Source organism: Halichoerus grypus, chromosome 9 (assembly GCF_964656455.1).
Source record: "Halichoerus grypus chromosome 9, mHalGry1.hap1.1, whole genome shotgun sequence".
Lineage (NCBI taxonomy): Eukaryota > Metazoa > Chordata > Mammalia > Carnivora > Phocidae > Halichoerus > Halichoerus grypus.
The window spans coordinates 44992417-45133926 of record NC_135720.1 but is presented as its reverse complement, the minus strand read 5'-3'; the positions used below and the strand labels follow the sequence as shown (position 1 = coordinate 45133926).

The 141510-nt window shown below is 40.5% G+C and overlaps 5 protein-coding genes, 1 long non-coding RNA gene and 1 pseudogene across 16 annotated transcripts; 5 read left to right on the top strand and 2 right to left on the bottom strand.

The window, feature by feature from the left end:
• Positions 1-10575: 10575 nt before the first annotated feature.
• LOC118529415 (DNA repair nuclease/redox regulator APEX1 pseudogene) lies at positions 10576-11512 on the bottom strand (annotated as a pseudogene).
• Positions 11513-11536: 24 nt separating this feature from the next.
• LOC144378963 (uncharacterized) lies at positions 11537-13799 on the top strand. Its single transcript, XR_013440906.1, has 3 exons — positions 11537-12016; positions 12373-12561; positions 13073-13799. It is a non-coding gene; the product is annotated as an uncharacterized LOC144378963 (long non-coding RNA).
• A 9845-nt stretch (positions 13800-23644) lies between these two features.
• CALHM6 (calcium homeostasis modulator family member 6) lies at positions 23645-25834 on the top strand. Its single transcript, XM_036082242.2, has 2 exons — positions 23645-24474; positions 25346-25834. Exons 1-2 carry the CDS (start codon positions 23935-23937, stop codon positions 25766-25768), a joined length of 963 nt encoding a protein of 320 aa, XP_035938135.1. The 5' UTR covers positions 23645-23934; the 3' UTR covers positions 25769-25834.
• A 22637-nt stretch (positions 25835-48471) lies between these two features.
• On the bottom strand, positions 48472-109904 carry TRAPPC3L (trafficking protein particle complex subunit 3L). 5 transcript variants are annotated; one of them, XM_078054834.1, is made up of 9 exons: positions 108723-109904; positions 108493-108554; positions 105831-107968; positions 89208-89281; positions 87155-87349; positions 84000-84097; positions 81557-81656; positions 55449-55634; positions 48472-51117 (listed from the first exon to the last, which is right to left on the bottom strand). In XM_078054834.1, exons 5-9 carry the CDS (start codon positions 87194-87196, stop codon positions 50998-51000), a joined length of 546 nt encoding a protein of 181 aa, XP_077910960.1. In that variant the 5' UTR covers positions 87197-87349; positions 89208-89281; positions 105831-107968; positions 108493-108554; positions 108723-109904; the 3' UTR covers positions 48472-50997. The 5 variants fall into 5 exon arrangements, with proteins under 5 accessions (XP_077910960.1, XP_077910959.1, XP_077910961.1 ...); XM_078054833.1 differs by having other exon boundaries at positions 108244-109904; XM_078054835.1 differs by having other exon boundaries at positions 105831-105944; positions 108493-109904.
• Positions 56582-62112, top strand: CALHM5 (calcium homeostasis modulator family member 5). The gene is made up of 2 exons (XM_036082245.2): positions 56582-57215; positions 60752-62112. Exons 1-2 carry the CDS (start codon positions 56676-56678, stop codon positions 61139-61141), a joined length of 930 nt encoding a protein of 309 aa, XP_035938138.2. The 5' UTR covers positions 56582-56675; the 3' UTR covers positions 61142-62112.
• On the top strand, positions 95101-99653 carry CALHM4 (calcium homeostasis modulator family member 4). The gene is made up of 2 exons (XM_036082244.2): positions 95101-95658; positions 99267-99653. Exons 1-2 carry the CDS (start codon positions 95101-95103, stop codon positions 99651-99653), a joined length of 945 nt encoding a protein of 314 aa, XP_035938137.2.
• Positions 109905-110284: 380 nt separating the features above from the next.
• On the top strand, positions 110285-134041 carry RWDD1 (RWD domain containing 1). Of its 7 annotated transcripts, XM_078054826.1 has the most exons (9): positions 110285-110441; positions 111630-111757; positions 117069-117168; positions 118100-118165; positions 124023-124153; positions 128637-128780; positions 129105-129237; positions 129766-129828; positions 132207-134041. In XM_078054826.1, exons 2-9 carry the CDS (start codon positions 111722-111724, stop codon positions 132326-132328), a joined length of 795 nt encoding a protein of 264 aa, XP_077910952.1. In that variant the 5' UTR covers positions 110285-110441; positions 111630-111721; the 3' UTR covers positions 132329-134041. The 7 variants fall into 7 exon arrangements, with proteins under 7 accessions (XP_077910952.1, XP_077910957.1, XP_077910955.1 ...); XM_078054831.1 differs by lacking the exons at positions 111630-111757; positions 117069-117168 and adding an exon at positions 112820-112933; XM_078054829.1 differs by lacking the exon at positions 129766-129828.
• Positions 134042-141510: the final 7469 nt, after the last annotated feature.

Below are 141510 nucleotides of genomic sequence, written 5' to 3'. Positions count from 1 at the left end.
ACTGTTGTAGACCCAGTGGCTCAACTTCAAAATAAAATATTTTATATCCCAAATATATTGATTTCAATACCAAAGAAGATGGGGAAACTAAAATTTGGATATGATTCTTAATGTTTTTTAATAGAAAACTTTAAGTTTATTTTGCTAAATAAACATTATAATAATGATTTATCTATAGTATCTTCCTTCTTTGTTCCATTACATTAAACACGTCTGCAACAACTTTGTAATCTCTGAAGAGAAGTCTTTATTTGGACATGCGTTAATTAAATTTATAAAGTAGTGTTTGAATCGGAAGAAGTAACTTCTCTGCTTATTTATCTTTTTGTGACCTAGACATATTTTATTTTATTTTATTTTTTATTTTTTAAAGATTTTATTTATTTATTTGACAGAGAGAGAGACAGCGAGAGAGGGAACACAAGCAGGGGGAATGGGAGAGGGAGAAGCAGGCTTCCCGCGGAGCAGGGAGCCCGATGCGGGGCTCGATCCCAGGACCCTGGGATCATGACCTGAGCCGAAGGCAGACGCTTAACGACGGAGCCACCCAGGCGCCCCTGACCTAGACATATTTTAAACATTAAAAACAAAACCCAACTTCTAATATTTAAGTAATTAAAAACATAAAATCACCTTAGTTACTGTTCATCAAGTTCTCCAGTGGCAACAGGAGCAGAGAGGGCTGGGAACACGTCGCACAGGTTAGATTTCAGCCTAAGAAAGTGATCTACTTACAGGGAACTTAAAGAGTAATTATCTTACATTCTACATAGATGAGCCTTGCAGATTTCTTCCTTTTAAACAGAAAATATACTTGGCTCAGAGTTTACAGCAAGGACACATTCACTGATCTGTAGGTCTGAAGTCATAATGGCAATCTTTTCTTTTTCCTTGTCCTTTCTGTTCATGGAAATACCAGTGTGGAACAGAAAACAGGGATATGGAGAAACCCTTAGGAGCACCTTTTTGCAGTTCTAATTCTGAACCTTCTTACATAAAGAAAACACAAGTTTTGACTCCACTCATTACACTTGGCACCTAGAAGATGACTTCTGAGGAAGTAGTTTTTCTTCTTTCGTGGAGGACGTCTCTAGGGAGGATGTCATTACATACTGTTTAAAAGAATAATGTTTTCAAAAGAATAATGCTTCCGTTTGTCCTGCATGGATGCTATTACTGGGATTTAAACTTGCTTTATGTGACAGATTCTCCGTTTACTTAACCTCATTCAACATTCCTCTCTTCTCTTTCTCATTCCAAAGGATGAATTGTCTGAAATGATCAAAAGCAAATTTTGAAAAAAAGGGAAAATTGCTCTTTGAGGCTACCAAGCGAACCTGATCTCATATCCAAAAACTCAAGGCCTACTTTCTAATACGGATAAAAAGCGCAAGCGAGCGCCAAATCCAACTTTCCTTTTGTTTTCATTAGGTCAGGGCAGATGGTAAATTAGTCATCATAGTGCGCTCCAGTCAAACACATTAGTTCGTTCTTTAAGTAATTTTTTAAAATATGGTAATCATGCATCTTTGAAACAAAATTGATTAAATAGGTTTTTTTCCTTCTAATTGGACCTCATATTTCACTTAAAAAGAAATTTCCACGGGCAGTGACTTAAGTGGCTAAGTAAAAAAAAATATGCTGAAAGGAATCACAGCTCTTTATGATGAGACATGTTTTATATCAGGGCTAGTGCATATTTGAATAAAACTAAGGAACTCTTTGTATCTCCCAGAAAACTAAGCAATGTTAAGTCTCCCTTGTAAACTGAGTAATCAATTATGGAATCTGTTTCAGCACTGCTGCCTATGAAAGGAGTGTTTCAAGTTCACTGAATAATACGTAAGCTGTTGTTCAGGGGATTGGCAGGACTGTTAGTCCTAGCCTTAAAGAAAATTTGGGAATTATTAGCATACAGAGCTTGTCTGTGCAGTGGAAGGGGCGTACTCCCTGGCTGGTAACTGATTAGCTTATAACCAGCCATGATGCTGGATGAGACATATCATCTGCTGTGAACATTATTTTGAGATCATTGTTAGAACTGTGGATAAAGTCAGGTGGAAGACCTTATTCTGGGACTGTTTTAATAATTAAAATTTGTTGTATCACCTAGGATATTAATTCTTCCACAAATATTTTAGTCATGATTTTGAAGAAGTAGCAAATATTCTAAGTTTAATAGTTTTAATTGAATGTTATGCCCACTGAATGTTTTTTAAGAGAAAAATTTATATTATGATTTATTCTGTTTTTAAAAAATTGTTGATGGTTCATAAACCACCCACAAAGGAGTTCGAGATTTCTCCACAAATTTTTCAGAGAAAGCAAGTTGTGAAATGTTGTATTTGTAAGCTAAAAAGTAAATTTGTGTTTTTCCTTAGAAATATAAAACAAGATTAAAATGGATATGATCATGGGTAGAAGGGCCATATAATTTATCATCTAAACTAGGCACTTTTAAGAGTTGAAGGGGAAGTACACAACAGATATAAACCAAGACTGTTCTGGAAACACTAGGACATATGGTCATCTATGCCATAGATTATTTTTTCTTAAGATTTTATTTATTTGAGAGAGAGAGAAAGAGAGAATAAGCAGGGGGAGGGGCAGAGGGAGAGGGAGAAGCAGACTCCCTGCTCAGCTGGGAGGCTGATGTGGGGCTCAATCTCAGGACCCCAAGATCATGACCTGAGCCGAAGGCAGATGCTCAACCGGCTGAGCCACCCAGGCGCCCTATGCCATAGATTATTAATTCAGGAAATAAAAGGGGTTAGGGTGGTGTGTGTGAAGGTCTAACTTGACCTTTAGTGCTAAAAAAGGAACTTGAGGGGCGCCTGGGTGGCTCAGTTGGTTAAGCGACTGCCTTCGGCTCAGGTCATGATCCTGGAGTCCCTGGATCGAGTCCCACATCGGGCTCCCTGCTCGGCGGGGAGTCTGCTTCTCCCTCTGACCCTCCCTCCTCTCATGTGCTCTCTCTCATTCTCTCTCTCCCAAATAAATAAATAAAATCTTTAAAAAAAAAAAAAAAAAGGAACTTGAGATGATCTGATCGAGTTTCCAAAATCTGCAAGGGGGGAAACAGGCTCCAGCAAGGGGGACTTTCCTCTCTCCCATTTCCTGTCCGTGCTTATTCCTGTGCTCATTTCATTTCTTTTTTTTTTTTTTTTTTTTTTAAGATTTTTTAATTTATTTTTTGACAGAGAGAGAGACAGCGAGAGAGGGAACACAAGCAGGGGGAGTGGGAGAGGGAGAAGCAGGCTTCCCGCGGAGGAGGGAGCCCAATGTGGTGCTCCATCCCAGGACCCTGGGATCATGACCTGAGCCGAAGGCAGATGCTTAACCGAACGAGCCACCCAGGCGCCCCTCATTTCATTTCTGTTGGCAAGGCCCCTTGGCGAGATTCTCCGGTCTTTAGGTCCATGTTGAGAAGAGGTCAGTTTCTGCAGCTTATTTAGCTCACTGTCAAAGATAACATACTTTCCCAGCAGTGTTTCGGCTAGATATCTGCTTTATGCTATAACGCCAATCAGCTACTGACAATCCTCAGGAAATGACTGAGAAATCATGCAATCCACTACATAATCTAAATATTTAATTTTTGGTCATTCTATTTTAATAGGTTCAAGCTCTGTTAAACAAGACACATCACCATGTGAAGAATAAAGGTCCAAGTTGCATGAGGACTTTCTTGCTCTTCTTGGCTGTATAGTTTCCCTCTCTTTGTTTAGGGAGTCCTTTTTGGTTTTGGGTTTTTTCCCTAAATTATAAACATACATGATTGGAAAAGTAAAATAGTACTAAAAGGCTTATATTTTTGGGGCACCTGGGTGGCTCAGTCGTTAAGCGTCTGCCTTCAGCTCAGGTCATGATCTCAGGGTCCTGGGATCGAGCCCTGCATTGGGCTCCCTGCTCAGTGGGGAGCCTGCTTCTCCCTCTCCCACTCCCCCTGCTTGTGTTCCCTCTCTCGCTGTCTCTCTCTGTCAAATAAATAAATAAAATCTTAAAAAAAAAAAAAGGCATGTATTTTTAAACATTTCCTGCCCACTCCTTTCTCACTCTAGATTCGTGCTTTCCAGAAGTAACCAATTTTTGATTGCCTTAGCTGTTGTGTCCATGATATCCTTGTTTATGGTAAGGTCTAAAACTTCCTACCAGGGAAGAAGAGGATTTAGCCCTCTTGTCCATCTCCCCTCTCTTCACACCTATTTCATTCACCCCTAACCTTCCCACACAGCTACCGTAGTTTTGGTTACGTCAGTATTTGGTATTTACATGCCATAACTGTGGTAAAGAGGACTCGTGGGTTAGCCGAGTAGAGTACTGTCTTACCTCCTTTCGTGTAGAACTTTGGTTTCCCCAAAGTTAATGACTATTTCTTTGGTTCATTTGCTTAGTTGTCAAGCAATTTCATTGTATCCCCAAACTTTTCCAATATGCGTGGGAATCTGCTCACTCTGTTCAATCACCACTATGTAATCAGGTGGTTCTTTTTGTTCTTGGGGCCAGCCCTCCTCCTATGTTGGTTGTCTTCAGATCTCCTTTCTCCATCATTCTGAGGATTCTCTATGCCTTTTGCTGGCTATATCTTGTTTCCTGAACCCCATGCTTCCTTTTTCTTCATTGATATCTCATTTTGGTGGAGCATATCCTCCCTAAGATTTCTTTCATTTCTTTCTTTATTTATTTAACAGAGAGAGAGAACAAGCAGGGGGAGTGGCAGGCAGAGGGAGAGGGAGTAGCAGGCTCCCCACTGAGCAGAGAGCTGGATGCGGGACTCGATCCCAGGACCCTGAGATCATGACCTGAGCCGAAGGCAGACGCCCAACCGACTGAGCCACCCAGGCACCCCCTTCCTGAGATTTCTGAGAAAGAACGAATGAGCAGTAAATATCTTACCCCTTTGCATGTCTGGGAGAAATGTTCTTTCACTTGATCCATCACTTAACCAACAAATATAGGTTGGAAATAACTTTTCCTCAGAATTGTGAAGGCATGGCTCCATGACTTCCCAAATGTTACTGCGTTTTCTCCTGGACAGAGCAATTGTAACCAGCGAAAGTCTTCATTCTCTTCCCTGGTGACGTCAGTGGAGGGAGGCTGCAGAGGGAGGTACTTAAAAGGCCTAACTGCACGTGTTCTCAGTCACGGAGGAAGGGAGCTAGAGGTCTCCCTCATCCTCTGATTAAGTACAGCATCCACTCTCAGCGGTGCTGTCTTTAATCCAGGGTCCCTCTTCTCAGTCTCTCCAGGGAGTCAAAGCCTCATCTCCTGCTGGAGTCCAAGTACGCTTTGCCTGCCGTGGGCCCACTTTGCACTTCCAGCTGCGCGCCACTCCGCTGCCAATTCCTGAGCCTTGTTGCAGCTCCGCCGAGCAAACCGGCTTGTTTCTGTTGATGCCAACCCTATTCTCTTGCTGGCTTGGATTTCAGCCTCCTCTTTAGGCACCATTCATCCATCTTTTTTCAGTATGTGTTTGGTGTGTTTCAGGAATCCGGAGGCCAGTGTGGGTGGAGCAGAGCGGGAGAGGGGAGGATGGTGGGAAGCGAGATTTGATCGTACATGCCCTCATAGGCTGTAGCAAAGACTTGGATTTTGAGGTGAGAAGTCAGCCGCAAGAATGGGGTTACAGATAACTGAGATGTGGCCCGCAATTAGGAGGAATAACTAGGGGGAGGTGAGTCCAGGAGCTTATATATTTTCTAAACACCCGACTGGTCCTAGAATCCAGGAATGGGCTCTGGCTGAAGATATAGTTGTTGGTGCCTTCTTAAAGGTTAAATGGAAAATCCCTAGCTGTGTAAGGGGAGACATGCATTCCGGGTAAATGGAACGGCAGGAAGAAACAGAAGTATGAAAAACCACGTCTCGTTCAAGAATGCACCCAGATTGGTGTGGTTGGCTCAGAGGGCATGAAGTGGGGAGTGGTTGAAGACGAGACTGGAATGGAAAGCCAGGAGAATATTAAAGGGGACTTTGTACGGCATGTTAAGGACTTTGGACTTTATTCTGCAGTAAGGGCTCCTCAGCCTTTTTCATGCTTCAGCATAACTGAGGGAGACAAGCAAAGCACATCGCTGAGCCAACATGGCAGTGATTTTCACCAGGTGGGGTATGTCGATGGGGTGGCTAAAAGGACTTGAAAGAGGGGAGGTGATGATTTTGCACACCTGTGTGTGTGTGTGTGTGTGTGTGAGGTTTTGAAAAATCCTTGAGGTGGCGTTGATATGCCCCCATTTCCCATACATTCACTCTAGAGGGAGGTTTCCCTCTAGTTGGAAATCACTGCAGGCAGTGCAGAGCCACTAAAGGATTTTCTTTTTAAATAATCAGATTTACATTTTATTTATTTTATTCCTTAAAATTTATTTATTTGACAGAGAGAGAGTGAGAGAGCACAAGCTAGAGGAGCAGCAGAGGGAGAGGGAGAAGCAGGCTCCCCACTGAGCAGGGAGCCCGATGCGGGGCTCGATCCCAGGACCCCGGGATCATGACCTGAGCCGAAGGCAGACGCTTAACCGACTGAGCCACCCAGGCGCCCCCAGATTTGCATTTTAGAAAGACAACTTTAGCTTCAACATAGAGGATGGACCCGATGGGGAAGAGATAGGAAGCTATTTCCATAGTCTGTCTGTCTCCTTCCATAGGTAGGAGGTAATCAGCTCCAAAACTAAATCTAGAGAGGGAATGTTTAAGGCCCAGCTTACAAGCCAAACATGTGACCAAAGGGATGTATATTTTGTGGAAGTATATAGGTCAAAAGATGATGAATCCAGGGGCCCTCAGGATGTATGTGACTCCGAATCTCATTTACTGTATAAGAGCACAGGTGCCTGCCACGCCTCAGCCCCAATCCCCCTGACTGTCCCTTAATAAACGGGAAATTGTCCAAGTCTTCCTGCCATTTCTATTTTCAGCCTGCCTGTTTCAGGGACTCCACATAGATTGTTGTGGCTGGAGTAGAGGGTGTATAATGGGGGGTGGTGGAAAACAAGATTAAAAGGTAGACAGTGCGGTAGAGGGGACGTCCCCTTTTTCCCCTTAATTTTTAAATTTAATTTAAAAAAATTAGTGCCAATGGTATGGGTATCTTGATTAACTCAGGCAGTTGAAGTACCTTCTAAATGGGAAAAGTAAAGGTGCTCCTTGCTCCTCCTGCTGCCTCTAGAAGTTAGTTATAGGGCAGTCTTTGTTGTGGAAGGATCATATGATTTTAGTAGGGGGTCCCAAAGGAAATGTTAATGATTTGGGATGGGCCTTTGAGGCTTTGATTTAAGGGGGATTTTCTTAAGGTAAGAGCTTCTAAAAACATTTCAGTTAGCTTACATTTTCCAAATTAAACAATGAGAAGTGATTTTAGTATGTATTTAGGAATTATTTTCTGAACAAAAGAAGTTCCCAGTGGTTAAGGCATCTTCCCTTTCTTTCAAAGAAAGTATAATAACAGGAACTACTTTCCTCTGTGAAAGGAACTTCTTGTCAGTCTTCTCTACTTTTCACTTTTCAGCCCCTGTTGTTTACCACTTTTTAATTTTGTCCAGGATAAGAGACAGCCAGTAAAATAAAAGAAATTTATTGCTTTCCTAAGCAGATAATCTTGATTTCTTAGCTCCTTCGCCCCACTCTCTTAAGGAATCTGTTTTTAATGACAGAAGGATGGATCCATGCCATTTATTAGAGTTCTGAGGAGAATTCTTGGAATTCTCAGTTCCTTTTTTTTTTTTTTTTTTAAGATTTTATTTATTTGACAGAGGCACAGCGAGAGAGGGAACACAAGCAGGGAGAATGGGAGAAGGAGAAGCAGGCCTCCCACAGAGCAGGGAGCCCGATGTGGGGCTCGATTCCAGGACCCTGGGATCATGACCTGAGCCAAAGGCAGACGCCCAAGGACTGAGCCACCCAGGTGCCCCGGAATTCTCAGTTCCTGATACAAAAAGGACTGAGGAAAGAAAAACATCTTTTGAAAGATGAATTCACAGAACTTTTCATCAAAGTTGAAATATAAATTGCAATAACAACTCAAAACGTTACTGTTATTAAATACTGCCCTTGGATAGCTCACACTTAGAAGACATAAAGAGAACATAAAAATCACTACTCTGATTTCCCCACTAGACTACACTCCTTGAGGGTAGGGATTGGGTCTCCTGCTCATTTTCTGTACATGAGTCTTGCCCAGTGCCTGGCACATACGTGGTATTCAAAAAACACTTGAGGAGGGGCGCCTGGGTGGCTCAGTCGGTTAAGCCTGTCTTTGGCTGGGGTCCTGATCCCAGGGTCCTGAGATCCAGCCTCGCATCCGGCTTCTTGCTCAATAGGGAGCCCATTTCTCCCTCTGCCTGCCACTTCCCCTGCTCTCACTCTCTCTATCGGACAAATAAATAAACAAAATCTTTAAAACAACAACAACAACATCACTTGACGAGCTGACTGAGTACATGAATGGAGCCCAGACGACCATGGTCTCAGAAGACCTTAAAGCAGAGAGCTCCAGCCGATTCAGTGAGCTAACCTCAGGAACCTCCCACAGAGCTGTGAACTTTGGCCCTGAAAGATGCTCCATCTAGATCCTAGAGCTGTTTCAACATTGCCATCTCCAGGGGCGCCTGGGTGGCTCAGTCGTTAGGCGTCTGCCTTCCGCTCAGGTCATGGTCCCAGTGTCCTGGGATGGAGCCCCGCATCGGGCTCCCTGCTCAGCAGGAAGCCTGCTTCTCCCTCTCCCCCTCCCCCTGCTTGTGTTCCCTCTCTCGCTGTGTCTCTGTCAAATAAATAAAAATCTTTAAAAAAACAAAACAAACATCGCCATCTCTGGGTGGTGGTTCGAAAATTCAACCTCCAGGACAGGGCGCGCGAGAGACAGATGTTAACACCGTCCACAGGCAGCTGCTATATGGCTGTTACACATGTGGTGGCCCCGAGTGGCCTAGGAAGCCCAGATGCCCCAGCACAACTTAAAATAACACACCATTTGTGTGGGATGTTGTAAACCACCAGGCATCAACAGACTGTTGCTAAGCTCCGGTAATTGGCTGTCAGAATGGCTTCGGAGTTCACGACATCGTGCAATTCCAGCAAGCGAGGCGAGCAGGGGACAAGGCGGTGCGGGTGCAGGGGAGGGGAGCAGGCAGCGTGGCGGGGGAGGCGGGTCAGTCGCTGCCTTTGCAACCCCAGCTCCCCACGCGCCGAGTCTCGCCGGACACCGAGGAGTGCATCCGCCTTCCGGATAAGTTACATGTTTTCTCTACTTCTAAATAGCGTTTCTGTGTTGCTCCGTGAATGTTTTAAAAGTCTTATAGATGGGGGCGCCTGGGTGGCTCAGTCGGTTAAGCGGCTGCCTTCGGCTCACGTCATGGTCCTGGGGTTCCTGGGATCGAGTCCCGCATCCCCTCATCGGGCTCCCCGCTCAGCGGGAAGCCTGCTTCTCCCTCTCCCACTCCCCCTACCTGTGTTCCTTCTCTCCTGTCTCTCTCTCTGTCAAATAAATAAATAAATACAATCTTTAAAAAAAAAAAAAAAGTTTTATAGATGATGAAAGGACCTTTGTGAATTCACTGGTTAGGCGAGGTCATTTTTGATTTAAAAAAAAATAATTTGGATGCCAGGGGAAGAAATAGGGAATGAAAGAGTATTTAATAATTCTGCAAACGGAGTTGTGTTTTTAGAATAGGATATAAAGAGCCCACATCCGAGGCTTATTTTATAATGTCCAATAATTCATGAAAACACTGCCCTGTCCATGTTTACGCCGTGATGATGTTAAAGCATACTGCCTATAGCAGTGATAATAACAGCCCTCTTACTGAGGCCCGGAGAGCAAGAATTTTGCATACATCTGCACACCGATTCAGTAAGGATGTAAGGAAGATACAAGCTACAGCCCCATCTTATAAATTAGGAAGCTAGGCTCAGAGAGGTTAAGAAATGGGACTAGAGATGCCCAGCAATTATTATGGGCTACTTCATGAAGCTCAAAATACAACAACGTTTTAATATTTGCTTTTGATTATTTGAAATGTTCAAAATGCCACATTATAATAATTTAAACTATTGAGTGATGAACATAATCACGTCAAAACTATTAAAGTCTCGCAGCAATTTTTCCTTTAATCTTGTGACACTGAAAAGAGCAAGCAAAATTTTTTTTTGTCAAAGTAGACTTTAAAAAATAAGATAGACTAAAAGACATCCTCATATTTTATTTTATTTATTTTTTTGAAACAATGGCTCTTTATTTTCCTGTGGACAGTTCAAAGGAGGTTTAATATATATATGTGTATATATATATATGTGTGTGTGTGTGTGTGTATATAGATAGATAGATAGATAAAGAGATGCACACACACAAAAAAAGAGAGAAAATCTTGGGTTTAAAGGAAACCTAAGTGTCACTAGAAACCTGATTGAAGGATTCACACTTTTAGAAGGGAAATACAGTGCAGATTTCTCCAGAGAGCAGTTTTTAAAGAAGTTGCCAGCGTCGGGGGGGGGGGGGGGGGGGGAGGGGGCGTTACGTTTTAAAGGTAGTTTTAAAGGTGGGGCTTATTTCCTAGGCTTAAAATAATTTAGGGGAGGTGTCAGTCACAGTGCTAAGTTTAGGGTGACGGGACAGTAGTCACTGCCCAGGGCCTTGGAATGGATCTTGCTGTCACACAGTGCAGGTAAGAGAGAGGAATCACGGCGCCAACCAACATTTCTGGATTGAGCATTCATCACAGAGGCCCAAAGGGTGTAGGCATAGGCCACGTTGGGGTGGAGGGCCCCAAAACCGTCAGGCGGTGGCAGGGCCTTAGCGATTCCCCAAAGCCTTGACGCTTTTGTGGAGTGAAGCCAGCATTCTTTTTGTTTCCCTTGGGGTAGAGAAGGTGGATTTCTTCATGAGCCACACTGAGGCCCCCACATAGCGCGCAAGGGGCTTGCGGGAAGCCAAGCCCTTCAGGAACTCGCAAAAGGCTTCATCCCAGCGCTGCCAGGACTCCAGGCGCATCACACCTCCACCTGCTTTGGGTACCTAGGCTGTTCCCAGAACAAATGTGTCAAATTCAGCCACAGTCACTCGGCCTTCCTGATCATGTTCCTCGTCACCAATGCCATAGGAGGCTTTGAGTGGGTACTGGTGGGGGAGCAGGCCCACACCCTTGTACCCTTCCTTGGCTGAAGGTGCTCACCGGTACTGATGGGATAGTCAGGCAGCTCTTGAAGTTCAGCTGATAGTTTGTTCTCTGAACAGTCGGTCTCTCTGAGGCACAGGATATCTGGGGGGCTTCTTCCTATACCCAATCTAAACCTTTCTTTTTAATACAGGCTTGAAGCTCATCCACATTCCAGGAGCAGCTCTGGAGTGTGGCCGATTTACCACTGGGTGAGGTTTTCTGATCTGGGGGTGGGGGTCCTCAGACGGAACTGGTGCCTCTCCTGCTGCCTCTTTTTCATTTTTCTTTGCTCCCGCCTTACTCTTCTTGGCGTCCGGCTCAGTGTTGGGCTCTTCCCTGTCTTCTGCCACAGCTCCCTTTTCCCCACGCTTTCCCCACTGTAACGAATGCCCTTCTGAACGTGTACCATGTCGCCCACTGAAGCCGTATTTTTACTGTGTTACCTGCTTGGGTCCCAGCCTGCCTCCTCCTCTAAAAGACATCCCCAAATATTAGAAATTACAACTACTTGTCATAGTTAAGATCCCACAGCATGGCTTACAGAGAGCATAAGAAATAACCATCAGTGCAAAATCAGACTTTTGCGTTTTGTTTCTGGTCTCATCTTATACCCAAACTGTGAGTCACTTTGATTCTTATGAAGTAGAAATTCTTCATAAACATAAAAGCAAATTATTTACTAATTTCTTAATATTCATCTCTTAACTTAGTGTTATTATCTGGAATTTGCTCTTATTCATAAATGTTTGTGGTTTTTCAGGTGGTTGACATGAATGAAGTCATTGTAAACCTATAATGCTTTCAATTGGCTGGCTATCACTTTATATAAAATAAGCCTACTTTATCACCCTCTCCTAAAGAAGACAAAGGTTCGTCTGAAATAATTATTCCTGGGTGTGGAGATATAAAAGAGTCTAGAATAAATATTTCACGATCAATGCATCTTTCAGACAGCCAATCACTTGTCACTCACACTGCTTTTTAAACCCGAGCATTCTATGGAAGGAACAATGGAACTGTTGTTTTGTTTTGTTTTGTCTTCCAGCTTGGAGAATTTAAACAGATTTGTTTTTCACTTTTGATTAAATTTTGTCACTTTTTGGTTGAATGTTTATATTTTTGGAGATCACGCCTGTTTCCTTCTAGAACTAGAATTGTGTATTACAGAATGATACAGTTGAAAGGTACCCTGAAGTTGATCTAGCCCAATTCTCTTGTTTCCCAGTTGAGGAAACACCTCATTTCTTCACTTTTGTGCATATGAAGGCATCACCAAAATCAACGTTGCCTGCTTTGACATTTCCATTGCAAGCTGGACCAACCCTGGGTTGGGGAATAAACAAACAGGGACGGAAACAAGTCTATGATGCCATCAATCCAGCTGTTGGATTGTTCTTCCTCCAAATAATTTCAAGTAAGTTGCAGACTTAAATTCTTGAACTATATTCGTTTATTTCACTGAATAAAGATGGCTGATAATTTGTTTACTAAACTTTCTTTGGTTCTCTGTTAGATGATCAAGTCAAGGGTTAACACCCCATAGAGCACAATAGCCTATTACAGCAGTGAATTAGCGCCCTCTAGCACATTTCTGAGTCACTACTGCTAAAAAAATCTATAAACTATAACTGAAACCACGCTGGGTTCTTTACACAATCTTACTTTAATTCTCACAAAAATTGAATGACATCCATTGAGACAGCTGTGTAAGGAGAGAAAGCTAATATGCAATATGGTGAGGGCTACTTCGGGAGTGAGAAGAGCTGTGGACAGGGAATGACTGACTTTATTGAGTGACACTGTGATGAATAGGAAGAGGTCCTGGCCCTCTGGAAGCTCCCCGATTAGGAGAGACACAATTCCTGAAAGGAATGTTGCAATAGGCAACTTAAGAACTACTGCAGAGTTATTATCTTTTTTAATAGTGTGGGAACAAGGAAACAGAACCACTAACTCTGCTTGGGGGTTGTGAGGATAGCTTCAATGAAGAGATGACATTGGACGAAGAATTAAAGGAGAGTAGTTTGCCGGGTGAAGAACAGAGAAACGTCATTCAAAGCAGCAGTAGAAGCAAGTGAAAAGGCACATCATTGAAGAACACTCTGATACATAAGTATGGGTAATGTAGGAGGTCAGTGCTGTTGGAAACCGGGGTGCATGGGATGGAGTGGACAGAGGTGGCTGGAGCAGGACTGGGAAAAGCTTCTATGTCAACAAAGGGAATATGGAACTTGTCCTCTTGACAATGGGAGTATTGGGGGTTTTCAACTGGAAAATAGTGTAATTAGATTTCTTTCTTTTTCTGCCTTATAAGTTAAGAAATATAACCCACGGTCAGAAAACTACTAAACTACTAAAACTAAACTAAAAACTACTAAAACAAACATGCTGTGTAAAGCATAGTTATAAGGCAAACACTTCTATACCCTGCACCCTGGTATAGAAATATAACATTGTGAACACCTGCCCCATCTTTCTACCCCAGTTGTAATCCCATCCAAGCCCCAAAGACAATAACCACTGTCTTTGTGACTCTTCATCGCTACTTTGCTTTTCTTTACTGTTTCATTACTTGTATATACTTCCTCAGAAAATAACATTTTGTTTTAACTGCTTGTGAAGTTTTTATAAATGGAATCACACTTAAAATTTTCTTTGTGTTTGATTTTTACTGCTCCACATAATGTTTGTAACATTCGTCCTTGTTGGTTGTTGCCGTCGCTGCCATTTATTTACTTAAACTTGCTGAACAGCATTCTCCAGTCTGAATATTTTGCAATTTCTCTTGTATGTTGCTGTCGGATATTTGTTCTTTGACTTTTTTAAACCAGTTCTTGCCTGACACACATACTATTGCTATGAGCTTTTGTACTTTGTATCCTACTCACATGGGCAGAACAGTTTCTCCAGCCTACTTCGATTTCTTCCAGGAAGTTAACTCTGATAGGACTGTGTGGCATCCACCAGAGGGGAGTGAGGTGATAATGGGCTGGTCCACTTTCAGTGAGGGTGGAGAAGAGTTCCGATTGGAGGGATGGCCCCGAGGCAGCATGGAGCTGCGCAGGACATGGAGTGGCACCCACAGGTGACCCTGAGTTTTCTAGCTTAAAAGACTGATATCCTTACATGACAGAAAAATTCTGGAGGAGAAGTAAGTTTTAGGGGGAAAATGAGTTCTATTGTGGGTTTGAGGTGACTGCTGGACATATAAGCAGAAATGTCTACTAGGCAATCAGAAAGGCCTATTGAGAACTTAGGAGGGGAGGGGCTGGAGGTGAAGACGTGGAAATGGTAACATACATACAGACGTGGAATTGGTTGTCAAAGACACGCAAAAAGAGAATAACAGTCATTGACCGCACTTTCTGACAGGCACTATTCTAAGAATGTTACATGTATCTCAAGAAACACAAGCGTTGGGGCAGATGTGGAGAAAAAGGAACCCTTGTGCACTGCTGGTGGGAATGCAAACTGGTGCAGCCACTGTGGAAAACAGTACGGAGGTTCCTCAAAAAGTTAAAAAATAGAGCTGCCTTATGACCCAAGAACCACACTACTAAGTATTTACCCAAAGAATATGCAAACACTAATTTGCAAGGATACATGCGCCCCTATGTTTATTGAAGCATTATTTGCAATAGCCAAACTATGGAAGCAGCCCAAGTGTCCACTGATGGATGAGTGGATGAAGAAGAGGTGGTATATATACACGATGGAATATGATTCAGCCATAAAAAAGAATGAAATCTTGTCATTTGCAACGACATGGATGGAGTTAGACAGTATAATGCTAAGGAAAATAAGTCAGAGAAAAACAAATACCATGTGAGCTCACTCATACGTGAAATTTAAGAAACAAAACACATGAACAAAGGAGAAAGAGAGAGAGACAAACCAAGAAACAAACTCTTAACTATAGAGAACAAACTGAGGCTTAGCAGAGGGGAGGTGGGTGGTGGGATGGGGGAAATAGCTGATGGGGATTAAGAGTGCACTGATGAGCACCGAGCAATTTATAGAATTATTGAATCACTATATTGTATGCCTGAAACTAATAGAACACTGTTTGTTAACTCCACTGGAATTAAAAAAAAACTTAATAAAATTAAAAAAAGAAGAATGTTATATCTATCAACTCATCTAATCTTCACAACAACCCAAGGAGTCATAGAATACTATTATTTTCATTTTACAGATGAAAGAGCCAAGGCACAGAGAGGTCGAAAGCTTACCCAAGGTCACACATCTAGCTAGTGGTGGCTCCAAGAGGAGATTATTCAGGTAGTGTAGGTGGAAAGGATTGAATTTTGGTGAGTACCAAAATCAATGGTTGTGAGGAGGAGCCTGGCAAGGACACTTAGCTGAACAGTCCCCAAGTTAGGAGGAGAGCTAGGAGAGTGTCATTAATAGCCGAACTGAAGTTAACTGGATAAGTTACATCAGGTGCCTGGCTGGCGGGGGTCAGGTGGAGTGCCAAAGTGGAGTCAGAGCCAAGCTGGAGACTACGTGTCAACAAAACCTATTCCTGCTTGGCTCATTGCTTCCAAGAAAGGAGATGAACTCTTTTTAAGGAATCTAATAATAAAATATAGAAAAATAGTTATTTACCTTTGGTTGCGATCTACAGCTAAAGTAAAAAGAAAAGTCCCTCCCTTGAGAAATTCAGCTAAGTATGGTAGGAGAAGATGGTAGAGAAATGTGGCTGGTAGTGGGGAAGGTGAGGGCTAGATACCAGACAGCTCTGCTGAGTAAACAAGCTGAGCTGGGCAGGAAAGAGGAAGTTGTGGGAGAGTCCCTACCCTGCCGGCACCTGCCTCTCCGCCACCCCCCACTGTGGCTTGGTCACTCTGATGCAAGTGAGTGGGGGTGGGTGTCCAGATGGCCCTTCAGCTGTACCTGGAACCTGTCCCATGGCCTTATCTTCTCCATGGTCTTGTCCTCATCCTCCCTGGAAAGATTTACCTTCTGTTTGTCACAAAGTTGGCAATTCAAGATGCTCAGGTAGGCAGGATCTCTGTAGAAGGGTTTAGGTTCTTAGCTGAACAAAGTAGACATGATGCTGACTCTGCAGTAGTTCATTTATTCATTCATTCATTCATCCATTCATTGATTGATTCACTCGTTACACCCACAGATATTTACTGAACACCTATAATGTCCTGGGCACTAGACTAAGACCTGTGTAACCAAAAAGGGATTAAATCAAGCATGATCCTTGCCTTCATGAAACATATAATCTAGTTGGGGAGATGAAAAAATAGTAACAAATAAAAGATTATAAAACTGTCATATGTAATAAAAAGACAAATAGGAGGCTGCAAAAGATTAAGGGGTGATGGGTGAATTTAGAAAAATTGATCATACAGCACATGGTAGACTTCACATGCTCATGCTTGTCCAGTTCTCTTTGCCTTTAATGCATAGGAGAGGACCATACTGCCCCTTTCCCTTGTAGTTTGGTGGAGGCTTTTGACTAGTTCGGACCAAATACTGGTATTTAATGCAGGACACTTCCATGATAAAAATAATTTCTCATCTTCCCCACTGTCTGCCCCACTTCTCCACTATCTCCCATACCCACACATAAGGGAATGAATTAAGGGAGGGGTTTTTCTTTTTACTTTAGTTATAGCCAACAACAAAGAGGAAATAACTTTTTCTATGTTTTATTATTAGGTTTCTTAAGGAAGTTTCACTTCCTTTCCTAAAATATGTGGCATTAGTTTAGCAGTCTCATGGTGAGCAGCCTGGAAACTGATAATGGAGGATAGAGAGACCCAATTCTTATTTGGCTGCTAATAAAACTAACTCCTACATTAATTTGGAAAGATTATATAGCTAAAGAAAATGTTGCCGTTCCTCCACTGTACATTGCCTGAGGGGGACAGATTAATCTATTATTGTTAGTTCATCGTTCTGTAGCTCAAGATGGGCCACATGAAGACCTGATGTAGAGAGTGCCACACACTACCCAGACTCTGGACTGTGAGTTCCATGTTTGGACTTCTGGTTTGTTTCTTTTGGGAAGAAGGTTAGTGACTTCTGGAGTGGGAAGAAGAGTGAAACAAAAGAGTGGCCTATAGTAGAACTAATGATCATTCCTTTCCTTCTGGCAAATGGTAAGGTTACATGTCCTTGTCCCCTTGCAGTAAGGTGGACCACGAGACTGTGCTGAAGTATTTAATGGCTACTGTGAGACCACCCCCCACTGCCCCCGGAGCTAGGGATCTCGATGGAGCCTCTTTTATAAGAGCACTAATCCCACTTATGAGGACTCCACCCTCAAGACATAAGCACCTCAGAATGGCCCCACTTACTAATACAATCATTTTGGGGGGTTAGATTTTCAACATATGAATTTTGGGGGGACATATTCTGACCATAGCACTGTCTGAAATGAACAGGAAGAAGGAACAGAAAATGCCCTGGAGACAGGGTGTTATGGAACTATCCAAACCTTGCCAAGATGCAAATGTTGCCTAGGAGAAGAATGTAGGCACAGAGATGATGATCTATATGTTCATCTTTGAAAAGCAATCTCTAAAGAGGGGAGAGTTACTTCCTAAAGGAGCAGAGTATCGAGCCCCCAGAGCTGGAGCAAGGAGAGTACAGGGTTCCTAAGAAGGCCAAGACTTCCAACTGGAAGACAGTGGTGTCCCTCTGGCCTGGTTTTCTGGTTGCCCTGAAGATTATGTGTCAGTGTGTATAGATGAGAAACCATTTCAATTCAGTAATGAACTCCCAAAGCACTTTCTAATATCTGCCCCAACTCCCTCCTCCTATGGGAAGAAAATAATAACACTTTAAAGGCATTTCCTTTCTTTTCTTATTGTTCTTGCAACTTGATAATAGTCCCCCAGGAAAGGGATCCTGGGAATAATTGGAATTCTTTCTACTAGGAGTCACTTCCCACCCCCCCCAACACTCTGTTGCTCAGTCAGGAGCAGTTCCCAGCCTACATTAAACAATATCTAAACATTTTTATTTTTCTTTTATTTTTTAAAAAATATTTTATTTATTTGTCAAAGAGAGAGAGAGAGCACAAGCAGGGGGAGTGGCAGGCAGAGGGAGAAGCAGGCTCCCCGCTGAACAAGGAGCCCGATCTGGGACTCGATCTCAGAACCCTTAGCCAAAGGAAGCTGCTTAACCGACTGAGCCACCCAGGCGTCCCGTGATACAATTAAACAATATCTAAACTCATCAAATACATTGGTTTTTTGGATTTCCCCCATACATTGGTGGTTTTTAATGAAGCTAGACCAAAAGAGGTAACTCCTAGAAACTCAGGAAAAACTTGTCTGGATCAACATTTAAAAGAAGTGATGGTGGTTTCTAAACTGCTGGGAACTGAACTTCCTGCTGTCCTTTAAAAGCTCCACAATCTAACCACTCACCCACCCACCTCCATTCTTCTCCACCTGCCTTTCCTCTCTGCCTTGTTTCTATGCCAATAATGGGTACATAGAAGACCCTACAGAGCACAGTTGAAGCCTTCTCTGAAGGAGGCAGAGGGTCCTTCCATCTTGTTTCATGCAGGACTTGGATAAATGCCACCCAACCCCACCTTTCCATTTGATCTTTTCCTCTTCTCCTCCTACTGCTTTTTGCCATCTTCCAGTTCTCAAACACTCAGTTTCTTTATCTTCTATATTCTTCAAACACAGTCAGTCTCTCACTAGGATTTATTACTTTTGGCAAGAAGAGGTGAATTGTTGGCATTTCAGGTTCAGGGAGCAACCCTTCATATAAGCTCTGTGTGCAGAGAAGGAAGGACAAAGAAGAGCCTGGGAAATCGCCTCTTCCCAGATTTCTTCTTCAGAGATTCTTCATTAGATCAAAACATTTCATGTATTTTTTAATTGGAGAAGGAACATAAGCATGTTAAAAAAAAAAGACAAACACTAAAGAAAGGTGTGCAACAAGTTTCTCCCTGTATTCATTCACAACCCTCTCCTTACTTCTCAGAGGTAAGCATTTGTTTTTTTGTTTTTTTTTTAAAGATTTTATTTATTTATTTGACAGAGAGAGACAGCGAGAGAGGGAACACAAGCAGGGGGAGTGGGAGAGGGAGAAGCAGGCTCCCCACCGAGCAGGGAGCCCGATGCGGGGCTCGATCCCAGGACCCTGGGATCATGACCTGAGCCAAAGGCAGACGCTTAACCGACTGAGCCACCCAGGCGCCCCTCAGAGGTAAGCATTTGACAGTATTTTTTAATCTTGTAGAGTATCACACACATCAGCAAGAGACGTACATACATTTTCTTTTTCTTTTCTTTTCTTAGATGAATGTATGGCATGCAGTGTTTTTGTTTACCTTTTCCAATTAACACATCAACTTTGTCTTTTCACCCACACCAGCACATACAGATCTACCTCAATCATATGCACCTATTTTGTATTCCATTGCATAGATGTGAATGTTTTAAATATGCAGCATATCTCATGTGATACATTCTTTTTTATTTCATTTATTTATTTTTAAGTAATCTCTACACCCACTGTGGGGCTCGAACTCACAACCCTGAGATCAAGAGTTGCATGCTCTACCAACTGAGCCAGCCAGGCACCCCTCATGTGACATATTCTTTTTTTTTTTTTAATATTTTATTTTTTTATTTGACAGAGACACAGTGAGAGAGGGAACACAAGCAGGAGGAGTGGGAGAGGGAGAAGTAGGCCTCTGGCTGAGCAGGGAGCCCGATGTGGGGCTCAATCCCAGGACCCTGGGATCATGACCTGAGCCAAAGGCAGACGCTTAACGACTGAGCCACCCAGGCGCCCCTCATGGGACATATTCTTTTAGGGAAGATCTTCCACAACATTTTAAGTTCTCCATTGAGTTAATGTGAATTTTTGAGATTTGGCAATAATGTCATTTATAATTTGAAGAAATCCAAATTTCCTCCTATTAAATTACTTTTTTCTTTATTCTTGTCCTTTAATCTTGTTATTTATTATTATCTTTGGAAATCCAAATCTTTGATCATAGTTCACAAACTAGTAAACCAAATTTGACAGCAGGGGGACCGGACTTGTGATGAAGAAAAGTATAAGTAAGTGGCCATTGACAATGAAGCTCTAGCATATATTAAAACCACCTGTGAAATAATTTGAGTCAATGGAAAAACATAATGTAATTTACCAAAATTCCTAATAGACATTTTGTTTGTTTGTTTGCTTTTTTTTTTTTTTGCAGTTTTATACCTTTATTTGACAATCAGCGATTAGTTCTCATCCACATTAACTGTAGATTTTTGAAAGTGGTGATAGGTACACAGGTAACCAACGGATAGAGTTTGTTTGGTGAATCTTCATCCTCATATTGTTTTCTGGACAACCACACACGGATGAACATTCCTTATTCCATGCTCAGCACGGAGTCTGCTTAAGATTCTCTCTCCCTCTGCCCCCCACACCCCTTGCTTGCACTCTCTCTCTCGAAAGAAAAGAAAAAAAAAGAACCATGGAAGGAAAACTAGAACCTTTATAGACTTATTGTGTCAGACGATGATGACAATGATGATGACAACAGTGATGACCGCAAAGACTGGCCACATCTAGGTTCTTAGGGGTAAAATAATCATCTTTTGTAAAAAAAAATTTTTTTTTAGTGTGTGAATCAGTGAATATTTAAAAATTTATGATAGGTTTAGAAAATCATGCTAAGAAAAGGGGAAAATAATCTGTAAAAAGATTACTTGAAATGTCATGGGATTGCCATTTAACAAATGACATTCCTGTGTCAGGGAAAGGGTCTGATCTTTCTCTCCTTCTGCTTTATACTTCCACTGGAAGAATTTTTATAAGCATTCAAAAATCTTAAGATAATAACGGGTTCAGATTTTCAAATACATACATAAACAATATATCCATACATAATAATGCACAGAAAGGTATTCTCTAAGATTAAGAGTGTTAGATCTAAATTTACTTGTTATTTTTGGCATCTAAAGTTGTGTCTTGCACATGGTGGATACTTAAAATATAGATGAATTTTGATTTGATTTTATTCTTACGGGTGGATCTTGGACCAGGATCGATACCTTGCTAGAATCTAGAAGTCATATTCCAAGCAAGGTCATACCATTAATCTCAGTTCTCATGAAGACTACAGAGAATAACGTTTGAGAGCTAGCTCACTTGAAGACGACTACAAGGAACTTTTAGGTTTACAGTGTGAAATTCTTTCAAGAGTTTCTCTTCCTTTCTTTTCCACAAATTTTTTTGAGGTTTCTGAAACCCATTCCTGACAGCAATAATGACAGTGCTGAGAAACAAAGTACTACAGTTAAAACAAAACAAACAAACAAAACCCATAACAATTGGTTTTCCAATGTGCTTGCCATGAGAATCTCTCACTCATTTTTTAAAAGTTGAAGTAAATTGATGTTAAATTATAGATTTTCAAAAGTGTAAAGGTCTTTCAAATATTATTTAGTCTACTCTCAAGAAAAAATTCTTGAATCCTCCCCACACCGTTAGTATATTATTCTATTTCCACTAACTACTGAACTTCTCAGCAATGTCTTCTCCAGACAGAGCTGGGTATAAAGGGCTGAGCAATCTTCAAGACTTAGAACTAGAACTTAGAACTAGAACCACCCACTACTACAGTGATGGCAGGGGTAGATGTCACGTCCTAGACTCATCTGCTGGTACTGGGAGAAAATTCAGACTGGCTGGCAGAACCCAGACTCTCACAATTACGGTAACCTGTAGTAAGTACAGAGTGATCATTGGTATCTGGGAGATCCATGATTGGGGGAGCACAGTGGTGGCAACCCCAGAGGGTAGTGTTTGGAGACACAAGCTGATAGGATAATCAGTCAGGATGCGGCTCAGTCTGTAATGAGTTTCAGGGGCAGGGTTGCAAACCACATATCTGGTCTATAGAGCCCCTAAACCTGACCTTTCACCTGCAGCTCTGCCATCATGATGTGCCAACTTCCTTCTCACCTTTAATGTTCCATCACTTTGGCTTTCTTTCCAACCACAGACTGCTAAGTTCCCTTGCACCCCAGGGCCTTGCTCATTCACATTTATCCTTAAATGTCCTCTCCTTACAAAGGCTTTCTCAGGATACTCTCTACCACGTGATTCCACTTTAATTATTTTCATAACCTTGAGGAGTTTCCTCCTCATTATCTATCCTCACTAGTACAAGCTCAATGAAAGGAAGGTCTCTGTTTGTCTTGTTCCTTATTGTACCCAGTAATACCAGGCACTTTTATAGGTTCCTATCATATTCTAGGAGCTTATTAAACATTTAAATGAATGATTGAATGAAAAATGAACTCATTAATAAACTGTTAACAAATGAATTACTCTAGCTGGGATAGGAGAGTGACAAGATGGAAGTTTCTGTAACTAAAAATATTTGAAGCCAAATCCTTGATGAAATAACAGGAGCTAGGGAGAAGAGGAGCTGTCACCAGATGCAAAAGTCTTAATAAATGAAGGGAATGAACACAGATGGCAGGAGTGAGGAGGGGGAGGAGGTTGTGCTGAATAGCTTGAGCCTCAGTGGAGAATAAACTATTAGAAGAGAACGGAAAAGCCTGGCTTTGGACATTGTAATGGGAGAATGCCAGCCAACCCTCCCTCTTGTTTTGAGAAATGTGTTACTCAAGAAGACAGAGGGCACATTTTAGTTACATTACAGGTAAGGGAGAGTTGGATAAAGCCATCTGCGTAAAGGTTGTGGATATAGTGAGATTTGTTCATGACGGTATATAGAAAGTGTGGAGCAGGGAGGCAACATCTTTAGGAGATGTGTGGTGGGAGTAAAGAAGAGTCTAGCAGTAAGAGGGGCAGAGTCAGCTGAGGGACAAGGGAAGCAAAAAAAAATTTTTTTTGAGATGTAGGAATAAAGCAGAAATGACATGCCTCAAATAGGGAACTTGGCTGCAAGTTTACAGGAAGCCTGGCAGTACCCGGTTTAATCTCAGAGAAGAGGGCCCTAACTGTCCTGTATGACAATTTGGACTCACACAGAGAGAACAGCTTTTCATCAAAATGCTACAGAATGGTGGTTTTGTACCAGGCACTGGTAGTGGGAGGGAGCTATGTCATCCAGGTAGTGACAGTGTTAGGACATACCTGGGCGACTAAAAGAGGCAGAAGCCAGGACACTATGTTCAGTCTAACGCCCTGTGGGAGATCAGAGGAGAGAACAGTCAGTGTGAATGAGGCTGGTGATTCTGTCCAGAAGGGGCACAGGAAGAGGACAGAAGATCGTGGAGGTCCTAGAACTTGAGCTGGGCTTTGTTGTGATTTAGCTTATGAAACTGAAACCAGGAATCTGTCCTCGAGTAATGTTTCCTGTAACTGCCTAGTTTTTTTGTAATCGTTTGGGTCTGAGAGTTGGCTTCGGAAGGAAGGCGGCTGCAATAGGGGAAAATCTGGCGTTTTGCGTTTACGCCAGTAAAATTTAATACTCTTTTATCGGGTTAGCTGCACTGAATCAGGAAGGGTAAGTGAGGGAAGTCCCTGGTTTCTCGTCAGTTGGGTGGACCATTCCATGGAGTCTCTCCTCAGTCAAGTTCCTGAATTGTGAGAGAAAAGTCACCAGTGATCCTGAGGTCAAAGGGTCTATCAGCCAGAGTTGGTTTGCTTGAAATAAGAAAGCGAAAGCTCACGGAGGCCCAAGAAGCCCTTTCCCCCCCTGTCGGGAAGCTGCCGCTGAGCAGAGTGGAAAGCCCCAGACCTCAGCCCACCCAAACCGTTGGAGGAGCAGGGCCGTGAAGAGGCAGAAGCTTCCAGGCCTGTCCACGGCGCCCCCGGGGGTATGAGGCCCATGGAGAAGTTGTGGACGGTGCTAGACGTGCACCTCAAGCATCACAGCACGCTGGGCTACAGCCTGGTGACCCTCCTGACGGCGGGCGGGGAGCGCCTGTTCTCCACCGTCGTGTTCCAGTGTCCCTGCAGCGCCACCTGGAACCTGCCCTACGGCCTGGTCTTCCTGCTAGTGCCGGCGCTGGCCCTCTTCCTGCTGGGCTACGTGCTCAACGCGCGCACCTGGCGCCTGCTGACCGGCTGCTGCGCGCGCAACGCCCGCACGGGGGGCTGCGGCGCGGGGCTGCGGGGCGCGCTGGTGTGCGCGCAGCTCAGCGCCGCCGCCGCGCTCGCGCCGCTCACCTGGGTGTCCGTGGCGCTGCTCGGGGGCGCCTTCTACGAGTGCGCCGCCACCGGGAGCGTCCCCCTGGCGCGGCGCCTGTGTCGGGGCCGCGAGGCCACCTGCGAGGCCCAGCTGCCGCTGGCGCCCTGCCATCAGGCCCCGGAGTCCGGCGCGCAGGACGTGCTGAAGGAGCTCAAGGCCCAGTCGCAGGTCCGGCGCGGGCCGCTGGCCGCCGTGGGGAGCATGGGAGAGGGGCCGGGGGAGGTGCAAGCGGGGTGCCCTGGCTCCAGACGCAGGGCGCGGGAAGACAAACTAGACTGGCGACTATTTCAGTAACACGAATGAGAAGGAGGGAAAGCGCACGGACAGTTTCAGGCACCTGCTGTGGGCCGGATGCCGCGCCGGGCCCTTGACCTCCGATCCCGCATTATCCTCTTGATACACCATGTGCAGGTCGAGGTGTTTGTCCAGCCAGAAGAAGGCAGATTTGTTACAATGAAATGGGTTGTCCTGGCTCTAAAGCCACCACCCCACACTGCTTCTGGGCTTATAAAGCCCAGAGGTTCTTGAAAATGAATGCTTGTTTCTTTGGATTTGCCGAAATTCCACGTTTTGAATTCTAGCGGAGTGATATATAGGCAAGGGCGCTTGACATGACTTGGAAAATGACTTGTCAAGCAGTTCTACCGAGGGGTTTGGGAGGTTACCGGCACTTCTTTCTCCTAAGAGACTAAGACCTAAAACTGTTGCTTGATCATCATCATCACTGTGAGTAGTTCAAACTCTATGTAAGAAGTTTTAAATTTGGGGGCGCCTGGGTGGCCCATTTGGTTAAACGTCGGCTTAGGTCATGATTCCAGGGTCCGGGGATGGAGCCCTGGGTGAAGCTCCCTGCTCAGCGGGGATTCTGCTTCTCCTTCTCCCTCTACCCCTAACTTACCCTGCTCGTGCGTGTGCCCTCTCTCTTGCGTGCCCATGCACTCTCTCAAATAAATAAAATCTTTTTTAAAAAGGATTTTAATCTTTTTTTTTTTTTTATAAAAAATGTGACTAAATTGCTGTTTTGTTGTGTTTTCCTAAGGTGCTGGGCTGGATCCTGATAGCCGTTGTCATCATCTTCCTTCTGATTTTTACCTCTGTCTCCCGATGCCTATCTCCAGTTAGTTTCCTGCAGTTGAAATTCTGGAAAATCTATTTGGAACAGGAGCAGCAGATCCTTAAAAGTCAGGCCACAGAGCATGCAACAGAATTGGCAAAAGAGAATATTAAATGTTTCTTTGAGTGCGCACATCCGAAGGAATCCAACACCCCCAGCATTAAAGACTGGCAGCAAATTTCATCACTATATACTTTCAATCCAAAGGAGCAGTACTACAGCATGTTGCACAAATATGTTAACAGAAAAGAGAAGAGTCATAGTATCAGATCTAACGAAGGAGATGCAGTGATTCCTGTTCTTGGCTTTGTAGATACACCTGGTATGAACATTGCTTCTGGGTTATGACCTTATTAATGAATACGGGGAAAGTTCTTTTGAGTTTTCGCTTCATTAAAAAAAACACAAACTTTGGGGGCGCCTGGGTGGCTCAGTCGTTAAGCATCTGCCTTCGGCTCAGGTCATGATCCCAGCGTCCTGGGATCGAGCCCCACATCGGGCTCCCTACTCAGCGGGAAGCCTGCCTCTCCCTCTCCCACTCCCCCTGCTTGTGTTCCCTCTCTCGCTGTCTCTCTCTCCGTCAAATAAATAAATATGTTTAAAAAAAAAAAACAAAACACAAACTTTGGTATTGTTTGTGCCTGCTCTTTTTTCGATTTTTCAAATTGTGGAAACAATTTTAAATCAAATAAAAAATTAGAACTTTACCTATGTATTATATTAATTATAAAAAAGGAAGCAAAGTCTAGTGATTCACTCAAAGTGACAAACTGGAACGAGGTCAGAAGTTTTATATACCTAGTCTACGGTCCTTTTCACTGAATAATAGTGCTGTCAAATAAAAGACTTCAATAGCAAAAACTGAAAGAACAAATGAACTTCTGACCTTTCTTTTAGGTTATCTGATGTTAATTTCAAATTCACTGTCTTGCAGATAACACCTTGTTTGGAACATTAAAATACTGGCATTTTACGGCTCTAATATGGTTGCTGAACAAAAACCCAAAAAATTATCACAAAAAAGGAAAGTAAAATTAAAAAATACAAGATATGAGAAACTAGGATAATTGCAAGCAAAACTGTTGGTTTTTGCTTGCAGGATCGGAGGGAAAATTTTAAAGCATTTTATCATGGGAAATTTCAAATATGCCCAAAAGTAGAGAGGACAGTGTTATGAACCCCTGTAGAGTATTACACAGCTTCGATAGAGTATAGAAGTCCGATAAAACCCACACCATACAAATAAATATAGAAATACAGATTGCGACCTGGTTTAGAGTATGGGAGGGGACTGAAGAAATCTGTGAGAAACTGCAACCCGAAAAATAGAGCGTTTCCGTTTGCACAACAGCATGGAAAGGACTGAGGTCAGAAAGATCTTAGCACAGTTGGAAGCCTTAAAGGTGACCGGAAGAGACGAAGCAAGGGACAGGTCATGCAGCTCCTTGAAGTCATGCAAAGGAGTTTGGTTTTCATGCCATGAGCAATTTAGGAAGATTGTTCTGATATTCTTGTGGAAAAAGCCATGGCGGGGAAGAGGGAGAGCCAACATGGAAATGGAGAGACTGATCAGGGCACCCCTGCAGCGAAAAGAGGTGGGAGTGAACTTGAACTGGGTTGATGGTGATGAAAACAGAAGTAGAGAGGTTCAAGGTGGATTTTGATCACAGACATGACAGGCTTTGTTGATGGAGAGGATGCAAAGATTTATTGAGAGCAATAGCGTCTGTAGACAAAATTCTGTTGCTTGACAATACCAGGGGACATTAGATTGTCATTTGTGCACATCTCCCAAATTTATGGCTGTTTTGTGTATTTTTAAAAATAAGGCATGAAAATTGTAAACTGTAAAGGAATTGAGCACTGGTTCTATTTAGCCCTTCTTCCCCTCTCGACAGATCTCTGTGTTGGCCTCTATTTGCCCTTTGTTGCGCAGGATCATTTAAAAGAACTAACCAGTCAGCAGAACTGAATATCCTATTGTGGAAACCTGTTGTGGAGTCATATAGTACACGAAAGTTGACGGCAGAAACTGTATGATCAGTTTCTTTCTATTCCCTAATGAATAATTTTGAAAATCGTAGCATGCTTACTTTTATTTTGCTTCCTGTATTTCATTTTCCCATTTTTTTTGTATATTCTTCTCTTTCAGTATCCCACCCACCCCAATCCATCCCTGGTCTGCCATTTGTCCTTCCATCTTCAAAAGTATAGTCTCCATTTTGTCGACTTATGCTCCACTTTCTCTTGCACAGTATTAATTATTGTTAAAGTATATATGCTTAAGAGAAAACACGATAATGGTAGAGAGCTGTGTGAAGTAAAAAGTACCTCACTCCTTTGCAATATATTTTTACCAGAGGAAGTCATGTACTCTGTGTCTACACAAATATTATCGTACTCTAAATGTGGTTCTGCAACTTTTTCACATAAAATATCATTGTTACATGTCCATATGTAACAATTCCCCTCATAAAAAAATTACTGCATGGTGTTCTACTGATTAGTAGGATATGATCCCTTTTTTGTTAAAAAATACACATGCAAATATACATATGCATTCATATAAAGTATATACATAAAGTATCTATAAATTTGTCAATTTTGGTCAATTCTCAAGACTAAGGGAGAGGCAGAGGAATGAGGCAGAGGAATTTTTCTTTAAACTTCATGTGTTTTTGATTTTTTTTTTTTTTGGTAATGAATGATAAATGTTACCTGTATAATTAGAAAAGGTTAAAAAGAACCCTTACAAACATGTAGGGCTTTGCAGTCTACAGGAAGTTTTATACGTCTCTCTTCATTTCGTTTTCACAAGTCTGTGGGATACCCGGGAAGCCCATCACTCACACTTCCAAGTGAGGAATTGAAGGTTAGAGTGGTTACATTACCAGTCCAAGGTCACACAGTCAGTTGAAAGTGGAACTAAAGCCAGGGGACTGAGTCTATCTGGATCACGTGGTTCAAAGTGGCCACTTGGTGTTTTTATTAGTGGGCCAGGTTTTTCCCTTTTAAGCCCACCTGTCCTCATGGGCAGAAAAGATGCAGATGTTCTTAGTGACTCTTAGTATTTTTCATCTTGTTCAGGAACTTGTCAACTGCTGATAGCTGAGGCCACTTTGAATAAACATAATGATATCAGGACACAGCAGTTAGTTCATGGTGGGAACACGGTCACCACTGTTTGGTAGGACACACTACTCCTAGAAGCCTGGCCCCAGATGGACACATCATGGGCTCACAAGCATTTCTACACTTGGTGTATACAGTGGATCCTTGAACAATTGGGGCTTAGAAGGGCTGACCCCCACACAGTCGAAAATCCATGTATAACTTTTGACTCTCCCCAAACTTAACTACTAATAACCTATTGTTGACTGGAAGCATTAATGATAACATAAACAGTCGGTTAACATGTATTTTGTATGTTCTATGTATTATTTACTGTAGTCTTACAATAAAATAATCTAGAGAAAAGAATGTTGAGAAAATCCTAAGGAAGAGAAAATATATTTACAGTATTGTACTGTATTGAAAAAATCTCCACATAAGTGGACCTGTGCAATTCACATCTATGTTGTTCCAGGGCCAACTGTATTTATTCGCTAGCTCACCAAATGATTCTTTATAATCACCCTGGCTTCATGCCGCCCTAAAGGCTTAACTTTAGAAGAGATTCAGACACGGGACCTGCTAAAAATATTTGCTTTGAAACAACCATATTGTTCTAAGAGATGATTCTGCACTGTGATGAGTTCGGCAAGATGATACAATTTACAGAGCTTAATAAGAGGAGGCGTGGTCTCTTTGCTCCTCTCAAAGCCATGTGTACATATATCAATGTTCTACAGACTAATTAAAGAAGCAAGTCCTGGGGAAGCATCTGCAAATAGACTTAGCCCCCTACACAAATGTCTCTGGCTGGAAAACATCTCGAAACCCCTAAGTTTCACAACACCTTATCTACCAGGTGGCCTGTTGTAAAGAACTCTTCCTAAGACGAAAGATGGAGAAACGCTCCCTGAGTCAGCCCCACCGCAGCCGCCACCGTCTGTTTCGTCAGTGGCAAACTCCCACTGAGTGCCTATCATGTGTCAAACACTGGGTCTGCCCTGCAAGCGAAGCCTTCAGTTGATCTTTTGTCTCTACCTCTTCATTGCCTCCTTATGAAATCTCTCTTGTGAATTGCAATGTAAGGACAGTGGAATTGATTATATGACATTCTTATCTAAGTCAAGAAAACTGAATCAAAAAAGGGATACGGTCTGTCAAGACCCTCTGCCACAAGGAACAAAACATTAAAAACTTCCAAATGAAAGAAATTTCTATAAGATTCGGCAATTTATTGTCATTTAAAAAATTGTGGAATATCCAAACAGCGAAGAGTATATGAAACATTTGTGTACATTTTACAGAATAATTACACAGTGAACATCTATGTAACCACTGCAGAGGGGAAAGAAAGAATACATCTCCAGCACCCCAGAAAATGCCTGCTCCAAGTGTCACTCTACAGTCTTAACTCTCTCTGCCTAAAAGTGGTGTGTGTGGTGGGGGGCAGGGGGGTTGTGATCATTTCCTTACTTTTATTTATAGTTTTACCACCTATGTATGCATTCCTAAATTATTAATGGTTAGTTTTGTCTGTTTTTGAACTTTATATGAATGAAAACATTCTCTAATCAATTCTCTAAGAATTGTTTTTTATCTTTTTTGTTTGTTTTTATTTGATGGATTCATCCACAGTATGTCTAGAACAACTTACTTATTTTGATTGCTGGATAGTATTCTACTACATGAATATACCACAATCCAGTTATCCATTTAACTACTGATGGACATTCGGTTTGTTCCCAGTTTCTGGCTCTTAGAAGCAATGCCGGAGTGAACCTTCATGTATTTGAATTCTAGGAGACACGTGCAAGTGTTGCTTCAGGATGTGTTCTTGGAACAGATGGAAGTGTGAAGGCATAGACGTATTCCAGCTTGCTAGATAATATCAAATGTGTGCCATAAGGGGTGGACCAATCTATATTACTATGAGAGTTCCTTCTGTTTCTCGCCTCTGCAGCACTTGGTATTTCCAATTATTTACTGTTTGTCACTCTAGTGAGTATGTAATGGTATTTCTCATTGTGTGTGTGTTTTAAGATGTTAAAAATTTATTTATTAGAGAGAGCGAGAGAAAGAGCAATCAAGAGCAGGGCGAGGAGCAGGAGGGGAGAGAGAGGGAGGGGTAAAGAATCCCAATCAGACTCTGCACTGAGCTCAGAGCCCGACGGGGGTGGTAGGGGAGTTCGATCTCACAACCCTGACATCATGACCTGACCTGAAACCAAGAGTTGGACGCTTAACTGACTGAGCCACTCAGGTGCCCCTCTCATTGTGTTTTTAATTGGCATCTTCCTAACCATTAAAGCTTTATGGCATCTTTTCCTAGGTTTACTAGTCATTTGGATATCCTCTTTTATGAAATGCCTGTTTAAGGCTTTTGCCCATTTTTTTTCCTATTTAGATTGTCATTTTCCTATTGATTTATATTATTTCATTGTTATTCATCCACTTAGACTAACAAATATTTATTGAGTGCTTGCTTAGTTCTGGGCATGTTCTAGGTACTTGGGACACAGCAGTGAAACAACAGCAACGACCCTGACTTTGTGAAGCTTGCATTCTAAGGGAAGAGAGAGATAACAAACAGTAAGGATAATAAATAAGCAAATAATTGAATGTAAAGAAGAGAAGAAGACTGTGGGGGAAAAACAGAAAAAGGAGACCACTCTAAGAGGCATTAGAAATGCTGGAGTTTTGTTTTGTTTTAAGATTTTATTTATTTATTTGACAGAGAGCGAGAGAGCATGAGCAGGGGGAGCGACAGGCAGAGGCAGAGGGAGAAGCAGACTCCCCGAGGAGCAGGGAGCCCAATGCGGGGCTCGGGGCTTGATCCCAGGACTCCGGGGTCACAACCAGAGCCAAAGGCAGTCGCTTAGCCAACTGAGCCACCCAGGAGCCCAGAAAATGCTGGAGTTCTGAGAACTGTTGTCCTCACTGAGCAGTCGCCTTTGAGCCAAGCCTTAAAGGGGTGAGGAGTTAGTCGGTGTGGCCTAAGTAGTGAGCTAGGGGACAGAAGGAGGCCATGAGGTCAGAGAGTTGAGGGGGCGGGAGCAGGTCATAAAAAGCCTTTGGGCCAGTGTAAGGACTTTGTTTTTTTTTTCTGAATGAACTGAATAGCCACCTCATACCTTCCCTACAAAGCCTAAATCAATGGATGACTGAGTTAGTTGGATACATTAGGATAATCAATGGAAGGCAAGAACATGCTGATTAAAAAAAGAGGAAGTGGTACTCCCTTTAGACTATAGATGACCTTAGTCCTGGAATTTGGGAAATGATGCCCAACTAATGGAATATGTTACTGTGGAATTAAAGTCAGATGAAAATATGTGTGTGTGTGTGTGTGTGTGTGTGTGTGTGTGTACATTAGTTCTTTTATGGTACCTTGAGTACATTTTTGAAAGTTTTTTCTTTTTCTTTTCTTTCCTGTCTTCTTTTCTTTTTGCTAGGAGGATATTAACCTAAGAAAACTTGGTTTGATAAGATTATTGATAATGGAGATAAATGAGCTTATATATTCAAAAGAACTTGTATAATCACAGATTGCTTTTAAAGCTCTGTGGGTCACCACTTTTTTACACCATACACAGAAGTAAATTCAAAATGGATGAAAGACCTAAATGTAAGACAGGAATCCATCAGAATCCTGGAGGAGAAAACAGGCAGCAACCTATTTGACCTAGGCTGCAGCAACTTCTTACTAGACACATCTCAGGAGGCAAGGGAAACAAAAGCAAAAGTGAATTATTGGGACCTCATCAAGATAAAAAGCTTCTGCACAGTGAAGGAAACAATCAACAAAACTAAAAAGCAACCTACAGAATGGGAGAAGATATTTACAAATGACATATCTGATAAAGGGCTAGTATCCAGAATCTATAAAGAACTCATCAAAATCAACACCCCAAAAATAAATAATCCAGTTAAGAAATGGACAAAAGACATGAACAGACGTTTCTCCAAAGAAGACATACAAATGGCTAACAAACACATGAAAAAATGCTCAACATCACTCATCATCAAGGAAATATAAATTAAAACCATGATGAGATAGCACCTCACACTGGTCAAAATGGCAAAAGTTAACAACTTAGGAAATAACAGATGTTGGCAAAGATGTGGAAAAAGGGGAACCCTCTTACACTGTTGGTGGAAATGCAAACTCGTGCAGCCACTCTGGAAAACAGTATGGAGGCTCCTCAAAAAGTTAAAAATAGAACTACCCTACGACCCAGCAATTGCACTACTAAATATTTACCCAAAGGATAAAAAAATGCTGATTTGAAGGGGCACATGCACCCCAATGTTTATGGCAGCACTATCAACAACAGCCAAATTATAAAGAGCCCAGATGTCCATCAACAGATGAATGGATAAAGAAGATGTGGTGTATATATATATATATATATACACACACAATGGAGTACTACCCAGCCATCAGAAAGAATGAAATCTTGCCAACTGCAGTGATGTGGATGAAACTAGAGTATATTATGCTAAGCGAATAAGTCAGTCAGAGAAAGACAAATATCATATGATTTCATTCATATGTGGAATTTAAGAAACAAAGCAGATGAATATGGGGGAAGGGAAGGAAAAATAAGATGAAAACAGAGAGCGAAACAAACCATAAGAGATTGTTAAGGATAGAGGACAAACTGAGGGTTGCTGGAGGGGAGGTGGGTGGGGGAGATGGGGCAACTGGGTGATGGGCATTAAGGAGGGCACTTGTGTTACATGCAAGTGATGAATCACTAAATTCTACTCCTGAAACCAATACTACACTATATGTTAAATAACTTGAATTTAAATTAAAAAAATTAAAAATAAAATAAAATAGAGCCAACAGCATAATAATGGTGGTGATAATTTTTGGATTCATTAATTTTCAATTTAGGTTAAATAAGTTTTGAATTTGTCATATTTTTAAAAACATATTTATTTACTCTAGGAATGATTTTTTGCAACAGATTTTATAATATGGCTTTTATTTATCTTGATATACACAATTTTTTTTCCAGTCCAAATGATTACATAAGTTTGATTTTGAAAGCCTTGGAAAAAAATTAAAAACAAGAAAACTCTGTAGGTCACTTTAAAATGATTCTCCTTGTCAAGTTTTGGTCTCCATTTAACCGATGCTTTCATGTTCACATCAACTTCTTAATATATTCATTTTCAGTCATACAAGAAACATCCAAACATATATTGAGAATACCTACCAAACGTGGGAGTGTTTATAATACTATGATTAACAGCTCAGTCACTGGAGACAAAGTATTAGAGACTGGGTGGCTTACGACCAACAGAAACATTTCTAAACAGTTCTGGAGGCTGGGAAGTCCAAGATTAAGACACCATCAGGTTCAGTGTCTGGTGGGTGCCCATTTCCTGGTTCATAGACAGCTATCTTCTCACATGGTAGAAAGAGTAAGGGAGCTCCCTGGGATCTCTTTTATAAGGGCACTAACCCCATTCACGAGGGCTCTACCCTTATAACCTGATCACCTCCAAATTCCATCACACTGAGTAGATTATGTTATTTGAGAGAACACAGAGCTTTGGGGCACGACCATTTTTTTTTTTTTAAAGATTTATTTACATTAGAGAGAGAGAGAGAGAAAGGCAGGGGAGGGACTTAGGGAGAGGGAAAGAGAATCTCAAGCAGACTCCTCGCTGAGCGTGGAGCCCAATGTGGGGCTTGATTGCATGACCTGGAGATCATAACCTGAGTCAAAATCAAGAGTCGGATGCTTAACTGATTGAGCCACCCAGGCATTGGGGCACCACCATTTTATAGCAAGTAGTAATCAAGCCTGCTCTTTGTCCAAGACAGAAATTATTTAATCTCTCAGTGTTGCTTGCTGCAAACACATCCTGAGAAATGACCTGGGTAAAAAGCAGTCAGAGCCTTGCATTCTTGTCATACTAGTGAGACATGTAAGAGCACGCACAATACTTTCTGTCTTTCAAGCCCCCTTTCAAATCACACTTCCTATTCAAAGCATTCCCCAACGTCATCAGTCCATAATAACTTTTCTCTGAACTCTTATGACTGCACCTCTCAAATTCAATATAGCACTTGATCATGTACCTCTTTGTGTCATATTAACTGTGTTTTCTCTTTTCAGTGTGGTTTTATGCCTTCTGAAGACTTAAAAAACATTATCTTACAAATCCCACAAAACAGCAACAAAACTGATAAAAACAACTGAGAAAGATTAAATATTTTTAAAATTTTATTGAGATGAAAAAATTTAAAGTATGACAAGTGCTTCTTGAAATTTTACAATACAAGGTATATACCCATAGATAATAAATCTGCACTTTGATAAATACATTATCATTCCTGGACTTGAAAACCATGTGTTCATAAATCAGGTGATCTCATGTCATTTGCTGGTCTTTTGTGTATGGTACTTCATTTCTTAAAGGCAGATTATAGAATAAGAAAAGCAATTATATAAATATGTTTAATATTTTACTTACACAGAGTAAAGGAACAAAATTTAAAAGACAGAAGTTGTTTGTTTTTTTTTTCATGGAGTATCCACCAGCAATTTGGGTTTCTGATGTTCCACAGGCACAGTTTGGGAAACATTACCTCAGTTAATCAGAGGCAGATGGAAAATCAATTGTTGTTTGGCTTACTTCATAATATTTTTAAATCACGCAGTCTATCCAAAACTAGTAACTTGAATAAACTTAAGTCTGAGACATGGTCAAGCTATGGGGCAACTTATTTCGATGGGCAAGCAAGTAGATGGATACATTCTGGATTCATTAAACCATACTTTATTTCACAGAGACCAGATCATCATGTGTCTAGGCATCTTTAAAGATACTTAAAATCACTTGGAGTGAGGGCAGCGCATAAAATAAAAAACAGATGTTTTTCCTCTCAAAAATCAAAACAATCCTAAACCTTTTCTCAGCTCCCAGCTCTGCTCAAGATTTCTTGATGAGATGATTGTTCCTATTCAATTCATATGCAATCTAAGACTAACTTAAAATGAGTCCACATTTTTTAACTTTAAATCTGTTTGCCACTGTTCATACCAACAGAATCCCACAATTTTCCAGCCTCATAAGCACATTTATCCCAGCTAACAACTGGTTACCTCTCCCTGCAGATGCATGATGAAGCTTTCTATAAGCCTTTATTTTCTTAAAATCTAAACCTTTATTCCAGATCCTCTATGTTCCCACTCCAATTTGAGATTGAATAATTTACACTTATTAAAATTCAGGTTGGTAAATATGGTTATTGGCAGTGAAAGACAACTGAAAGAGGTACTCTGGTTAAAATTGTTGGTTTGAAAGTATATGTTCAACCACAATAAAACAAAGCAAAGGACTCTTTTTCACATCATAAAGCAAGTAGAGAACAGGAGAGGAGAAAGCGACACAATTTGTAGAAGTTGGAAAGCAGAGAGTAACTGGTAATTTTCCGAACGGACTGAGAAATCTAAATCCCAAGCCAGAACTGGAGAAAGATAAGAAATATGATTTGTACCATCGGACTGTTTAAAAAAGCTCAGGAATTGGGGCGCCTGGGTGGCTCAGTCATTAAGTGTCTGCCTTTGGCTCGTGTCATGATCTCAGGGTTCTAGGATAGAGCCCCACATCGGGCTCTCTGCTCGGCGGGAAGCCTGCTTCTCCCTCTCCCACTCCCCCTGCTTGTGTTCCCTCTCTCGCTGTGTCTCTCTCTGTCAAATAAATAAATAAAATCTTAAAAAAAAAAAAAAGCTCAGGAATTAGCAGCACCAGTCACCTCTGGAAATGGGGCTGGTGGTGGGGCTAAAAACAGCTTTCAGCCAATCTTAGATGTCTGTCCTCATTCCAAGTGGCTGGGCAACCCTTCTCTGTACCCTAGGAAAAGATGGGAATTTCAATCTCTAGATACAGTTTTTCAAAAAGATTTCTGAACTGAGGAACACTAGGCTAGTTGAAGGCAGGGACACTATATCGAATACATGGGAATTAAGTTAAAATGTACACACCGAGTTTTTATTTCCCCAGCCTTCTTACCCAACCTGGCTTCCAGAATGCTGGCATTCAGGCCGTTATTCTCCGGGCAGTAGGTCAGAGAAGCCAGATCAAGCAAATCTGGCTGCCCAAGAAAAGAGATTTCCATAAAACAACACATTTTGAGATTCACATTTAAATTCCCCAACTTATTATCCTATGTTGAAGTCCATAATCTACAAACTCTACCAAAGTTCATATTTATATTTTATCCAATTTGAGTGGATAACCAAGGAGCTCCAGAGATTTGAAAGAAGTAAGAAAGACAGAAGTCAAAACAAAGAGAAAAGTCTACTTGGAAGAAGCAGAAATTACACTTTTCAAAAAAATTTTATTTACTTACTTCAGAGAGAGAGAGCGTGAGAGAATACATGGGCAGATGGGAGTCAGCCAGCGGGAGGGAGAGGGACAAGCAGATTCTGTGCTGAGCTCGGGGCCTGACGTGGGGCTGATCCCATGACCCCAATATCATGACCCGAGCCGAAACCAAGAGTCAGACGCCCAACCGACTAAGCCATCCAGGTGCCCTGAAATTATACACTTTTTTTAAAAAAAGATTTTATTTATTTATTTATTTCAGAGAGAGAGTGAGAGAGAGTACAAGCTGAGGGAGGAGCAGAGGGAGAAGGAGAAGCAGGCTCCCCACTCAGCAGGGAGCCCGATGCAGGGCTCGATCCCAGGACCCCAGGATCATGACCTGGGCCGAAGGCAGACACTTAACCGACTGAGGCGCCCCTCAAAATTATACACTTTTTAAAAATTAAAAAAAAAACCCACCATAATGATTTTGGAGATATGAGGAGACGTTATATGTATGAAATGAGAATAGAATGGTGTTAAAAAACATTTAGAGAACAAAAGAGTTTGTGGAGATTAGCATGATAGCAGAAATTAAAAATTTAGTGAAAGGATTGGAAGATACACTTGGAGGAAATCTTCTAGGAAGTAAAGGATTAAGATAAAGAGATGGGAAAGAGAGAAAAGTAAATTAGAATACTAGTCTAGGAGATCTATCATCCTACTAATAAGATTTCAGGAGAAAACAGAGGAAATAGGTAGAATAGAATAAGAAATCGTCAAAGAAATAATTCAGTGTGTTTTCCCCAGATGGAAGGACATGAATTTCTTTTTTTTTTTTCCTAAAGATTTTATTTATTTGAGAGAGAGAGAACACAAGCAGAGAAGGGCAGAAGGAGAAGCAGGCTCCCCGCTGAGCAAGGAGACCAACATCGGGCTCCATCCCGGGACTCCAGGATCTTGACCTGAGCCAAAGGCAGACACTTAACTGACTGAGCCACCCAGACACCCCAGAAAGAGATGGATTCCTAGATGAAGAGTTCCATGAAGGAACTGGAAGTGGGAGGATACAGGTCTACAGTGAGGTGCACCATGGGGCAATTTTGGAACACTGGGGAGGAAAAGATCCTAAAGTTTTCCAGAGAGAAATAACAGACCAAGAATTGAAAATCAAGTGGCATTGAACTTCTGAAAAACAACTAGAAGCTGGATGATTATATTTTCACAAACTTTATCTCCTATTCACTTTTTTTTTTTTAAAGATTTTATTTATTCATTTGAGACACAGAAATACGGAGAGAGAGAGAGCATGAGCAGGGGGGAGACAGAGGGAGAGGGAGAAGCAGGCTCCCCGCTGAGCAGAAAGCCCGACGCGGGGCTCGATCCCAGGACCCTGGAATCATGACCTGAGCTGAAGGCAGACGCCCAACCATCTGAGCCACCCAGGCGCCCCTCCTATTCACTCTTTATTAGGAATCTACTAGAGTATACACTCTTCCAGAAGAGGAAGTATATCAAGAAAGGATGATCATAGAATCAGGGAAACAAGAGATCCCATAGAGGATAGAGGAGAAGGGAATTTTTAAATGATGGTAAAAGGAAAAGACAAAAGTGATGGCAATTTAGGGGCACCTGGCTGGCTCAGTTGATAGAGTAGCTGATTCTTGATCTCGGGGTTGTGAGTTCAAGCCCCATGTTGGGTGTAGAGATGACTTTTTAAAAAATGGTGGTAATTTGGCCCTGCATAACAAAATTAGCCCTGTAGGCGTTAGTCAAGGGTTAGACAGGAAGAGAATACAAATTCTAATAAAAAGATGAGTTTTTAATATTTTACTGGAAAATCACTGCAACCTCTTTCAAATAGTGTGTGATGGCTTTAAAGCATGTCCACAGATTCTGTGAAACACCTTCCTTCAAGAAGTAGAGATGAATTCCCTCCCTTGGTTGTGTGCTGGACTTAGTGACTCACTTCCGAGGAATAGGAAAAGGCAGAAGGGATGACACGCGTGTTCAGAGCATGGACCAGAAGAGGTCCTGCAGTCTCCTTGCTCTCACTCTCTCCCGGACTGCTCTCTTGATGGAATTCACTGCCAGGCTGCGAGGGTGATGAAGCAGCCTCTGCAGAGGCCCATGTGGTGACAAACTAACCCCCCACCCACAGCCTTGTGAGAGGCCTGTCTTGGAATTAAATCCTCCAGCTGTTGGCAAGTCTTCAAATGACTGCAGACTTAACCGATACCCTGATGGCAGCCTTGAGAGAAGCCCTGAACAGGAACCACCCAGCTGAGCTGCTTCTAAAGTCTTCTTCTTTTTTTTTTTTTTTTTTAAGATTTTACTTATTTATTTGTCAGACAGAGAGAGAGCACAAGCAGGGGGAGCGGCAGGCAGAGGGAGAAGCAGGCTCCCTGCTGAGCAAGGAGCCCGATGCGGGGCTCCATCCCAGGACCCTGGGATCATGACCTGAGCCAAAGGCAGACGCTTAACTGACTGAGCCACCCAGGCACCCCTGCTCCTAAATTCTTGACCCATAGAGACAGTGAGATAATAAATTGTTGTGATAAGCCACTAAGTTATGAGGTGATTGGTTCCACAGCAAAAGGTAACTAATACAGAGCCTACTGAAATCTGCTAATTTGGCTCTGAGGTCTGTCCTCCCTAATGTTGCTAAGTGACATTACATCTCATTTCCACCACCTGAGTGTCATAGACTCCTCTTCCTCTGCAATTTTTCGAGAGAGTTTTAGACTGTACTCATCTATAAAAAGAACTGTAATTTTGATGGGTTAAGGAAATGGGATTTGCATATGGGCAGCTACCGACTGGTGTGAGCATCTCTTCCTCCTTCCCATGTGCGGTTCTCAGCAATATCAAGATCTTAGTTTAAATTTTGAGTAGGTGTTTTTCCTGACTGTGATAGCTAAGCAGCAAGACAACATCAGAAGGCTTGAGACTTCTTTAAGAAGATAAATTGATAGAAAACGTAATAGATTTGAAAATATTGAGAGAAGATGTATGCAAGTCAAGAATTTGAGGATTAGTGATTAGAATAGAGAAAGCTAAAAAAGTATGAAAATATTATATTGTTAACTCCAGGGAAAACCAAAAGTTGCGGAGGAAAGGAAATCTCCTCTTAGGATGCAACATGGTCCAGTGGTCTATAGTGTTTACACAGTCATGACAGTGGAACCACTGAATATTGGTCTAAGTCCAATTCCACCATAATAGGAGGGATGAGGGTCAGGAAGTTTGCCTCTATGTGTGGTTAGGATGAAGGATGTGCATGAGAAAGCCTTATATTTCTCCGTGGAAATAAAAAATGATGTCTCCAGCTGAGAAATCAAGAAAGAGCTATATAAGAATATTATGTAAAAAAATAAGGTAGATACCTTAAGAATCAGTTGACAGGAGTAGAAAGGAGGTGCTGATGTGATGCAGGAAAGGGTAGAAGGCAGGAGTGGTGGAGGTCCAGGAGGGGAGGTAGGAAATAGTTTATATTCTTATCCGACTTTAAATTGTTTGTGTGAATACATTTTTAAAAAGTAAACTTAAAAAGAAAAGAGAAACAAGAGAATTCCTAAAATGATCATTGAAATGTATGGAGAGAATCTGCCGATGTTACCAATGTTACTAATTGGCGCTTTCCATCTTTACCAATGCCAAAGTCGCTTTCAGGGGTCCTCCAAATAAGGTTCTTACACCTACAGAGAGGACTATCTACATGACACTAGCTTCCACTTAAGATCTTCCTGTTTTCTGAAGTGATTAAAAATAATTTTATGCCTGGAGCCATAATGATCTGCCCGTAGAGAATAATTTTTCTTGTGTGTCCTGAGATGAACCAAAATCTTTGGTGACCTCTTTAATTAGTTCTGGTGACTGTTTTGTTTTCTCTATTGATTTAGAGTGTGAAAAACAATATTCTGGTTACTGACTAGGTTTTGCTCATTTTAGCTTTTCCTTCTCTTTGCAATGTCACTCAGAAATTTTTGAAGCAGAAGCCAGGTTGATTTAATAAATATTTATCACGCATCCGTTGTCTGATCATAGCCTAGTGCGGGGGGCAGCCCCGTAATCAAATAATTATAATGCAATGAAATTTGGGTGAAGATTAATTTTTCTACATGTCAGAGAAACAGGAGAGTGATAATTTGCTGGGGAGCTGCCTCAGATATTTATGGAATGAGGCAAGATACACACTAAGGAGTCGAGAGAGGTGAGAAGGGGAAGGTTTTAGAAAGCCTGAGCCCTGACGAGGTTTTTGGAAGATGAATTGCTTGCCAGGTGTACGAGCAGGGGAAGAGCATTGCAGGGACAAAGAAGACCACGTGAAAAGGCAGAGGCACAAACCGCACTGTGTATTTAGGAGCCAAATTACTTTAGCATTCCCTGAAGGCAAGGCCTGGAAAGCAGAGCAGAGGGCAGGTCACAGAGGGCCTCATTTGTCCGCATAGGAAACTTACACTTCCCCCTGTAGACAATGGAGAGGTAGTAAGGAAATTGATGATACCATTGGGTATAGATGATCATTCTGGTGAAGGATTTTTTTTTAACTTGGTATTATGAAAGTTTTATAAACACAGAGAAAAAGAGAATAGTATAATGAACCACTATAAACATAGATTTCAGAATTATAAACATTTTTAAAACGTGTTTATTATGGGGAAGTTTCAAGAATAAACATAAGAACATAATGTAAGGAAGCCTCTTGTACCCCTAAGTCAGTTTCAACAATTATCAACTCATTACCCATCTTATCTACACTCCAACACATTTCCTTCCATTCCTAGATTGTTTTGAGGCACATCCCAAATGTCATACAATTCCACCTGTAAGTACATAAGTATATATCTTAGAAAAGAGTACTTAAAACACTCACAGAATGCATACCACTGAGTGTGAACGATGACGTGAACTGCAGACTCTGGGTGATTATGATGTGTCAGTAGAGGTTCATGAGCCTAACACCAGAGTGGTCTCTGGGGGAGAAGGTTAGTAACGGGGGAGGCTGTGCGTGTGTGTGCGTGTGTGTGTGTGTGTGTGTGTGTGTGTGTGTGTGGCGGGGTGGTAAATGGGAAAGCTCCATACCTTCCCCTCAGTTTTGCTGTGAACCTAAAACTGCTCTAAAAAAAACTAAGTCTTTTTTTTTAAGATTTTATTTATTTATTTGAGAGACAGAGCACAAGCAGGGGGAGGGGCAGAGGGACAAGCAGACTCCCTGCTGAGCAGGGAGCCCAATGCGGTGCTCCATCTCGGGACCCGAGGATCATGACATGAGCCAAAGGCAGACGCTCAACCGACTGAGCCACCCAGGCGCCCCTAAAAAAACAAAGTCTTAATTAAAACAAAAACTAAAACAAAAACCACCCCAAAAGGCAAACAAAGTCCACAATACCATTATCACACCTAAAAAACAATAATTCCTTAATATCATTAAATATCCAGTAAATATTCAAGTTCCCACATCCCTCATAAAGGTATTACTTCATTCTTTTTTTTTTTTTTAAGTTTGTTTATGTTCTAGTAATTTCTACACCCAATGTGGGGCTCACACTCATGATCCTGAGATGAAAATCACACACTCTTCCGACTGAGCCAGCCAGGCGCCCCTAAGGTATTACTTGTTTAAATTGGGATTCAAATAAGGTCCGTATACTACAAAATGTGTGTGTCCCTTAAATGTCTTCTTAAAATATTAATTCTTTTTTTTTATAAAGATTTTATTTATTTATTTGACAGAGAGAGAGAGAGCACAAGCAGGGGGAGTGGCAGGCAGAGGGAGAGGGAGAAGAAGACTCCCCGCTGAGCAGGGGGTGCAGAGAGCCCAGCTCAGGGCTCCATACTAGGTCCCTGAGATCATGACCTGAGCCAAAGGCAGGTGCTTAACCGACTGAGCCACCCAGGCACCCCTAAAATATCAATTCTTTACTGTAGTCATTTGATTCATTATTTTTAAAATTGTTAATTGTGGTAAAATATACATAACAAAATTTACCATCTTAACCATTTTTAAGTGTACAATTCAGTAATACTAAGTATTTCACATTGCTGTGCAACCATCAGCACTATCCATCTCCATCTGCATCTTGCAAAACTGAAACTCCATACTCATTAAACAATGACTTCCCAAACCCCCTTTCCCCCAGCCCCTGGCAACCTCCATTCTATTTTGTTTCTATACGTTTGACTACTCTAGGTACCTCATGTAAGTGGAATCATGCGATATTTATCTTTTTGTGACTGGCTTATTTCATTTAGCATCATGTGTTCAAGGTTCATCCACATTGTAACTTCTGTCGGATTTCTTCCTTTTTAAGGCTGAATAATATGCCATTACAAGTATATACCACATTTTGTTTATTCATTTATCCTTTGACGGATGCTTGGGCTCTTTCTACTTTTTGGTTATTGTAAATAATGCTGCTATGAACATGGGTGTACAGACATCTCTTTGAGACTCTGCTTTTGATTCTTTTAGGTATATACCCAGAAGTGGAATTGCTGAATCATATTTTTCGTTCAATTTTTAATTTTTTTTTTTTAAAGATTTTATTTATTTATTTGACAGAGAGGGAGATAGTGAGAGCAGGAGCACAAGCAGGGGGAGTGGGAAAGGGAGAAGCAGGCTTCCCGCCGAGCAGGGAGCCCGATGTGGGGCTCGATCCCAGAACCCTGGGATCATGACCTGAGCCGAAGGCAGACGCTTAACGACTGAGCCACCCAGGCGCCCCCAATTTTTAAATTTTTGAGGAACCACCACACTGTTTTCCATGGAGGCTGCACCATTTCACATTCCCACTAACACTACACAAAGATTCCCTTTTCTTCACATCCTCTACATACTTGTTTAAAAAGATATTTCTGGGGTTCTGTACTATGGTTTATTCAATCAGCCCTCTACAGGTAAACATTTGGGTTTTATTTTTTAGTTAATACAAATGAATAAACTTGTGCAGACATCTACAATTAATATTTTGCCATATTTGATTAATATTTTTTGTGAATTAGTGTAAAGAAAAATACAAATATGTTGTCTTTTTCCAAAGTTGTTTAACATATACCTGTAAAGAGATGACAATATCCTACATAACTACCACACCACTCTCACACATAACATAATGAAGAAAATAGTGGTGGGTTTTTAGGGAGAGCAGGATGAGGGAATCACTGCTGTGGTGGTAAGGATGAAAACTAAGGCAGTGGCAGTGTAGGGAAAACAGGAACTTGATTCAAGAGATGTTTAGAGAAGGGTGGGTATTATTCAGCAATACTTGGTGATATAATGAGCACTTTTACTTGGCTTTTTAAAGATTACTTCAATTTACCTATGAGGGTGAATAAAATCTCTTTTGATAATGTGTGCACTTTCATTCTATTATAGCCCCTGTGGTTTTTAATTTTAGAACATGTGCCTTGAGGAAAATGAACCCTTGAAGGAGCCAAAGGACAAGTCAAATAAAGAACATTCACCCTATTTTTCATGGAGCCTCTGGCCACACCAGAAAATTCAGGGGCAGAGCAAATATGCAGTGAAGTTGTGGTCCCCTGCCTAATCTGTCTCTTCTTGAGCAAAGCAGGGTCTATAGTTCCGTGCATGATCAGTCAAGGCATCCTCATGGCCAAAGGAGCCTGTAATTACACAGACACATTCCATGTGCTTTATATTGGCATTTCAGAGAACCTTTCCCTAAAAGGTTGACTTTAGCAATAGAAGGCCACATGAAGAAGACGGTCCCCTTTTAACAACGGGACCATTATCTAGGACATAGACTATTGGAAGAAAAAGAGGTTTTGCAGGGAGGGAGAGGACATGATGAGCTGGCTTTGGGACACACCAAATATGTGCTTCTGGGACAGGTAGGTGGAGTAGAGAATAGCAGCAGATGGGTGAAGAGGGTAGAGAGGAGAGGTTTTCTGTGTAAGGTGGTACTATCCAGGGAGAATGTCTACCTCGAGCAAAGTGCCAACCATTGAGCCTGCATATAGCAAAATTTGGGGAAGGAAGAGGAACTGGAGAGGAATGAGAGAGACTTATAATCAATAGCCAGCTGAAATACAAGAGAAGAGTCAGGATAGAGAAATTTAAGGTAAGCACTGGCAAGCATTTTAACATAGAATTAGACACTTTCAAAGCTGGCTCTCTTTCATAGGCAATTCGGGCTGCTGTACCTAAACTCCACAGATCTGGTGACTTACACAACAACAGACATTTATCTCTCACAGTTCTGGAGGCTGGGATGTTCAAGATCAAGATGCTAGCAGATTCACCGTCTGGTGAGGACCCTCTCCTTGGTTTATTGGTGCCTGTCCTGTTGTAGCCTCACATGGAGGAGGGAGGGAGAGATCTTGGGTCTCCTTCTCTTTTTCTAAGAGCGTTAATCCCATGATGAGGGCCCCATCCTCAAGACCTAATCTAACCCCAATCACATCCCAAAGGTCCCACCTCCAAAAACCATCACGTTGGGAATTAGGGCTTCACCATATGAAATCTGGGGGGGCGGGGGGTGGGCAAACATTCAGGCCACAGAACATTTTCTTACTACATCATATTTTCTTAAAGTTTGCCAGTAGAAGAAGTGAAACAGTGTTAAGAGAAATTTTTTTTTTTCCTAGGACGGTAGAGTCTTGAGTATATTTTTAGGCTTATGAAAAGGAGCCAAATGGAGGGTGAATGTGGATAAGTGACAGAGTAAGGTCCCCGATGAGGTAGTGGGAACTCGAATATGCCTGTGTCTGTCAGAATAAGCAATTCCACATGTTAGCATTTATTTATTCAATTTGCTCTTTCCTGAGGTCTTTCTCGTGACACCGTGATCACTTTTCGGGTCTCAGTAACCTTATTAATGTAAAAAAGTAGTACACTTTAGATATCTCCAAGACCATGTTTCGTCCTAAACTTTTATCTTTATAGCTTTTTCTATAAAGTCCACCATCCCAGAATTGAAATGAACTTTCTGAGTTATTGTACCTCTCTCTCCCTGCCTCCAAGCCAAAGCTGCTGCAAATATTTCTGCCTATAAAAGGTAGCTACCAGACATATCATCAAGACTTAGTTCAACTATATTTAACTTTAGATTATGGAGTACAAATCTTTGCCAAGAGACAGTTGGCCCAGTACATGCACAGAAACACCATCTTAATCAACTATGGAGCCTGGAGCAATTGAATTCTTGGCAAAGAATTGCCTCTTGAGTTGTCTAAGCTCAAGCAATTGATTTTGGGCCTCCTTTCCGCCCATTCATTCATTTAGATTTCACATCCTCATGAGGGACTCCATCCAGCAGGTGTTCAGGAAAGCTTAAAAAGCCAATTTTTCACCTCACAAGGAGGTTGAAAAGTATATTGTTTAGACCTGGAGCTTTTCCTGACTGTCAGACATGCCCTAGGTGGCCAGAAGACAGTCACAGGTTATACTTGTCAGGAGCTACTGATGGTGGGGGAGGAGATTTGCTTCTTCCTGTTGGTTTTAAGAGTCTGCAGCAGTAAAAAATATGTCTATGGACGTTTTTACTTATTAGCTCCAGCTTTTGTGCTGCTTTCCCTGGGGTGGTTTTATTCTTTTCCCCCAATAGTGGCATTTGCTAGCTTTTCACAAGATCCTCTATGAACCCTTGGAAAATCTTTCCCAAAGGGAAACGATGTCATTTCTTGTACATGTTTGGGAAAATCACCTGACAAGCCTTGGTAGTCCGGTTTTGGGGCTTTCTGTGGTTTCCTTGAGGGGTCTTTTCTCAGTGTGTACCATCAGCAGTTTCAGAACGCAGGAGTAGCGGGGACAACTTTGAAGCCACAAATCCATTTGCTGCATGGAAGAGCTCTCTAAGAGGGCCTGCACCCAAATCTCTCTCTTTCCTTTGGAGACAAAGGAAATCCTGTTTGTGATCCAGGTAGAGTCTCAGGTAAGCGCCTCCCGTCAGGATGTTATCCCCCTTGTGTTGGAGTGTAGGTGGAGAATGGTTCATCGGAGCCCAGAAGTAAAGGTGATCTATATTTTCTCCACAGGCATGTGTATGATCACTTAACCCGAAGGCTGGGCTGTTTTCTATTTCTGGGTGTGAGTGGGAGAGCATGAGCCATGGCCTACAGTAGAAGGTATCCTCATCCGCCTACCCTCCACCTCCATCTCCACAAAGACCCTGCCTCACAGGGAAGATTGAGGCCACAGGTCATGAGCTCTGTCAAGGTCTTCCCCTAACATCTCCCATCACATCCCCAACCATGCCCCATCTCACCATCTTTGCTCTTTTCTCAGGGGATGGGGTAGTCTGTGCCATTCAGAGTCAAACTTTTTTGATCTGGATCCTGACCCCTTCTACGTCCCCAGAGCCTTGCTTCCTCAGTGATTCCCTCTCTCCTCTATCTTCAAATGTCTTGCATTATCAAACCCCATGTCCCTTCCCTGGCCTTTCTTGGCTTTTCTGTGGCATCTAATGATCGCTGTGGCTATGCCTTGGTCTCAGCTGTAAGGCGACTACGGCGGATTGAGTAAGAACTGGTGTCTCCTTCTCAGATTATAGACTGGTGCACTAGACTGCCACATCCCCTTTCCTTCTGTCTGCTTATTTGCCGGAACCACTCTTGGTCAACCACTGGTCATGTCCAGCTAAAGTTCTGGAAGGTTTACCAGAATGAAGAAGTACAGCAACTGGACAGATTTTTTTTTTTTTTAATATGCAACCAAGCAGGATAAACAAAGGTTTGCTCTCCTTTTTTTTTTTTTTAAAGACTTTATTTATTTATTTGAGAGAGAGAGAGTGAGCGACAGAGAACGAGCAGGGGGAGGGGCAGAAGGAGAGGGAGAAGCAGGCTCTGCACTGAGCAGGGAGCCCGATGCGGGGCTCGGATCCCAGGACCCTGAGATCATGACCTGAGCTGAAGGCAGACGCTTAACGACTGAACCACCCAGGCGCCCCGCTTGGCTCTCTTTTCAAAGAAGAAAATGCTCGTCCTACCAAGTTTCTATGGCTGGGGCGGTACCTATCATGGACTTTGGTGTTACTGAGGAGAAATTAATTAGCCTCCATAGCTGATGGAGGAGGCTGTGAAATATAACAACCACTCAGAGTCTACCGTCCCAACTGACAGTCCCTTAACAATGAATAATACCATCTCTTTGAACGTTTACAAAAGTTAACATTTAGCAGAACTTGATTAAAGTGGCCTCTTTGGTTACAAGAGTTTTAATGTCATTGTCTCACTTCATGCATCTGGTTTTCCATATTTCTACTTTGGTCCTTCATAAACAGAGAGAAAAGGGAACTTTCCACTTATTCATAATAGTCCATTCCAACTGCTAAAGAGAGCCAGGCTTCTAATAATGACTGGATGAACCTAAGAGCTTTGAGAAGACAATAAACAAGTATGAGGACTGCTGAGGGAAGTATTTCTGATTCCTGGCAACTCAAACAGTGAATAGGCACCCAGAGCAGGTCTCACCAGTAAACAGCTCAGGTAGGAATCTGGTGATGCCTTTTGAACAGCAATAAACTCTCTCTCTGCCCCAAACTTTTCTTCCCTTTTGGCTTTGCCAAGACGATAAAAATCTCTGCTTTGATCAAGATTTGGGGTTCAGAGGGAAGGCTTTTATGAAATAAAAACTCTGTATTTACACTGTGCAACTTCCACAAGGCTTTTATTAGAAAGACTCAGCCTCACACAAAGGGGGTGAAAATACACTTGGAATCCAGAGGATGGTGTGCAACCTTCCTTTAGTATGAAACCTTTACACAGAAACTTTTCTGTTTTTATGGGTCACCACTCAGCATTTCATTGATCTCTGATGGTCTTTCTTACCTTTTCCTTTCTGTCTCCTTTCTCCCTCTCTATTAACCTGGATCCTCCCCATTAGTTCTTGGTGTCCAAGGTCAAGGAGACCCCGTGGATCTTTGACTGGGAATTACAGACCTGTGCTGTACATTAGAGTAGTCGCTAGCCCATATGGCCTGCATGCGGAACACTTAAAATGTGACTAGTGTGACTGAGGAAATGAACTTTTAATTTAATTTTCGTTCATTTAAATTTAAAAATTGAAGCTATTAAACAACATACCTTCATCAGAGGTACGTATATATATAGGAAAAACATAGTATATATAGAGTTCAGTACTATTCGTGGCTTCAGGCATCCACTGGGGGTTTTGGAACATATCCCCTGTGGATAAGGGGGAACTACTGCACAAACAGTCTTCTCTCTTGGTTAAGTAGGTCACTGTCCATACCACAAATTCAATCCAAAAGACTGGTCTCCCTCTCTAAGGTGAGGGGGGGAATAAAAGGATGGGGAATGAGCCTTATCCTGAAGCCATCACTGGTTCTGACACTCCGCATCATCAGCTGTCTTCAGGTGGATAGGCCATGAAGACAGCCGGCCAAGGCAGTTGGATGGCTGGGTTGGGACAGAAAGGAGAGCAAGGTGTAGTCAGGTAAGAGAATACTCCAGAGCATGGAACATTTACAAGAGGGCTAGTTGGGTACTGATTTAAGAGGGAGGCCCTTAGACATAAGTATTTGGGGTTCCTGGAGGGGTGAGTGTAGGCAAAGAGGAAACAGAACAGAAGATGGAAACATCCCTAAAAGAAGCTTTGGGATGGATGGCAGGCAAACATTCTTCTGGAGGCATCAGTTTAAAATACATGGCATTGTGATATCCCTTCTGATGTCAGGTAATATTCATTTTCCCGATTCTACCTGGTCTTCTGTGGAACTGGCTGAAAGTTCCTCCCATGGTTGCTGCAGCTGCCCCAGTGACCCTATTTGGTCCTTAATACTGACCTCGATGCCCTTTTGAAGAGACAGCTGCATAGGTAGGGAACAAACCATTTCCTCATAGTCTTCAAAATCCAAAAATGTGGAAGTTCAGTGGTTTTTGATGTCATTTAAACTCTTTTATATAATTTAAGATACTTATCATGTTCAGTTGTGCCTTTTTAAATTTTTTTAAATTTTTAAATTTTTATTTTTTTTCAATTGTGCCATTTTATACATGAGAGAGAGAGAGCGCACTTGAGAGATTACGTGCCTTGTCCAAGATTGAGCCACCAGTTAGGATCAGCTGAATCCACTAGAAACAGACTTGGGACTGTGTCTTTAGGCTCCTGAGTCCTAGTTGAGGTCTACCACGATCATATCATTTACACCAGTTTTAACTGATGGACCCACACTAATTGTAACTTACTTGGAATTTCAGTTCTCTGCAGAGCCCAGCAGATTCTGGACTGCATAGAGGCTTCCTGAGTATGCTGATGGTCTGGTAAAGATTATTGTTTATTGAATCCAGTACATTTTGAATTTTAAATATGTTCTGGTCACAGTCAAAGCATGCTTTATAAGGTTTTTTTTAGGGGACAAAAATGACAACAAAAATTCTAACTGAATAAGCTTTGGGGTAAGAAAGTATTTTCAAAAAACATTATTTACCTCTCATTTTAGAGGTTTCCTGGCCTGACCATCAGCAATGTTTCATGAGAATAGGAAGACATTTGGTTAATACTATCTAAAAGTTACATGAATTAAAACTAAATGCTCCTTAAAAATATTTCAGAATTAGCATGCAAATAAACAGCTTGCCTTGGTAATTATAAATCAAGAGAGAGCAGCTTCAGGAGGCTGAAGTGACAAACCAAGCCAATATATGAAAGAAATCATACCCATAGTTACTCAAAAATATGGAAAAGTGTTATAAATGGCACTGTTTCTATAGAGAATGCAATATACAGTATCTAGAAATTGTCTCTCTATAGTGAACTCTATATTGTATCATTTCATCTATTTTTTCCAATGAGAATGGATGAATACACCAACTGTGTAGTTTGTATGCTTTTTTTTTTTTTCCATTACCATAAGTAAATGAAATCAGTGGACTCTGTTAGGATGGGCTATATGATATGTGAATTCATGTATGCTATCTTATAAGGAGTAATTTGTATATGAAATCTAATGGACATAAGATTGAAAATGTATAATTTATCAGCAAAGAAAAAAAATCTTTAAATCCTAGTGCCCTGCACTTCAAATTTCTGGCTGATATATAAGGCTTTTAAAGCCCATGCTATTATTAAACAATTCAAAATTTCTATGGCTCTGTATGTTTAGATAATATTAGCTCCTCAATTGGCCCCCCTGTGGCATTGTGCATGCAATGCTTCATTTTTTCCGTCTGTATTTTTTCTCATCTAGCTTTCTCAGAAATGTTATTCCTATTTCTGTCACACGGTCGCCTTTCAGTCTGTCTCGCAAGAATGTAACATCAGCAGCCAAATGAACCTAGGAAAGGAAAAAGAAACAGGCTTGTGTCATTTAGGTTTTAAAAATAAAACTCTCTAAATTTTTCTCTGTTTTCAGCTCTATTTACCCTGTAAGGGGCTGACTTTCCTTATGGGATGATAAAAAAGAGCTTGCTCTGTGGATGAAGGGCCGTTTATCGTGTGTCCTCCAGAGATGGTCTGGCTGTGTGTCAGCTCTGTGGTGTGAGTCTGCAAAGAGAAGGGTACGCCAGGCCAGGCCCAACCCGGATGATTGTGGGGCAAGCCCAGAGATATGGGCCCACTCTTGCTTACGGTGCACAGCTGAACTATGGGTCCATCTCAAGAAGAACACAAATTCCCAACTCAAAGATAGCTTTGAGCCAATGTGCCTTGTCAAGCAGAACTTCCAAGGATAAATGGATTCTTAAACGATTTCTTTCCAACTGACTTGCGTTCAGTCATTCTATCATCAGCTAAATAACATAATCACTTGTCCTAACAACATTGAGCAATCACTTATGGCTTTAAGAGCTTTGAAAAAGTATCAGCTAAATGAATTATAAATATAAAATTAAAGATTGAAATTACAGACATGAATATTTGATATCCAGCCCTTCTTTTCCACTGTAAAGCATTTCCCACTTCCCATACATTGAAGTAATCCCACAGGGCTTACTTCTCTATTCATTAAAATGTATTCACATAACAGCAGCATATTGCTGACCTACTACCCTCAACAGAGTGTCCATTCAGCTATTTTAAGTCATTGGGATAAATAACTAAGCAAAAGTACTTGGTTGGTAAAAGCAAATAATAAGTGAAAAAGCCTGGGTCTAGTAGGCAATTGAAATATAGAAGCTAGATTCACCCTCATTTCCCCCCATGAGATCATTTTTGTCTTTGTCAAAATTTAACAGAAGGTCAAGTGAAATAAGCAAGGAAGCTACATTGAAGCTATTTGGATATATATTTGAGGCCACATGAGGTCTGGTATCTGTTTGTCATATAGCACCAGAATCAACTGTTATCCGTGAAAGCTGGAGAATTCCTTATCCTATTTTTGCCTTTGTTTTATGGTTCATCCCTTTGCTTATAAGCTCCCAGAACATTTCCCTTCCCTTTTCTTAATTTCTGGATAGGGCAAACCTTTAAAAAATTGGTGGGATAGAAGCATGGAAGATCTGTGTGAATAATACATTATTTTGATTGTTTTATTCTTCTGGATTATCTGTTATTATATCCTTCCTCTAATTATCACCAATAATCAAAAATTACATGAATGCCTCATTATTGTGTAGGTCGACACATGTTTAGTCTTTGGGGACTCTCTGGTCCCGGCACTCTTAATAGCTAAGCTTCTGGAAAAATGACACTTTGTGGACCATTATTTCTTTCTAAGCTGCCCTTGGCTCGACAGTCTTTGACAGATTGTCTTCTTCCTCCTTCGCTTTCCCAAACCAGCTTTTACTAAGGTCCTTCCTGACTTTTCAGTCCCTACGTGTTTTGACTATTTTTCAGGTCTTGTTTTACTTAGCCTCTCTGCTGTCCTTGACCTTGTGAATCACTCCCTCTTCTTGAAATATTCTCCTCCTTTGTTTCTGACTCCATTCTGTCCTAGTATTTTCCCCACCTCTGATTCCTCCTTCTTGGTATCCTTTGCAGCCTTTGTATTCTCTCTTCAACTCACTCAGTACATGTTATTGCTTCCCAGGGTTCCACCCGTGACTCCTTCTCCTTCTTCCTCTACACACCTCCGACTGATCTTTTGACAGTTCCAACGCCTCTTCGGTCCACATCTCTCTGTGGCTTTCAGACATGTGTCCAACTGCTTATTGGATATCATCACTTGCCTGTGTGGACACCTCCACTCCAGAACCTCCCAGCTTCTCTCTCACGTTGTCTCTCCTAACCCCCACTGTACCCCTCCTTGGTTTGAACTCTCTTGGTTAACAGTACAACCATCCTTACAGGTTGCTCAGAACCCTGAATAATTCCTGACTCCTTTTCCCAATCTTGTCTCTTTCAGTCAACTGATAACCTAGTCTTCAGTCTAATTACTTACTAATCTGCCTTCTTAATGTTGTTCAAATCGGTCTTCTCCCCTCCACTCCTATTGTCAGGGCTTTATTCTGGTTTTTCTTTTCTTTTTCTTTTTTTTGAAGACTTTATTTATTTATTTGACACAGAGAGAGACAGCGAGAGAGGGAACACAAGCAGGGGGAGTGGGAGAGGGAGAAGCAGGCTTCCTGCTGAGCAGGGAGCCCGATGTGGGGCTCTATCCCAGGACCCTGAGATCATGACCGGAGCCGAAGGCAGTCGCTTAACCAACTGAGCCACCCAGGCGCCCCTATTCTGGTTTTTCTTGAGGTTACCATCACAGCTTCCCAACTGCCCTCTTCTTCCCTTCAGCATCGACCCTGTATGATGTATACTTTCACTTTGACGACAAAGGAATGAAATTCCTAAACCACAAATTTCAAAATATCATTCCCTTGTTTATCAACCTATACTGGGTCTCTGCTGCTTTCATTACAAAAGTCTAAATTCCCAAGCTTGGGTCATATGAATGCCCCCCACCACTTTTTAAAAATCAGGCCTCTGGGGGGGAGTTATAAAGGACTGTGATAACAGCTCTCAAAGAGCACCCCCCCCATGAGGAATAGGGGGAGCAAAAAGAGACAAGTAATAGTCAAGGGGAGAAATGCGACTATGAAGTTAAGGCCAGAGAGCGAAAGGAACACTGAGAACGAAGGTTACTTCTGGGAGGTTGAGGAGAGGAACATGCTGGCCCAGAGGACGGCCGGCCGAGGAGACTCTTGCAGGTCTATGAACAACTCAAGCCAGTTTCCTAAGAAGTTGTGACCCTGAAGTGCTACAACATTCAAGTCTCAATTCAGAAATAGGACCAGGAAGTTGTTTTGGTGGAGTTGACATCACTGACTTCCCCAGTACAGAAAACTAAACCGTAACTTGGAGAACCTCCCTGGGGGGGTCACGGTATCTGCATCCCAGATTAGAGGAGCAGGGAAGGTCATTCACCTTCCTAGTTTCCTCCTCTTCCTGACGACAGCAATGTTAAAGACTGGAAGATGGTATCCCCAATTTTCTTACAGTCAGGTCCCAAAAAGTGAAATATGGCAAGTTCATGACCTGGACAAAGAGCCTTTGTAATGAGATTGGAAAACTTTCAAGCAGCATGGGCTCCTCCCCAAGAGGCTGAATCACGGGGAAGCTACCCACGTACCCAATCTATGGAAACCTCTTCTCCTTACCCTAGACCTGGAAAATTTTCAGATCATTCTCTCATTCTTTTATTCAACATATATATTCAGTCTACTATGTGCCAATGCTGTACATTATGGGAGACAGATAAAATGTAGTCTTTGCATTAAGATAGGTAAAAAAAAAAAAAAACAGGCCTCTGTAAAGAAGTGAACCCTCCTTTTTCATGACAGTATTTCTCTCAGTCTACATGTCACCCACACTGAACTCATTCAAGTTCCTTGTTCCTGTACTGAAACATTCTTTTTGTGCCTTTGGACATGCTGCTTTTACCGGGAATATCCTTTTCCCCTGCTCCCCTCATCCTAAAGCCTCTTGCTTCCCCTAACTCCTATTTATCCTTCACATGCCAGCCCAGAGTTTCTCTAGGAAGTCTTCCCTGCCTCACCACCCAACCCAACCCAGCTCCTCCCATAGCCATTATCCACACTTCTTCACACATCTGACTTCTCTACTGGACAGAAACTCTTAAAGGGCAGTGACTATGTCTTACTCATCTTGTGTGCTCAGTGCCTTTTAACAGATGCTGATCACTGCCTTTGTCAAGTCAATGAATAATTCAGGTGTGGGAGCCAGCCTCCAAAACAGACCGCAATGATCTTCGCCTCCTGCTCGTCACACCGGCAGATAGCAACCTCCCACTCCGTACCACGGTTGGCAGCACCTGTTGGGACCGCACCTACCGACAGGCTTATGTGGCAAGGAATTTCATGAAGCCTCTAGCCACCAGCCAGGTGCCGAGGTCACGTGAGTAAGCCTGGAGGTGGATTCTCTAGCCTGCGTCAAGTCTTCACCACGGCGGCCCTGACCAACGGCGGGACTGCGCCGGTATTAAGCTCTGAAAGGCTCCTAGTCACAAGAGCTAAGTGCTCTCAGCAAAACTCTTCGCAGATTTCTGACTCTTAGAAACTGTGTGAGATAGTAAGAATTTGTTGTTTTGATTTCTGATTCTTATAAACTGTGTGAGATAATAAGTATTTGCTGTTTTAAGCAGTTGTATTTGGGGGGTCATTTGCTACACAGCCCTAGCTAACAAGTACACCTGGCAAAATGAAATACGTGCTTTACCATTTCCAGGGCACCTCTGATAATCCCACAGAGTAAATTGCAGTAGCACAGAGAGGATCGCCCGGCGGGGAGCTCTTCCACAAACTCCACCAGCGGATTCTTGTCTAGGATCAGGGAAAATTCAGTCCTGCTTGAATTGTTACAGGTCACACTTGGTGTAATCCCCAAGTACATCTTAAAGGCAACCTAATAAAGAGGGAAAAAAAATTCTACTAAAACTTGGTCTAGAACAGATATCTATTAGCAGAGCACCCAAATATTCTGTTCCAGTCAGTGCAGCACGGTGGTTAAGCATGTGGAGTTTGTAGTCAGGGAGTCTGGGTTCACACTCAGCTTTGAAATGTACTGACCCTATGACCCGTATAAGTCTTAAACCCTTTCATTTTTGTGGAATATCCTAAGGGACTAGTTTTCTGTGAAAACAATATGCTTTATGAAACAGAGTTAAGCATTATTTCTCGAAAAATCATTTTCAAAAATAAACATTGTTCAGGAGGGTAAGAAATTAAAATATTTGTCATCATTAGGGTTGAGGGTAGGGGTGGGCTTGAGGTCAAAGGCAGAGATACTAATTGAGAGGTTGCTATGATCGCCTGGGAAAGAAGCGACGGGGACCCTTCTCATTTTGTCTTTCATTCAAAACTCAAATGTTCCCTAAACTTTTCCATCTAAATTTTGAATAGCCCAAATCCTAAAATTTGGCTCAAGTCTCTGACACTAGCCAGTTTAAGAGGATGTAAAATGCATCTTTCAGATCTTAAGGCAAAGTAGCCAAAGTAGCGGGTCTTAAGCAGTAAGGGAAAAGCCATCACGAGACTCCCGGCTTGGAGATGTGATTTGGCTCCCAGTGAATTGGCTGAAACCTGTTTCTGCTCACGTTGATTCCTCTGGCTGGAAAATTTCTAGACTATTATTGCTATCTATGATTGAGAACCAAGCAGCGTGAAAATAATATAAAATAGAAGCGGTGCACTTTGAATTTACTCTGATTCTCAGTGTTTTGGCCCCGGTTCCCTGGCGCAAAATCCACCAGTAGGAGGCATTATCTGAACATGGTTGGGAAATACTCATTCCTGGGGAATGACATTGTTTCCTTATCTGGCTGAATTCAGTCTGAAGAAGGAGGACTGTTGTTTCTAAAGAAGAAAGAGCTCCACCCTCGGTCACTGCCACAGCAGCTCCGCCAATAAATAAGGGCAAAGCCTTTTCCCTTGGTGTCTCTTCAGCATGGATGCTTTTCAGGGGATTTTAAAATTCTTCCTCAACCAGAAAACTGTTATTGGCTACAGCTTCATGGCTCTGCTGACCGTGGGGAGTGAGCGTCTCTTTTCCCTGGTGGCTTTTAAGTGTCCCTGCAGCCCCGAGAATGTGGTCTATGGGCTGGTTTTCCTCTTCGCTCCCGCTTGGGTGTTACTGATCCTGGGATTCTTCCTGAACGGCAAGGCTTGGAGGCTCTTCACAGGCTGCTGTGTGAATCCCAGGAAAATCTTCCCCAAAGGCCACAGTTGCCGCTTTTTCTATGTCCTCGGTCAGATCACTGTGAGTTCACTGGTGGCTCCGATGATGTGGCTTTCTGTGGCTCTGCTCAATGGGACTTTTTACGAATGTGCCATGAGCGGGACCAAAAGTTCAAGACTCGTGGGACTGATTTGCCAGGGCAAGCCCCAAGAGTGCCGGGATGAACTTCACAAAGTCTCTTGTGGCAAAACCAGCATGACACCCGCGGACAATGAAGAAGTGAAGCTGTCCCTTCAAGCCCAGTCTCAGGTAAGGAAGGACAAACTCGCCTTTCTCTCCCAGGAGGAGCTTGAAGGATTCTCTCGGGTACTCCTTTCAGGCAGAGCTGAGTCTGCATCCTGCTAGGACACTTTGAAACTAAAGGAAAATTGGAACACGATGCAGCATGGAGACAATCTAAGGAAAAGCTTTTTTAGAGGTTGGTGGCTCAGTAAAATTGCTGACTGGATTGTCTTCCACTTCCGAAAAGAAAATATCCTCTGGGTTATGCATATGTAAATACTTAAGTGCTTTTAAAACAATCTCTCTGGGTTGACTTGGTAAATAATGCATGACACTAACTCATAATTGAGTGTTAATGGCACAGCTGTAATTAGAAATTACTGCCTCCTATCAATTATTTATTTTCAAACTGGTTTCTCAGAAAAACACACGCAGATAGCATTCATCTATTAAAATTCAGCTGAACCAAACGAGCGGATGTTTTTCAAAGCGGCACGTAATATAATTAGTGTAGAGATCCCCTCAGATGATTTCTGGCCACTGTTATCTCTGTGTATAAATATTGTCAAGATTGAGAAAAATTTCCTGGTAAAGTGAGCATCACCAGTCTTTAAATAGCCGTTAGTGAAAAGGGACCCTATTCTCTAGGGAAGTTACGTCCTCTGCTCTTTGTGCTCTCTACAGCTAAAGAAATTCTTACATTACTTAAGCAGCTCAAGATTTGGGACACTGTTTTATTTAACAGAAGGAAACTGTAGCTTTACTTAACTGACACAGGGAAGTGGCTTGTCATCCTTCCAGGAACCTGAGCACAACTCCAGATGTGAAGCCTAGCCCTGACCTCAGGAAAAGACTGAATTCCTCCTGCTGAGTCGTAGGTCACAATCCCCAAACCAAAACAGCTAATCAGAGTAGATAAACAGATCCGCAATTTGTCAGGAATGCCATTGGCTTCAGAAGAAAGGCACTGAAAGGAAGATAATTTTACCTTTTCAACAAGGACTTGCCTTTTCGACAACACATCAGGGCAGTCTGGTTTTAAAATCATACTTCCCCCCCCCAAAATAAATAAGTAAAATCATACTTTCCAAAGCTGGTTGGAGGTAGAGTCACACCCTACTTTTTACATAAACTGATAAGCTTAAAAATGCCCCCCGACAAAATCCTTTGTTTAATGCATAAAGCACATCCTAAATGAAAACATGCCAGGATCCCACTGTCTTCCTCCTTTTGTTGAAGGAAGGTATTAATTCCAAATGTTATGATACAATGAGTGATTTATGATTTATGTCCTCAGGCACCAGACTATTCGGTTAGCGCCAGATCCAAACACTTACCACTTGTGAGCTTTTCTTCTCCAGACACAGGCATAAGGAAATCACACATATCCTGTCATCGCTTAGCCTGGGCACACCACCTGCTTACTTTCCAGCAGAATGAGAAGGACCTGGGGCTGATTTCTAGGGGATGATGCGTGTGGGATGTGGACAAGGAGAGCTGTGTCGGTGGCAGGTGCTGACCGCAGTGGTTCAGGAGCAACAAACAGTCCAGATCAATAGTTGGGTATGTGGGTGGGGGTGGAAAAAGTGCCCCAGCCATGGGTGGGGCAAAGAAACAAGAAATCCAGCCGGGTGGCTCTCTATTCTTAAGGAAGTCGCATGGACTAGTGGCCAGAGCTTGGTCTTAGAGTTGGCCAGCCTTGGGTTTGAATCCTGATTCTACCACCTACCAGCTCTGTGACCCCGAGCTCATGGTTTGACCCCTCTGAGCCCCTGTTTCCTCATACTTGGGACTAATAACACCTCCCTTGGGGGGTTGCTGGAAGGTGTAGAGATGATGGACATACATGGGCATACAGGGGCTGATGCACAGTAAGTGTTCTAAGTTAATGAGAAAACTGCCAGGGTTTGGGGGGGGAGGAGTCATGCACAATGGAACATATTGAGGGCTGGGGTGGGAGCATCCACCATGTCTAGTTAGATTCCGGGTACTATGAATTGGGGAAGAACAAGAGGGCTCAGTGCTCAGCACTCAGGTGAGAGCAAGGTGACGCTAGGATGCGACATGGGAGGAGGTGTCTGTAGTTGATCAAATAGTGTAACTCAAGCAGAATTGGCTCATGATACTGAGGTGAGATGGCCTACTGGCCTACAGGAGGCCCGGCTGGGTGGAAAGAGGAAGGCAGGCGATGAAGAGAAGAGGAAGATCTGAAGTAGTCAACCACAAGTGACTCAAGGTAACTATGAGGACTTTCACACGATAGGAGCTGTGCCTCATTCACAAATCATGTCAGAACGATACCATGAGCTCAGTAATGCTTTTACATAAACATCTATCCGTTTGAAAAATAGCAGCATGTGATACTAGCTACCACTTCCTGAAGGCATATGTATGTCTACATTGTCTTATTTTAACCCCCCAGATTCCCCTCTGAGGTGGGTAACCCCCATTTTACAATTGAGGAAGTGAGGCACCCAGAGGAAATGAGAACACCCATAGGGAGGGGAAGGTTGAGATTTAAAGCCACCTAGGGCCAGTCCAGAGTCGGCATTCATGTGGAGTCCGAGGCCTTCACAATGACAGCATAGTCTGAGCCGGAGGGTGGGAACTCCCGGTTTAAAGCATCAGGGCTTGTTTGTAGTTCTGTTACGGTCTGAATGGGTTCATTTGCAGATTCTTGCTTCTATTTTCAAATAGGCCCATTTGCTGAGAAATACTAAGAGTCATTTAATGAAAATGTCAAGAGAAACTGTGAAAGGGCTCTGTTAGTTGCCCAAATAGGAAATTAATTCCAATTGTGACAAATATAATTAAGAACAACAAGAAAGTTTAGAAGGTCAGTTGAGCTATTTAGAGTTCTGCTTTTAAAATTCAGAACAAAAAATGCCAGTCGAACCAGTTTGTACCCAAAAAGGAATTTTTTTTTTCTAATTACCAAAATTCAGAACCAATTATCCTGAAGGTTTAGAATGACTCTAATTTTTTTTTTCTTGGCTTTTCTGCGGCCTTTCAATTTTTCTAGCTTCAGTTTCCCCATTCTATTATGTCTCTCTCACTTAATGATGGATGATGAGTAATGGAATTTTTTTCAGAGAGGGTCCGTTGTTCTCTGCAAACAACGTAACATGGAAAAATCAGTCACTAGCCACGAATATGTATTTATCAATGCCTGAAAACTCCTGGCTGAGAAAATGTTCATTTGCTCCGATAATCACATTCACTCATGCACGGAATTCTTTCCTTTAATAACTAATACTATTTGAGGGCTTGGTTTACCTGATTCTTGGATAATTTATATTTTTGCTCTTTTCCATTTGTCTGCCTTCTGGTTATTTCTTTGCATACCAGCAATGGTGGGCAGGATGGATGATAGGGATTAGATAAACCCACATTTACTTTGACTGTTAAAAAAGTATTGTTAAAAAATTAACATGAAGGATTTCCACTGAGACATGGCAGTGACTGTGGTATTAATTTAGCCATACACTTACCAGTAACACCACCTCCGCCCCCTGGGAAGTGGCTTTGCTTTTGCATGTCCTCAATGTTTCTTTCTTTCTAAGATTCTAGGATGGTGCCTGATTTGTTCAGCATCTTTCTTCTCTCTGCTCACCACATGTTACGCTCGCTGCCGATCTAAAGTTAGCTACCTTCAGCTGAGTTTTTGGAAGACGTACGCACAAAAGGAGAAGGAGCAGTTGGAAAATACATTCCTGGAGTATGCCAAGAAGCTGAGTGAGAGAAACCTGGAATGCTTTTTTGAAAACAAGAGGCCAGAAGTCTTCCCCATGCCCACCTTTGCAGCCTGGGAGGCGGCTTCCGAGCTCCATTCTTTTCACCAAAGCCAGCAACATTACAGCACCCTGCATAAGGTGGTGGAGGATGGTCTGGAACTGAGCCCCGAGGATGATGAGACCACAATGGTACTTGTGGGTACTGCCCACAATGTGTAGTGCATCCACCACCACGGACTCGTGGAGTTCAGGGGTACACTCATTCTGACATTTCGGCTGCATCCGTAGCAACCAGTTTATCTCTGGGTTTTCTCACAGTATTTCCTTGAAGACAAGAACCCAAAGGGAAGCCGCTTTGCAGCTCCCAAGGGCAGGCAGTGTCAGGATGTGCTCAAACTGATGCTGAGGGAGTGGTCAAGGATGGTGAGAAAGGGGCTCTTCCACTGATGGGGGGTTGGGGTTCAGTGGATTCAAGTTCTTTTTTTTTAAATAAATTTTATGTATTCATTTGAGAGAGAGAGAGAGAGAGCAGGGGGGAGAGAAGGGCAAAGGGAGAGAGGGAGAGGGAGAAGCAGACTCTCTGCTGAGCAGGGAGCCCGACGATGACGCGGGCTCAATCCCAGGATTCCAGGATCATGACCTGAGCCGAAGGCAGATGCTTAATGGACTGAGCCACCCAGGCGTCCCCAGTGGCTTCAAGGTCTAAGATTTTATGGTTTGACAGTGAAACTCATGCAAGAAGTTTGGCTACTGTATGTAAACATTGGTCAAGGCGTCTGGGGGCAGCAGTGGTGACTTGTGAGTAAGCAAGACCCTCTTAACAGAGGGCTGTAGACAGCAGGATCTGCAGTGCAGTCACAGGAAATCCTTGTCTTGCAAATCTATTCTATTGCCTTTCAAGGACGTATGAAATTCTACCATTTGGACTTCATTTCCTTGGAATCTGAAGACAGCAGTTCTCAAGAATAACACATCGAAAGGATATGATGCCTAAAATTCAGAGCTTTTCACATGTTTCCACTGTGCACTGAAAGTATGTCCCTACAGGCAGGGCTATATTATAGCTTTTGGGGCCCTAGGCACTTCTGTCTTCATGGACCCCATTCTACATTAAAAAACACACACACACTTTATGACTGTATTCATATAAAGACAAATATATTAATATTATATATTAAAACATTTTTTTCAACCCAAAGGTTCATTTATTTTCTTCTGATTTTAAAAGAAATTAAAAACACTTTTGTGAGCCCCTACAAGTATCATGGGCCCTAGGCATAGTACCTACTGTGCTGAATGGGTAAGTCAGCCCTGACTGTGGGTTTGGGGAAACTGTCAAAGCAGTGCTAGTGTAAAACTGTTTTGCAGTTTTATGTTTATTAGAAATAATGCAAATTTTGCATTCTATTATGTAGTATACCCATATTACTTTAAATATATACATATATGTATAGTTTAAATATATATACATATTTACTAACATATATGTTCGTTTAAATATACACATACATATGTATGTATATATTTATATGTTTATGTATATATTTAAGTTCCCCCTAAATCTTTTAGTGGAATTGATGTGTAAGGAAGAGGTACTATATTTTACGCCATGGCTCACACCTTATATCACTAAGAGTCTTGGCCCCCTAGCTGGAGAATCTGGGGAATGAACCCTTTATGACCATGGAACATTATCCCCAATTGAAGAAAGGACCCTAAACGTGTTAAAACCTGGAATATATCCTTGGGAACTTAGAGCAGGCCCAGGTGTGTGTGTGTGTGTGTGTGTGTGTGTGTGTGTGTGTTTAGGTGGGAGAGTGGAATGTGGAGGATGTAAAGTTGCAATATATTTGTAATATATTTGATATATTACTTGGATTTTAAACATGGTGTGTGATTAATATTTAACAACTGGCTCTTAAAAAAATCCTGATTTGAAGTGTTTGCCAATTTCTATGACACAGATTCAAGTTACCCAGGTGAGATCACTGAAGGCTCAGTGAGGAAGAAATGCTAACCACAGGCTCTCTTCAGTCTTTCAAAGAAGCTCTTAAAGCTAGCATTTTTTTTTTTTTTTTCCATTTACATTGATTCTAACCAAACCAACTTCACTGCATCTTTGGTGCATCTGGGTTTCACTTTAATAAAACCCAACCATGGTAATACAGCTCAGTGGCTCCAATGGAAAGATGGAATCTTACCCTTCTCCCCAGTAGCGTGAACCAGGACCAATCATGAACCAATAGCACGTAGCAGAAGTGACGCCAGGTTGTGGAAGTGTTGCAGCTTATGCCCCGTCTCGGGCAATGCTCAGCCTGGCAGAAGCCAGCCACCAGACAAGAAGTCCAGTTACCCTGAAAGCTCCAAGCTCTGAAGAAGGTCAAGCTAACCAGGAGAGTGAGAGAGAGCGAGATAGAGAGAGAGAGGGAGAAAGGAGCCTGCTCAGCCCCAGCTGTCCCAGTCATTCCAGCTTAGGTGCCAGACGCATTAGTGAAGAAGCCATTCCAGACAGCCTGAGCAGACATGACATGGAGAAGAACCAGGGAACCCAACCAACAGCCAGAACAAAGACCTCAGGTCTATGGTCCTAGTGAAGACTTTCCAGCCATCCGGACTTTTGAACCACCCCTTCTGAGGCCGCAGATATCATAGGGCACTCCCTATTGCATCTTGCCTAAATCCCTGACCTAGAAAATCATGGGCTTAAATAAATGTTTGTTGTTTTAAACCGCCAAATTTGGGGGGACCATGAAGCAATAGATAGCCTAAACCTAATACAGGAAAATCAGAATTTATTAAGGAAGAGCAAGTAGAGGCGAATTTGATTTAGACATAGATTTACACAAAGATTCTCTTCATGCATAAGTTTCCTTAAGTTGTTCCTCTAGATTCCATTTACCAGTATATCCTCAATGGCACAATTTAATAGACGCTGAATAGGTGTCTCCCCAAAACTGCTCCACCGAATCCTGAGATTAATTTGCAATTATTTCTGGCTAAATTTGTTTTGAGAGGAACACACTTCTGTGAGTTAAATTCTGTTTAAAATAAACATAGTACTGAGAGAAGTAACATATGATTTGTCATTAATTCCTAGAACAAAATGGGAGCGGAGGGTACAAAGATAGGTCGGCCTTGAGTAAACTAGAAACAGACTGTTCTTCTAGTCTTGCTCCTCAGTGTTGTCTTCAGACCATCAGCATCGTGAGCGAGTTTGTTAGCAATGCAGAATCAGACCCCATCCCAGACCTGTTGAATCAAATCTTCAATTTGACAGGATCTTAGGTGATTTCTTCACAACTTAAATTTTTTTTTTTAAAGATTTTTATTTATTTATTTGACAGAGAGAGACACAGCTAGAGAGGGAACACAAGCAGGGGGAGTGGGAGAGGGAGAAGCAGGCTTCCCGCCGAGCAGGGAGCCCGATGCGGGGCTCCATCCCAGGACCCTGGGATCATGACCTGAGCCGAAGGCAGATGCTTAACGACTGAGCCACCCAGGTGCCCCCCACAACTTAAATTTTAGAAACACTAGAGCAGTGGTTCTCAAACTTTCAGCTCATGTCAAAATCCTCCAGAGGGCTTGTTAACATGGAGACTGCTGAGACCAGAGTGTCTGATTTGGTAGGTGTGGGGTGAGGCAAGAGAATCTGCATTTGTAACGAAGTTCTCAGGGGGTGCTCATGCTCTTGGTCCAGAGATCACACCTTGAGAACTGCTGTAAAGCACAAAGCGGGCCGTGCAGGGGAAGGCAGGCTCGAAGAGATTCACAACTTGGGCCCCACCCAGAGCTGCTGATTTAGACACCTCGGTTATGTCGTTATCAACCTGTCTGGGAACACGGGATGCCTTTCCATTTCTTTTCCATTTATTCAAAGCTACCCTTTGTCCTTTAGAAATATTTTAAAGTTTTCCTCACACAAGTGTTGTAAGTTTCCTGTATTTCTAGGCATTCTTCTTTCCTACTGTAGTCAATGGTTTCTTTTTCCCATGATATCTTCTAAGTCATGCTTAGTTGAATACATGCAAAAGCTATTTCTTTATGCATATTATGATTTTATTCTCTGTGGAGCTCTTCAGAATTAGAAAATAACCATTTTGCTACCCCTAAGGACATAATGGATCTACACCAGAAATAATGAATTCTAAACTCCTAGGGGAAAGCACGGTGGGATGAGGACCACGCCACTTGAAGCCACTCATGTTCCTTAGCATCGCTAAAAGTGGGACAGCCAGAGATTCTGTGCCTCCTTGTGCTGCACAGTGCAAGAGTAGGTCCACAGGATCACCTGTCAGATATTGTTTCCTGAAAAATTCAGTCTGAATCTAATCAAGTATTTAGATCCAATTACTACTTTATAGGAAAAACAGGCCAAAGAAAACAAGTTAATGAGGAAGCAACCAAGTAAATCGACAAAACAGGACATTCTATTTGACACATGACACAGTTTCTACAGACCAATGGCATGAAAAAAGGGGGAAAAAAGAGAAAAAAAGAGACATTACAGCCAGAAGCAACATATGAGCTGTATGTGTAACCTGTTTCATACAGCCAACTATAACAGGATATCTTTGTGATATTTAGGGAAATATGAATGAGTATTAAATGGGTAGGAGATGATTTCAGGGAATTATTTATAATAATATTATAGATTAAACACATGTATGTAAAATACATACCATGTTATGTATAATGATAGCATGATGGTTTTATATTTTTTAAAAAGTCCTTACCAGTTACAGATGCATATTGAAATGTCTCTGTACAAGTTAACATAACGTTTAGGATTTTCTTTAAGGGCACCTGGGTGGCTCAGTTGGTTCGGTGTCTGCCTTCGGCTCAGGTCATGATCTCAGGGTCCTGGGATCAAGTCCCGTGCTGGGCTCCCTGCTCTGCAGGGAGTCTGCTTCTCCCTCTGCTCCTCCTCCCACTCGTTCTCTCAATCTCTCTCTCTCTCAAATAAATAAATAAATAAAATCTTTAAAAAAAAAAAGAATTTTCTTTAAAATTCAGCTCAGCTGAAAACTCAGCTCAGCTGGGTGGCTGAGTCAGTTAAGTGGCTGCCTGAGGCTCAGGTCATGATCTCAGGGTCCTGGGATCGAGCCCCTGTCAGGCTCCCTGCTCAGCGGGAAGTCTGCTTCTCCCTTTGCCCCTCCTGCTTGCCCCCCCTGCTTGTGATCTCTCTCTCTCAGATAAATAAAAAAAATATTTTTAAAAATAAAATATTTCAGCACAAAAAAAGGGGGGTAGCTGAAAGATGAAACAAGGACTGTTTAGCTGGTTCACACTTTCTCTACTTGAGCGTATTTTAAGTGTTAACTCTGTTTTCTTTTGTTACCGGTTGTTACTGAGGAAAAATCCAGTGCCATCCTAATTTATTTCTAACATGATGTTTTTACCTGTATTTTCACATGAAACAAGATGAAACAAGATTGGCCTCTTCTCTACTTGAAGGATTGCTGAGCTGGTTCACACTTTCTCTACTTGAGTGTATTTTAAGTGTTACTCTGTTTTCCTTTGTTGCTGGATGTTACTGAGGAAAAATCCAGTGCCATCCTGATTTATTTCTAACATGATGTTTTTGCCTGTATTTTCACATCTTTTTTTTTAAATTTTATTATTTATTTGAGAGCAAGGGTGCAAGAGAGTACGAGTGGGGGTGGGGGGTAGGGGCAGAGGGAGAGGGAGAAGCAGACTAGCCACTAGTGCTGAGCTCGATCCCAGGACCCTGAGATCATGACCTGAGTCGAAGGCAGACACTTACCAGACTGAGCCTCCCAGGCGCCCCTCAAATAATATTTCCACTGTTGAGTTGGTTAAGGTTGAGTTACGCAAAAAGAACACTTGTGCAGCTGTAAGAGAGATCATATTCTAAATTTTGTTCTTCCACCAAGGAGGGAAGGCAGAATTAATGTTTATTGACAACCTATTATGCGATGGATACTTTACATATGGTTTATATTTAAAATTTCCCAAGCATACTCAGGGGGGGAGGAGGAATTACTGTTTCTATTTTTATGAAGAACACTGAAGTTCAAAAAGGTCAAGGTTAAGCCACCGGTAAGAGAATAGAGCTTAAATGTGGACCTGGATTTGTCTGATCTCTTAACTTCTACCACAGAAATGCTGTCTCATGTTGGTGTTTTCTCAAGTAATTGTTTAACCTTTAAAAGCATGTTTTCTCATTGGTAAAATCAGAACGTTGGATTAATCCATCTCCGAATTTCAGCTCTATCGTCCTAAATCTTACAGCCAGTAGCACCCGAATTCCATCAGTGGGCTTCCTGGTGTACTCCTGGGAACTCATGTCTAGCTCGGAGGTTCCTGGCCTCTTTCTCATTCGGCACAGCTCTTCCACCTTGGGTTTCTAATTATTTGGGATAGCTATACCCAAACCATGCTGCTAGTTCCCTGTATCAATAAGGTCAACTTCCTACTATTTCCTTCGATAAAAATGATACTTGATAGAGAAGGGATCTTCAGCACTGGGAAGTTCACAAAAGATTTGGAGTAGTCTCCAGGCTTTAATTTTTACATCGTTCGAGCTCATCTTTCTGTCTGTCCATATGACTAGCCATTTACAGTTTCAGATTTCCTGACCCTACAGCCGTACCCATGCTAGAGAAAAATCTTTAAAAGTTTTAAATTATAATGAAAACTGAGATGAAAATGGGGGAAATGAATTAATTATTTTATCTAATCACATTCTCTAGATCATCTCCAGGAATAAGATTAAGTAAGAAAAGTATGACCTCCGGTGATATGAGTAATTCTGTTTAAGAATGATACCACAAAATATATACATCTCTGGGCAGAATACATAACCCATGAAACAGTTACTAGTTGCACTATAACAACATTTTATTCCTAGATTTTAACATGGACGGATGTATGTCTGCATTAATAATGATTGCTGATGGTATCAACAGAACAAGATTATTTCTCTCAGGGGTTTTTTTTGGTATTTGAATCATGGAAGGAAACATGAGGGATAGTAATTAGTGTTTTAAAAAAGTTTGCTTCCTTAAACACCTCGCTAACTATGAGTGGGTCTCACTGACCCGGTATAGGAAATAAGCAGTTAAAAAAATATATAGTCACAAACCAGTGTTTGATGATTTTCTACCTTCTTTGGAGTGAATGTCCTAGAAGACCCAGCTTCTCTTCCTACCTCCTTCCCAAGAGATAAGCTAGTCATCGCAACCACTGCTGGGGTGAGCTTTGTTTCAATCAAGACTATCCACTTTCTTTCCAATGATATTTTATTTTATTTGAAACACGTAAAAGAGATAAAAGGAGAGGTCACTCTGGAAGAATTGGGACTGAGGATCTGGAGGAGAGGCAGCCCTCACATACTGCCCCCTGCCTTTCCAGCAATCACCCTACAACACCAACCAAGGAACACAGTTTGCAAACTTGCTTTAAAGCAGAGGAGGCCCATGAAGATCATTTGGGGAGCGTCTTATTTCCAGAGACCGTCACTCAATTGGTCAAAAGTAGGGCCTGGGCATCTGGATTTTTTTTTTTTTTTTAAAGCTTTAGGTGATTCTGTGGAGCAATAAGAATTGAGAACCATTACCCTGGAGCATCAGCATCACTGAGAGGTCAGGGCAAGTCTGAACAAAATCTTGCTTCTGACATGTGCTAAGAACACTGAGCAGGGAGGCCCCAGAGTGTGGCTGTCTTCCCGATGTGTCTCTGAACCCTTAGGCCCAGTCGGACCTTGCTTCAGCCTTTGGGGTTTGGTTCCCCCAGAGTATTCCTTCGGCCGTTTTCATCTCCTGGGAAGGAATTTCTTTGTAAATAGTCACAGTGACGAAATGGTCCCAACCCTATTGCTATTTTCAATGCACACACTCGGGTTTGTTTCATAAGTCAGGCTTTCATGAATCTCATCCAAATGAGTTAAGAGACAGAAATAAAACTGAGACTCTCCAACGGAAAGTTAGGGCAGCCTAGATTTTCATGTGCTGACATATCTGGAACATTGAAGACTCTCACCTGGGGCATCTTTGGTAACAGTGCCAAGGAGATAAGACGCTAGATAAAGCCAGATGTCCTGTGAGACCTGATCATACACAGAGAACTGGAAGATGGACATTTGTAGGTAAGGGGGGCGGCTATAACTTGCAGAATTTACTGATCAATTGAGCCTTAAGAGACACTTCTCTGTGACTAAAGGAAAAATAATATTACACAAGTGTTGTCATAGTAAGAGCTTATGGGTAATTTTCCTGCAGGTGCCTTGCTTTCATTCTGAACTCTGCCGTGAGTAACTGATGTGGTCTGCTGGCTTGGGCCTAAGCAGTCCACAGACTCCCCAGACCTTGTGGCTATGCACACATGCTTTTCCACAAAAGAAATCTTCCTATGCTTTTCTTCTCTCACCCCTCCCAGAGGTACAAAGGGGAATAGGTCAAGTATGTGTGGGTGTTTATGTAAGGAAACTCTTGCCTACTCAGAGGGGGGAATTAAGCCTAAACGGTTATACTCCTTTAAACAAGTGTCTTATTTTTAATAATCCATCTGCTATATTTCTGGCCCCAATAGAAAGATTTCTCAAAATACTCGATGAGTTCCTTTTGCTGTTAATATTCATCATTTTTTAAATATGGAGAACTTTATGACTATAAAGTTTTTTCTTTCCATTTAATTTTTTCCACTCCCTTCTTCCCTGCTCAAATATGTTACTAAATCAGAAAATGGCCTGACATTCAGCTCGCTGTGTGGCCAGCCTTCTCTGGAATGCTGTGTGGCACTGGGCTGTGACTTCCATGGAATTCAACCCTGTTTATCAAGGGCTCTCACTTATTTTAATATCATCTGTTGGAAAAAGTAGAAAAAATAAAGCAATTGAATAGGCCCCCTAACACTACATTGTGAGTTAGCCTTTGGAAAATAGTAATTAATAGCAAAAGAAGATGTACTGTCTAGGCTTAATCTGATTAGCTTCCATTGTTGGGGGAGGGAAGAAAGGAAGTATAATCCTAGGAGGGCATTGAGGGTGAGGCCCCACAGTGCCCCCTGGGATCCAGCCCCATCCTCACCGCAGGGCAGGGTGGGGGCGGGGGGAGCAGAGCTGTCTGTGACCTGGTTTCCAGTTGCACCCTATCACCTGTGAACATTCACACGCCACTTCCCTCCAGACCTTTGGATTAATGGCTGAGCCTTTCACTGGTTTTCTCCCCACCCATTCAGCTCCCCACACAGGTCACGTGGTGAGGACTGCCTGGCTCCCAAATCCCACCTAGACTCTGAGGACCCTACTGTTCTAATACCTCAATTTCCCACTTCAATCTTCTGGGTGGGGGTGGGAGGCACATACAATAATGGCCACATTCTCAAACATCCATTTACAGATTATTCTAGTACAAAACAGTGGCAAGACACCTAAATGTTTTAGGATGGTGGTGTGTGTGTGTCGGGGGAGGGGGTGGATCTTTGAACTAACAGATACAACTGTTGTCTGTCTGATGTAGGTGAAGTAAGTGGTTAACCACCCTGTACCCTCTCCCCGCTCCTCACCCAGAATTATCTGGATTGCCTGAGTGGAAGTTTCCCTCCATTAGCATCTGTGTGGGGAGCACAGAGCCTCCTCTGTGTCCTGGAAGGCAGAAGGCTGAGCCAGGGCGAATCATCTGGTGATGCTGACAGTGGGGCAGGGGCAGTGAGATGCTCCCAGCCCTGATGAGATTAGTCACCTTTTGAGAGGATCATCAACAAAGACCAGACCTCCACCCTCAGGGGGAGATTTTAACAAAGAGCAGGGGTTGCCTAGTGATAAAAAGGTTCCAGGCTTCCCTCTATTCTATGCCATTCAGGCTGCATTTCTTAGTCTATCCCTTCAAATAAATTGTGTGTAAGGAGAAGGAGGAGAGTGTGTGTGTGGATGGGTGGGTGGTGGGGGTAGAATAGGGGAGGTAGGGGGGGTCGGCATGGAGGCAACTTTAGAATTGAGATTTAAATTTTCATCCTGGTTAAAAAAAGAATATTCAAAGGACAGAAAAAGATCTCCCAATTTTGTGCATAGAATTAGGATGTGGACACAATTCAAGTGTCATGCATTGTGCTGGGCGCATTACACTTAAGTTTACAAGCAGAATTGTGAAATATGATGCCATTTAGGAAAATTATTCCTTTTAAACATGTACATTATTTAGAAAATGAAGGAAGACAAATATAATCAGAAAAAAAGAAAGGAGGGACACCTGAGTGGCTCAGTTTGTTAAGTGTCTGACTCTTGATTTTCGGCTCAGGTCACGATGTCAGGGTTGTGAGATGGAGACTTGCATCAAGTTCCACGCTCAGCGGGGAGTCTGCTTGGGATTCCCTCTCTCTCTCTCTGCAGCCCCCTCCCTCCATGCACACTCTCTCTTTCTAAAGTAAATCTTTAAAAAAATAAAAAAAAGAAAGGAGGGAAAGTAAAATACAGGAACATAAGGAACAAAACCTGTTTGTTTTGTTTTTAAGAGAAAGAAAAAAACCTAAGATACGCTGATGTCTCTGTCTTGAAAGGCCTGGCTCAGGTTCATTTCACCTGGGCAGTTTTCCTATTCACATAAAAAAATCAGGTCATCTCTGGTAACATTCTCTGAAAAAACAGAGAATGCCAAGAGAAGGGATTGAAAAAGATTTAGAAAAAGAAACAAAAGCAAAAAACCCATGGGATTAGAGGAGCAGAACAAACCTTTATGATTGGTTCCTTTATAATAAATTCAAAAGAAAACCCAGTAGTGTCTGTTGTAGCACAAAATAATTTTTCTCAGGAGAATCTGACTATCTCCCTCCCACGGAAGCATCCCTCCGAGTTTACCGTTCTGAGAAATGTCTGCCCCACCCTTAGCTAGTGGTCTAAAATATTTATTTCCAACAAATAATGTGGTTTGGCTTAGATTGCTTCCCAGAGGAAGCATTTTTTTTTAAAAGAAGTTTTCTTACTTGATTATTACCTGCAAAACACATAGTAAGGCCAATTCTTTTGATTTCAATGCCTTATACTTAACATGCTGCATGGAGCCTGCTACACTCTTCTACACAGGAATTCTAGCCTCTGGAACAAAGGAAAACACACTCCAGCATCAGTAAGACAAATAACACGAGCGGAGGATTCATAAGTAAAGAAGACTCATAAATAATTTCCTAGGCAGGAAGAATGAGGTCTTTGCTAATTGCTTTGCCCCGTTGTGGGAGATCTCAGAATGTTTTTCATACCCAAATCCCCTTCTTGGGGGGCTCCCTGTGATGGCCAGGCTCTGTGTCTCATTCCACTGCCATTCTGACCATAGATAATGGACTAGGATGGGCACTTGAGAGCCTGGGCAGTCAGTCCACAGCTTGGCTATGGGACAGAAGATGTGTGGCTTGGAAGCTCTACCACAGAGGGCAAGTGATTGACTGGGCAGGTTAGAGGCTCTTTTTGGGACTTTGAATATGAGACACAGAGAGTCACAGAAGACAAAAGAAACCCAGAAAGAAGAGAGTAAAGGAGAGTAAGTAGAAGTCCTGAGGCAGCAGAGTCATGGGTGTGGCGAGAAGATAAAGAATAGGAAGATGTCAGCAGGGAGTTGCAAGAGCAAAACAAGCAGATGATAGTTGAGTCACCAAAATGACAATGACTGAAGCAAGGAACCTTAGATGCTTGCTCTTGACATGACAGGGTAGACTGAGGGATTTCCTGATTTCTGCTCTGCCATGAGGCCTAGCTCTTGTGTCCCAGAACATCCTTACCATCAACCACTATCACCTAAAATAACCCACCAGCCAGCAGCGTAAAGGAGCCTACCCAACACAATTTGGCTCCATGATGAATTTTTGAATACATTTCAAATATTTTCTAAAAAAAAATGGAAATGGATTTATTTAATTGATCAATTTTATCTTTAATTAGCTTCTGTTAATAATGAAATCTTACTGTACATGGGTTTAGAAAGTATGAAATACATTTTTGTGCAACTAAGGAGATTTTTTTGGCTCCTAGGCTAGAGAAAGGTATAATTGTATTTTCTTATTTGCCCTTATAATAAACTGGAAGTGATAGAGGCCCATTGAGTAAGTTCAGTGAACTTTAATAGCTAATGACTTGATTACCTATTTAATGCTTGCATTTTGTAATCGCAATTGACCCCAGTGTAGCAAGACCGAATCTCCCTCTTCTCCTGAAACTTTCTACACTCATATAAATAGTGGTGAAAAAAACCCCCGAATGTTTCAATAAAATTATCAAGATGAGTTCACTGTCCATTATTTAACGAGAATCAGCTCTTTTCCTGTCCAGGATCCTATTTCAGTTCAAACTGTGTTATTGCAGATCGGCTATTGTGAGCCACCAGACACTTTTGGAGCACTGGATTTCCAATGTAGTAAATACTGCTTGAAATAAGAGAGCTTCTGCAGGTGGTGGGAGCCAGGGAGGGAGGGGTAGGCAGGCTTTAATTTGGAGATGAATGTGGACCACTGCCCTCTCCCGGACAGAAGAGGAGGATCAACAGTGTGTACTTGAGGGAAAAGATCTACAAATATTTTCCAAATTCACTCCGACAATTTTTAATGAATGTCTACAATGTACTGGTTTGCCATGGCACTGTGGGCCAAACCCCAAGAATGTTTGAAATTATCCCTCCCTTTGAAAAACTTACAGACGGGACGGGGCAATAAAGCTTCCCAGAAATGAAAGAAAATTCACTCCGGTGTCAAATCAAAGTAACTCAAGATATTCTGTATCATTTCCATTCTTTGTACAATATTTTGGCTGTAGTTAGTTGGAGAGCAGAAATATATACAAAAAAAAAAAAAAAAGCTGGTCAACCGCAAATTCTTGGAAGATCAGCAGGCACAAACTCCAGTAAAATGCTATTTCACAGACAAACACATTAAGCTAAAATGCAGACTCACGTTGCTCTTTTTTTTTCACAATAAAAATGTTCTCAGTAAGGGTAATAATCATGGGTTCCCTTACGTTTCCAAAGTTGTTCGGCCATGTTTGCTTAGTCATCGTGAGGGCAACTCCTGCCTCCTACAAAGAACACTGTTTCACCCTTCGGCACATTTCAGAAAATGGACCTGGTCCATTTCAAGCTTAGGAGCCCCCCCCCCCCCAGATGGTGAATCTAAGCCCACTCTACCTTTCACTGGGCAGCCGCTTAGGTGCGAACGTACCATGGTGCCTTCCTGTGGACTTCCAGGGAAGAGAGCACAGATTATTAGCCAGTCCTGTTCTGAGGTTCATGGCCCATAATGTCACTTAATGGCACTTGGAACAGTAAGAAAATAGAGGAGATTTAATAGTCACGGGGAGAGAGAACAGATTTGGTTATAGAGAAATCCGTAAAGAGGCGGTGGTTGGATTTAATAAATGTCAGCGTTTAACAGAAAGTTTTTATTTCAGGGGCGCCTGGGTGGCTCAGTCGTTAAGCGTCTGCCTTCAGCTCAGGTCATGATCCCAGGGTCCTGGGATCGAGCCCCGCATCGGGCTCCCTGCTCCGCGGGAAGCCTGCTTCTCCCTCTCCCACTCCCCCTGCTTGTGTTCCCTCTCTCACTGTGTCTCTCTCTGTCAAATAAAAAAAAAAAAAAAGTTTTTATTTCAGAAGTTTGCAGATTAAAAAGTGTGCTCTTTGGCCTGTTTGGCATCTTCATTTGCAGGAAGTTGACACCACCCTGCTAAGAGAAGAATGCAGCTTCCTTCGTCTCATCGCCCTTCCCCAGCCAGCTTGAGCTACCTGAGAGGTGAGACTAGTTCCTGTGCGGGCCAGCAGTTTGGATAGGGTCAAACACGAGACCACCGAAGTCAAAAAATGGCCATGGACATGTATGGGACGATCACACCGACTCAGGCCCTCTGTGCTGGTTGTCCGATGATGGCCTCTCAGCTCCAAACCTACTCTTCATTGCCTTGCTTGTGAGGCTGGATGTAGATCTTGCAAACATTTCTCCTTTGGCGGTAGGAGGCTCTGTAGGGTTACAGCAGGAGGACGGACTTCTCTTCCTGGCTCTGGGGTGCCTTTTCTTTGCTTACTCCTGCTGGAGATGGTGACTGGCTGGGCATGGGGCACCCAGCATCACTCCCTTCCGAGTTCTGGCTCCCTTCCCGTGGTTCCCTCACTACCAGCCTTAGCCCACTTATACCCCCGCGGGGGGTTGCTGTTTACCAGTTTGGATCCATAATTCCGTACCCACCTATCTCAGCCTGACAACCCAGAGACCTTTTCCAGCATCCATGGGCTGCAATCACATGTCTCCAAAGACGTTTGAACCCCAGCCGTGGAAAGAGGGTCCCTCTTCAAACTGTGGTTCTTCTTTGGGTATTTTCTCTCAGCACTAGGATATTCCTTAGCATTTTTCTCCCTTTCTTAGTAGCTAGTCCCATATAAATAGTTAATAATGCTTTCTATTAAACCATCTTGATTGAAATGATTGTGTGGTTTCTGTCTCTTAATGGGGTCCTCACTGATCAACCTTCCAAGCCATGGCACACCCCTCTGAAAATGTCTAATAAAGTCAGATTCGGATGTCCTTGTAGAAGCATAAAGTCAGTGCTTCTGAGTACAAATCTGTATCGGAGATTGTAATTCTATGGCTGTGCAGCTGCCACCATTCTGAAATGACTCAGGAGTTTTAGGCTTCAAAATATGTGAATTACTTGTATCAATCCAGCCATGGTAGTTTTGTGCATTCAGATCAGAAGCAAGATAAAAGAAATAAGACCAGTATGATTTGCTGGAATCCTTCTGTGTAGCCTCAACTCTAATCTTAAATGGACCGATTTATTGAAATAAAAATGGTCATCCAGTTAAAAAATAACCCCTCTGCCATTCAAGTTCCTCTCTGGATTATATTCCTAAATCTTTTGCCCTCGAGTTTATGCTTCTGACATTCACCATTTAGATTTCCTCCCTGCTTTAGGCATCCTTACTTATATTGCCTCCTATGAATACTTCCTTTCAATTATTTCATTGATTTTATATCGCTCACCAAAAAAAAAAAATCATTGCTCTCATTATATAATTAAGATAAAATTTCAGTTTATACTATTAAAAGGAAAAGATTGAATTTTTGCTTTTCAGAATTTCCAGGGATAATATATTGGGGTCCAATTTTTTTAACCTAAAGATCAGAATTTCGAGTTTCACAAGTCTTTTTATATTTTTTATATATCATCTATTTTTCTCTAAAAATTTCATCTTACTGTGACAACACCCCTGATGTGATGCTTATACTGAAAAATTACACATTCCTTCTAACCCTTATAATGACATCATGATGACATTGACCTGATAGTAAAAAGCTTTCCCAGCTTTGATGACAGAATTTATGCTAAGCCAAGCAGCTGTAAACAGCACCAGTAACTAGACGGTATGGATGCTCTGAGGGAGGCTTGGGAAACTACACCCATCACACTCAGCTCTTTATGATTATAGTTCCATGTCCAGATTTTGCCTAGGGAAAGCAAAGCCTGAAAATCAGAAAAACTGCAGCTGAAGGAGGTCCCCCCTGACAGATAGGGAAGCTGAGGTTCCGACAGGCTGCACAACTTGCTCAGGGTCACGCATTCGGAATGTGGCTGAGTAGGATGTGGACTCTTGCCTTAATCTCGACTACACTGGATTTGGCTAGATTATCACTTTGCAACTGATGAGGATCAGAGCTTCTTGTGTTTAAATTGCTTTTAAAAGGCGATGTTATAATATCTCTTGTCAAGCCTATCCTTTATGATCATCTTGACTTTAAAGGATTAAGTTTATCTCTAATTAGCTTCTCTTAATAATAAAACGTTTGTCATGGATGTGTTTGGAAACCATGAAATATATTTTTGTGTAACTAAGGAAGTGGGTTTTAGACCTAAGACCAGAGTGAGGTATTTTCAACTTGCTTTTATAATAAACTGAAGGATCTATGCCTGTTAGATTACAGTTAAACTCTCCAGTGTTTCCTTACTACAACTAAAAGCAACTATGGTGACTCCACTGCAAATTCCACATTTTCAGTTTTCTCAGAACAGTAGTCATAACAGGAGAAAATCCTCAAAGGTAAATTTTAATATCTCCTTTTTAAGATCTTATTTATTTATTTGACAGAGAGAGAGCACACAAGTAGGGGGAACAGCAGAGGGAGAAGCAGGCTCCCCGATGAACAGGGAACTTGATGTGGGGCTCGACCCCAGGACCCCGGGATCACGACCTGAGCAGAAAGCAGTCGCTTAACTGACTGAGCCACCCAGGCGCCCCCACAGGTACATTTTAAAGAAACAATTACTTTTGGGAAAAACACTGGAATACGATCAGAAAAATTAAATTCTCAGCTGGCTTTTTTGACTATGTAACTGTGGTGACATCATCCTAAGACTTAATTATGTCATCAGTAAAATGAGGCTAATGATGGCTATCGTTTTTACTTCACAAGACTCTTGAAAGGGAAAAAATTAATAGGTGGCAATTACTTTGAGCTTTCCTAAAGAAAGGCGCTGTATTACTAATAGTTTTTTAACATCATGTTATAATGCTGCTGACAATCTTTATAAATTATACATCTTATTTAAAAAAATTTTTTAAAGATTTTATTTATTTATTTGAGAGAGAGAGAATGAGAGACAGAGAGCATGAGAGGGAAGAGGGTCAGAGGGAGAAGCAGACCCCCCGCTGAGCGGGGAGCCCGACATGGGACTCGATCCCAGGACTCCAGGATCATGACCTGAGCTGAAGGCAGTTGCTTAACCAACTGAGCCACCCAGGCACCCACATCTTATTTTTAAAATTTGAAGCACTTTGAGGCAATCAACACAAAAGTAGACTTGTATATGATAAAATTATATTTTAAAAATGGATACATTTTAATGTTGCAGGAATACGACTTTAGAATTAGCCTGTCATCTCTTTTTTATATGAAATACAAGGCCTGATTACAGACTTTTTTTGAGCAGATTTGGTCTCTGTCATGGGATTTCTCTTTACCACTAGATGGCGCAATCTGAGGTCCAAAGCTGTTCGAAGTGCAGCTACACAAGGATGATGGCTGTGTTCTGTATGAGGGCATGGTCTGAGGTGGCAGCCAAACAAAAGCCACAAGGTTTGGGTTCTATTCTTGACCCTACTATGTTCCATAGGCAGCATGTGAGAACGGTGAATTTCCTCTGACCTTGCTCCACGCCCCCCTAAAACTGACTCTAACATTTGACACCTGCCTCCTCTCAGGAGAGTTTACAAGGATGAATGAGATAATGCTGCTGAAGGCCAGACCTTCTAATGAAAACTGCCAATTATAAGCAAAACATCAGTGGGTGAATATGTAACTAAGGTCCGCCCCTTCCCCTGTGTTAAAATGCTTCTGAGTTGGTTGACATCATTCCCACATGTAAAAGAACATTTTGCTCGAGAAGGGAAAATGATTAAGAGGGAGGAAATCTGGACTTTGAAGGGAAGTGCAAAGACCAGGAGACAGCCCCTCTGCACAAGAGAAGGGTAAGAGTGACAAAATATTCTCTTCATTGCAAGAAGGAATCTTGCAAAGGAGTAGAAGTGGATTTTTTCCCAGTTTGTTGAGGACAGGAGGAGCAGATCGGAATTTCCATGACATGAGAAAAATAAAAAAAGATGTAAAAAGTTTAGAGGAGAGATATTTGGAAAGCGAATGTTCTTAGTTTCACATCAAACAGACCTGTTTCTTTTAAAATTTTTTAAAAATTGGAATCAGAACACTTAACATGAGATCTACCCTTTTAACACATTTACAGGTGTGTAATATGTTATTGGTGACGACCGGTACTATGTTGTACCACAGACCTCTAAAGCTCATTCATCTTGCTTGGCTGGAACTTTATGCCCATTGGTTAATAACTGCCCATTTCCTCCTCCCCGAAGCCATCCGTCCCCTCTTTGATTCTATGAATTTAATTATTTTAGATACCTCATCTAGGTGGAATCATGCAGTATTTGTCTTTCTGTGTCTGGGTTCAGCCATGTTGTTTCACATTACAGAATGTCCCCCTTTTTTAAAAGTATGTCATTGTATGTATATACTACATTTTCTTTATTCATCTTTCAGTTGCCTTTTAGGTTGTTTCCACATCTTGGCTATTGTGCATAGTGCTACAATGAATATAGTGTGTTAATATCTCTTCAAGATCCTGATTTCAATTTTTTTGGATAAATACCCAGAAGTGGGATTGGTAGATCCTATGGTAATTCTATTTTTAATTTTTTGATGAACTTTCAAACCATTTTCCATAGTGGATGTACCATTTTGAATTCCTGCCAACAGTGTGCAAGGGTTCTAGTCTCTCCACGTCTTCACCAAAACGTGTGTGTGTGTCCCCAAGATTATGACCTGAGCTGAAACCAAGAGTCGGATGCTTAACTAACTGAGCCACCCAGGTGCCCCTGTTCTGGGAATTTTACAGTTTTGGGTCTTATGTTTACATTTTAATCCATTTGAGTTCATTTTTGTGTATGGTGTAAAGGTCTAATTCTATTCCTTTTGTATGTGGACAACCAGTTTTCCCAGCACCATTTATTGAAAAGACAATCCTTTCCCCATTGCCATGCTCAATGGTAAAAAATGGAAAACTTTTTCTCTAAGATCAAGAACAAGAAGGATGTTTGGGCGCCTGGGTGGCTCAGTCGTTAAGCGTCTGCCTTCGGCTCAGGTCATGATCCCAGGGTCCTGGGATCGAGTCCCACATCGGGCTCCCTGCTCGGCAGGAAGCCTGCTTCTCCTCTCCCACTCCCCCTGCTTGTGTTCCTGCTCTCGCTGTGTCTCTCTCTGTCAAATAAATAAATAAAATCTTTAAAAAAAAAAAAAAAAAGAACAAGAAGGATGCTTCCTCTCACTGTTTCTACTCAACATAGTACTAGAAGTCTTAGCTAGAGTAGTTAGTCAAGAAAAAGAAATAAAAGGCATATAAATTGGAAAGAAAAAAAGTAAAATTATTTCTCTTTTACAGATGATACAATCTTGTATGTGGGAAACCCCTAAATACTCCACACAAAAAACCCTGTTAGAACTAAGAAGTGATTTCAGGAAAGTTGCAGGATACAAAATCAGTTGTGTTTCTATTTACTAACAACACACTATCCAGAAAGGAAATTAAGAAACAATCCTATTCACAATAGGAGTGAAAAAGGATAAAATATCGAGGAATAAACTTAAACAAGAAGGTGAAAGACTTGTATCTGAAAACTACAAAACATTGATGAAAGAAATTAAACAAAACACAAACAAATGGAATGACATCCGATGTTCATAGATTGGAAGATTAAATATTGTTAAAATGTCCATATTACCCAAAGTGATCTACTAACTCAATGCAATCAATCTTCATCAAAACCCCAATGGCATTTTTACAGAAACAGAACACAACCATCTACATTTATATATTTCAAATATTTCCCATTAAAACACCTAGTATTTTTCTAGCATTGCACATAAACTTGGCTTAGTGAAAAATTATTTTATTTTTCAAACTACTGCTTCATTATTTTAGTTATATTCTGCAAATAGGGAAAGAGAATTTTTTAACCTGTTTAGTTGTGTGGTAAACTCACTACACGGAGACTAGAAGACCTGGATTTCAATTTCAACCACATTATTCATGAAATAATGAAATAATGAGAAATGAAATGAAATAATGAGAGTAATGGTAACAAGAATTGGGAAAATCTTTTATTTGGATTGTGTTTTTGAATGCATACTTTTTTGGTGTATACTAGTACTCAATTTTTATCATAGTCTTTCTGGGACTCAGTTTTCTTATCTGGAAAATGGGAACAACTCCTACTCTGCTTACTTCACAGGGATACCGTAAGGGTAAAAGACAAAAGAATATGTAAAACTGCATTTGGAGTCACAAAGCACTACGTAGAACGATTATTGCCACTCATGTGAAGAGTCAGTTTGGAAATAATAATATTAAGGATCAGGAGAGAAAAGAAGAATGAGACCAACTTAATAGGTCTGTTGTGAGAATCTGGAGGCAGTATACCTGAACCTTATAAATATCTGATACCCATGCATACTTGCCGGGTCTCCCCCAAATGAACGACACTGGGTTAATAATCGTAGACCAGCAGATTACAGGGATTCTGGCTAAGGAGGCATTTCCCGATCTCATCTTCTACCTGAGTTATCTGAGCTGGTCTCAGGAGATTCCAAGTTGTCTCTGGCATATCAGAGCTGTGAAAGTTCTTAGAGCACATGCTTTTACAGGAAGCTTTATTTTTCTCTTGGGGAAACATTGCTCTGGGAATCGAACGGCCACAACAATATTCTCTGAGACAGCCAAAGACCACTTCCTCCGTGTGCTAAAGTGATTATACAAAGAAACCGGTTTGGGACATCATGTTATGAGGTTGCCCTTATTACACTCCCTTTCTGTTTACCACCTCAAAACATTTTCCCGTGTGGGGCACACACTCCACACACACCGTGTGGTCAGAAAAATCTATAGATGCTTAAGTGCCTAAAAGCACTTATCTCGGTTCACAGTAGCTTTAATCCTGTGCTGAAATAAAATGCTTTTCAATCAGAATCTCTTAGCACCTAATAATGAATACAGCTAAAACCTACCCAATCAGAGCAGAAAGCCACAGAACTGAGGACAAATCAAAGATTTTCAAAACATCTTGAAAGAGCTAAAAACGCATTTACCTGGGCAATTATGTCTGTAATTTCTGAATAACTATGGCATCTTCTTACACAAGATCGAGCCAAAAAGTCTTCCACCAGCCGTGTTCCAATGCCATATCCCCTGTGATGAAGGAAAGAGTATGGTCTGAAAATAATATTCGAGTAGTGAACTCTAGCAGTGTTTAAGAATGGAGTCCGCTGTTTAGCACCTTTGCAAGGATAACAAAGTGAAGCAAATTTGACAAGTCTAATGGCTATTTGGCAGTAGGCTCTTTATTTGTCTTACAGATACAGAAACAGAGAGCATTTATCTGGGAAATATTAACTAGTTTCCTATGAGCAGAAAAGCCTGAGGAGGTAAGGCTGGCCCAAATTTGACAGTGTATATTAAAGCTAAGGGAGGTTGGTGTTCATAGCCTAATGTATCTTATTGGCAACTAACTTTGTCATCAGTAGCTGTTGATGGAAACAGAATGAGGATCTAGCTAACTTGTCTACTATAGGTGTGGTACTTGGATGCTCATTCTTCTCTTAGCATAGTTATCATGGTAAAAGTACAGACATGGCCAGGATGGGCTCCAGAAGGAGAGGAAGAAGGGAAAAGAAAAATCAATTTTTGTTGTCAGTGTAGGTTTCTGCAGTTAAAACTCTGAAGTTTAGCGAAAAGAAAAAAAAGCGACATTCAGAAAATTCATTTTTCATTCTAGGGGAACTGAATCTATGGGACTTGGGAGAAAGTATTTGTATTATCCGTTAGCTTCACCCTACCACAAACGGACTGAGTAGTATCTGAAGTACAGTGTTGAAGGCATCTTACTGAGATGTCATAATACAGCCGAGTATGTGGCTGAGATGCTTGAGCAGACGCTTTCGACAAGACAGACCTAAGAACTTTCAATCTAGTTGAGCAAATATGACCTTAGTGGTGGAAATAAAAAGAAAAAATTTAACATAAGCTACATAAAATGATGTGTATTCTGGAAATGCTGTATCACATGTTTAAGTATGACCTAAGGTAAAATAGGTTAAGCAGCTCTCACTATTACAGACATTTTATCTTAGGAAGTACTCCTGACTAATGAAGAGGAAATGAAAAAAAAAAAGTTATATGACCCAAAATAAACAGAGGACAATGAAAAAGAACTTTCTAGTAGAAAAAGAATAAGCTTAGAAAGGGAGGAAACTAGGGTTCACAAAAAACCTTTCAAGCTTTCCTTTATGTTGTCTTTTTTCTGTTTTCCAACTAAAAACACAATCAACCCTTTTTAAAAGCCCTACAATGCTCAACTAGGCTAAATTTCCCTTTCAACCTTTCTAACTAAATCTTCTAATTAGTACAAGCTTTCTAGTCATTGCCCAGTTAGAGAGTCCTTTTCAGGATCCATAATTAAGAGGCTCAAAAAATGTTGACAGATATTTTATTATTGAGCAATAATCTGATGATCATATAATTATTCTGAGAAAATTAAAGGTTGAATTTGTGCAGAGGGAATCTCCATTAATAAAGACAAGGAGAATGAACTATGTTTTAAAAGGAAAGGGTGGGCACTGTGAATTGTGCAAGACTGTTGAATCATAGATTTGTACCTCTGAAACAAATAATACATTATATGTTAAAAAAAAAAGAAGAAGAAGAAGATAGCAGGAGGGGAAGAATGAAGGGGGGAAATCAGAGGGGGAGATGAACCATGAGAGACTATGGACTCTGAGAAACAAACTGAGGGTTCTAGAGGGGAGGGGGGTGGGAGGATGGGTTAGCCTGGTGATGGGTATTAAAGAGGGCACGTTCTGCATGGAGCACTGGGTGTTATACGCGAATAATGAATCATGGAACACTACATCAAAAACAAATGATGTAATGTATGGTGATTAACATAATATAATTTTAAAAAAAGGAAAGGGTGGGTTTCTCCCTTTAATATATTTTTAAGTAAAGCATAGCAACGGTAAAAGCATTCAAACAATAAAAACACTACATAGAAAAAAGTAAATCTCTCTTCTATGGGTAATCCCCTGTCTCCAAGTTCTCTCAGGCAACTGCCATTAGCAATTTTTGGCATATCCCTCCACAGATGGTCTATACTTACATAAGCATATATTTATATTAGAAGGAGTTATCTTAGAACAAAAGACTGCTGAAAAGAATCAAATTTGATGATCCATAACATTGTTAAAAGAACAATGTTTTACCATACTTTTGCTTACAAGTGACTAGCAAAGAAATGATTTTGAACTAAAAAGAATATGTTCCATGCTTGATTTTCGTAGAAAAAAGTTTCCTTCCTCTTACTTTATGCTTTACAACAACCCAAATGGCCATTGTCAGAAATGATGTTCAGCTTTAAAACGTGATTCACTGAAATCATAGAAGAGCCTGTGAAGTAGGGCAAAGTCATTAGAAGTGGACAAAATTCAGAGGATGTTAACAATATACATTCCATGAGAATAAAAGACTTCTACTTACATTTTATCTAAATATTTGTTCACATCTTCGTCTTTTTCATAATCTTTACACAGTTGGGCAACCAGAGCTCCATAGGTGAGGACAAAGAGATCTTTGTTCTAGAGAAAAAAGGGTTGGTTTTACTTTATAGGCAAAGCTATGGACAATGTGCTACTCTATTTTTTTTTTTAACAAAATGTTCCAATTGCAAGCAGCCTTTGAGATCATCTGCTCATTTTTTCCCACCCTCCTACTAATTATTGCGACAATTTTGACTTCTGAGAACAAGCTGTACCTATATTTGGATCCATCGCTGATAAGAAAAGAGCTGTGAAATGGAATGAGTTTCTTAACAGGAGAAATCTTTCTATGCATTTGCTAATAGTATATAGCTTGCAAGGTATTATCATGGGGCAAGGTTTTTAAAAAAATAATTGCTAATATAAATTTCTGTTGTTCTAGAATGGCCTTTGGTATCGGCCGACCATGTTTTCAGCTGGAAGGAATAATTGGTTGAGACTTCTCATGAGTTTGCACAATCCCTAATGGGTTCCAGATCTGCCAAGGAGACCATCAGGATGAACCCAACTGTAGCAGCAAATTTGTGAGATGTTGTTTTATTTATACTGAGTGAAAAAAGGAGAATTTGTACTTTCCTTATAGATCTCCAAAATATGGCCTATTTTCAAAGTGGACTGAATATGAAAACTACAACTAAGAATAGTTTAGGTTTGGTTTAGCATAGAGAGGTTGAAAGTATGGGAAACAGAACACACAAATCTCAATCAATCCATTTGACAAAGTCTCTCTGTTTTGCTTCTGGTATTGAATACTATGTAAGAAAGGGATGGAGATACTAGGGATAATTTATTCCAGTGCTCTTAGTCCTACAGAGGAGGGAATAAGGCCTAGGAGGAGTGAGTGACTTGTCCAACGAGCCATCAATTGGCAGAGCCAGGGTGGAGCCTGAGACTGCAAGCCCCACTCTGACATAGCAATTACCTTTGAGGTGCACAAAAGAAGGCCTATTTGAAGTAGAGGTGGGTGGGACAGGGAGGCACGAAGGGGAACCACTGTGGAAAATAATCTTACTTCTTGCATAATCTTGTATTTACATGAAAAGCTAAATGTGGGTTCCAGGTTAGAAGAGGTGTTTTTACCTCTAGACCCAGGTATCTTGGGTAGCCTAACATGGAGGGTAACATATGACCTGATAAGATGCATTCTTTTTTTTTTTTTAAGGCACAGGCAGAAATGGTTCAACAAATCAATAAAATTATTCAACAAAGTAACTTCTGTAAATGTTATATAATTTTGATCAAAATACTTCCTAAATTTACCCACTACCACCAGAGTCCACCTCCCTATACATGGGTTTATACTATGACAAATATGTTTCTTTAAGCAGATAGAATATTTGTTATAACTAAATAAGTTTCAAATGGATAGAATCTAAATAATTATAGTTACAAAATTATGTCCATATGTGGACATCATTTATGTTAGAAATATAAATCAAAATGTCGTAAGTGGGTGTAGAATATACATTAGATACACTAATTGACATTACGTTAAGGACTAATCTCTATGAGTCAGGTATAGAAAATAATAAGTATGTTAATATTTCTACTAGAAAACAAATATAAAGCAAGTGATTTTAACAAAAATATTGTTAAATCACTAAAGGGTCACGATATATTCAATTTTAATTCTGTTCTTATTTAACTCAAAAAACCTAATCATACACTATAAGAAATGTCTGTAAATTATACATGAAATATCTTCTCAACATATACGGAGCCACCACAGAAGATAAATTACTGCTATGTGGTAAGAGCACAGCATAAAAATAAGCAACGGTTGAAGGAGAGAGACAGAAAGAATAATGTAGTTATTGCCACTAGCAACAAAAGCAGAAGAATTTGAAAAAGAGATAAAAGGAAATGAAATTATACCCTACTTACATGCTGAAGCATCAGCATTGTGCCCATTTATAATACGACCAAACTGAAATCATGGCATTTTCTTCTTCCTCTTTCTCTCTTATTCTGATGGGTGAATACTATCTACAGTTTACTTGTAGCTAAGTTTCAAGTTCAATACCCACGAGGGCCAGTTTTTCCATTCTGTGTCCTCGTAAAAGGCTGTACCTTGAGCTACATGTCCAGTAGGTCTCAAATCCATACAACCGGTCACAGAAAATGTCAACATAAAATTTATCTTCACAGTTTATAAAACAATAAAAACAGTCATTTTCACATATGAAAAACAGAACACCATTAGTTATTTGAGACTTTGGATACATTAGGATAAAAGTGTGTTTTAACTGACACGTAAATGAAGTGATTTAGGTGCACTCTGCAATATCTTTTAGTATTTCAGAACCCCACATAAAATAAATCAAGATCCCAGAATGCCAGAGGGGCCATCTGGAGGCATTCCCAACTGGGGTGTGACAGTTAATCATACAATTCCAAGTTCCCATAACTGAAATTACTTAATTTTCTTCAGTGCTCATCAGTTTCCTGAAATAATTAAAAGAGCTTTAAACATAACGATAAATTTTCACATCTGTAACTTCTAATGAGAGGATTAAAGAAGAAGTTTATCCAAAGCTAATATACAAGTAATTAAGTTTTGAAAAATAACTCTGAGCTTGGAATATATAGAAAGGATAATAGCACATACCAAATTATAATAATAGATACTTACATTTAAGACAAGGAAATACATTTCTAAAGGCAATCTTTTAATGCTGAGTTTTTTGCTGATCTGTTCCCATTAATTTAACACATAATCACTATTTTTTATATATTTTATATACATTTCATTTCCTAGTTCACAAAGTATGAAATACAAAGAATTGCTTTATCTTTTCGTATTTTCTGTCAGGCACAAGAGATAAATTTGACACGTTATAGATCTAATTAGTCACAAAAGAAAACCCTAAAATCTGTCTAAAGACTCAATTATTCTGTTACAGTGTGTTAGAGAGCATTGTATTATTCCCAGAGGTGTGATTTATGATCCACTCCACTAAACACTTCCTTGCTCCACTGAAAAAAAGTCTATGGGTAGTGTCACCTTTTGAAATAAATCAGAAATCACTCAAGAAAACATTTTCTTTGAAGTAGAAGAAAGGCCTCTTTGAGGATATGTTTATAAAAAGATCTTACGATTTTATGGTATTCTGGTTTTCTGTGTGCAGGGCGAGACATGGTGCTTGAGAGATGAAGAATGCAATCTTCGATTTCTTTTCGTCGGCTTTTACTTTAGAGGTGTATCCATCCCTGTCGTCCTGTTTTTGCACGTTCCTTCTTCCTTGGAGACAAGAGTGCCACTTCTGCACTCTCCTGCTGTTCTTTGCTGAGCTGAAGAGGAAAACAATCATGAGCAGGACGGGCTTACGAGCACGTACCTTGCCACCGATCAAATACTGCTTCACTTGTGAGTACAAGTTGTAACCTAGAGGCATGAAAGCTGATAGTGGGAAGTCTGATCAGAGGCACCAGCTACTGAAAATTCTTTAGCCCAAGGGAGTATAAGAGTGGTGTTTTGCTCTCATGCCAAGGCATTGTTCTAAAAATCACAAACAGAAACCTTCACAATCCAAGATAGATCTAAATGTTAGCATTATTCAGTCTTTGTATTGATTGTTGTGTGAATTTGAGACAGGATCAGCAATCTGTAGGTACTACATCTTGGGTTCAAACCTAATGAACAACTCTAATGGGTATCACAGACCCCCATCTTGCATGATTACAGAATTCAAATATATCTGATACTTTTGTTTTCATAAGCAGCAGTTTTAAGGAATGATGGATTTGGGGTGTTGGTATTTTTTCCATAAAACTGTTGCTCAAAATGGGTGTTCTACAGTTTAGTAATGTATAATGATTCTGGCAGAGAAAGCAAGCCCTTAGCTTTCTTTTGATAGTCCCTGAGATGTTAGCTATTGAAGCCTCTCTTTATTTATGTAGGAGTATAGACATTTAAAGTTAACACGAGAAACTCCCCCATCTTGACAACTCCATTCAGGACGTGGAGGACCAACACTCTTCCAGAAATAGAAGCCTAAGACTCAATTTAAGAAAGTCACTTCCTACTTCTTACCATCTGAGTCAATTAGCTCTGTGTGTTCTATGCGATCTGAAGAGAAACCAGAGTATAGCTCCGTGTGTTCTAGAAAATTCTTGCTATAAAGTGACAGACTAGGAGAATTTGGAAGTCTCAGGCTGAGCTGCAGTTCTACCATTTACTGGCTGTGTGACTTTGGACAAGCCATTTTATTGTTCTATGGCTCAGTTTCCACATTTGCAAACTGGCAATAATAAAACCCACCTCACAGAATAATTGTGAGTATCAAAGAGGTAATGTGTGCTATAAAACACGTTATAATGCACTATAGAAACATTAATTACTGTAGATTTTTCTCGTAGGTGAGTATATCGAATGGGGTTCTACAATATTTAGGGTATTCCTATTAGTGCCTGTGTTCCATGACTCTATTCCCAGGAAAAGTCAGTTTGGCTGGGGGGTGGTGTGTGTGGGGGGGTGCTTTTCACTGGTAGATTAACAACACTTTATATTTATGTAAAGTTTACAATTTACAGCATGGTTTTCACTTTATCTCATTTTAATTCGACTACCATCTGTGAAATAGTACTGTAATCATTACCATTTTCTAGGATGAGAATCTAAAAGTCACATTGAGAAATTTGTTCAAAGTTGCTGGATAGTCGGCAACAAAGAGGGATTTTGGCTCAAGTTGCTGACCCCAAATCAAACATTTTTTTCTATTGTACACAATCCATGTTAGAGCAAAATATTTCAGAGGTAGACTCCCAATAGCTACTAAGGTATGGTGAGAGCCCCTTGCTGAGCGTAGTGTGGGGGCGATGCTGGGTTCTGAGAAAAACAGAGAAAAGGCCTGTGTGCTTGGTGGGTGGGGAGTGGTGATACTGAAATCAATTTCACTAAACCACAATGGCTGTGCTGTGGAGACATAAGGGCCACCATGAGGATTCAGGACATCACAGATACCCTAGGAGCCAGATCCTCTGCTGGGCTGACAGCCTCCCCCTCTCTCCTGCCCCTTCGTCCAGGAGCACGGCACTTAAGGAAGGAGTCCCTGTCTGGCATTCCCTCTCAAGAGCCCAGCCGGCACAAACACAGCTGCGGCCAGGGCGCTGGACACTGGTTTGCTGATGTCCAGACTGTGAAACCCACCAGCCTTCAGCAGCTCTTGGGATCCAAGGAAGCCTGCTGTGCCCCAGGCTCTGTCTTTTCTCCACTTTCTTCACCTAAAGAGAAGAAAGTACAGAGGGAGGGTATGTTTCAAACAGGGAGCTGATAGAGAGTATCTGTTCTGGCAGCAAACTAGAAAGAGGAATCATTGCAAAATAATGCAGAGGAGAAGTTTTTGCTCTTTTATTAAGAGTTCTTTTGGTAGCCTAGGCCAGAATTTGGAGCCGGCGTTGGGAGAATGATGCGATCTTCAGTGTCATCATAGTGCACTGCAAAGCAACCAGCGCAAGGAGATGATGAACTGGGTCACTCCCTGAGAGTCGTCCCCTGGGAGGTACCTGGGCAGCTGGGTAGAGACCGGGGAGGTGCTAAGAGAGGGCAGCACCGATCCGTCAGTGTGTTATCATCATCTGAGATCCCCCACAAACTACCAGGCACGGCCGTCACATCTGCATTGGGAGCTTGGTATCTTTTTGCAACTTCTTTTTCTATTTAAGGCTGCTTTTCGTGTTTATTTTAACCAAACTTCTTTATGTAAAATGAGTGATGATATGCTCAGCACCCTCTCTCCCGCCAGGACTGCTCTAGCTGTCAGATCTGATCTCCCTGTCGGTGTGTCAGCACGTCCTCAGTGAATGAGCTGCTGGGTCTCCACTGACGAATAGACATTTTATATATTGGATAGACAGCTGACAGCAAGCTCTCTTTAGCATAAAGACCATTTGGTTACAAAGGCCCAAAGGAAATTGATCAGTCATAGATGTAATCCTTCACAATCACGGACAAGTTACACACAGGTACCCCTGAGGAAGTCATTAGTTCTTTTGACTGTGAACAACAATAAAAACTTAAGAATTTGTTATCAACAAACTCCTTTACCGCAAGACATTGATGCCTCAACAGTGATTTCTCATCAATGAATGCTCCATCCTTTCCTGCATTCTTCCCTGAAAGAGTGGTCTACATTTTCCTTCTCTGCTTCCTCACTTCCCGTATGTTCCACGAAATGGACTTTTAAAATTGGAAATTACAAACGTAAGGAAGATGTGGTTCTTACTACCAAGCTCTACTGAACGAGCTGCTAGATATACTTCAGGCTCTGTTGTAAGCAATGACGCAGTACCGATAGAGTTGAAATAGCCAGCACCCCCCTGAATTCTACTCTGCCCTCCGCAGCGGTCACCGCTACGCAGAACTTGGTATTTATCATTCCTATTCATGTTTTTAAATTCTACATATGTTGGTAACCACAAAGAATATGTAATATCATTTTGTTTCAAAACTTTACCTAATTTGTCATACTGTGCATATCCTACAGCTTGCATTTTTCCTTCCCAGTTATTGGTTAAGATTTATCCATATCTACAGCTGTCGCTCTAGCTAGTTTATTTTCACAGCCTCTATAGCTGAGGTCAGCAGACTTCTTCTGTAAAGGGCCAGAGAGTAGATATTTTAAATTTTATGGACATATGGACTCTGTCACAACCCCTCAACTCTGCTATTGTGGTGGGAAAGCAGCCATAGACAATTCAGGAAGAGGTGTGCCTATGTGCCAATAAAACTTTATCTGTAAACATGGAGATTTGAGTTTCATGTAATTTCACATGTTATAAAATACTGAACAATTTTTTTTCCCCAACTGTGTTAAGATGTAAAAACCATTCTTAGCTCACAAGCCATAGCAAACAGGCAGTGGGCCAGTTTAGTCTATGAGCCCTATATGGTTCACCCCTAGTCTATAGCATTCTATTTCTGTGGTTTATTCATCTGTTTCTTTGTTATTGGACGTTACTAATGAAATGGAATGGAAATACCGTGATGGAATACTACATACACCTTAGATAAAGCTTGCTTGTTGTTCACATCCTTTAGATCCTAATGTTAACTTAATCATTTCTGATAAAGATATGGTTAAAATCTCTGATTATAAGAAGTCTCCTTATACCTTGATCAGCTTTTGCTTTATGTATTTTAAAGTTACGCAGTCACAGACATACAAGTTGACAATTGTTTTATCTTCATAATGGATTTTTCCTTTTATTATAATGGAGTGTTCCAAATTAGCCTTTTGACACTTTTTGCCTTTAGTTCAGTTTTGCCTTATTTTAATATTATTATTCCCAGTTAAATATATTCCAATACCTTTATTTTTCAAGCTTTGTGTGTGGTCTAGTTTGAGGTGTGTCCCTTGTAAGCAGTATGACCCTGTTTTTTAATCACTCTGGAGGTAAGTTTACTCCCGCTTTGGTATGGTGGTGAAATGTGTGTACCAGACCACCGGCTCCTAACCCTGATTCTTCCATCATCTCTGCATGACCCTGTGCAATTTCCTCAATCTCTTCACGCCTCAGTTTTCTCATCTGTAAACAAGTTGAGGATAATATTAGTACCTCATCATAGTTCTTAGAACAGTGCCTGGTGTGTCGTAAGCACACGGTAATTGTTAGGTATTTAAAATTGTGTGTGTGTGATTATTGGTGTGTTTGGTCTCATTTTTACCATTATTTTGTGTTTTCTTTTTACCATCATTTTCCCTTTGCTTACAATCTCTTTTCCAGTTAATATTCCCTTTTTCTTTCCTGCTTTTGAATCATCTATACACCAAATTTTAATTATTTAATAATCATACTTAAAATTTTACTGCTTTAATGAAATATGAATTGATTTACAATTTGATGAGTTTGGGCTTATGTATACACCCCCGAAGCCATCAAATTAATCAATATAATTAACATTTCCATTACCCCTGTTTTAACTGTGTTATCTTAGATTCTTTGTCTAGTTGGCATCCATTAATTACAGGACCACAATAACAGCCAAAGCAGTTTCTATCTACCATGCGATCCAGAGCCCATACCTGGAACCACCTTCTTATCTGTCTCTCGTACATCAAACCAATGTTTCCCCTGCTCTAGATCAACCCAGGACCAGGTACTAGACCAGCAGTGACAACACTTATGTCCCAAAGCCCACCAGAATTATTTAAACTAGCCAATCCTACGCTGTTTCCCCTGCCTTACCTTGCCTTTACCATGAAAATCCCAATAAAAGCTCTGGCATAGGGTCTCCTGTCTTCCTTTCTGCCTCCTGACCAAACCTGGTGCTTCCCCGTGTGGTCTGGCATGCCCTCTTCTCTTGGTAAATGAAAGTAAGAAATCTCCTCTCAATGGCTTTGACATCTCCGTGTCATCACTCAGTCACCTCCATATATTAAAATCCTATCGGTACAAAATGATACAACCCTTGAAAGTCTTCTCATGCCCCTTGGTAATCACTCTCTTCTTATTTCTCCTCCTCCACTCCTTAGGCAAGCACTGGTTTATTTTCTGTCAGTATCAATTAATTTGCATCTTTTAGAATGTTAGATAGAGTCATACATCATGTGCTCCTTTGCTTAAATTCTTTAATTCAGGATATTCTTTTGAATTCATTCTTATAGTATGTATCAATAGTTTATTCCTTTTATCTTGCCGAGTAGTATTCATCATATGGATGTACAACAATTTGTTGTATATCTACTCACCTGTTGATGGACATTTGTGCTGTTTCCGGTTTGCAGGTATTACAAAACTACTGTGGATATTCAAGTACAAGTTTTCATGTGGACTTATGCTTTCATTTCTCCTGAGCGAGTAACTAGTAGGTAAATGACTGTATTGTATAATGGGTACATAGTTAACTTTTAAAGAAACTGACAATTTTCCAAAGTGGTTATTCCATTTTATATTCCAACCATCAGTGTGTAAGAGTTCCAGTTACTCTGGGAGCACCTGGGTGGCTCAGCTGGTTAAGCATCTGACTCTTGATTTTGGCGCAGGTCATGATCTCAGGGTGTTGAGATCAAGCCCCAAGTTGGGCTCCATGCTCAGCATGGAGTCTGCTTGAGATTTTCTCTCTCCTTCCTCTGCCCCTCCCTGCCACGCTCTCACTCTCTCTCTCTCTCTAAAATAAATAAAATCTTTTTAAAAAGATTTTATTTATTTATTTGGGAGAGAGAGAGCAACAGAGAGAACACAAGCAGGCAGGGGGGCGGAGGGAGATGGAGAAGCAGGCTCCATCCCAGGACTCTGAGATCATGACCTGAACCGAGGGCAGATACTTAACCGACTGAGTTAGGTGCCCTAAAATAAATAAATAAATCTTAAAAAATAAAAAAAAAAAGAGAGAGAGAGAGAGAGTTCCAGTTACTCTGCAAGCTTCACCAATATTTGGTATGGTCAGTCTTCTTAATTTTAGCCATCTGCACAGTAATATCTTATTATAACCATGTATTACCTTAGTTCTGTCTCTTAAAGTAAAAAAGTAATTCTACAGCTAGTAAGTAAAGAAAATAACTTAAAAATATCATATTTGTATCATTATTATTTTTTGTCTTATATCTTTCCTTAGAGTTCATTTTTCTCCTTGTTGAAATATATCCTTTAATAATGCTCTTTATGAGACCCTGTGAGTGGTAAATTCCCCTAGCCTTTATGTATCTCTTTTTAAAATTAACATATGTATCTTTACTTTGTTCTGCCTTGAGTGATATTGTGTCTGGCACCAAGCATTCTGAAGATATTGCCTCTGGTCTCTAGTGTTGCCAATGAGAACTCTCTCCTTGGTCTAAGGTCATTCTTTTGTAGCTTATGTGTCTCTTCTTTCTGGTAGCTTTTAATAACATTTCTTCTTCATGTTTCACACTCTGCAGTTTTATTATGGTGTGTTTATATGTGGATTTATCTTTATTTACACTGCTCAGAACATCTAACACTCTTCTGATGTGAGAACTTTCTTTGATTCTGCCAAATTCTCAGTTACTTCTCTTCAAATATTGTTTCTCTGCCTATCCCTTCTTTTTTTTTTTTCCTTCTGGAACTCCTATTATGGAGTTGCTTAATCTGTCTTCTATTTCCTTGAATTAGTTTTTAAAATATTTTATACTGTAATACTTATACTGTACTTTGGGTGAATTCCTCAGCATTATGTTTCAATTCACTAATTATGTATTTAACCACACCCAGTTGAGAGTTTGAGAAGAGAAATTTATATCTTATTCACTTTTTATTAGCCCAACCAAGCCTAGTCCAGTCCCTTTTATATAGAAGTCATATAATAAATATTTTCTGATAAAATATAGAAAACACCTTACATATTTGATCATTTTCTTTTTATAGATATATAATTTTACCAATACCTAAGGATCACATTTTCATGTAACAAAAAGATAGCATATAAACAAATTTGCAACTTAACTTATAAAGCAACACGTTATTATATCACATTCTGTCAATTCAAGTGCATTTTTATGCAAAGTTGGAATGTTTTTGTTGTGATTTGGCTTTAGGGGGTGCCCAAGTCTTCTTCTTTTGGGGAAAGCTTTTGGGATCTTCTGGCAGAACTCTTAGGTTATGGATGTTCCAGACAGCCCTAAAGTTTGGATTGCTCTATTATTTCATAATTTCTGTTATGCCTTACATCATAATTTTATGTACCTAAATCCTGGTCTAGCACAGGGTTAAGAATGTTCTCTGTTTTGCTCCCAATGCTCTATTTGCTGGTGTCATGTCACACAAAGCAGCATATGGAAAGATGACAGCAGTTTTGCTTTGCAAGCAGGCCATTCTCTTTTCAGTGGGAAGATATGCGGCAGCTGTTTCTCCTGTCACCCATACCAGATGAATCTCTCCTCTAGCTTCTTCCAGCTGGAATCTGAAGTGCATTTATTAGCTCAGGGTTCACAAAGTACACAAGGAAAGATGCTAGAATCCTTTAAACATATGAGGATGTTGGGTCGCTTGAACCAGCCAGTTAAACCAGTAAGGTCCCATAAAATGGTTATAGCTGGTGGAGTCTAATGATCAGAAAGGGCCATTTGTGTCAGAGCTTCCCAACGATGAGCCCGACTCTCAACAATATCATATCTTCCCTGCAGAGAAGTGGAACATTTATCAATTCTTTAATTGCTGCTTCAACCATTGGTGGGCAACAGCTTTGCTCTTCTTTCACATTCAGATGTCCCTGTCAGGCTGGAAAAAATTTCTGCTACGGTTCTGCTTTTCTAGTCATTCCAGCCTTGATCCTTCTGGTTGCTGGCTATGCTCTGAGAAGCCAGATGTGGACCATGAGCAGTGAATACTGCTGCAGCTGTGGCCCTCCACAGCGGAGAATCAGCCCCCTGGAGCGCAAGCTCGCTTGTCTTCGGTTCTTCAGCATCACCGGGAGGGCACTCATTGCCCCATTAACATGGCTGGCCATAACCCTGCTGACAGGTACCTACTATGAATGTGCGGCAAGTGAATTCGCATCTGTGGACCATTACCCAGTGTTTGACAACGTCAGCGCCAGCAAACGGAAAGAGGTCCTAGCTGGGTTTCCATGTGGCAAATCGGTTCCATCCGACATGATCCTGGTAAGAGATGAAGTAGGTCTTCTGCACAGATACCAGTCACAAGTAAGTTCCTGATTTTTTTTTCTTGCTATGCTATCCCATCTTAATGGCAGCCATTGGAAACATTTCACATTCCTACTGCTTCTCATATTATCTGAATATAGAACACAAACTTGATGCCATTCATCAGAGTGATTTCCACTGAGCGGCTATATAGATACGGTTAGGATGTTGGGCTTCGGAGTCAGCAGACCTGTGTTTGAATCTTGCTTTGCCATTTATTAACCTGCAAAACCTTGAGCAAGTTATAGAACTTATCCATGCTTCACTTTTCTCCGCCGTAAAATGGAGATATTAATAGGATCTACCACATAAGGTTGGGGTGAGTAATAAATGAGCTAATACATCAAAGAGCTCAGCATCGTGTCCACAATCCATATTAAAAACAATAAATTTTAGATATTGTTATTAAAATTATTATTGCCACATAGTGTATTACTTCATTCCATCTTGCATATTCTGAAATATTCATTCTTGTGTATTAAAAGTTTATCTAAAATTAGAGGAAGCTTAATTATGATTAAAGTAAATTCCAGGGATGGCTCTAAATTTAATATCCTTAGACAAGTTTATGTGAGGGGTGAGATGAGGCAGGGAAAAGGCCTGTATCTACTGCACTTACAGGTTAAATTTAAGAAGTGTAAAAGTGCATTTTGTCAATACAGAAAGAGTCATTGACATTCATCACTTTCTCCGAAGGATTTGGGATAAAAAGCACAGTTGCAAACCACTGCAATACAATAAAAATACATTATTTTAAAAACTATTTATTGCAAAGGCATGCACTTTTTTTTGACCCATCACTTTTTAGCTTTTAAAATTTAGAAGTGCTAGTGCTATTTTGTTGGAAAAAAAATTACTATCAACACACAGAATACTCAAGTGTTGCATATGGCCCAATTTAAGCAAAGTTAGAAATCCCATTAAGGTAGGCTCCGTCTCAACCTTTTACACTAGCCCTAAAGCTCAGGCAGAGAAGGTATGTGAAGATAGGTGAAAAATAATCAATGGGGCAATTTTAACTTTCAAATGTTCTTGCTCAAAAAAACCTAAGATGATATACACACTGGTAAGATTTTCTTAAAGTGAAAATAAAATGTCTTATTTAATGCGTACACAGACTTCTGTGAAAAGACAGTTTTATGGTTCAGAGTGCCATCAGCCAGTGGATGTTTTTGGATCAGCGACCACAAAACTAATATTTATTAAGATGTTTATCAGGGGCGCCTGGGTGGCTCAGTCGTTAAGCGTCTGCCTTCGGCTCAGGTCATGATCCCAGGGTCCTGGGATCGAGCACCACATTGGGCTCCCTGCTCAGCAGGAAGCCTGCTTCTCTCTCTCCCACTCCCCCTGCTTGTGTTCCCTCTCTCACTGTGTCTCTGTCAAATAAATAAATGAAATCTTAAAAAAATATGTTTATCACTTACTGTATAAATATTTCACATTTAATTCTAATCCTCAGACTCTTTAAGAGAGAAGTATAATCAACCCCATTTTACAGATGAGGAAACCAAAGCTCAAAGAGTTTATGTAACTCTTTTAAGTTCACAGAGGTAATAAATGGCTGATTGAGATATTCAAAAGTCATACTCTTTCCATTTCACCAGGCCGCCTTTCACAACCACCTTGAACTTCAATCTCATTTGAGGAATATACACTGTCTTTCTGTTTGATTTTTCTGAGTTGTCCACAAGATCATATTAAGTTCAAACCCTTTCTCCGCCCATACCTCATTCTAAAATAGCTTCCTGACATTAGTTTTATCCAATTTCAATCAACCTTCCACAGCCATGCCAAAATTATCTTTCTAAATGCAAATTGAATGATGAGCACCCTCCCCCCGCCATTCCCATATAAAGTTCTTTGATGATTTTCTACTAGCCCAATCCCAAATCCAAATTCTTCTCATGGCTTACAAGGTCCTTCAGTGTCCGGCTCCTGACCACTTTTCTACATGACTCCTATGGCCCTCTGAGTACAAGCTTCTTGAGGTCCTCCCAAATCTTCATGCTCTTATTTTTCTTCTTCTCTTATCGGAACTCTCCTCAGTTTCTTGCATCTGGTGAACTACTCCTTAACTCTTTAATATTTAACTGAAGATCATCTCCTCTGGGAAGTACTCCCTGATATGCCTCTTTCTTAAGTGAGTTCGTTTCTCTCCTGTTGTGCTTACTGATATAAAAAAACTATCACATTTTACCATATTTCTTGGCTTGCTATTTTGTTTCCCTCTTTAGGCTTAAAGACCGTGGAAAGAGTGAATGTATCTTAAATTATTCCCATCTAAGTCTCCATAACCAACCACCATGTATAGAACATGGCGGGAGGTCAAATGGGGACTCAGTAAATGATGGCTGATGAATTAATAGACATCTCAGATGGCCTTTCCTCCACTGTGCTTGCCTCTCTTAAATTAAATTGCTGTGTCACTTTGTAGGTTTCAGCCTCCATTGAGTGCATCTGTCCTGTTGTGCTCACACCGGTAATTCCAGGCCTGCTGGTGAATCACAAGCTGTGGGAGAGACCTTCACCTCCCAGACTGTGGCTGCTGATGGCTGGTTTCCTTATATGTGTGGAAGTTGCCTCTCTCACTTTACATAATAATCACTAACTATTGAAAAAAGAATAATTAAAAGAAGAATAGTTCTAAGACTAGAAAACAGTCATTTATGTCAGTCTTTTAAAGAGGGAACTAAATAATCGCAAGTAAAATATAGCTAATTTCCCTTTCAAAGCATATTTCAAAAATGAATCATAAAACTGGTAGCAAATAACTATTTGAGGGAAGAGGGAAATGAAAAGGAAAATAATAAGGTGCTTTCCATTTAGGGACATAAGGGTCTTCTTTGGTCACAAAAAATAAAAGGAAAGCAACTCAGGAGGAAATATCAATGAGTATCTGTTAACACATTATTAAGAAGGCACTTAAGAAGCTACCATTATCTATCACATCATCATTTTCATCACCATGATTATCAAATAGTTATTAAGCCCCCAAAAGATGCTTGACCTGTACCTAATGGTTGGGGAGGAAAGTTGAGCTAAAACCAAAGAATATAGTTTAGGTACCCTACACAAGAGTAACTGGTGGGTTGTAGCATCTGCCACTTCAAGGACAGTACTTGGAATCCAATCCAAGTTAACTGGTTAATATCCTTTGTAGCCCCCAAACCAAATTGAAATGGTTGGGCTTATTCTCTCCATCATGCCTATATCCATATCAAGTGATCAGCACCTTGCTATTATTTCGAAGACTAGAAAAACACATTTCTTTTTTTAAAAGATTTTATTTATTTATTTGATAGAGAGAGAGAGGACAAGCAGGGGAAGCTGCAGGCAGAGGGAGAGGGAGACGCAGGCTCCCTGCTGAGGAGAGAGCCCGGCGTGGGGCTTGATCCCAGGACCCCGGGATCATGACCTGAGCCAAAGGCAGACGCTTAACGAACTGAACCACCCAGTCTCCCCAGAAAAACAAATTTCTTACCCACAGTTTACTTTTTTTTTTTTCCAGTTTACTTCTCAGTTTCATAGGAATCCCTCTTACTGTGTCTGTTCCTTTGATACTCATTATATTGATGTTTTCTGCTTTTCTTTTAAATAATTTTGTCAAGATGCTGGGCTGGATTTTGATCACCTTGGCAACCATCGCTGCCCTGGTCTCCCGCTGCGTGGCGAGGTGCTGCTCTCCCCTCACCTCTCTGCAGCAGTGCTACTGGACCAACCACCTCCACAACGAGAGGGAGCTCTTTGAACAAGCTGCCGAGCAGCATTCACGGCTCCTCATCATGCAGCGCATAAAGAAACTCTTTGGCTTCATTCCTGGAAAGGAAGATGTCAGACACATCCGTATTCCTTCGTGTCAGGACTGGAGAGATATTTCAGCACCCAGTCTTCTCTGCATGGGTGAGGACTTGCAAGGTCACTATAGCTTCCTTAGAGACAGGGTGGATGAGAATCGTGAGGAAAGCAAATCCGAAGGTATTGAATTAAAACCTTGATTGTAGTACCTCTCACAGTTCAGATTGCTTAACAGATACTTTATTTTTATGATGATGGAGTTTCAATGTAATCTCTTCATCTTTTTCTGTCTCTTCTGATATTTGTTTAAACAAGTCCGTTCAAGATGCCATTTCCAAAAGCGGTTTATCTGATCATTGTGCCAATCTGTTTTTGAAATTTCCTTGGTGGTCAGGTAATGCCTATATTGGTTTAATTAAAACAATATGGACTTTGAAGTCCTATCAGAATGGGAATCTTGGTTCTGCTACTCAGTTATCTGTGTGAAAACTAATATTTTTGAGCGCTATCTTGTTATCTGCACATAATGGTTACTTCATAGAGCTGTTGTGAGGATTAAAGGTGATAATATAAGCAAAGTGCTCAGCACAGTGCCTTTCCTAAAATACGTGCCAACACACATTACTTTCTCCCTTTCTCTTTGTGTTCCATGTCTCCCATCACTATTCCCCCGTCTCTAATTCCTGGTTTTATTTCTACCTCTTTATAATATCCAGGAACTTTTCACTTGCTTCTGTCCCTTCTTTTGATTTTAAGTATCTGACCTTTGGGGACTAAAATAAAAAGCCCTTTCTAAACTGGTAACATGTAAGGGAGAAGCCCATGCAAGGTCTTGAGTCATTCTGCCATAACCAGGGGATGATGCATTATTCTACCATCATTAGTATCATAAATGTTATTTGTAGCCCCTCCACACTAGGAGCATTTTTATAGCCACAACATATAAAGTTTATCCTAGAAAGCTTCCCTTCTGTGCTCTACTACAGAGACACTGTGCCTTTTCATGATCAGTTTGCACCCCTGCACTCAAAATCCATTGGGGGAACTAAGACTGACATCTGTATTTGTATACCCATTACCTAAAACTCCAAAAGGGGAGACCTGCCGGACTCTTCTCTGTGACTTTACACCTCTAATATTTGAGTTTTCTAATTTATCTGATTATTTCTGATTTTGTAGTGTCTTGTGCCTGATGTCACATTCACTTAAGCAACTGGTTCATTGGCCAAAATCAGTAAAATGAGGGATTTTGCTTATTTTTTAAACCAAAACCATGGCTGCTTCCTGGGTATGGACCAACTGCCAATCGTCATGCTGACCTTCAAGATTCACTTTCAAGGAGACCAGAGAACTTGAGTAACTAAAATGCAGTCAATTACTTACTAATCTACTTTTACACAATTGTGGAAGAAAGTCTATTCTGTGTGAAATTATGGGTTCCACAAACTTAATGGAAACAAACAGAAAATGAAGATCATTAAAAAAAAAATCTATAATAAGAGATGCATAGTGTAGTACTTTGCTACAACAGGAGACCTGTCTCTCCCTCGCCATTACTTAGTGGGTAGGTCAGTTAGTCTCTCTGAGACTCAACTGTTTCATCTATAAGATGTAGATAATGATACCTTACCTGTTGTAGGGCAAGGAACTGAAGCAAATGTATTCTTGAGGTTCCCTTTAAATCTGATAAGATTTTGATGTTCATGTTCAAATGTATACAGGTCTATATGTATACAATTTTCTGGAACAGTAGTAGGCCCAGGTTGTCTCCATTAGAAGGAAAAGATCACTGAGTTCAATTCTTCTTCTAAAGACATTTGCTGGCATTCCACTTTCAAAAGAATGTTAATGTACTGAACTTTCTTAAGTGGCCAAGGAAAGCTATTCCATTTTGTCACCTGTATCCATACACAAGACTGACATATTACAAGAGGGATCTTTAAAAAAAACCAGAAGTTGTGGAAGGTAACTAGGGTCCTCATTTGGTTCTGATGTAAATGAGCTATGTAAATATGGAAAGTTATGTCCGCTTTGTTTTCCACAGTCTCCTCCAGCACTAAAATTCTATCACTCTGTGTATCTGGGAATTTTTGAAACTCCACTGTATTGGGACAGAATGGTTTAATCAACACTTTACACCATGCTCAGAATTATTTTATTAGTTTTTGGGGATTATACCACAGTAAATACTCTCCAATAAGATTTTCAGTTAACAGAAGGATCAAAGAGTATATAAACTTAAAGCATTACATCATCAGAAAGAAGATAATAGTTGTTTATATACACTAACACCAGAAAATTTTCTTTTTACTAGATTCTGGAAGCCCTTTCTACATCAAACTCCTTCAGAGTATGACATACACAGTTTATGTTCTAAATCACATAATCATGATCTTCCACTAGAGCTTTCTAGCAAAGGATTAAAGTGTTCTTTGTCTTCTCTACATGGCTTCAAAGGGCTTTATAGCAACTGTGTGAACATTTGAAGGGTAGTTCACATCCCTGATATTTCATTGTATACTATCCATTTCCAATTAAATAAATCAAATTCCCATTTGTGCGTCTGTGTATATGTGTGTTTGTGTGTACGTGTGTTTGCCCAGAATATTTTGTTCCACAGCCAGTTAGACAAGACTTTTCCATCAGGAATACTGTACTTCCCCCCTTTATGCTAATGGATTTATGTAATTTTAAGACACATAATTAAAATAAATTATATGCTAATACTACCTTTTATTTTGTTACCAAATGCTTTTGGCTACTACATCAAATGCTGTGGCTTGACATATATACAGACTTGCTCATTTCTTAACTTCGACTTTGTCAGCTCCCCCATCCCTCCACCACAATCTAAGCTGCCTCCTTTCTAGAAGACAAATACAGTCTCAACGTTTAGATGTGTTTTACTCAGCTTTCTTTATGTTTCCAAAAGCTGAATCGCAGAATCATACTTGCATTTATCTTCTTTGTCTCCTTTCTCTGTTCTCAATCTCCAATTCCATTAAAAAAATTCAAATGCAGGATTGTAATAAGAAACAACAATGTGAATTTCCAAAGTGCTTTCTGCATTTTCTTTAGCAAAAATGAAAATCACATTAACCTTAAAACTTTGAAATATCCCAGTCAACCAAAGGCCTTCCAAATGCAAGACTAGGTAGTTATTTGCTACCTCAAAATATTAAGTGTAGCATTATAATGTTAGCTTCTAAATAAATCTACCAAAATTTAGCCCTGGTCACTAAAGAACAGATAACAGCAGGCTGTCCTCAGCTACATAGCTACACAACGAGCCCCTTTACCTGTGGGGCGCACATCTATAAATGGGACTAGGGGACCAAAGAGCAATGAATGGTGTTTCCAGAAAGGCAAACTATATCATTCCTGAACTGAATTATTTTTCTGAACTAACCACCAGGTACAATTAAACTTCTTCAATCTCAGTACACCAGAACCTTTGACAGAAATGGATTTCAAGTGTTGTTTCCTCTGCTGCCTCCCAGTGGCCAAAATAAGTATCTGCACCCATCTGTAGTAGTGGTTAATAGTAAAAATAATATGTGGTGTTTACTACATGCCAGCTACTTTAAACAAATTTATCCCATTTACTCTTTGCAACAAACTGGTAAACAGAATCATATATTCTGATGTGACTTGCTGAAATGGCATAAATAACAGAGAATGTGAAGCAATTTTGTGTATGTAAAGTTCTACACGTACGAAATGTTTGGTGAACCATGGAACCATTCATAATTAGAATCCAAACCTATCTTACCCCAATAAAATAAGTTCCCCCATTTTACTGATGAAGCAACTGAGATACAGAGAAGTCCAGCAATTTGCCATAGGACACAGATTGTAGTGATAGAGCCTGAATCTGGCCTGAGTAGTGTGACTTCTGATCCTGCACTCCATAGCCTGTGCTGGAATATAGCAATAGTGGACAGCTTATCAACCTTCCAAGGACTTGCAGGTGTCAGGAGGATTTTCCTCCTACGTCTGACACTGAATAACTAAAACACCCTGAGCTCCGACAACCAGGTGCTCTATCACATCCTAGTCCCTCTCTTTCCACCTCCACTGTCCCTGCAGATAGAAGGGCTCAGCTTCAAGGCACTGTGCTTAAGAAAGTGAGATGTGCACTCTCACTGGGGCATCACTCTGGATCTGAGCTGCCCTACGGCCAGTGGCACTGATTCTGTTAGCCGCAGACTCACTGCAAGCTTCCCAGGAGGCTCAGGGATTCTTTCTATGCTGGGAACGGGCAGGACACTGCTATAATCTGCCGATTCGTTTTCGGTAGGCGATAGTTATGAAGGGTCAAAAATGGGGGTCAGGGAAACATCTCTCATCATCCATATGGTTTTGTATAAGTCAATCTCTCTGGGACTTTAATGTTCCCTTTCATGAGACAGGAGAAGGTGCCAAATTGCGGAAGTGATTAAACTATATCAAGTAACAGATCTCTTTGAAGTCACAGATCTCTCTGAAAAGCCATTACGGGGCGAGCTATTTTGAAGAAATACCTAGAAAAACTGCATGCACACGGAGATACGCTCATATGCCTCAGAGTTTACACACTGTGGTAGTCTAAAATAGGGGCCTCCCCAAAGATGTTGATGTTGTAATCCTGGAATTTGTAGACCTTACTCTATGTTTACATAGCAAAAGAGACATTGCAGATGTGATCAGAGTAAGGATTTTGAAATGGGGATATTATCCCAGATTATCCTGGGGGGGGCAATGTAATCATAAGGTTCCTTATAAGAGGGGCATAGGAAGAATCACAGTCAGAGAGAAGGCAAAGTGGGAACCCAAAAAGAGTGTCAAGGAGCATCAGAGTGACACCTGAGAAATTAGCCATTGGTGGCTTTGTCATAAGCCAAGGGAAGGCAGACAGCCTCTAGAGGTTGCAAAACACAAGTAAATGGATTTTTCCCCTACAGCCTCCGGAAGGAACACAGCCCTGATAATACCTTGACTTTAGCCTAGTGAGACCTGTGTAACTGGTGTCAGAACAGTCAGAGATATATACTGTTCTTATAGTTACCGAACTATAATAAATTTGCACTGTGTAGAGTCACTAAGCTTGTGGTAATTTGTTTCAGGGGCAGTATGAAACTAATATACAAACCAACACATTTCAGGAAATTTATGAACCCACAAGCTGGTCATGAATGACACGTCCTGGGTTAGGACCTCTTCAAGGTAATTTCTAGCACTAGCATCCTATGATTCTATATGCACTGATGCTCTGCCCTAGGCAAAACTTGCTCATAGTAAATAATCTATAATAGAGTATTTTATAAATATATATAATATAATGCGTTCTAATTGAAGGTATTCTAAAGTGCAGAAAGAACAGCTGGATATGTATTTTTAAGGTATCGATAGATGTTTCAGTCTAAACTACAAATAAAAACCATTTCAACATATTTTTCTTCTCTAGTTGCTACTGAGTGACATCAACAGAACTATATACTGTAAATTGTTTCATAACGTGGACATAGCCAGCATTGGAAATATGAGAAAACAAATGCTGAAAGGGAAAAAATAAAGCTAATTTGGACCTATGTAGTGCTTTTTGATTATATAAGTCTTATAGATCAAGAAAAATCAGCTTATTAGTTTATGCTTACCATTCTTTCACTTTGAGGTAGCTTGACTTTGAGAAAGCTGCCTACAAAATAAGCATCTTTACTCCAATAATGATTTTATAGATCCTATGAGGTCCTATCAGACCAGAGAAAGGTCTGTATTTTGTGGGGATGATAAAGCAAAAGACAAAACCATCCAAGTGGCAGAGCGAGAATAGTAAAATTCGGTATGCAGTTCACTACTACCTGCCATCAGGGTGCCGGGCACTTTGAGCTCCTTCTCGGAAATTTTCTGGAACCCACTCGCGTGGGGCTCTCGGAGCAGGACCTCACCGCATGGACCCAGGTCTTTCCTTCCTGGAGCGTGGCGAGCCCGGGGTATTCCCCCACTATGTCTACAGCACCCAAAGTGGGGTGGTGGCGGGTCCCTCAGTGTGCTGCACCTCGGGCACCCAGGGTGGGCACCAGCGCACTCCCTCCGATCAGGTAGACCACTGGGGTGCTGCGTCAAGTCCTCTGTGGCTTACAACTGGCCCTTCAGATCCCTGTCCTCCCCAGCCCCTGATCACGTGGTGACTTCGCGCTCTCCCGGACTAGTCAAGCGCATTCCTCTCTGGCGAATGCAACCGCTGGACTGGATTCACCCACCTGGAAGGTAGGGTGCCGCTGACACTGAGAGAGATCCCATTTTAGGGATGCGGTGATCCTGGCCTGAAGAAATCAAAACATGGTTGGACGGTATGTAGTAAGTTTAGCGTGACTAGAAAACAAATGATCACTCACATTTTCCGGCATACTTTGGTTAAGACTTGCATTTGTGGACATCAACAAGAGAGCACATTCTTTGAGAAAATCACTGGAAGCCAGGATTCAGGAGCAACATGATGGATGATGGAACTTAATGAGAATGATATGACCAACATTACCTTAATGGCATTAGGATACAGCAGAAGCAAGAACTGTATTGGTTCAGTAGAAGTTACAAAGAGTCATGGCATTCTGAGTAGTAACAGCACTGCTACTTTTTTTTTTTCCATGGTGGGAGATAGGCAGCTAGACGGGAACAGTGCATTTAATGATAAAGAGCATGAAGAGATGGTGCATGGACACTACAGAGAATCTTCATGCTCACTGATTAAATAAACAAATGCATACGTGTCTCTATTTTAAATCTTCATCAGTAAATCACCATATCTTACTTGGCCCATGAATTTTTAAAATACATCTTTTAATAAAATTGCTTATATAGACAGGCACCCCACAAACATGTTTGCCCAGGAAGCTACACACCATTAGGGGCATCCCTGACTCAACCCTTCACTATATTTTCTCACAAGAAGCCAAAAAATGATTTAAGTGTTATTTAACTCTCAAGTTCATTTTCCTTCTACATTTTAAGTAATTTATTTTATATTTCACTAGCCCTATCTTCCTCTGTATTTCTGCTCCTTTATTTTCTCTCCTCCTTCTCTATCTAGTACCTTTCAAATCCAAAGCAAAGGTGTGTGTGCGTGTGTGTGTGAGACAGAGAGAGAGAGAAGGGGAGAGAGTAATATTAATAAATAACTCTAGTACAATTTTAACATGCCATGAGAAAAATAAAATTAGGTAAAGAGGATAGGGCATACTGAGAAGAGTAGTTGTAATTTTAAGCAGGGTAATCGGGGTAGCCTCATCGAGAAAGTTACATTTGAGGAAAGACTTGAAGGAAGTGAGTGAGTGAGCCATGTAGGTATGGGAGGAAAAGCATGCCAAGCAGAGGGAAAGCAAGCGCAAAGACTTCAGGAAGAGTAACTGCATCGCATGTTGGAGGAACTGTGTTATTGTGGCAGGAGCAGAGAATAGGTGGCAGAGCAGTAGGAGATAAGGTCAGAGAAGTAACAAGATGTGCAGGTGAGGGTTGGGGAGCCAGATGGGCCTTTAATTTGAGGGGGGCAGTTGGTTATGAGTAGAGTGGCATGACCTGATTTATCTTGTAGCAGAATCACTCTGACTGCTATGCTGAGTCAGAGCAGATTGTAAATGAGGGGGGAAGCAGGGAGGTCAGTTAGGCTAGAAGTGATACTGAGATCACTACCCTTCAAGGGAACTCTTTAGAGTATACAAAATTAGAATTTCATACGGCTATTTGTATTTGTGACTAGCGATGAGTTTTGGGACACCTGATTAAATGAAACATTAGCCACATGAACTAAGAGAATTAAGATTAACCTCTAAATAGGGAATCTGAAATTCTGTGCATCTGAGAGTAGTGAGATTGCTTAGAAAATTCATAGGCACAGACAAGTAAAAATAAACACCAAAACAGTTTTTAAAAACTGATATTAGGAAATAGCAACTGGGAGTTTGCATTACTTGCAAAGAAACTTAGACGAAAACAAATGAGTAAGACAAATATCTTAGGGACATTATTCTTTAGTAATGAAGATGAACGGAGAACAGTAACAGAGAGCAGAAGTGCTTCAGAAGATATTATATACGTTCAAAATTATGAATAACACTAATATCCTACTTTTGAATTTGCAATGTGCTTTTATATACATTATTTCATGTTCTCTGAATGATCTTATAAGCTTATTTAGCTTATAAATAGCTAAAGCTGGGCTTCTCACATCTGGCCTCAGATCCTGTGATGTTCTCCCTACCATTTGCCTACCTGCAGAGCTTGAAACACTCCTGTCCTCTAACAGCTTTATAAATTAAAAACAAAACACTAAAATAAAGCCAATTTGCCTCATAACAATTCCCCCCTTTCAGAAAGGGAGTAAAGGGCCTTCCTGTGTCTGTGAAGTGTCTCTGTTATTGTCAAAATGAAATTAGAGATCAACCAAAAAATTCTTAATGATGTCCATGTAGATGTGACGAAGATGTGGGGGTGTTCTCTTGATTACATTAGCACTGGAACTCTCTTAGGGAGGTATCTGCAGTATTAAGAAACAGAACAAAACCACCACATGAGCATTCTGAAATATGAAGGCTTTATAGTAAATATATGTAACAGGCTTGAAAAGGTTATTTTACCAAAAATTCTGTTAATAGTAAAACAAATAAAGGAGCACTTCATTTATTAAATTAAAACTTGCAACCAACATAATCTTTTTCTAAATATAAACCTTAAATTTGTTGTTTTGCTGCATCTCATCTATTTTGACAGGTTGTTTTTTATTATCAGTTAGGAAAAGTTTAAAAATTTTACCTTCTTCTTTGATCCATTATTTAAAGGTGTTATCAACTTCTGTGCCAAACTCATTCTGTCTTCATTACTTGTCATTTTGGTTACTAGAGCTTCATCTTTCCTATTGTTCTAGCCAAAAACCATTTTTGACTTCTCTTTCTTACAACCCACATCAAATCCTGATCCTACAGGATCTGCAAATTCCTTCTCATCCCCCAGTTCACTGTGCATTAGCCATACTGGCTTCCAAAATACCAAGTGGACTCTCACCTTAGGACCTTCGCACTGACTCTTCTTCTGTCCAGCTCGTCCCCCCAACAAATCATTGCTTTCTGTGAACTCAGGATATCCAGAAAAATAAGCACCTTATATTTGCAAAGTTACCTCATGTATTTTATTTGATTCTCACTTCTGTCAGCAGAGTTCCCAATTTTTCCCTCAAAGTTTAAAAGAATGACCCAAACCAACCCTTAAGACCCAGAATCAGTACCAAAGTGTACCTGAATACGTTTGTTATAACTATTCCTCTGCTATAAGTAGTACTTCCCAATAGAAGATCAAGATGCTTTCTGGTCCATAGTACATCATCATTTTAACAAGAGAAAACTTCAGGGGCACCTGGGTGGCTCAGGTCATGATTCCAGGGTCCTGGGATCGAGCCCCACATCGAGCCCTGCATTGGGCTCCGTGCTCTGCGGGAAGCCTACTTCTCTCTCTCCCACTCCCCCTGCTCGTGTTCCTGCTCTCGCTGTCTCTGTCAAATAAATAAATAAAACCTTAAAAAAAAAAAAAAAGGTATCATTCCTCCATTGAATAGCCTTTTAAAAAAATTAAAAGAAAACTTCAGAGCCTTTATCATTGGGGAACTTATTTAAAAAGTGTTACCCCCACTACACAAGTGAAATCAGCTTTAATACAGAAAACGAAGGAAAATACAAAAGAACGTGAAATATCTTTTAATATGTTGGGAGTATTTTCTTACATTTCCCCATGTTCCTTTTTGACTTAACATATCCACGTTCCTTTACTATAAACATAAAATATAAATAGCTCGTTAATAGTCTTCTCTTAAAAGTACCATGCTCATTTAGCCATTTTCTTAGCTTGTGCCATTATGGGTCTCTGAAAATTTTAACTGCTGCGATGAACTTGGAGACAACAGATGCGTATATTTTAAGTATTACCTCCTCAATTTTATTCTCCCAAATCAAAAATTCTGAACATTTTCCGGAGTACTGATACTTATTTTTACATTGCTTACCAAAACTGTTAAACGAAATCTACACCCCTTTATCAATTCACAGAAATAAATCACACACTTAGAACTATGTCCAGCCGCGTTCACTTTACAAAATCAATAAGGAAGCCCAGGGATCTAGAACCCAGATCTCCAGACTTCCAGTCAATTTCTTCCCCGATTCCCTGCAACTGGCTATTCAGCAGCTAGGCCGACCCGCCCGTCGCACCAGCAGAGCTTCTGCTTCTCTGCCCACTAGAGTCTACCCTGGTCGGCCTCTCGCCCAACTCCCCCGGGATGCCAAGGAACTGGGAGACTCGACAAGCGTAGAAATCACCTGGACCCCACCATTAGCCGACAGAACCAGCGCGTCGGTCAGCCCCGCCGAGGCCACAGGGTCGCAAACCGGAAGCCGGAAGCGACGAAGTTCGCGGACGCGCCCCGCGTCCGGCCCTCAGCCACTTCGTCCCGCCTGCAGCGACAACGTCCCGCCTCGATACGCATGACCAGCTTTCAGTCTAGACCCATCGAGCGAGGATGTCGCGCTGAGTGGCCTCTCAGGCTCAGGCCCTGAAAAGCCCAGGAACCGGCCCCAGGTGTCCGTAGCGAATGCCAGACCGGCTGCCTTTTCCATCTCAGCAAATCCCAAGCGGCGGTGGGACCGGCAGCTACTCAGCGCTCCGCTGGCCAGGCCTAACGAGTCGAACGCGGAACTAGAGAGCAGGCGGAGGCCCGTGCGGGGCTGTTGCTCAGCAGGCCCGGCCTGGCTTTGGGCCCCGAGCCTCCCAGCCGGGGACTCTGCGCCTGCGCCCGTCCGGCCGCTGCCCGCTCCCCTGGCGCGGCCGCGGTCCCAGCTGCTGCGCGCCGCCTGGGTGGCTGGGCGGTCCATGGGCAGCAGCGAGGGCCACGATGACAGATTACGGCGAGGAGCAGCGCAACGAGCTGGAGGCTCTGGAGTCCATTTACCCCGACTCCTTCACAGGTGACTTCCGTGGCTGCGGGCCCGGAGTGGCCCGGGGGTGGAGTGGGATGGGCCGAAGCCCTCGGCCTCCCGGGCGAGGATGGAGAAGGGGACAGCGAGGCCGCGTGGGCACCTCGCCCGCTACTCTCTCTTCACCTTCTTCTCCCGACGTGTTCAGGCACTTAGGAATAACTTCACAGCTTTTCCCATTCTCCGCTTCTTCCCTGAAATCTGAAAAGTCCGGGATAGGCTGGCGAGGTCCCTGGAGAGTGTCAGGCCTGGAATTGAGTTGGGTGCACTTTGGTTTTTGTGTAATTTACAGCGACCCGAGGTTTAATGAAAAAACACGAAAACAGATACTCAAGTGGGAGTAATTTTTCTAGAGCTGCAGAGGTGTCGATTTTCACCTTTACTCGGGTAGAAGCTGTTTTGCATACGTTGGTGTTTTAAAGTTTATGGGATTCAGAGTGCTGTTCTCCCAAGTTACCCAGAATCAGTTTTGAGAGTCCCTGGGATTTGTCGTTTTTCTTTTTTCTTTTTATATTCTGCGAATGCCCAGTGAATGATGTGGCACAAATTTCAGTTCCACTGCAGATTCACATGTTGTTAGGGAGGGATATTAGACATCATCTGGCCTGGACGCGTCTTGCTACAAGCAAGGTAATGGAGGCGCAGGAAAGGTAAGTGGCTTGCTTTGGGTCTAGCCAGCAAGTTAGCGGCGGAACTGGTACTGAGAGTTAGGTCTGGATCCCCTTCCTGTTCCTTCACTTTGCAGACTTGCGGAAATTGGGATCTAGCTCCAGGTAGGATGAAGGGGAGCAGAAGATCACTTAATAGGTTGGGCTAATATAAAATATTATTAAGAAGCTCATTCGGTATGTTTTAAAGGAAGATAATTTTTCTGTGTTAAGCCGTGCTTCAGATGATTTTGAAAGTGCCGCAAGATAACCTATCAATATGGCTTTTCTCGCATTTACACTCAGTGTTTGAGAAGTGATCAAATAAAGCCAATATGAGTGAGTGGAACCTAGGTTTGTGGGATTTACAGACCCTATCCCTTCCTTTGTTGTTCATCACTGTCAGAATTCAGAATGTAAGGTATGTTCAACTCCAATCCCTCTCCCTTTCGTTGTTTAGCTTAGTTTTCTTAGCTCCATTTTTTGACCACTGCTTGCAATGGTAGCAAATTTTGTTCTGCTTTGCCAACAGGCAGATGTCTCTCAGCTTCCCCTGTATAGTTCCAGTCCTGTTCATGTTCTCTCTCACCAGCAGTACAGCTGTGCTGTGAGGATGTTAAGGGGATGAGTGAAGAGGGGTTTGAGAGTGTCATTAACTGGGTGAGTGTGTATGGAGTCTGGCTCCCTTCTCTATCCTTGCTTATATGTCAATGTCTAAATAAAAGAGAATATAGGGTCAGTTTTTGGATATATTCTTAATCGTGACGTTTGGTCATTTCTAGTACATTGGAAATGTAATTGGCACTGTGTAGGTAGAGTTAAGAAAGCATAAGGTGTGCTAGTTTTTTCTATGGACATAAGGTATCCCTCATTAAATACTGTGCATATAAGCATTTTAAAAAGTGATATATTTTTTAGTCCTAAACCAATCTTATGGTTCTTTCAAATTGTACTAAGCTCTGATATAGTTCGGTATGTGAAATTCTTGTCAGATGCAAAAGTGCTTGACGATTCTGAGCCAGGGTAATAAAACACAGTTTATGAATCTTTGATGCATTCAAGTATTCTGCAGTATCAGCTGAGCCCATCTGTCTCTAATTCCTACCAGCATTCCTATAAACTTTGCAATAAATAAAATAAGATGTCTTGATTTATACTTCTTTAGGGACTTTGCCTCACTCATGATCGTGTTGTTTATGTAACCTCGCAGGGAAAAGGCAGAGGAGTTTGGAATAAAACCCTTCCATGTTTGATCTTTTGAAATTATGAGGATTTGCAAGATTTACTGTTTTACAGCCTTCTTTTGGGTTGATGATTTCATACTTTCCTATTTTCATACCAGGTTTAAGAAGAGAGCTTGCTTGTGTCAGTTTGCCAAGGAACACTGATTGGCAGTTTTCTAATTTCATTTTGAATCACATTTAATACTAGATTTGGTAAATGCTCAATGCTCTTGATGAAGGAAGTAGATATACTTTTTTTTTTTTTTTTAAATAGATAGCTTGGTGCTTGACAGAGAAGCCTTTGTTAAGCACATCATGACCCCCTTGTGGTTGCTTTAAGAGGCACAATCCAGCTAGCCCATAGTTCTAGCCACATAGACCTAGCCTAACCTCGGAATTGATTGCTTGACTATTTGCAAAGAACTTTTGGTCCACTGTTGAATTTGTTGTGAATTATAACAAATCATAATACAGTTTCTTCTTTTTGCCTGTTCTGTAGCTTGATTGCACATTGATCCAATCCTCCTAACAACTAGTCTTCCAAAATATAAATGGACTCTCCTGATACCACATTCTCCTTCAGTAGTGCTTCACTTGACAAGGCCCTGCTAAGGTAGTAGAATTTGGTTATTTCCATTTCTGTATCAAAATCTCTGACTATGGGGAATTTTGTTGAAACAAATTGGTTGGCTTCAGGCTAACCAAAAATCAAGTTCCCTTAATTCTGTTTGGTCTTACCCAGAGGGGTACGTAATTCTGTATTTGCTGTCTCAGTACCTCTAAGCAGCATCCATGAGCATGTAACAGTTCTAATTGCATCTTAGAGATGGGGCAGAAGTCATCTTTTACAAGCAGTTTTTCTAAGACACTCCCTAAGAACCACAGGGACTTATTTTAATATGGGCTGTCTGGTTCTTTGTGAAAACCTTGATGTCATTCGTGTGTCCCTTTAGTGTACCTTTCAGCTATTACCTCCATTATGTCTGTCCTTAATTCTGTCCAGTTTACCATCATCTGCCTCTCTATCACTTAATAGTTCTCCTGCTTGTCCACTCATTCCTTCCACTATGCCCGACGGCCTTATTCTTCTTCTCAAAAATATTTTGATCCACTTACAGTGGTGGAAATCTGGCATCTTTAGTGAAGGCTAATTTTATCCCAGCTCACAGTAATGCATTGGAGTGGGATTATTCCTTTATCAGAGTGCTGATGAATCATTCATCTTTGCTAGTCCAATTAAATAACTTTCCCATCCCTATGTTAGTCTCCTCCAAATTTTGGAATATTCTTTCTTTTTCCTTTCTTTTCCCCTTTCCTTTCCTTTTCTTTCCTTTCCTTTCCTCCCTTTCCCTTTTCCTTTCCTTTCCCCTTTCCTTACTTTCCTTTGCTTGGATTAGGTTCAGCTCTGACAGAAAACCCCAAAAAGCAAAAAGGTAAAAGTTTAGGGGTGCCTGGGTGACTCAGTTGGTTAAGCGTCTGACTCTTGGTTTCGGCTCAGGTCATGATCTCAGGGTCATGGGATCTAGCCCTGCATCAGGCTCTACACTTAGCTCGGAGTCTGCTTGAAATTCCTCCCCCCTCCCCGTCCCCCACTCATGCTCTCTCTCTCTCTAAATAAAATAAAATAAAATAAAAAAAGGTAAAAGTTTATTGCTTTTGCACATAAGAGATAGTTGTGTAGCTCTAGTCCAAGAATTCCTCAGGTACCCAGGCTGCTTCTTAGTTCCTTGTCACTCCTAAGATGTGGTCTGTACCTCATGATGAAGATGGCAGCATTCCTTTCCAGGCAGGAGGGTAGATATAGGAATTGGGGGTGGCGGGGGGAGAGAAGCCAAAGACAGCGGTTTCTTAAGTAAATTTCCTGGAAACTGTCAAAGGACTTGTTTGCTTCCATCTCATTAGCTGGAACTTAGTCATTTGGTGAGACCTAACTGGGAGGGAGGATGGGAAATACAGTCTTTATTCTGGGTGGTTAATATGCTCAGTTAAAAGTGGTGTAACTAGAAGTTGGGGTGAGTAGATAGTAGGGAATATAAGTAGTATTCTCCAATATCCTTTGTTGTTGTTGTTGTTCCTGGCTCACATTTTTTTCTCTATAATGGCAGCTTGGTGTAGTGGATATGAGCTCTGTGTCTTTGGGCAACTCATATAACATCCCCAAGCTTCAGTTTCCATGTGTGTTTAATGAGGAGTAGTACAAAGTATGCAAATACTTTATAACTGTTAAATATAAGATATTCTTTACTAGAAATTTACCATCTTAGTTACTGATTCTTCTAATAATATGGCTTCATAATTCCATGTCTTTACCAATGAACAGTTTTGATTTCCATTTCCTTCAACTGTATGGGGGCATAGCCACACCTTGTAAATGCCATCTTTAGAATTTTGCCTTCTGAAAGTCCTCTTTCTGTCCATAAACTTTGTAGTCCCACAGTTCTTCATTCCAGTTCTTTTGCTGAACATGCCTCTCATCATGACTTCTCGTGGATTAAGAGTTTATCAACTTCTTTCTTGTCTGTCTTGCCTCTATTATGTATGTTTCCCAAGGTCAGGCAAATCAGTGATGTTCTTGCTAGCATCCCAAGTCCTCATTTACCAAATACTTATTATATACATTGTTAGAATATCAGTCAGTTGGGAAAAGACATCAGATAAGTAATTTACAACATAGTGTGACGATTCTTTCATGGAGGAATGCATAGGATGCAGCCAGAGCACAGGAAAAGGGGAGGGTCTTGGTTGTTTTGGAGAACTGAGGAGTGATGAGGAGCTAACAAGTGAATGAGACTGTGAAGCAGGACTCTCTGAAAGCAAAATGTATTTAAAGGAAAAGTGGCTTGATATGCCTAAAACATAAAGTGAGTACTGAGAGTCGTGAAAAATGAGGCCTGACAAGTGAGCAGGGGCCAGATTACAGAGGGCCTTGTTAGGGATTTTTAGATCTGATCTTGTAGGCCAGTGGTTCATCGCCCATTTCCCCCTGACAGGGCTAGACAGACCCATATAGTACACATTATAGACAGTGCCATACCATACCTGGATCGCAATAGTTGGGATGCCTTCACAAATAAAATAGGCTTCTCGAGTTTGTTTTGACCTCTCATGGCTGCTGCTTTTCTTTTTCTCTCTGGCACTTTTTCCTCCTCGTACTTTTGTTTCCCAAATTTAGGATTCCTTACAAAGCCAGTGTTGGCCCTATTTCTCTATTTTTTCCTCTGGTGATCTCATTTAGTCTAATAGCTTTAGCTCCATTTGCCCATTTCTGATTGCATATTGCATACTCGGTATCTCCAACTGAAAGTTCCTTGTGTCATTTAAATGTATCATCTCTGATCTTTTTTTTGTATTTTTGTTTTTGTTAGTGGCGCTACCATCCTCTGCCTGCAAATTTGGAATATAGAGTCCTCCCTGTTCCTTGCTATTCCCGTGGCTGCTAACCTAGTTCAGAACCTCATTAACCTTGCTGGGATGATTTTAATAGCTATCTAGTTTCATCCTGCCTCTAGTCTTGTTTCTTTCCTTCCAATTTATGCCCTGTGGCCAGACTTATCTTCCTATGATTAGAAATACAATTCTGCCCATGCTGCTAAAAAAAACTATCATTGTCCACAGCTGAACTTTCAGCAGTATTTTTTCAACTAGTTTTCTTCACCCACATATACATCCGCCAAATGGACTAATTTCTTCTTCCCTATATATTCCTTAAACTTTTCCACCATTATGCCTTTGCTGCCGTGTTTCTGTTGCCTGCATTTCTTTTCTCCATCTTTACTTACCAAATGCCTTAATTCACGGTCTAGCTCAAGTGACTTTGCTGGAATTTCTCAGCTGGAAAAAAACATTTTCTTTTTACATGAAACTCAATATAGTTTATTCAGTTCTTCCAGTTACTAGCTGAATAACCTTGGGCAGATTATTTAAGAGCTCTTTATTCTCAGTTTCCACATCTGTGAAATTGGGATAGTACTATATTTAATTAGTTTTGAGACATTTCTATGTTTTAACATCTCTGAAATAGGAATTTGTCTTATAATCGATTAGATATTGAAGTTTAATTGGCAGATTTTTTTTTTCTCAGTACGTAAAGTAGCATGCATCTCATACTTGATAGTATCTTAAATTTGGTGTCATATGGTAACAGTATAAGATCGTGGTCTTGGTGTAAGAATTAAAGGATCTTTGTGTAAATGCATAGTACAACACAGGCCCAAAGTAGTGCTCAATAAATGTTAGCTGTTACTAGGTATAGGCGACCCTTAAATTATGGCTCATGGAGTCCTAAAAGGGGTAATCAGTTGGAATGTCATTGAGTTGAACCCTTATTTCTGTAGTTGCTATGTTTACATTTTATGACATGTAAATGCTAAAGTTGGTCATGAGAAGAAGTAGAAATGAAGTGCATCAAATATATTTTATACACATTTGTCAAAAAAAGGGTCAATCATATTTTAAAAGCTTTATTATAATTACTTTTCAGGGACTTCTTTTTAGCGTGGGCTGGACTATCTGAGGTGTATTAAACTATGAGTCCAGTGAGTCTTATCTTCTTGACAAATACTTTCATAGTAATCATAGATATTCATCATGCTTCAGGTACTTTTAAACTTCAATTAAAATGAAGGCAGATGTCTTGAAAATTTTATTGATAATGAATATTTATGAAGGCTTCTGAAGTTCTTGAGTAGGAAAAGCTGAGTATTTTCCTTGGTGACTTCTTCAGAGATCTCCTTGCCCTTTCATTTCAGAAAGAGGTTGCTGAGCTGCTGCAAACCTTGACAGGGGCCAGTGCTTCCCAGGGCTGGAGTGAGGCACAGGCTTTTCTCAGGGGCTCAGCAGCAATCACAGGTGGCCTGCATTTTTCTTGTTTACTCTTCTAATGGTTCTGAATATCAGTTTAATTTGTTTTTGTTTTTCTACTTTCATTCCATTGTTTTAGCTTTGCCGTTTAGCCAGAATTTGTTGAATTTCTAGATACTGCCAGGCACTGATATAGGAGCTCTCATAATTTTTATAGTATTCTTATGGGGGAAGAGATATAAACATATATACTGTCAGGCATCAGGCTGTAAAATGGTATATATGCTTTCTTATTTATATAAATGTTGATTTGCATGTCTTGACTTGCTTAACAAATTGTAAGCAATTTGATGTTTGGATTCATGGCTCATTTTATAATTCCATGAAAGATGGTAGAGACTCAATAATTGGTGAAAGAATAAAGTTTGGTTCTAGGGATGATGTGGGAGAAAGAGATAGTTAGAAGACACAAACTCTAACAAATTAATATTTACTGTTTGTCATGGAGATTCTAAATTATACCTTAGAATATATAAGTTTAAAAATTAGTGATAATACTGAGTATCAGTGGATAGTTTCTGATGAAACATCAAACTTTTTTTGTCATTCTGTTTGGGAATTTTTTAGAATGTAATTTTCCATGTATAGATGGAAATTTTGAATTAAAAGGTAAATTACTTAATTATTTTAATTGATCTGATAAAACTCCCAAGAGTTTATCTACTATAGGTATTTTTTTTTTCAAATTAAAGATAACCCTAGATTTAAATAGAAAATTGATGAGTATTGTATCATTTGAATGGTTCAGTATGTATTTGTGGAAATGGAAATACAGACTAGGGATATATATATAATTTTCACTACCCAGTAATATCACTACCCAGTTTTCGGGACTGGGTAGTGATATTTTGCTAATAAGAAAAGTATTTGCCTTAGGAAGCATATTAATAACTTAATCTCTGTGTATATTTTCTTGCAGTATTATCAGAAAATCCACCCAGTTTCACCATTACTGTGACATCTGAGGCTGGAGAAAATGATGAAAGTAAGTCCAATCAAAAATACTTATGGTTTTCCTAAGTTGCTCTCAGGAATGTTACTCGTTCTTGCAGCCATTGAAGATGTGGAGGTGCTAATAAGTAAGGTGCTGTTAGGAATCTAGCATGAATGTTGTGTATCTCTAATTAGCATTTACTATGTAAACATGACTTAGGAAGTCAGTGAGATATATTCTGACACAATGCACTTAGTTTTAAAAAGTGAAAAAGAAACATTAACAATATAGCAAATGGAGAAAAGGTAGAAGATTATTGTCTAAAACGAGACTTCGAATGCATGCCTATTTCAGTGACTGTGTGGTATTCCATTGAGTGTTATTTTTCCATGATTGTTTTTCCTCTTTGGGTATTTAGATTGCTTATTGGACATTCGCTGTTTATTTATAAATTAAGCTGGATAGGGGGGCCTGAGTGCTCAGTTGTTAAGCATCTGCCTTCGGCTCAGGTCATGATCCCAGGGGCCTGGGATCGAGCCCCACGTTGGGCTCCCTGCTCAGCGGAAAGCCTGCTTCTCCCTCTCCTTCTCCCCCTGCTTGTGTTCCCTCTCTCGCTGTGTCTCTCTCTGTCAAATAAATAAAATCGAAAAAAAAAATTAAACTGGATAAATATCTTTCTTTATGTCTTTCTTTCTTTATGATTTTCTCTCTTTAGGATGGATATTTTACTGTAGTTCAAATATATTTATACATAAAACCAGGTAAAAGCCACCATTACACAACTGTAGAACTAAGATAAATATACTGATGGAAATAAAACAGCTGTAAAACCAATAATTTGCAATTAAATAGATTGATTTAAACGTGGCAGATGTTGGGGGAGGATCTGAAGTTCATTTCCACCATTAGTCCAGTTCAGTTAATTTTGGAATTTGGTAAAAATGTTCCATAAGTTGTTGTTAACCCCAAGGATTTTTTTTTTTTTTTTAGCATTAAGCTAGTCAACTGAAATTCTGCTATGAGCAGTCAGTAATGCAAATTTTAGCGTTATTACTTGATAACTCTAAATCTGTCTTGTACAACTGAAAATGAGATTAGCAAAGAGCTATTACTAAAATCTGAATTAAAAAGATGTTGGACACAGTCATTTACTTCTATATGTATTTATATATATATGTAGGCTTTATACAAAGAATCTCAAATACAGGGGCGCCTGGGTGGCTCAGTCGTTGGGCGTCTGCTTCGGCTCGGGTGGTGGTCCCAGGGTCCTGGGATCGAGCCCCACGTCGGGCTCCCTGCTCAGCGGGAAGCCTGTTCTCCCTCTCCCACTCCCCCTGCTTGTGTTCCCTCTTCCGCTGTGTCTCTCTCTGTCAAGTAAATGAATAAAATGTTTTTTAAAAAAAGAAAATCTCAAATACAACCTGAGTATCCTTTTATACTTTGTTTGAAATGTAAATAAATGTATAGAACATACTTTAAAATATCCTTTAAAAAATACTTTTAGTGATCTTTTCCTGATGGTGGGATTATTACTGATTTTGTTTCCCCCTTCATATATTTCTAAATTTTCTATAATGAATGTCTATTACATCAAATAGTAAAATCAATAAATGTATAAAAAAATTCTTGTTCTAGCAATAAAATTAGAAATGTGCTAGTTAAGAAAGAAAATGCCAAAAGACACTGTGTATCCTTATTGGCCTAACAGTCTTTTTTTTTTAATTTAAATTTTACTTAGGTAACATACAGTGCAACATTGGTTTTAGGAGTAGAATTCAGTGGTTCATCACTTACATATAACACCCAGTGCTCATCATAACAAGTGCCTTCTGTAATACTCATCACTCATCTAGCCCACCCCACACCCACCTTCCTCCATCAACCCTCAGTTTGTTCTCTGTAGTCAAGAGTCTCTCATGGTCTGTTTCTCTCTTCTTTTTTTTTCTTTTCCCGCTACCCATATGTTCATCTGTTTTCTTTCTTAAATTCCACATAAGAGTGAGTTCATATGATATTTGTCTTTCTCTGACTGACTTATTTCACTTAGCATAATACACTCTAGCTCCATCCACATCATTGCGAATGGCAAGATTTCATTTTTTTGTTGTTGTTGGCTGAGTAATACTCCATTGTGTATATATACCACATCTTTATGTGTTCATCAGTCGATGGACATTTGGGCTCTCTCCAGAGTTTGGCTATTGTTGATAATGCTGCTGTAAACATCGGGGTGCATGTACCCTTTCGAATCTGTATTTTTGTATCTTTTGGGTGAATACCTAGTAGTGCAGTTGCTGGATCGTAGGGTAGTTCTATTTCTTACCTTTTTTTTTTAATAATTTTTTTATTATGTTAGTCACCATACAGTAACTTTTTTTTTAAAGATTTATTTATTTTAGAGAGAGAAAAAGAGAGAGAGTGTGTGTGGGGGGGGTGGTAGGGGCAGAGGGAGAGGAGAGAATTCCAAGCAGGCTCTGCACTGAGCACAGAGCCCAGTGGGGTCTGTGCCACAACCCATGAGATCTTGACCAAGACCAAGAGGATGTTCAACCAACTGAGCCATGTAGGCAGCCCTATTTTTAACTTTTTGAGGAACATCCAGACTGTTCTCCAGAGTGGCTGCACCAGCTTGCGTTCCTACCAGTAGTGCAAGAGTGCTCCCCTTTCTCTGCATCCTCACCAACACCTGTTGTTTCTTATGTTGTTAATTTTAGCCATTCTGACAGGTGTGAGGTGGTATCTCATTGTGGTTTTGATGTGTATTTCCCTGATGATGAGTGATGTTGAGCATCTTTTCATGTGTCTGTTAGCCATCTGTATGTGGCATCTTTAGAAAAGTGTCTATTCGTGTCTAATGCCCATTTCTTAACTGGATTGTTTTTTGGGTGTTAAGTTTGGTAAGTTCTTTATAGATTTTGGATACTAACCCTTTATCAGATATGTCATTTGCAGATATCTTCTCCCATTCCATAGGCTGCCTTTTAGTTTTGTTGATTGTTTCCTTCACTGTGCAGAAGCTTTTTATATTGATGAAGTCCCAGTAGTTCATTTTTGCTTTTGTTTCCCTTGCCTCCAGTAACGTGTCTAATAAGTTGCTACAGCTGAGGTCAAAGAAGTTTCTGCTTATGTTCTCCTCTAGGATTTTGATGGTTTTCTGTCTCACATTTAGGTCTTTCATCCATTTTGAATTTATTTTTGTGTATGGTGTAAGAAAGTAGTCCAGTTTCATTCTTCTGCATGTTGCTGTCCAGTTTTCCCAACACCATTTGTTGAAGAGATTGTTTTTTTTTCCCATCGGATATTCTTTATTCCTTCTTGCTTTGTCAGAGAGTAGTTGACTATGTAGTTGTGGGTCCATTTCTGGGTTTTCTGTTCTGTTCCTTTGATCAATGTGTCTATTTTTGTGCCAGTGCCATACTGTCTTGATGACTACAGCTTTGTAATGTAGCTTCAAGTCCAGAACTGTGATGTCTCCAGTTTTGTTTTTCTTTTTCAAGATTGCTTTGGCTATTCGGGGTCTTTTGTGGTTCCATACAAATTTTAGGATTGTTTGGTCTAGCTCTGTGAAAAATGCTGGTGGTATTTTGGTAGGGATTGTATTGAATGTGTAGATTGCTTTGGGTAGTATAGACATTTTAACAGTGTTTTTTCTTCTAATCCATGAGCTTGGAATATTTTTCCATCTCTTTGTGCCCTTTTCAATTTCTTTCCTAAGTGTTCTATAGTTTTCAGAGTATAAATCTTTTACCTCTTTAGTTAGGTTTATTCCTAGGTATCTTATCGTTTTTGGTACAGTTGCAAATGGAATCGATTCCTTGATTTCTTTTTCTGCTGCTTCATTATTGGTGTATAGAAATGCAACAGATTTCTGCACATTGATTTTATATCCTGCAACTTTGCTGAATTCATGTATTAGTTCTAGCAATTTTTTGGTGGAGTCTTTCAGGTTTTCTACATAGAGTATCATGTTGTCTGCAAATAGTGAAAGTTTGACTTCTTCCTTGCCAATTTGGATGCCTTTTATTTCTTTTTGTTGTATGATTGTTGAGGCTAAGACTTCCAGTACTCTGTTAAGTGGTAATGGTGAGCATGGACATCCTTGTCTTGTTCCTGACCATAGGGGAAAGGCTCTCAGTTTTTCCCCATTGAGGGTGATATTAGCTGCAGGTCTTTTCGTATATGGCCTTTATGATGTTAAGGTATGTTTCCTCTATCCCTACTTTGTTGAGGGTTTTTATCAAAAATGGATGCTGCATTTTGTCAGATACTTTTTCTGCATCTATTGAGAGGATCGTATGGTTCTTGTCCTTTTTTTAATTAATGTGGTGTATCACATGGATTGATTTACGAATATTGAACCACCCTTGCAGTCCAGGAATAAATCTCACTTGATCATGGTGAATGATTCCTTTAATATGCTGTTGGATTCAATTTGCTAGTATTTTGTTGAGAATTTTTGCATCCATGTTCATCAGAGATACTGGCCTGTTATTCTCCTTTTTAGTGGGGTCTTTGTCTGGTTTTGGAATCAAGGTAGTGCTGGCTTCGTAGAATGAGTTTGGAAGTTTTCCTTCCATTTCTATTTTTGGAACAGTTTGAAGAGAATAGGTATTAACTCTTCTTTAAATGTCTGGTAGAATTCCCTTGGGAGCCATCTGGCCCTGGACTTTTATTTGTTGGGAGATTTTTGATTATTGATTTAATTTCTTTGCTGGTAATGGGTCTGTTCAAATTTTCTATTTCTTCTTGTTTCAGTTTTGGTAGTTTGTAGGTTTCTAGGAATTTATTGATTTGCTTTCTGGTTGCCCAATTTGTTGGCATATAATTTTTCATACTATTCTCTTATAATCATATTTCTGTGATATTGGTTGTGATCTCTCCTCTTTCATTCATGATTTTATCTATTTGGGTTAACAGTCTTTCTTATATCCATTGACTCATAAAATTCCTTATTGATACCATACACAAAAATTAAAACAAAATATCAAACTCACACATTTTAAGATTTTTTTTTTCTCTTATGGGGAGGAATCTAGATTTGAGTTAAAATTATCAAAATCAGGAGTTTTTAATAATTAAAAATGTGAGTTTTTACAAGAAAGGCAAAGTCTAGACAAAGGATCATTGTGATTAATAAGTTTTATTTTTTAATTTTTATTTTTTTTTTGTGAATAGTAAGTTTTAACAGAAAATGTTTAGCACTGCTGCTTAGTTGCAAATTGCCTGGTGGAATTGAGAATTCACCAGTTGGTCTATAGAGAGATACCTTGCATTGATCTGCCTGTAAGGATCTCATTCCTATACAAATGTCAGATGTATGCATTGATACAGGCCAAAAGAGTGAGAATGTATAAATGAGTCAGGTTAAAAGTTTCTCAGACAGCCTCTTAAACCCTATTTCAAAACCGTGTCATCTAGCAACCCCTTAGCAGTGCCCTGCTGGCATTTGCATATAGAAATATAGACTCCAGGACTAATGCCAGATCTTCCTCACTGGGCACTGGCTCTGGTAGAGGCCTGAAAATAAGCCTAAGGTAGTATTTTTTTTCTATGTATTGTATTCTGTGCCTTTTGTTCATCTTAAGGAGGATTTTAAAAAGAGTGGCTTTTATCCATCCTCTTTCTCAGATATGCAATATGGTAAACTACTCATAAGTAATAAATGTATTTCATGTGTTTGAGGTGATTTTTGGTATTCGCATGATCTGTTTTCACTTATCTTCGTGGTATGTGTTATTTATCTTAGTGATTATCTGTCTGATCTCATAGTAACCTTGTTTTTCTTTGCAGGAAAATCTGTTGTGCTATGTTTCATTGACACGTTGTGAATTAATTACTAATTCAACAAAAATGTTGACCTCTCTACATTTTCAGATATTCATATCAAACTCTTATCTTATGTCTTTAGCTGTCCAGACTACCCTCAAGTTTACATACAGTGAAAAATACCCAGATGAAGCTCCTCTTTATGAAATATTCTCCCAGGAAAATCTAGAAGATAATGATGTCTCAGACATCTTAAAACTATTAGCATTACAGGTAAGGAAATAAGTTTAGTAATGGCATTTTTTATTGGCCTTAAATAGTATACATTAATTTCAAGAGTAAGAAAATGCTAGTAAATATGTATAACCAGTACATTGAACAAGGAGAATTCATGATGTATCTCTCTCTCTCTCTCTCTATATATATATGTATATGTATAGATATAGATATTCACAAAGCACCTTAATTTTTGTTTCCCATTGTACATTTAAAATTTGAGTAAGAGAAGTTGTCCCTTCTCTTGAAACTCAGTCAGCCTCATGACTTCTAGTTAATAAAATGTCTGGTAAGTACTTCAATTTTAAACACACTTTTGATCTGGTTCTCAGAATGTCCAGCCCCATGTGCAGTTAAAAATTCTGACTTTTAAAAAAATTAAAACTCCCAACCCCTCTGACCTGTTGCAGGCTAGTTGCCTGCAGTCTGGGAAGAGGACTGGTGATTGTTTTGTTTTTCTTATCTTTCCGTCTCCTGAGGCTTACAAGCAGCAGCCAGGGTTTATGATCCCTCTGAGAGCGGGGGTTGTGAAGGCAAAATGGGTCTTGGAAAATTCTTGGCTAGTTCTGTGGTAGGATAGGCTCCCCATAGTTTGGGCTTAGCCAGAATTTAAAGCTCTGTCTTGCTTGGGTTGAGAGTTTTCATGGATTCTTCAGAGTAGGGAGTAGGGAGGACAAGTAAAATCTTTACTCCACAATGTTATAAACAGAAGTCCTAGCTTTGTTTGTTTGTTCTAAGAAGAATTGACAGAAAACATATCTATACCTTAAATGTGACTGGTATATTTCAAGGACTATTGGTCCTCTGAATGCCGATATTTTAAAAATATCTGGAGCTATTAGAGAACGAAGAGTGAAAGAAGATAGATCAAACATGAATTTATTCTTATCTTGGGCCCTGTTCATTCTGCTACCCCATATGAGATTATACTAATTCTAATATTTGACTTAAAATGCTTCATTTTAAAACATTGCAGAGAACCTGGGGCAGTATGCTATATTCAGTCATTTATTAATGAAAGTTATTTGAGCTGAGTGATTACTTTCTATGTGTTTTATATTTTATTTGCACTCAAGCTCCTTCCTTTCAGAAAAGAAATTTTGATTTCTTTCTCATACCTGAGATCGGATATATTGAGGGAATATTTGTACTTTTTTTCCCAAATTATATTGATTTTCAATATCAAAATAGTAAATTCATATTATAAAAAACTCAGAAAGTATAGGAACTCATGAAAGAGAAAATTAAAATTACTCTTAATCTCACCAACCAGGTATAACTGCCTATTAACATTTTGGTATGATATAGTTCCAGACTTTTTTTTCTTATGCTTATATTCATGGTACTCCTCTTCTACCCCAAGTTAGATCATTCTGTATATAATGTTTTATAACATCCTTTTTTTCACATAACGATATATGTGGGTATCTTTCCATTTTAATAAACATGTATATGAGTCATCATTTTTGATAACTGCGTAGAATTTCACTGTATGTATGTGTAATTACACCTATCCTTTTTGAAACAATTATTTATCATTTTTACCTGATTTAATATGTAATTCTTTGGACATGCTTCTTCTTCTTCTTTTTCTTTTTTTTTTTAAGAAGGGGGGGGCAGGGGCAGAGGGAGAGAGAGAGTCCCAAGCAGGCCCCACACCCAGTGCGGAGCCCAACATGGGGCCTGATCCCACAACCCCGAGATCACGCCTGAGCCAAAATCAAGAGTCAGACACCCAGCCGACTGAGCCATCCAGGTGTCCCTTTGGACATTCTTATATATCACTATTTGTAAGTCCTTAGAGCAGAGTCTCCATTGAATCCCTAGTGCCTGGCATATAGTAGACACTCAGATATTTTTTGAATAAATGAGGAAAGTATATTATTGATGAGTATACTAGTCCAGTGTTTTCTATAAGTAAGATTACTGGGTTAAAGGTTATGCATACTTAATTTCATACACATTGCCAAATGGACCTTCAAAATGATTGTGCCAAGTTATGATTGTGCCATTGAGGTGTCTGCCCACATCTGCTAACGTTAGATTTTTTCATTTAGAAAGAAAAGCAATGATAACAAGATGAAAATAGTATATAATCATAATTTGAAATTCTTTAATTAGTAGTGATATGGAAATCTCCTGTGTGACTTCTCGCTTAGTTTCATATAAATGATTGTGTTTTTGGCTTTTCTATTGGAATACTTAAGTTGTTAAAAAAGAGATCCTACTGGGATTTGTTTTTGAAATGTATCAAGCATTAAGTTAAGTGACCAAGACAGACACCATCCCTTCTTTCATAGATTTTATATTCTGGTGAGGAATGTGGACTAGCAAATTGGAAATTGTTATTCTGTGTGGAAAAGTGCTGTGAGTGGATGTAGACTTGAGGCACTGGAGAAGCTTTCAAGAGAAAGAGTTTGCCAGGTAAAAAAGAGAAGAGTTTCAGGGCAGAGGAGCGAGCTTGTTAAGTGTCATGGAAATGAGAGGGAGAGAAGAGATCAGTATTTCCTTCCAGAACTTCTAGTCATACTAAATTTCTTGAGTTTAGAATTTGAGATTAGTGATCTTATGTGACGGAACTAAAGAGATTAATTCCCAAAGGGTCTTCTGAACTGTTTTAAAAGTATATTCTTGCTCCTGGTTGGTTTGGAAAGCTGTTGAGTTTTAAGCAAGAGACTGACTAGTTCAGTTATGTGTATATATTGAGTGGCTGGAGAAGTTGATGTTAGGGGTGACAAGACCACAGGTTTTAAGAAAACCAGTTAGGAGTTTCTTGTAATATTTGAAGTTGAAGATGATGGTGCCCTGGGTTAGGGTAGTACCAATGTTGGTAGAGAACAGTAGGCAGATTGAAATGATATTTAAGAATAGATTAGAGGCAGTGATAGAGCTTATGATGGGTTTTGAGTGTTCATGCTGGCTGGTTGGTGGTTTGGTTCTCTGAGTTGGGAACATAGAAATAGGTTTTGTGGAGAAGATGATGATTTTAGTGTTCACGTGCCTGTGCGACATCATATTGCTGTCCACTGGGCAGTTTTAATTGGGTTTGGCATTCAAGAGAGAGGTTTGTGTAGTCAGATTTAGGATGGTTAGCATGGAGACACCACAGAGAAGCCCTGAAGAGAATCACAGGAGCTTGAAGCCTTGTATTCAGAGAAGGCCCACGAGATGAAATACCTACTCAAATGCCGCTGAGACCAGCCCTGTCAAAGGAGTGGTTGGAAATCTCTTCTGCTTCTAGGATGGAGATTCTGGCTTGTATATTTGGGATTTTTTTGTGTGTGTGTTTTGGTCTGTTTCCTTCAAACCGTATCTTGTTTCTGTGGATAAGCAAGATACCTTGTTTTACTTTAATCTACTTTCAGAAATGACCAACTTCCAAATAGCTTTTGAATTACAGTTGACCTTTGAACAACACAGAGGCTAAGGGACACTGACCTTCCTTCCACACAGTCGAAAATCTGTGTGTAACTTTTGACTCCCCCCAGAACTACTACTAACTGGCAGGAAGCTTTACCCATAATGTAAACAGTTGATTAACGCATATTTTGTATGGTATATGTACTATATACTGTATTCTTAAAGTAAACAGAGAAAATGTTATTAGAAAGTCATAAGAGAAAATACATTTATAGTACTATACTGTATTTATTGAAAAAAAAAATGAATGTAAGTGGACCTGTGCAATTCAAACCTATATTGTTCAAGGGTCAACTGTATATCCCTTTCATGAGTTGGAGAACTTTTATATTTGATTTTAAGCCATTTCAAATTGAAGAAAAAAAGGTAGGTAAAGATAAATCACCAAAAGTACTACATTCTTTATTATTGTATATTAGAAAATCACTTTGGCCTCAAAGTTCAGTTCATTGTCACAGCTCTTTAAAATATCCCAAAAGATCTAAATCATGAAAATATGGTGGAGAACTCATGTTACTAGCTGCTATAGGAAAAGGTTTTCTGGGGACACCTGGGTGGCTCAGTCAGTTGGGCGTCTGCCTTCGGCTCAGGTCAGGATCCCAGGGTCCTGGGATCAAGTCCCACATCGGGCTCCTTGCTCAGCGGGGAGCCTGCTTCTCCCTCTGACCGCCACTCCCCCTGCTTGTACTCTCACTCTCTGTCTCTAGCAAATAAATAAATAAAATCTTTAAAAAAAAAAAAAAAGGAAAAGGTTTTCTGAATTCTGGTTATTAAACAGAAATTAGTAAAAAGATATCTGTTTCAGGTTGGATGTAGCAAATTACATGTCTTTTTGAATTTAATATATAGTTATTCATATATATGTATGTATGTGCTCAATTCTTAAATGATCATTTATCCAGGTGTCTGAACTTACAGTATAACTGAATTAGTAATCATATTATAAATGTATGGAATTTAGTGATTATGATGAAACACTTTTTCATTGGTTAGTTTTTTGTTTTGTTTTGTTTTTCTGAGAAGTATGTTTCTCACTACAATCTTTCTTTTGGTTACATAGGCAGAAGAAAACCTTGGTATGGTGATGATCTTTACTTTAGTGACAGCTGTGCAAGAAAAACTAAATGAAATAGTAGATCAAATAAAAACTAGAAGAGAAGAAGAAAAGAAACAAAAAGAAAAAGAGGCAGAGGAAGCTGAAAAGGTATATTATAAAGCTGGGTTTTCTTTCATTATTTTTTACATCTTTTTTTTTTTTTTTGGTTGTTTGGTGGGTTTTTTTGTTTTTAGAAATTTCATTAATTTCTTTGGCAATCACAAAATAAGCAGAAGTAAACTTTACTTAAATTTTGCTACTTAAGATGTTAGAAGTCACTGCATTGGTCACATAGCATGGGTAATGATTAATAAGGGTTAGTAGAGCTCATGCAGGTAAGATCAAGAAGTATACATTATTTCTTTATAAATTACAATTTTATTATAAATTATAAGCCTCATTTATCTAACCACATCTTTTTTATTTTCTAAGCAATTATTTCATGGCACTCCTGTTACAATTGAGAATTTCTTAAGTTGGAAGGCCAAGTTTGATGCAGAACTCTTGGAAATTAAAAAGAAACGAATGAAAGAAGAAGAACAAGCAGGAAAAAATAAATTAAGTGGTATGACTCCCCTCTCCCCTGCCCAGGCTGTTCTATGTTCTTGCACAACAAGAAGATCATTTGGACAGATTTCTATAAAAACATAACATACTTGGGCATCTAGGACAAAAAGAGAAAGCATTCTGTCTACATGATGACATTTCTTCATTCATAATTATGATTAATTTTTATGGCTTATCTCTGATCTAAATATCTCAATGGATAGATCTTGAGATATAGCTACCACGACATTCAGAATCACAAGCGTTAGAAGTGGTAGAGTCAAATGCATTTGTTTTTCTGGGGTTCTGAAGCAGACTGGGTTTTCACTTGTTCCATTTTAATGCAGATACATATCACATGCCTCTTAGCTACTTACTGAATTGATAAATTTATTGAAATTCATAGAAAAATAGGTTTTCAGACTTGTTTTCTTGGATTATTTTACTTTTTAAAGGATTGTAGGGAAGATGGAGGAAAACTGGAAAGGTGGGAAACTGGAACATACAGGAAAAATATGTTTGAATTGAACATATTTGTTTCTTTTAGGGAAACAGCTCTTTGAAACAGATCATAATCTTGACACATCTGATATCCAGTTTTTGGAAGATGGTAAGATAATACTAAGATTCCACGTGTACATAATACACTGTTTTTAATATTAAACCATGAAAATCAGAGTGATAACTTAATGTAAAATTTTCCTCCCAAGGCTGTAAACAAATACATTTTGAAGAATAAATTTTAATGCTTGATTTATTTATACACTAAACTATAGCAATGTATTTTTTAAAGTTTTTTGATAACTTAAGCAACATCAAAGATGGCAGTAAACAACTATGGTCACATTAGTCTTTAATAACTGGTAAACCAGGCCACTGTAACTCAGGTGGCCTGGTTTACTCAGATTTCTAGTATCAGAAGTCTGTGGAAATTATTTCATGGTCATGGAACTTTATAAAGACCTCAAATCTGGAACTCTTCATGCCCTCTAACCAAAAATCTTATGTTTCATACTAGTCTTACTATCTGGAACACCTACTTCCTTATGCTTTCCTTCTCCTTTTTATCCTAAACTTTATCCTCTTTCAGTCTTCTGTCCATTATTCATCCATCCATAGATATTTATTGCACCCCTAGCATAAGCCAAGCATTGTCCTGGTTGCTGACGATATAGCAGCAGAGAACAGTATAGACAAATTCCCTGCCCTCATGGAGCTTATGGCCTATGTGTGTTTCTTAAACTGGGCTCTATACTCAGTCACACTTCTGATAGCACCCTAGAGTTCTACAGTTCATTAGCCTTCTTCATGCTCATCTTGCCAGTTGGGGATCCTGTAGCATTCTGGCCTTTCAATTTTGTTCCTGGACTGTCTTCTGGAAAAGGTTAAGAAGCAGTGTTGGTGTGGCCTTACTGCCAAATCATGCTTCTTAACTTGATCTGGGCCCTTATGGACACTCACCATTCTGTTTTATATATCTTACTGCATTCTTGCTCCAGGACATTATAAGTCTTCAGACAAATAAAAACACCCCAAACAAACAAGCAAACAAACAGATAGACAAACCCAGCAAGGTTGTCCTCATGTATCTCTCTCTCACTTTACTAGCTTGTTTTTCTCCTATTTTATTGAGAAATTCTGGAACTGAAAAGCTGTGTCTCATTCTCTCTTGCATTTTAGAAGTTTTACTGTCTTCACTCATCCTTGACTCCTTACCCTGTCTAACAGATCAAGTATCTCTTCATATCCAGTAACTAACCAAAAGCTCTCCATTGATTCTGCTTCAGAAGTGTCTTTTCCAGACATTTTCAACTCTTTCCTCCTAACTTGAAGGTTTTATCATTTTTTTTTCCCCCCTGGGTGTTTGTGGTTGCTTCTTACATTGTCTCCCTGCTTCAGTCTCTTCCTCTTTTTGGTGCCTTTAGTCACCATCCCTGAGGTGGCATTCCTAAAACTCATGTTTAATCATGATACTTCTCTCCTTAAAATCTTTTGATGGTTCTCTGTTGCTTAGAGGAAAAGGTTGACCTACACAATCCTTCAATTTGGCCTTCATCTATGATATCTCCAGATATTTTTCCTAAAGAATCTTGTGTTCCAGTTAGAAGTATTCAGAGTCTTATTTTTTCTTTCTCCCTTTGCATATACCTCTACCTACAATTGCTTCATCCTGCCCCCTTTTCTTCTTGCTGGATTAAAATTTATTGTAAAGATATTTTAGATGTCATCTGTTTTGGGAACTTGCCTGTCTCTCCCAGAGACAGTGAGTTATTCTTTGGCCTGAACTTAGCAAAGGTGTATTTTATTACTTAACTGCTCATAGGCATGAAGCAAGACTCATTCTCATTGAATTGAATGTCAGTGGGCTGGAGTCTGCCAGGAAAGGAAGATGAACAATTTTTGGTGATTTAAAAGTACTGTACTATCCCACCTTTATGTACTTCAGACAAACTGAAGAGTAAAGATGTTTGATGCAAGGCCGAGGGATTGCTTCCTATAGTGCTCAGATATTTGGAATTTGAGAAAGGCATACCATTGGTTATAAGGGGAACTAAGTGAGAGTGAAGATCAAGTTATATCTATCAATTAAATAACAAGTATAGTTGAGCTTTAATGATGTACATATCTGCCAATACTGGAAGACTCCTGGTACAGGCCCCATGGTCGGTGATAATCAACTTTGTTTAACCAGGATATACTATCGTCTTCAACTTATAACATGCCACATCATAAATAATTCATTCTAGGAAAGCTTTTTTTATAACTGGATTTTTTTTTTTTTTTAACTGGAAGCATGAAGTTGCTCTTAAAATGTGTGTCTCTGCTGATTGCTACAGATCGTTGTTGCTCTGATTTGCGGTAGTAGTTTAGGATTTCATCACTGGCACCTCACTTGCACATTTGGAAGTTTGTGTTTGGTGTTGCCAGTGAGTTATGTCTTTTATTCCTGAATGTAAGACTGAAGGTGAAATCTTTTGTCTTTTGCAGCTGGAAACAATGTGGAGGTAGATGAATCTCTGTTCCAAGAAATGGATGACTTGGAGCTAGAGGATGATGAGGATGATCCCGACTATAATCCTGCTGACCCAGAGAGTGATTTGACTGACTAGTGGACTATCCCCATCTGCAGAGAGGTGTGACTGCCACAGCATCTGTGGCTGTGCTGACGTGTTGATTTTTCTTTCTTTTTTTCTAAGAAAAAATAATTTTCAGGAGAATATTCTTCTGATAGCTTTCATCATTGAACTTAATAAACTGACCTTAAAGTTTCAAATATAAAATGTCCAGTTCCTCTTATTGGTAGGAATAAGGTCATATATTTAAAATCATTTAGTGTTAGAGAGAGACCCAGCCTATAACACTAAGACTTGAAGATAGAATGCAGCTGTGCACACATGTGTGTTCATATACAAGGAATTGTAGTAATTTGGAATTCCTATGCTGGACACAGTGATGGCTTTATGCTTCTGAGTGCCATCATTAATATAAAATATTAGAAGACAGAGGTGAAGAGAACATTAAACCTTCTGAATTCTAGCCTTTGGGCATGATAAATTTAAGTCTTTACAAAACCAGAAACCTAAATTATATTCAGGATTAAAGTGGACTTTAGTCTTATAGTAGTATTTGAATCAGCATCCTCTGTGGCGTTATTAAAAGGTGTGCACTCCTAGGCTTTTCTCAGTTTAGGTTATTAAACACTGACCTTAATCTGAATTTTAAAACAGTGAAATCTCATGCCAGTTGACATTGGTTATTCCATTGCATGCTCCTTATCCTACAGTTGTGAAATATATATATATATTTGTGATGTTCCCTTACTTTTCTAATTTAGCCAGTCTGAAAAGATCTGAATTCTTGAGGTTGTACCCTGTCTGCAAGAGAACACATATCCACATTAATGCACATATGAGACCTTTTTCGTAATAATTTGGAATGATTGACTTGGGGACTTCAGGTAGGAGAGCCAGGCTTCATGCAAGTTATCCAGTCACTGCAGGTGGAGAATTGAATCTTAATCCTACTAGGAAATTACTTGTGCTATTGCAAATCACTGCCTCCTTTCAAAAGTACATATACTACATATCCACAAGCACAAGCAGATCAATTCCATGTTTATTTTTGGAGTTAGACCTATAGCTAAAATCAAACTATTTAAGACAAAACTATCATTGAGGAATGTAATACTTTTTCACTAGCTTTGGTTCTGACCAATAAAGGGGAATACGAGGAGTGTTCAGCATATCTCTGCAGAGACAAGTCTGAAAGTTTCTTTTGTGTGAAAATCAACTTTTTCTAAGGAGAGATCCTTTCTGAAGCTGATCAGCAGCTGCATTAAGAACTCAAGAGCACTTTAATTAAGGGTGAGACATGCAATGATGAACAATGCAGTGCTGAGGTCAATGAAGATTGGACCTTAAAGTGTCAAGACTGATTCCACCTCCTCCTCACACATGATTTTTTTTTAAAGTATAAGTTTTTTACATTTTCTATAGGTATTGAAATAGATTCTACCTTTGTCATTTTAGAATGTAGGCAGAACCTGATGTATGGAAATGAAGGCAAAGAGATAGTTCTAATGATACTCCCAAGTATTTTCATCCGGAGTAAATAATAATATTTCTTTTGTTTTCTGGGAGCTAACCAAAGACTCTGCTTCTCAAACTGGAGCACACATAATCCCAGGATGTACAAAAGCATGACTGGTGGTATTTGAAGCAATAATTAGGCATCTCAGATTATCAGTTTTGCACTTGGATTTGGGATAATTTTTGCTTTTGTTTCTCTACTTACGCTAAATTGCATAAAATAAAGATTAAAAACAAATACAAGTATGTGTATTCTTTGCTGTATCCCTGTGACAATGTCTGGCACTGAATAGGCATCTAGTATTTGTTGAATGAGTGAATTACGGAATAGAATGAAAAATTGTCATGCATTTTAAAGGTTAAACATGACAGTTAGATGTTCTGTTTGCCATCTGCAGCTTGGCATAATGCTTCTGGATTCTGCATTACTTCGTACTCTTCTGCCAGCAGGGGTGCCTTAGGAAAAAGGTGGATAAATACTGATCTAAGGCAAACACATCTAAAAGGTTACATGAACATTTCCTAGTTGAGGTAAGACCAGGAAGAGTGATGAATAACATCTCTTATGGATGCACAGGATGAGTTCATTGATTATACGGTCACAAACTCCAAAGATGTATGTGCCAAAAAGCAAAGAGATGCATTCTTGGATTCTAGGAGAAAGGAGACTGTGGGTTTTCAATATTTATGTGCTAGCCCATTGTTTATGTTACAACACAAAGTAGTAAACTACCTCAAGTAGCTCAGTGTTTGTCTTTCAGAGAACATACATATCATGCAGCAAAGGTAGACATTGTATGATATATTAAAATGGGTTGACACTTCCAGAACTGTAGAGAGTAATTTTAGAGAGACCATTGAGATCTAACGTGATAGGGAAAGGTTTTCACAAATGATACATGGAGTATGAGTCCATATAAATATATAAATGGGAACATAAGGTTCTTTGCTGCTTTAGGACCTATATCAGAGTAAGAGATGCAGAATGCTGATATATTATGAAGTTGATAGCCTTCTGTTTCATTTCACTTTTGTTGGGCAAAGGACTTGGAAAGAAAATGGGTGAGGTAGGTTGGGAATACACAATTTAGTGCACCTTCCATTCATAAAAATGGAAAAATGCTGGAAAAGGTTCAAGAATATTTAAGGGATATCAAAACAAAATTTTAAATAACTGCTGTGTGAGCCATTTTGGCACCTGAGGTAAAAGGGAAAATCAGTAATTACTTAAAATTTGGATATTTTATTTATTTTGGATTTTACATTAATCTTTATTTTTTTAAAATACTGTGTTAAATATTATTTATCTTAATAACTGAGTTTTTGGTGCCTCCTTAAATTTTGCAACCAATATCAGTGCTTCACTCACCTTACCAAAGTCCTTGATAGTTCCATAAGGCTTTCAGGGTTCTCTGGTCTCCATCCTAAGAATACCGAGAAAGGCCTGGAGGTGGAACCATGTGGAGGGGGGCTCTTTTATGTAGATGAAGATGCTCAGAAGACAAAGAGAATGAACCATACCAGCTTCAAGAAGATACTTAAGCTAAAGCAATTAAGGGCCTGGAAATCACTAGACTATGTGTTACTGCTACATGCCTCAGACATCAAAAAATAGGTTATAGCTGGGCACCTGGGTGGCTCGGTCGGTTAAGCATCAGCCTTTGGCTCAGGTCATGATCCCAGGGTCTGGGGATCAAGCCCCGCATCAGGCTCCCTGCTCAGCAGGGAGTCTGCTTCTCCCTCTGCCTCTGCCCCTCCCCACCGCTTCTGCTCTTTCTCTCTCTCTCAAATAAATAAATAAAATCTTAAAAAAAAATGGGTTATAGCTTTGACCATACCAATCCAAACATACTTAGATGTGATATAATCTTTAGTAAAGTGAATTATACACCAAATTTGGTGGTATCTTTAATAGACTGATTCTTGTGGAACTCACTGTCTAGAAAGTATGGATCTAGAACATTTTCCACCTAGACTTTTGGGATAATATTTTTAAAAGAACTTCTTGATATTTGGATGTATCTTCTGACATTTAAGTTTTGTTTTACAAAGAGGCAACCCACAGAATGGGAGAAGATATTTGCAAATGACACTACAGATAAAGGGCTGGTATCCAAAATCTATAAAGAACTTCTCAAACTCAACACCCAAAAAACAAATAATCAAGCCAAAAAGTGGGCAGAAGATATGAAAAGACACTTCTCTGAAGAAGACATACAAATGGCTAACAGACACATGAAAAAATGTTCATCATCATTAGCCATCAGGGAAATCCAAATCAAAACCACACTGAGATACCACCTTACACCAGTTAGAATGGCAAAAATGGACAGGGAAAGAAACAACGAATGTTGGAGAAGTTGTGGAGAAAGGGGAACCCTCTTACACTGTTGGTGGGAATGCAAGTTGGTATAGCCACTTTGGAAAACAGTGTGGAGGTTCCTCAAAATTTTAAAAATAGAGCTACCCTATGACCCAGCAATTGCACTCCTGGGTATTTACCCCAAAGACACAGATGTAGTGAAAAGAAGGGCCATGTGCACCCCAATGTTCATAGCAGCAATGTCCTCAATAGCCAAACTGTGGAAAGAGCCAAGATGCCCTTCAGCAGATGAAGGGATAAAGAAGATGTGGTCCAGGGGCACCTGGGTGGCTCAGTCGTTAAGCGTCTGCCTTCGGCTCAGGTCATGATCCCAGGGTCCTGGGATCAAGCCCCGCATCGGGCTCCCTGCTTGGCGGGAAGCCTGCTTCTCCCTCTGCCACTCCCCCTGCTTCTTGTGTTCCCTCTCTCAGTGTGTCTCTCTCTTCAAATAAATAAATAAAATCTTTAAAAAAAAAAAAAAAAGAAGATGTGGTCCATATATACAATGGAATATTACTCAGCCATCAGAAAAGATGAATACCCAACTTTTATATCAACATGGATGGGACTGGAGGAGATTATGCTAAGTGAAATAAGTCAAGCAGAGAAAGTCAATTATATGGTTTCATTTATTTGTGGAACATAAGGAATAACATGGAGGACATTAGGAGAAGGAAGGGGAAAATGGGGGGGAGGGAATTGGAGGGAGAGATGAACCATGAGAGACTATGGACCTGAGAAACAAACAGGGTTTTAGAGGGGAGGGGGGAGGGGGGATTGGTTAGCCCGGTGATGGGTATTAAGGAGGGCACGTACTGCATGGAGCACTGGGTATTATACAGAAACAATGGATCATGGATCACCACATCAAAAACTAATGATGTATTGTATGGTGACTAACATAACATAATAAAATTAAAAAAAAAAAGTTTTGTTTTAAAGGTCAGATTGATTCATCTCTATTGCTTTAAATGGCCCTTAGCCATTAGGATCTGTTTCCAAGAGTGTTTGTTTTAAAATGTAAATATTGATGCTAAGGCCTTTGAAAAATGACATTAAAGGAGAGTCTTAGGCACATTCTCTAAGGTTGGCATTTAGTGTCTGTTATTTATTTATTTATTTATTTATTTATTTTTGCTATTATCAACTAATTTTATTGGATTCTATCTGAGATAGGAAGTGTTTTTGTGTCCATGTATTTTCTGAAGTGTGGTTGAAATGTCTCTCTTCCTCACATAGGTGCTCAATTGATAAAGAAATACGTTGAGCCAGCCCTAGAGAGCTTGAACACAAAAGGAAAAAGTGAAGATTTAATGTTTAATACTTAATATTTTAGTTCACCACTGAATGTTAATCCCTTGCATAGTATGAAAATACATAAGATGGCTCTGGTGGAAAGAGTGAGAATTAAAGTAATAGGCTCTTCTAATAACTGAGAGTTTGCACATCATTAACATAATCTCTGATCCTTAATTTCCTCATCTGTAAGATGGGGATTACAATAATTTCTGAACATGAAAAATTTACTTAAAAATGAAAACTAATGAACATGTTCAAATTGGTGAGTTAACACTGCTGTTGTTCTCCCCACATTTCCCACTCCACCTCATCCCCCTGCCTCACACAATGAAATTGTAGGGAAGAAGTGTGGTGCCATAGGCTGAATGTTTGTGTCCCCCAGAAATTCATATGTTGAAATCTTCAGCCCCATGGTGATGATGCTGGGGGCTGAGCTGTGGGAGGTGATGACTGGGACCAGTGCCCTTGTCCGAGCTGCCTTGAGCTCCCTTGTCACTTGTGTAAGATCACAGTGAGAAGACCAGGAAGGAAGGGGATTCTCTCTGGACACAAAATCCTGGTGGCATTATCTTGGACTTCCCGGCCTCTGAACTGTGAGAAGTGTCTGTCGTTCATAAGCCACCCAGTCTGTGCCGTCTTGTGATAGCAGCCTGAATGGCTAAGACCAATACTCTTCCATCTTCCTTTTGTCATTATTTCATCAAAGAAGTGAATCCAGGAACAAACCAAACGTAGCAGTTCAGGTGGCACATCCTTCATCTGTGGTTGCACACTTGATGCCCTGCATTCCAACTCTGGCAGCAAAACTGCCTCCAGTTAAAGCAACTGGAAGGGCAGCCCAGCTCCTTAGCTCCCTGTTTGATCACTTGTGGGTTTTATTGCTCTCCCATTGCAGTCCAACTTCTCCCTCTGCCCTGAGTACCTGCCATCATGCCCTCAGAGGTGGTGTTCCTGAGGGCCCTTCCCAGTCCCCATGCAAATCTCAGTCTGTGTTCCCAGAAGAACCCAAAGGAAAACATCCTATGAAATGATTTCAACTAAAGCAGCCTGGTGACCCGATGGCAAACAGCACTGGAGTGGAGCCCGCCGAGGACAGAGTTTGGTGGGGTGTGTGTTGAGCCAGGGCCCTTGGCTACCCACAGACCCCAAGTGGTGCTGGGAAACTGGTTCTGGGTGGGGCCTGGAAATATGTGGGAGCATTTCTGTTTGTCACAACTTACCAGGGTGGGAAGAAGCCAGGGATCCTAAACACTTTCTGGTGTGAGGACAGCCCCACAACTGGAAGAACTGTTGCAGAAACAAAAGGCACAAAAATAAACAAACCCGGAAACCTTATTCCCTTTACTGGCCACTTGTTCAAGTTTTGTCTCCCATGCACTCTTTGGTATCGGTGGCTAGTTGTGGGGTTTTTGGTATTTGTCCAGAATTTATAGATGAATGAAAGGTGGACTGGAGGGGATTTGTGCCATTATCCTGGAACCAGAGCTAGAGTGATAAGAGATATGAAATGGATATGAAATGGAGTTTGGGTAATTATGGTGTGTTTTAAGTTGCTCTAGACTGGATTGATCTCAGATAAAGTCATGGCTTCCTGGAAGGGTTCTCACTGTTCCAATACGAGTAATATATTTGTAGAGAGAAACAAGCTCCTGTGGTTGTCCTTGGAACCTGGCCTTTCTCAGGTTCTTTCCTACCCTTTCCTATATGCCTGATTTTTCCAGGTAACAATGGTACTGCATTTCAAACTCATTGCAGTCCTCATTCGTACAGAAGAAATTCCTCATTCAACATTTCTCATTCATTCCGATTGAAATGAGAGTAGGAGGGGTACCGTCAGCATCTTGGCAGTGTAAGTTGTTCATTTTCTCTCCCCTTCCATTTGCACCTCATTGGACATCCATGACTGATTAAAGTGCTTCTAGAGAGCATACAAGGACACTGAGAGATCCTTCCATCTGCATCCCAAAGTGGGTGGATTGGGAATCAGAGAGGCTATGGGGCCAAGGGAGGTGCAGCAGCAGGGGCAGTGCTGGTCCTAGCAGAGGAGGCAGAGGAGGTAGAAGGCAAAGGGTAAGTTGAAGTCCCCCTGGCTGCTCAGGTGCATGGAGGGGCCTGTTGCTCTTCAGCAGCACCTGGATTTGTGAGGAGAGCTCCGTGATGGGCACAAGGGAGAGAAAGGGGAGAAGGCCGACTAAGAATTAAAGGAAGGTGTTTCCTGCTGTGCACCTTGGGATTTCAAGAAGTCTGGGACCTCTGAGACCCCACCCACCCATCCCACTAGCCTTGGGCACACCCATGACCCAAGTGCTAACGCCCACAACTGCCCTGCCACTCTGCTGCCAGCTTTTTTTTTTTTTTAATGTCAGTTCTCTTAGGTGTGCTCCTAATTTTAGTGATGAGTCAGCTCCAGCAAGAGAAAATGAAATATTGTGCGATATCATGACCTTCTGGGAAACAAAAGTAAGGTTTCTGATTGCCAATGTGCTTAACTGTTAGAATCAAAGTCAACAAAGCCTTTCCCAAATAAGAAAGATGCTTGAACCTTCAAGTGAGATGACAAAGGCACATTTCATCCACTATGAAAAATTATAGTATGATGGTATCACAAAGAGAAAATGACAACTAAATTCAAAGACAAAGACTATTGTGATCCTATTCATATATAATTAAAAACAGCTTTCATGAAGAAATTCAGTGAGCTACAGAAAATTTAGAAGGCAGTTCAGAGAACTGAGGCATAAAGTTAATGAACAGGAGTGCTTTACCAAAGAATTTGATGAAATTATATAAAGGAACCAAAGAAATTCTGGATCTGAGGGACTCAACAAACAAGATGAAAAATTGGAAAAGCATTGGAAATATAGCAGGTCAGATGGAAGGAAAATAGGCTATCTGGATGATAGGAATTTAGAAATGATTCAAGTGGAAGAGGAGAGAGAGTAAGACTTTCAACATGTCAAGAAACCCTATGAGAGTTATCAGACTCTTGAAAAAGCCAATATAAGAATAATACCAGAAGGAGAAGTGAAGAAGGGGGCAGCATTTATTTAAAGAAATAATTGCTGAGAGCTTCCCAAACCTGTGGAAGGAACTTAACATACAAGTCCACAGAGCTAATAGAACACTTTATTATCTCAATGCAAAAAAGTCTTTCTCAATGAAACATTATAAATGTCCAAAACCAATGGTAAAGAATTAGAGGCAGGGGGAAAAGAATTAGTGCACAAAGGAACACTTCACTCCTTAGCCTCTGGGCGGATTTCTCAGCAGGAACACTACAGGCCAGGAGACAAAGGAGAGACAGATTCAAAGTATTGAAAGATACAAATGGCAGTCATGAATACTCTGTCCACCAAAGATGTGCAAGATGAAGGAAAATAAGGGCTTTCCCAAGCAAACAGAAGCTGAGGGTGTTCGCTACACTAGACCTGCCTTGCAAGAGAGGCTGAAAGAGCTCTTCAAGCTGAAATGAAAAGACACTAGTGACACACACAAAAATGAAATCGTACAAACTCTGATAAAGGTGATACAGACCATCAAATAGAAAGATTCACTCAGTTTAAGAATAGTTTGTTAAACAGCTATAGAATAAAGGTTAAAGGAGGAGAGTATTAAAGATAATAGTGGGGACTAAACTGTTTAAGGAATTCACAGCATAATAAGAGGTAATTTTTGACATCAGAAACATAAAAGTGGAGGAGTAAAAGTGTGGAACCATTGTAGGGAAATGAATATGATTTTCTAGCAGCAGATAAAAGACTAGCATTATTTATGTAAACCTTAAGGTAAGCATAAGGCAACACTCAGAGAGCAGACACAAATGAATATGAGTTGCCAGCAGGAGAAAAAGGATGAGCAAGTTTTACGTAATGCTCAAGGAAACCACAAAACAAAAATCTGGAGCTGACACATACATGCACACGCACACACACACACACACAAATGGAAGACTGAGCAAATCATGACAAAACCCACCACTTTACAAAGGTGGATAGAAACAGAATGAAAAAGAAACAATATAGATGGAAAATAACCAGAAAGC

Bases quoted from the DNA above. Each gene is read 5' to 3' on its own strand.
- CALHM6 (XM_036082242.2), top strand. From the start codon at position 23,935: ATGAGGCCCATGGAGAAGTTGTGGACGGTGCTAGACGTGCACCTCAAG. The intron at 24,475-25,345 runs GTCCGGCGCGGG...TGTTTTCCTAAG, and splicing joins AGCTCAAGGCCCAGTCGCAG to GTGCTGGGCTGGATCCTGAT.
- CALHM5 (XM_036082245.2), top strand. From the start codon at position 56,676: ATGGATGCTTTTCAGGGGATTTTAAAATTCTTCCTCAACCAGAAAACT. The intron at 57,216-60,751 runs GTAAGGAAGGAC...TTTCTTTCTAAG, and splicing joins CCCTTCAAGCCCAGTCTCAG to ATTCTAGGATGGTGCCTGAT.
- TRAPPC3L (XM_078054833.1), bottom strand. From the start codon at position 87,196: ATGTCTCGCCCTGCACACAGAAAACCAGAATACCATAAAATC. The intron at 84,098-87,154 runs GTAAGATCTTTT...TTTTTTCTCTAG, and splicing joins AACCAGAATACCATAAAATC to AACAAAGATCTCTTTGTCCT. The intron at 81,657-83,999 runs GTAAGTAGAAGT...CCTTCATCACAG, and splicing joins AACAAATATTTAGATAAAAT to GGGATATGGCATTGGAACAC.
- CALHM4 (XM_036082244.2), top strand. From the start codon at position 95,101: ATGAGCCCGACTCTCAACAATATCATATCTTCCCTGCAGAGAAGTGGA. The intron at 95,659-99,266 runs GTAAGTTCCTGA...AATTTTGTCAAG, and splicing joins TGCACAGATACCAGTCACAA to ATGCTGGGCTGGATTTTGAT.
- RWDD1 (XM_078054826.1), top strand. From the start codon at position 111,722: ATGAGTGAAGAGGGGTTTGAGAGTGTCATTAACTGG. The intron at 118,166-124,022 runs GTAAGTCCAATC...TTATGTCTTTAG, and splicing joins GGCTGGAGAAAATGATGAAA to CTGTCCAGACTACCCTCAAG. The intron at 128,781-129,104 runs GTATATTATAAA...TTATTTTCTAAG, and splicing joins AGGCAGAGGAAGCTGAAAAG to CAATTATTTCATGGCACTCC.